The 144,179-nt window shown below is 41.4% G+C and overlaps 2 protein-coding genes across 10 annotated transcripts; both read left to right on the forward strand.

Annotated features, from left to right (window-relative positions):
* Window positions 1–2,394: 2,394 nt before the first annotated feature.
* On the forward strand, window positions 2,395–121,168 carry LOC127582422 (transcription factor 12-like). Of its 9 annotated transcripts, none has more exons than XM_052037651.1 (20): window positions 2,395–2,850; window positions 3,528–3,619; window positions 4,187–4,259; window positions 45,840–45,916; window positions 48,079–48,181; window positions 66,273–66,340; window positions 68,479–68,614; window positions 69,156–69,205; window positions 82,072–82,174; window positions 85,041–85,180; window positions 91,492–91,639; window positions 96,387–96,451; window positions 96,701–96,779; window positions 97,002–97,075; window positions 98,550–98,756; window positions 101,091–101,211; window positions 103,244–103,406; window positions 110,725–110,948; window positions 117,335–117,480; window positions 119,243–121,168. In XM_052037651.1, exons 2-19 carry the CDS (start codon window positions 3,548–3,550, stop codon window positions 117,475–117,477), a joined length of 2,046 nt encoding a protein of 681 aa, XP_051893611.1. In that variant the 5' UTR covers window positions 2,395–2,850; window positions 3,528–3,547; the 3' UTR covers window positions 117,478–117,480; window positions 119,243–121,168. The 9 variants fall into 9 exon arrangements, with proteins under 9 accessions (XP_051893611.1, XP_051893613.1, XP_051893603.1 ...); XM_052037653.1 differs by having other exon boundaries at window positions 98,553–98,756; XM_052037643.1 differs by lacking the exon at window positions 110,725–110,948 and adding an exon at window positions 107,914–108,146 and having other exon boundaries at window positions 2,396–2,850.
* A 6,325-nt stretch (window positions 121,169–127,493) lies between these two features.
* Window positions 127,494–138,476, forward strand: LOC127582538 (cytochrome b-c1 complex subunit 10). The gene is made up of 3 exons (XM_052037877.1): window positions 127,494–127,602; window positions 134,198–134,334; window positions 138,024–138,476. The coding sequence occupies exons 1-2, from the start codon at window positions 127,553–127,555 to the stop codon at window positions 134,313–134,315; spliced, it is 168 nt and encodes a 55-aa protein (XP_051893837.1). The 5' UTR covers window positions 127,494–127,552; the 3' UTR covers window positions 134,316–134,334; window positions 138,024–138,476.
* Window positions 138,477–144,179: the final 5,703 nt, after the last annotated feature.

Consider the following 144,179-nt stretch of genomic DNA (forward strand, 5'->3'; position numbering starts at 1 on the left):
AGGGTCCTAGGCATGCACATTGGCCCCCCCTCCCTTTACTATGACCTTACCCATCCCTCATGCACCCTGTCACTTCAACTTCCTGTGCCTCTCTCCCTCGCGATCCCCCTCCCTTCTGAGATCTGGACACCTGATGGCAGCAATGCCCGGATGCATAAAGGAACATTCTTTACCTGTGTGTGACCTATTTAGTAGATAGGATTTCTTTATTAGTCATATATACATCGAAACACACGGTGAAATACATCTTTTTGCATAGAGTGTTCTGGGGGCAGCCCGCAAGTGTCGCCACTCTTCCGGCGCCAACATGGCATGCCCACAACTTCCTAACCTGTTCGTCTTTGGAATGTGGGACGAAACCTGTGCACCCGGAGGAAACCCACACAGACACGGGGAGAACGTACAAACTCCTTACAGACAGCAGCTGGAATTGAACCCAGGTCGCTGGCACTGTAATAGCGTGCTTGTGCACTACTTAATCTTGTAGAGGTGAGTCCTGGAATAAAATGCCTGATGGCTTGCTGCCTTTCAGCCCCTGAGTAGGGGGGGGAATTACTTTCACTCCTCTGAAAAGTGCCATGGGATTTTAATATTTAAAATCAGCTTCTCTGACAATAGAACACAGGCAGGCATGGTAGTGTAGCGGTTAGCATAACGCTTTACAGCGCTAGCGACCCGGGTTCAATTCCGGCCACTGTCTGTGAGGAGTTTGTACATTGTCCCCGTGTCTGCGTGGGTTTCCTCTGGGTGCTCCGGTTTCCTCCCACATTCCAAAAGACATACGGGTTAGGAATTTTTGGGCATGCTATGTTGGTGCTGGAAGCGTGGCGACACTTGCGGGCTGCCCCCAGAACACTCTACGCAAAAGATGTATTTCACTGTGTGTTTCGATGTACATGTGACTAATAAAGATATCTCATCTCATCTCAATTCAGTGTATTCCTAGAACATTGGGCTACTCATCTTGAGGGAGGGATTTCAATCATTGACCTTTGGATGACTAGAAGCTGCGACTGAGCCAAGTGAACATCTACCTACTGTCAACACCTTAAATGTTGCAACCTTGACCTCCAAACCTTTGCCTCAGCTATCCAATCTCTCTAATTTGCTTATTATAGCATCTTTTGATGCTCTGACTGGATCTTAGCTCATTCTGTTATTCAATTACTTCCTTTATGATAGCTTTCAGTCTAATTTTAGAACTCCCTCTGTAAAAACCCTTTGTCTTTCAACTTTTGTTTAAATGTTCAAAACCATCCCAACAAATAATTCAATCATCTCTTGCGATTCTTTCTCCAAATCTAAAGTATGTATTTTTACATAAAGCCTTGATACATTTTCACTGCTTTAGAAATGCTTTTTTTAAAAATGAAACGTGACCACCAAATTGTGGGCAAAATTGTGTGGTTAGCCTGCTATATACCATTCAATCTAATTTAGACAGGACTTTTGCAGCCTGTACTGGAGAAAACTTTTATTCGAGGAGTTCCAATTAGACTCGAATGCCGATGTTCAGAATGCCACGCTAAGTAGCGTGTTTGCCTGTGATATTTACTCTTGCATATCTAGACCGTGGGTGTTGTGTGCGAAATACGCGGTGCACAAGTGGATCAAAAGACCAACGAAGTTTCGTCCATTAAAAATTACAAGTGTGTACGTGAAAATATAATCCTGCCTCTTGCACCGAGTAATCCTCTCACACTGCGCTGTTTGAGAGAGGAAGATACGTTGCATAATCTGTTCTGCTAACGTCTGGATGTTTTGAGGCTTTAAATGCGCGGAAAAAAAAGCCATTTAATTCACAATTTAGTTTGGGCCGGTCTCCGGACGCTGCAGCGTCTGATTCGTCAGTAGCAGGACATTTGAGAAGACTTGGAGGCCCTCCAGTGAAATGATGACATCACCGCCATTCCAAAGTCCTGCTCCCAATGAGCTCCGTTTCCTTTTCCTGCGAAACATCAATTTTGCTGGCGTTTGGTTTGGGAACACCAATCGCACCAGTTTGCAATCAGACCCTTGCAACTCCTGGCAGTGAACGCCGTGCAAGGACCAATAGCTGTGCAATGAACATTGCACTTGAAACCCAGTGCTTGCTTTTTTTTTGAAAAAAGGGAAATAGGCTATCGTTCCCCGCCTCGCCTCGCCTCCCCACCCTTCCCTGCTCCCTCGCCCCCAGCCCCGGGCACGAACCAGCCTCTCGCCGGCCCAAGCGGCTGCGAGTGCGGCTCCTCCGGGGGGCGGGAGCGCGCTGCGGTGCCAGGAGGGTCCCAGCCAATCAGCGCGCCGGACGCCGGCCGATTGGATACACTTCGTCACCAGAATGTATCCGCCCGGGGCGGGCTGGCGCCTCTGATTGGCCGAGCCCGCTGAGCGAACCCTCCGCCTGTCACTCAAAGGGGGGGGGAACCCACAACACTCGGGCAGCCCGCCGTCCGCTTACGCGGAATATTGTCCCGGGTAAATTGCAACGCCGGCCGCTCCCCGCCGTGCTTTTCCCGCCGCTTTCGCACGCCGGCCGCCGCGGGATTTTTGCTGGAGTCGGGCGAGCGGGGCAGCCGGTTGCAATCGGCGGGTTTACCCCTGGTGGCTGGGCCGGGCCCCCGGATGTTGGCGCAGGGATACCTGCCCGCCTCACAATGTGATAATGTTGAAGAGGGTAAATATGTCGGCCGCTGGGAGTGCATTTGTTACAGTGCAGCAGCGTCTGGGGGCATTTCAATGAGATAGTCCTTAAAGTTTGCAGGGGTATCTCAGTGTCTGCAAAGGGGGCAGGGTGACTGTAGCTTTGGAGGGCGCTGAAATCCCGCTTCCCTTACATTTAATGTTGGCTCTCGGATGCTCACCGAAGAGGTAAACAAACGGCGTGTACTTTTATTGTTACAGGGCAAGAAAGTTGTGTGAGCGCCCTCGGGTGCGAGTGCAAATGGGGGTGGGGTGGGGAGGGGGGGAGTGTAACCCTGGGAGCGGTGGCGCTTGGAGCAGGAGGTGGGGTGGGTGGTGTTGGCTGCAAGGGTTCTGTTGGTCGGTGTCTCTGGGGCCAAAGTGTGTCTCTTTCCCCCCCCCCCCCCCCCCCCCGAGGTCTGTGTGCGGAGAAGTGGATTTGCTGCTTTCTTTAATCTAATGTATGAAGTTGTTGTGGCCACTCTGTGGAGCGAGGGGCGCACATGCACTAAATGTTGCTGGAATGGAATGGCTGGGGGTTGAATTAATGCACCGATTTCCAGTCTGCGAGAGGCTGAGCAGTGCCCTAAACTTTTTCATTTTAATTTAACGCCCAAGTCAGAGTTAGCTGCCGTCTTACTTTGTCCCAATCCATCAGCGATTTGGTTTCTGGTGACTGTAAAAAGTGATCTTGTTCTTGCACTTCTTGTTCATGTTTGCATTTTGTTTCTTTTTTTAAAAAAATGGGAAATTCTCTCCCTTAACTTGGAGACAAGGCGATTTTGAATCTCGTGATTAACATCACGGTGTGCTCAAGGATAGTAAGGTTTGCTTTTCCATTTCTTTTTTTTTAACCTTTTCTTTAGGGGTGTTTTAATTTGTCAAAATGAATCCTCAGCAGCGAATGGCAGCCATAGGGACGGACAAAGAGCTCAGCGACTTGCTGGATTTCAGTGCGGTAAGAATTATGGCGGTGTGCCGTGTATTTATGACCGATATATTTTGTTGCGGGATCGACTCTTTAATGTAATTATGCAATAGTCACTGTAGAGTAACAAGTTTGATTTGCTATTACCAGTATTGCAGTGACTGGTATTTGAATTTTAAGTGAAGCGAGTCGGATGTGAACAGTTTCTGGAATGCCATTATCAGGCGCCGTTGATACTGTCAGACCTTCAGTACTGTACTTGGCAATCTTTTGTTTCCAAATTCTTTTATTTTTAAACAATGCTTAATCCCAGGAATCTGTTGCAAGATCGTAGTGCAGATGAAATGATTATCCGGAGCGCGAGTGGGGCACTTTGAGACGAGTTCATAGACTTGTACTGTGGAACTAGTGTGAAATTGCGTGGCTGGTTGTAGGTTTTTTAATGAATTTGATGAGCGAAAACAAATATTCTGTTGCTTTTTTTAAAAACAAAATTGCGGTGTTGTTGATCAAACTGCTCTTTGGAAAAATGATGAGACGCCCTGTTGCAAAATCCTTTATTCAAGTGACACTTTATATTTTATATTTTTTTTGTAGATGTTTTCCCCGCCTGCCTCTAATGGAAAAAATCGACCAACCACGTTAGGAAGCAACCAGTTTGGGGGAACAGGTATGGTGCGCTCATATTTTGCAGTGGGCAGTGTATTATGTCAGTGACTGTAATGTGGCACAGTTTAATCTCTTCGGATTTAGAATCTGATCTGAATTGGTGGAGAGGTTGGAAGGCCTGGTTCTGCTTTAGGTCTTTTAAAATCAGCAATTTTTATTTTTATATATATATATTTGAAAAAACAATTGCATAGTTTCCCCACAGTTGTGACATCAGTGGGGAATGTGAAATGGAATAAGGTATCTTGGAAAGCAGCCTGAGGGGGTTTTACTGACTAATAAAATAAAGCAGTGGTTTGACAAATAAAAAAAATCATATGTAGCTTTTTTTCCTGAATTTTGCCATCTAATTGGATAAAATCCAACATCGACAGAGATTTTCACTCCAGCTATATTGTCTTGTGTTTCGAACAGCAGTCAAAACATCTGCTCTTCTCGTGGAAACTGCATTTTTTTTTAACTGTGGGCATCTTGTCCAGTGATTCATTGTGTGTGTGTTCCTGCTAGAAAAGCCTCCCAAGTTTGTTTTGAACATAATGCATTGTGTTCTGACATCAGTATTTCAATATCACTGTTATAATGCAGGATGATTGATTTCCATATGAATGGTTGCACATTTTCAGTGGTAGTATCATGCGTGGGTAACATTGAGATCGATGTCTTGTAACTTGTTTCTCATTCAAAGACCAAATGAATCAGATGCTGAAATGCCACATTTTAAAATACCCAGTTTTGTTGCTTAAATGTGAACTAAAAGCCCATCTTAAGATGTAGCTTGAGTATTGACTGGCCTCCCTTGGTTAACTACTCTGCATATTTTTTAAACTCCTAATTTGTGCTTTCCATATGACAGTAATATGATGAATATCGGGACGGAAGGTGAATGTATTTTAAATCAAGCAGTACAATGTGTGAAAGTGCTTCAAGTGCTGAGAAAAATGTACTATAGCTGAAACGTGAAAAGTTGTTTCATTTTAAGCTGGGATGATTACAATTATGTGAATTTTTTTGTTCTGCAAAAATTGAGCTTTGCCATTGATCACTTGCAGGCTTACAAGTATTTAGGAATCGCTGAGGGTTGTTGGGGGAAGAATAACATTTTTACTGCTCTGTCTCTATTTCCAGTTGCACTATTTCATTACAGTACTTGAATTAAAAATTTCCTCCTGAAGCTTTTGTTGTTTGAGGGATGCAGGGCAACAATAATTTCCTGCAAAGGATAAAATGTGCCCTAAATATAAGCATTAATTAATTGGCATACATATTTGTTAAAAGTCAAGTTTATTGTCAAATGCACAGGTGCAATGAAAAACTTGCAGCAGCAGCATCACAGGCACATAGCATCATATAAGCAGCATTCACAAGAAAAACACAAACATAAATTATGCACAATTTTTACAAAAGAAAACAGAACAAAAAAACCAATTGCCCTGGATTGTTAAACTGCTCCTTTTTCTTTCCTTCCCTCCTTACTCTCTGCCCCTTTCCCTCAAGGGTAAAACAAGACACACTTTGCGTACAAAAGTGATGTTGAGGCGGGAGATGTAATTCAATCAGTTTTTGGCCGATATCTTGAACCAAAGCAGAAAAGCTTGAGTTTATGAAAGCCTGTTGAATCCAGAGATTGAATTACGACCTTGAGGTCCCTGCACAGCATCTGTTGTTTTGTATTAATGTGGTTTGTAAATTTTAAGTTGGGTTTCTAACATTATAGCTGTGCTGTGAAGCCCTTTTGCAGGGGGAAGAACCTTCACAGCATTTTCCTCGTTGATCAGATTGTAGAATTGCAGAAAAATTATTATAAAGAAGGGGACCTTTCTGTGCTGCTTGGAAAAACCCTAATCCCACCTTCCAGCACAAGGGACGTAAGAGAGGTCCTCACGCCTCAAGTGTATTATCAGAATACCTTGTAAATGCATTGAAGTTTTCTGTCCTGACCACCTTCCTTGGGCAGAGTTCCAGTAGTCACAGTACTGGCTTAGTAGCCCAGAAGCATGGACTAATGTTTTAAACTGGAGTTCAAGTCTCACTATGGCAGCTGTGGAATTTAAATTCTGTTAGTGATCTGGAGTGTGCTGTTCTTTTTGAAAAGAGTAGCTAGTGTTTTGCCGTGATGACCATCAAACTGCCATAAGCTGTTGTAAAAAAACTGCCATCCTTGTACCTTGCCTGTATGTGACTGACTCCTAGCCCACAAATATGGTTGACTCTTGAATGCCCTCTGAATTAGCTGAGCAAGCCACTCAGTTTAAGGGCTCGTAGAGAAGGGGAGTAAATGCTGGCTTGGCTTGGACACTCAGATTCCTACAGGAAAAGGATATTTTTAAAGAAAATCCTTCCTCTTTATTTTTGACACTTGCTGAGGTGCCTACAATTGCCCCATTCTCTTCTTTCTCCCCCCCCCCCCCACCTGCTCTGCCCCAATGTAAACAATCCTTGGTGCAGCAGGTAGTGCTGCTTTCTTGGTTCCAGCAACCTGGGTTCACTCCTGATCTGGGTTCTTAACCCCCCCCGGCCCCAGTTCTCGTTTCTTCCTGTATCCCAAAGATATGCTGAAGGGTTAATCAGCCACTGAGACTTCCACCTAGTGTTGCGGGGGGGGGGGGGGGGGGGGGGGTGTTTATGGAAATTGAGGGGAAATGGGCATGATCTGGGTGCACAAAGATGATGGGCCTTCTGTGTCCGAAGCAAATGTAATTCATTTTAGCCAGTTTTTTCCCTTGTAGCTTGCAGTATTTGTGGTGAAATTATTGTAAATCTCCTCTGCACTCTGTCCAGTGCCATCATGCTTTTTGTTACATTTCTGACCATTGTCAAGCTGCAGTGTGAAGGTTGAGACTGAACAGTGCAATTTGGTGGTTTCCTGCAGTTCTTCTACTTCAGCTTGTTATGGCAATATTTATATGGCTTGAGTTCGCAAAATCTTAAGACGTGGGCATCAGGCAAATGGTTTTTCTCAGTTGCTCTTTGTAAGATAGCCAACTGTAAGAAGTTGAAAACTTGTGCTTCTGTTCAGAAATGACTGCCATTTGTACTGTATACAATAGCTGCCTCATTGTTTAATTCTGAAAACTAATATGGCACAGTAAAAATGTACAAGTTCTAATTGTACAGGGTTTTAAAACCAAAATGTGTGGCATTGTACTCATTAATTTCTGAACTACCTTGGGTTCTTGATGGGTACTGTATTCTTTCAATTTACTGTGCTACTTGTACCTGTAGATTTTGTTTGCTCTATTGATCTTCCTAACTGGCATCCTCTAAATACCTAAGCTTGTGTAGTAACCCCCTCCAGGACATCCAAGTGGTCCAACTTCGTTACTAACCCGTGATTTCCCCCCTACTGTGGTGGAGAGAGCTCGCACCTGTATCTCTGCCATTTCCCACACCTCTGCTCTCAGCAACCACCCCCCCCCCCCCCCAACCCAACGGGGATAGGTTCCCCCTTGTCCTCTCATTTCATCCCACCAGTCTACGTTACATCAGTTGCATCATTCTCTGCCACTTCCACCATCTCCAATGGGACCCCACTACCAAGCATATCTTCCCTTCCCCTCCCCTTTCTGCCTTACTCTGTTTCTCACGCTCGAGTCTAGTCCCTCCATCACCCCAATGTTTGTTAGTTCCTAGTTAAGCAAAGTCTTTCAAAGTCCTTATCCTTCAAATCCCTCAAAAGAATTGTCTTTCCTCACTTTGTAATCTACTCCACCTCCAAGAACTCTAAGACACCTCTACTCCTCTTGTGCCTTGATTTTTGTTGGTGGCTGGACTATCTGTTGCCCGGTCTCTAAACTCTGGCATTCCCTCCATAAATCTCTCTTCCCTTTCTCTGTCAAGTGTGTCCTTAACACCTTACTCTTTTCCAGCTTTATAGTTGTTGCATTTTGGTTTCCCCTCCATTGTGAATTGCGAAACTTCATCTCATAATGTTCCTGTGTAGCACCTTGGGATACTTCATGGCATTAAAGTACCTGTAGAAGTGCAAGATATTGCTATAAGCACAGAGTTCCCTTTTAGTGTTTCAGATTAATGCAGAGTTTTGAATAGCAATTGACCATGCATCAAAGAGCCTTTCAAATGTTGAGACACAGAATTCATTGAAGTTTAAACTGATTGCTTGGGGCAGTGTTTCTTTTGTGGCCCATTGATATAGTAATGATATTTCCTTAAATGACCAACATTTTTTGTTTGTGTTTATAATGATTTGTGGATGTGGGACATATTATTTCCAGAATGACACATAGGATTACTTGTGTATATATTTTCTTCTGTAATTTCCTGACTTGTATTTTTCACTTAACATGAAAGTAGAAAGTCCAAGAATTCAAGGTTAACAAGTTTAATACAACGATAACTTGCTGATAAGAATGATTACTAGTTGTGATACAAAATCCCTGAGGTCCAGCAGGTTTTGAACCTTTATGGTAATTGTCCAAGAATTCATGCCCTTGTGGTTCTGGACTGACTTTAGCACATCAGTGATCATTGCACATGCAGGAGCAAACTTTTGCAATGATTCAAACCATGTGATGGGAAGAAGGAATTTTAAAATAAGTGCCACAAGTTTTAAAGCACTTTTTTTTCATGGTGGTTGTAAGCTTGTCCTGAACTTGCCATAACCAAGAAATATTCCCCATATAAGATTATTTCTATTTTCACGATTCTAATTTCGACAGCCCCTTTTGGCATTCAAATGCACTTTCTTTCAAAAATCACAATGATTTTAGCTCCCGAAAGTGATCTTAATAGCAAAAGTGCAAACTACTCCAAAATTGAGTAACACTTTTAAATAGTGTTGCAACATGTTTTGACCTAATCACTTGTATTCCTGTATTCTTTCTAATCTCTATCTCAGAATATTGTTTATCAAGATTGGCCAATGTAACAGATTTGGATACGGGTGGGGGTGACTGAGAATGCCTTTTGATGTGATCGATGAATATGTTGATGAGACATAAATGAGATTCTCCTGTAATACTGTAAAGCATCTGTAACAGCTTCTATCCTCCTGTTATAAGACAATTGAGTGGTTTCCTAGTTCAGTAAAATGGATTCTTGACCTTGCAGTCTACCTTGATATGACCTTGCACTTTATCATCTACCTGCATTGCACTTTCTCTGTAACTGTAACACTTTATTCTGCATTGTTGTTTTTCCTTGTACTACCTCAATGCACCATGTAATGAATTGATCTCTATGAACAGTATGCAAGACAAGATTTTTCACTGTACCTCTGTACAAGTGACAATAATATTCCAATCCCATACTATGGGTTGCACATGTGCTCAAACCAAGGGACTGAGCTCTTAAACCATATCAGTGAAAGTGATCTGAGCCCATGAAGTTGAATCATGGGCCAAAATACATTTCCTGTTACAACATAGTTTTGCTGTCTTAGTGGTGACTTTAAAAGCTTAATTTTTTAAAAATCTTGTACATGTTTTTTCAAATCAGAATTGGGCAGTGCCTGATAGTCACCACAAATTGTGCAATCTCATTAGCCACATGATGGCAAGAATTTTTTTTGTGAAATATAAATGATTCACTTTTTTTTGTATTGCCACACAGTTAAAAGATTTGGGGTTGGTTGTTACTAAATTTCCTTTGTTCTGTTGATGTGTGAGCTCTTTGGTGTAATTTTATAGTCATACAGCACAGACAGGCCCTTCAGCCCAACTGGTCCATGCCAACCAAGATTCCCATCTAAGCTGCTCCCACTTGCCTGTGTTTAGCCCATATCCCTCTAAACCTTTCCTATCCACATACCTGTCCAAGTACCTTTTTAAAAAGTTGTTACTGTACCTGTCTCAACCACTTCCTCTGGCAGCTCATTCCATATATTGACCACCCTCTGGGTGAAAAAGTTGCCCCTCGGTATCCTATTAAGTCTCTCACCTCAAACCTGTTCTCTTTTGGTGGGGAGGGGGGTGGTGCAGGGGAACTACATTGACCCTATCTATGCCCCCATGTAATTCTATACACAGATCACCCTTCATTTTCCTACATTCAGGGCTTGGGGAGGGAGGAGTCCCAACCTGCTCAACCTCTCTCCATAACTCCAGTCCCTCAAATCCTGGGAATATCCTCGTAAATCTCCAGTCTCCTCTGTGCTCTTTCTAGCTTATTGGCATCTTTCCTATAGCAGGGTGATGAAAACTGAACATATTCCAAATGTGACCTCACCAACCAATTTTGAGGAGAGTTAAACAAGTGGTGTTGCCTTTCATTGGCTATTTGGCAGGTTCCATGTTGGACTGCATAAAGTTCTGCCACTTGTAATGTTGATTGCTTTGGGCTATTTATGCAATTTAATTCAAACTAACTACAAAAACTTCATCACTGTGGCCTCAATTTTATGGCATTGGGAAGATATCCCTAAAGCTTGAGTTTCAGTGTGAGGACTCATACCCAAAAGGAAAATGTTAATGTGTGGAGTCGATGCTTGCACATCTTAAAATTTCAAAGCGCACATTTCTTGCAGTTAGTTTTAAAGTAGTTGAACCCCACATTCACCTCTTCAACAGCCACACTCTGGAAGATTCATATTTCTGTGCTCCATCCCTTCCCCTCACACCTCCGTACTGGCCATCTCCCTGCTGTTCTTTCAGTTCAAAGTCGAGTTTACTGTCATATGTGCAGGTGCAATGAAGATCTTACTTGCAGCAGCATCACAGGCATATAGCGTCATATAAGCAGCATTCACAAGAAAAAAATAAATTAAACCTAAATTAAACAATTAGAACAAAAAGGGTCTAGACCCAAAATGTCAACTGTCCATTTCCCTTCAGATGCTGCCTGATCCACTGAGTTCTTCCAGCAGTTTTTTTTCTCCAGATTCCAGCATCTGCGGACTCTTGTTTTCCCACATTTCTTTGCCTTGCCCTTTTTCCCTCTTTAAAGTGCATATCTTCCATCAAACTTATTGGTGCCTTTAACCTTTGTTTTGGCTTGACGTCCTGTGTTTTCCTTGTACCTTTCTTTGATGTTCTTGTAAATGTTTCTAAGTTTTAAAAACCACTACACTACAAATGTGGTTGAGGAGTTTCTAAATCTGTTTGATCCATTCTTGTATCGGTGGTATTGAACAGTTTCTTAACTTTTGAATAAAATTAAGTAAACAAACTGTAATTGATGTGTGTGTTTCTGTGAACTGTAGTGATGAAAGAAACCAATATAGAAGTTCCAAGTTGAATATTGTAGTTGAAGACTAGTGGAGTACTGTTCTCTTTATGCAGAAACCACCGATTTTTGTGAATTGCTGTTGAATGATCTGTTTTGTTCTCGTACGTTGATAGTGGTCTCCTGGCAAGAAATTTTCCCCAGGTGAAGTTTCGGGGATAACACACACACTCCCTGGTGATTTTACTGTGCACAAAATGGGTAGACTTGAGACAAAAGAAACTAATAGTTTCACATTTATCTCATCTAATCACTAGTAACACCTCAATTCAAGCTCTTTGTCTGACCCATTTAAGAGATTTTCAAATAAACATTCCTGGTGTGTCGCCTTGCTGACTCTATCACCACGGCAACTGCTGCACTTTCATCCCTTTTGGAAATGTGTGATGTCAGGAAGGAGTGCTGTATGTTTAATTATTTTAGTTTCCTGATGGTTTACAGTGGGTAGTGAGTGCCTATCACCCACTATATGCTGTCTCGATTCACCTTAAGGCAAAGTGTCAACCAACATTATGGCAAAAATAACGTTCGATTTGTCAAAGATCAGAAATCGCAGTTTTCCATCAGATATGGTGTGAAGAGTTTCAGCATGGTGACCTATGATGTTTTTGCTGCGCTAATGCATTGAAAGCCATTGCATTTATATTGTCAACGGCATCAGTAGTTCAAATTTTGCAAGTCCCAGTTTTGCTTTCTAGCTTCCGGGATGCTTAATCACTTTGGTTTTTTTTTCTCTCTTGGCATCTGAAAGGAAAACCTTGCTCTGCTCATCCTGCCAGTGGAGTTGAGATGCCAACTGCAGGTGGTCCTTGTCTTGGAAGTATTATGTAAGAAAACAAGGATTACTGGTCCCCACTAGGTCATGAGCTTGATGCAGGGTTTGAGTTTTTTTGAGTTTTCAAATATTTTTTCCTACTCAGGTAGTTAAAGGCTGTGTCTCACTGGAGGTGGTGAATTTTGTTGTCATGGGTGCCTGCCTTTGAGAGGTGGCTCCTTGGATATAGAAAGTGACCCATGTTTTCTAGTCTCTTTATGGAATTTGTCAGGGGAGGGAGTGGCAGTATTATGTGGCTGTGGTAGATTGGGTGTGGACTTTCATTTTTGATGTGTAGCATGAGGCCCTTGAGTTTGAGTGATCAAGTTCATGACTTGGAGCTCAACCTCAGTGGAGGTACAGGAGCATCATCTGTGTGCTGTTGCTCTGACTGAGGTCTGCCTGATGTTGGTTCTGGATTGAAGATTACCAAATGAATTGGAAACTACTCAGGTTGGAACCACTCGGGTGGAGAGTTTGCTGGAGGGGGTGTGGCTCTGAGGAAGAAGATTAGGTGATGAGTTTTCCTTGCATTACCCATTGGCTCTGTGATTTAACCTGTTGGTTAGAATCGCACCTTGTTTGTCATAGCATGGTCGGCTCAGAATGGAGAGGAATTTCTGAAGGAAACCAACATAAGAATTTTTCACAATCCTACTAGTTTGACAGAGTTGAAGGCTTTGGAAATTGAGAAGGACCACGTATGGCTGTGATAGTGGTGGATGGTTCAGGGATGGTTGGAATCTACACTAAGTGGGGTAGCACTTTTGGCTATTGGGAGGAGAGGTTGAGGTGAATGCTTTTCCCATGGCACAGTACGAAGACAACTCCATCCCACTTGTCAAGATGCAAGAGGCTGCAGATGCTGGAATCTGGAGCAACAAATAAAATGCTGGAGGAACTCAGTGGGTTAGGCAGCATCTGTGGAGGGAAGTAAACAATCAACATTTTGGGTCGAAACCCTTCTAGACTGGGTTTGTCCATCTCATTTGTCTTTCGTGAAGGTGGTCATAAGATGGCATCTAAAATCTAGGCATTGAGGTTGTGAAATAATGCCAGTAGTAAGTTCTCTAACTTCAGAGATAGAGGTGGTGATTGTCAGCTGGCACACAGCTCTTTCAATCTGTTATTGGACCGTGAGACTGACTTGTGTAGCATGACGTGGGCTGGAGTTGAGGGCGGTATCTCCACTGAGTTTTTCAAAGTGCTCCCTGCATCGAGTGCTGCCTGTCTGTCCCTGATAACCAGCCCTCAGTTTCTGGTTCTCAGCAGGGTGGATCCTTTAGGTATTTGGGTTGTTAATGGACTATCATAGTACTGATAATCCACACATTTTGTGGTTATCAGCTCATTGCTCGATCCCTTGTGCTCTTTCCACCCATTTAGTTGTTAGCCTGATGCTGGGTTTGAGCTCTGGATTTTTGTTTTAAAAGCCTATTTTTCCTGGGGCAGTGGAAGGCTGTGCTGGTGAACTGGAGGTCGTGGTAAATTTCAGTGGCTCTGAAATATCACAAGTGGTCCATAGATCTCCTGCATTCATTCCACCCACCACTTGCTCCAACTCGTAGGTTGAACCTTGGCCTTCAGTTGTCTGTAGATCTTTTTCCTTCCAGGAGAGGTGGTGTATCCAAATGAAGAATCCTGTGGGCTGTGGTTAATAAGTTTGTGGATCTCCTGGCGACACCAGAAACTGCAGATGCTGGAACCTGGTGCAATAAATGAGGAATTCATTGGGTCGAGCAGCATCCTGATATGAGAGAGAGAGGGGGGGGGGGGGGTTTATCAACTCTCAACATCAGCAACTTCCCCTCATTTCCACCCACCAGATGCTGCTTGACCTGCTGAGCTCCCTCCAAAAGATTATTTGTTGCTCTTGGATTTTCTTGTTGTTCTTGTAAACCAGGTCCATAATATTGAATCCAGGAATCTCTTCCTGGGGTATCTGGGCACCCTGGATGCCCTGTGGCATCTATAGGTCATCTGAGAGCCCCTTTCGTTTGTACAATCCCTTCAGACTTGAAATTTTTCTTGCTGCAGTGTTGCTGTTTTGGAGGTCAGGGTGATGGGATTGACTAGTGCAGGTAGACCAGTAGTTGGCACAGCATTTGGCACCTGGTGTGGCTAATGCAGACATTCTTGCATTTGTGAGTGGCATTGACCAATGGGTTCCAGATCAAGGCTGTTGCCGTGAGGTTTCGTTCTTAACTCCGCCTTTTTCATCAGGGAGACATGTTCACTTATTTCATCGGGAGGCAAACTCCATTAGAGTTAACTTTCCCTACTTCTTTCTCCCCAGTTACACCATTCTTGGGGTTATTTGACCACCAGCAGTGAAGTAATTGGTAGTGCAGCCCAGCCTCGACCAGAGGAGAGTGTGGTCTTGTCCTCTTGCCATTGTGACCTCATTCTCTATTTTAGAGTTAAAAATTGAAAGGAGCTGTAAGATTACTGATGTGGGAGGATACTGTGCTCTTAATTTGAGTTGAGTGCCTTGTTAATCAAGGAGTAAAATGTTGTTTAATCCCTGTGGTTGTGTTATTGTGTGTGTGTGGGGGGGGGGGGGGAAGAAATCTGATAGGCTGCAGTGTGTTTTACTTTCACAGAAACTTATTCTGCTCCAGCTTGCTCTTCAAGACCACAAGAAGGGAAAATTTGAACTTGTTGGGCCTCCTCTTGGAGGCATTTGGATGTGGATTTAATGCCTGTTTTCTTTTCATTGTACTTCCCATTTTCCTCTTTTCAAACCATGGGTTGAATTTAATATCCTTTTTTTAATTTAACAAATGTTTATGCATGTAGTGATTATGATCGGAAACTTCAAGGCTGATGTGAGTGGTGGAAGTAATCAGTAGGAGCCTTGAGGTGAGATTTAAGCAAAAATAACTTGTAAGGGAAGTTTTTTGTGTCTGAGTATACTGCCCAGAGCAACTGACATGGATACCAAGAACCCAGTGGTCACCTCCTTTGACTTAACAATTCTATGGCAAAGTCCATGTAAGACTTTACATTATAGGAAGGATGTGGAAGTTTTGGAGAGGGTGCAGAGATTTACCAGGATGCTACCTGGATTGGAGAGCATGTCTTACAAGGATAGGATGAGCAAGCTAGGGCTTTTCTCTTCGGAGAGAAGGGGGATGACAGGTGACTTGATAGAGGTGTACAAGATAAGAGGCATGGATTGAGTGGACAGTCAGACTTTTTCCCCAGGGTGACAATGGCTAACATGAAGGGGCATAATTTTAAGGTGCTTGGAGGAAGGTAATAAGGGGGATGTCAGGGGTAAGTTTTTTTTAGTGGTGGGTGCGTGGAATGCACTGCCTGCAGAGGTGTGGAGGCAGATAAATTTTAAGAGACTCTTAGACACATGATAAAGAAATGGAGGGCTATGTGGGAGGAAAGGGTTAGCTAGATCTTAGAGCAGGATAAAATGTTGGCACAACATTGTAGGCTGAAGGGCCTGTCCTGTGCTGTAGTGTTCTAAGACTTGTAAAAGACTGGGATGCGAAGAGAAAGCACAAGCTAATTAACTGTACTTAAGCCCTGCTGAAACATTGACTTCTTCACCAGCACTAGACATTTAAAAACCATTTATGCGTTACCTTATCCCATAATGTGTTTATGTTGCAGTTTTATACTGGGCACCATGTGAGAGTTGTACCTTCTGCTGGTACTGGGTGTCAGCAGCACTGATTTACAGTGGTGTTAGGGGAAGACTGAGCTCCACCAAATGGCACCTGAAAATCAACAACGTCTTAATGTTCCCTCCTGCTTTTTTTTAAAAAAAAGACTAATGATTAAAAATTCAAGAGTATTCAATGGGCCACCTGGAAACTTCAAAAGAATTCAAAAGTTCCAATAAATCAAAAGTTTGGTTTTTCTTGAGTTGCTGATTTAATAAATGTTGACTTTCACTGGAATGAAATCTTGTTTCCCTGCCCCCCCCCCCCCCCCCCCCCCCCCCCAAGTCTGACTTAATTAAACATGGCAAATTTAGTTGGAGGTTGTTGCTACTACTAGTATATCAGGAGCCTGTTTGTACCAGCAAACCTCAATGTGAAAGCAGTTTGCTAAAACTCCGGGTGTATTTTACAAATGATACTGAAGAGTTTGCCTTTTTATTACAGAAGTGTCTTTGGATGCTGAGAGATGGCTGGCTTTAGATGGTTATTTTAGTAACTAACACACATGCCCTGGGAATGCTACAGCCTGACTCTAGAGATAATGGGCATATCTCTCTCTGCTCTAAAACTTAATTGATCACATAATAAGCCTCTAATGTACTTGTCACACTACCTGTTTTATGTTTCACTTCCAGTGGTTTAAACGTGTAACATAGTGGTTGGCAAAAAACAAGCTCATGCCTGTATGGGGTAGGTTGAGAAAGTTCCAATGTGTTTAAGCCAGCACTAGCCCCATTGTCAGAATGTTTTAAAGTGGGCCTCCAAGTTTCCTGTTTTCCTTTTATTTTAAGTAAAGGTACCTCCACAGAATTAACCTTCCTGACTACCCAAACTATCCAAAACACTTGCTGATTTTTTTTGAAGTAAACAAGGCCAGTGAAGTCTGTTTATTGTTTATGAGCTATTTCCTGGCTTTATGTTGGCTGTAAACAGTTTTGCAAGTGTTTGTCTAATGTTTATTGTTGTTATCAAGAATATGAAAATAAACAATTTTATCACTTGACTGTGAGCAAATTTCAGAGATGTGCTTTATCTAGTTTTACTTTGCAGTGCTGTGTTGGTGAAATTAACCTGTTCTCTCCAGCAGTCTTAGTGTTCTGTTACATTCATTCCTTGAGCTTCAGCTGAGTTTTTCTTCAACACAAACATCCCTTTCAATGAAATTATATACACTATTAAGTCATAATGCTTGTTTCACACATATGGAATTGCTGTTGAACAATCTGGCATCTGTGTAGAAACTAATTCTTTTTAGCACCTTCTCCCTGTTAATGCAGACAATGCTGGTGTAATTTTATGTTGCAAATAAACTTTGTGGGGTGATGTTTCAGTACAATCTACTTTGAGAAGCAGTAAGTTTGCAATGAAAGAAATAACTTCTAGAAAACTAGAATGCAGCCTGTGAAAGAGACCATGAAAACTTTAAACCATTCTCATTAATGAGAGGAGATTGAGAAACACGCTGGTTACATTTCTGTACAATGTCATGTGCATTGTTAGTACAGTTGGGTATAGTTTATTAATAAAAGTGAGCTACATTCACATTGACTTTTGCCACTGCAGCTGGCTCCTGGCTTATGGTTTTCATGCACCTGGCTGCTTCCTTGGTTTAAATGAATGTGACAAAAAAAAACTTACTCCAAGCTCTGGCAAACTAGTTTTGTTTCAGTAAAATAAATTTTCTGGTGTCAGATATTTTGGAAGTTCTTGCAGAGTTTGTTGAGGATGTTGCAGGATCCTGTGACTGGGAGCAAAATTACTGTCAATGCTACTGAAGACCACTTAAAATCGATCTTTTGATTTGGTCCTTCAGTACATCATTATAAATGGTTCAGTGATGTCCTTTTCAAGACTGATTAGATTTCTGGGCAATATGGGGATGTTGCTGGAAAATGGCACTGGAGATCGACTATGGATTGTGGAGCAGGATGGCTGCTCTTGTTTCTTGCACTCGTTATGGATGCTTGTTATAACTGGGGCACATTTCAGTGTTACTGAAATGAACAGAAAGATCTAAGTGCCAGCTCTCCAGTGCTGGTGGCCTCTAATAGCTCAGAGGGAGGCTAATCTTGAAAATATTTCTTGAAGCTTAATGTTTGAAAGTGGTGAATGGGAAAGGAATTGCTGTTGGAGTCCACATTTTGCACATTGCATTTCTAGATAACACCAATCTATATCATCCTTGCCTTCATGCAGTGCAATCTTCTGGTGGGGTGGGGGAATGGAACTCTGCCCGATTTGTACTACATAGTCCTTGGGCTTTGCAAGGTTTAGTTTCTCTCAGTCGGGACTGGTTTACCACCTGATTAATTTCTCTGTATAAGCCAGTGGTCTGTTCCACTGTTCTGTGGAAATAATAGTCAGCAATTTAGGTTTTGCATAAATATCACCCTTTCTGTGGTGTAAAGGTTCTGGAAACTTGATTATTGCCCCAAATCTGGATTTTTTCTTTTTTGAAAATGTATTATAATGATTATGAAAATTTGTTTTGGCCAGAACACTTTACAAAAGTAACTACACTTCATTGTAGAGTTTGCAATAAATTCCTAATCAGCAATAATGATAAAGAACTGGTAATTGATTTTATCGGCTTGATTGAGGAGCAAATATTAACCAGGATGCTCTTCAAAATTTTGCGTTCACCGGAGCCAGGATGTGAGTTTAAAATCATTTCCAAAAGATAATGAAACGCTCCCTCTGTAAGGCCTCTTTTTATTCACTCGTGTGTGTGTGTGAGAAATGCCCTGGGGTATTAGATTTCTTAGGGTATTTTTTTGAGTGCAAGTAACTTTGTTGACTTCAGATTTCATTTCTTGCATTATTGTGACTGACTGCTTACTGCACGGTTAGGCCACTTAAAATGGGACCCTTTTAGGTAGTCTATATGAATTGACAATTGCTGGCAGTTCAAATAATCCGTTGCACCTTTTGCACTCAATTCTAAAATTATCAATTCATTCTGTGCTGTGATTGCTGATGGATGTATATATCAGTAAAATTATTTGAGGTGAGAATTTTTCAGTTATTGTTCAGCTGAGGGATTTTTGGATGTATTTGGGTATCTTCAAACTTCAGCCAAATGCATAAACTTTTGGTATACGATAAATAGCAGCTACATTTGTTGGTAACAATAAATAATGGATTTTTTTTGTATGTGTGGGTATTGTCACCACTTCTCTAATCCGAGTATTCCTTCCTCCCACCTCCCAGGTTATCCAGTCACATCACTGATGTCTCTGTATTCTTTGTCCATAAATGGTTTGTGAAGTGTCTAATTTTTTTAAATGCATTCATAAAGCAAAATACATGCATTATTAAATACATCACTATGGCAGTTTTATCAATTTTAAAATTGTTTTTGCATTGGATGTTGTTTTTGGTTTGTATTAGTTTCTAAATAAAAACACAAGCCCCAGAATGCTTATTGACTAGGCAATTGGTCTAAAGCTGCAGCATTTTCCATTATTTTTTGTATAATTACAGGGCTCGGATTTTATTTTTCATATGATCACAGGACTTGGAATAGGTGTGCATAAATATCCTAGCTGGAAACACTTCCTTAAAAACCAGTGCAGAGTTTGGAGTTAATATCGCTGATGGTGATGTGATTCATATAGCTGCTGGGAAAGTGAGGAAGCCCTCCCGTTTTGGGGAAAAGGTTTTCTCTCATTGAGAGGAGAAATTCTCTCTCAACCCATTAAATTGACGTTCAGTTAGAGACAAAAAGGTCAACTGTGCCAGTACTATAGATATCTGCTGAACTTAAATGATCACTCCTTTTGGAACAAAGTGGAAGACCCAAGGATGTGTGTATGCTTTTTTTTTGTCCACAAACTTTATTTGGTTTCTTGTTTTGCAGTGTTAACTAATTTTAAACACAACTTCAGTTTACCAGTTGAGGGCTGATGCTTAAAAAAAACTGAGTTATCCAGTTCCATTATTAAAGTTGACAAATCCTAGTGTAGCATTTGGTAAAATAGCCGGAGTATATTTGCATCACTTCTGATTTTAAAAATGCAGATTTGAGTTTTGCTGAAAATGGCAGGGTTAATTTTCAAGGTTAAAAGGTTGGACTACAAAATTATTAGTGCTCTTTCTTTGTTTCATCTAGGCACGTGAATGAAGCAGTGATGATGTCCGAGTGTTCTCCTTTAGCTTGATTATTGTGGTGTACGTTTCCTGTTGATCCATAATCATTTAGTTTCTGGAAAATCTGTTTGTAGAAGCAGTTCCCTCAGCAGTAAGTGAATGTGTGCCACCCACATTAGAATGGGAGTGAGTGGTGCTTCCACAAAGAATCTTTATCCTACAAAAACTTAACAACATTTGTCTTGTTTAGTTAATGTGGTCCTTTTTACTAAATGGATATCCTTCTTTCATTTTGTGCATTGAATGAAGGAATTTGTTTGGTGTACTTGTATTGACATATACTTAGACCAAATGTTTTGTTTTGGAGAAAACGCACCTGTGTTTAAGTGAGTTTGACCCTTATTGCCACCTTCCAAGTTTAGATTGTATGTTTTGACTATGTTCAATGTAAATGCTGACTGAAAGCAAGCACCATACTGTTGTTGTGTTCGCTTAACTGCACCAGTATACATGTGTAGATAAAGCTCAAGGTGGATTTCTACAAGTGTGCATGGAATGAAGTGGGCACTTCACTAATTTGTTAATACACCGTGCCCTGTATTATGACTGATCTGTCTGTGGCTGAGAGAAAGACAGTGGCTTTGGGGGTTTCGTGGTGGCAACTTGCAGTTGCCGCCCCCTCATGTGGTTTGAACTCTTGTGCTGCTATCAGATAATGAGAACATCTTCGTTCTGCTTGCTTCACTGTAATTGGGTTGGCTTGCAACATTGCAGCAGGGACTATTTGATGTCTTAATGTGGATTTAAGATTTCCATGTTATTTCTGGTATCTACCTGAGGCTCCTGTTAAGAAAAATGAATTGGGTGATGACGGCTTGGTAAGATGTTAGTCTGCAAACGAGCACGTGCATCGAATTTTGTGCTAAGGAATTGGATCGCATTGTATACATGTGCAATTCAATTTCAATAGAAACATGAGACTTTATAGAAAGCTTTGGGGGCTTACTGCCACTTGCATGAAATGTTTGATTTTTCTTGTGACCTCGACATCTAAAGTTCACTCCTTCTCAATCTCTCCCCAGTAACCAACCAACTTTTGTCCTAATTTTTCCCCACTGCCCAAACTCTATTCTAATTCAGCAACAAACAAGATGCTGGAGGAACTCAGTGGGTCAGACAGCATCTGAGGAGGGAAATGGATAGGTTGAGACCCCTCCATCAGGACTAGGACTTTTTAGTCCCCAGGCCAAGACCCTCCTGGTTTTCTTTACAAGTCTTGGGCAAGGCCTGTTTTGGTGGTGTGTAATGCCTTGGGCTTTGTGTGCTACTGACTTTCCCAGTGCTCAACCAAAGCATTTGTTGCTCCATCTGACTGTATAACATAATAGATTACCAGGAATCTACTTTTGGGACACCATTTAGGTAGATAATGGATTTTTACATTGCTTGTCTACTTTTTTATAAGTTTTATAAGTTAGACTTCTAAGTGGAATTTTGAATCTTAACACTGAGCTTTTACCTTTTTGTTATGATGAAATGATGACAACTTTTCTTGACTCCAATTATAAATTAATTTCATTAAGCAGATTTCAGTAGTTCTGTGGTTTTAGGGTGATTTCCTGGAACTCTAATTTGGAACGAGTACTTGATTGCTGTCATCCAGTAATAACTACTTTCCGGTAAAGAAGTAAAGTATGAGTAACACAAACACTTCATGTACTTGGAGCCAGATTTTCTCTTAATGCTGTCTTCTGATTTTCAAGTGCAACAGTGGACTAAATATCACAGAATTGGATATATGGGTAACATTTAGAATTGACCAGAAAGGAGATCTGAGCTGTATTTCAACCTGGTGCTGAATTTTAAATCCAAGCAGTTTTGAAGATTATCAGAATGCGAGGTCGGTTAGCATGCAGTCTGTTACTGGACAGTTGCTGCAGAAGTGGGAGTCTGCATCCTACCAAGGCAGCCCAGATATCGTGTAAAAGGAATGCTTGTCTCCATAATAACCATAAAACTATTGAATTGTGGCTGCTAACCTTGTCTGGTCTGGTCTCCGTGATTTGGCTCTTATTCCCAGCTACCTTTGAACAGAGGGAGGGGTTGGGCAGTGAACGGAGGCAGGGTTTGTCCTGTAAATGCATGGAGCAGCACAGGAACAGGCCCTTCGGCCCACGATGTTGTGCCAAACTAATTAAAATAGTAATTAAAGTCCTAACCAAATTAATCCCTTCTGCCTACACAATGTCTGTATCCCTCCGTTCTCTGCACATTCATGTGCCTGTCTAAGAGCCTCTTAAAGCCTCTATTGTATCTGCTTCCACTCTCATCCCTGGCAGCACATTCCAGGCACCCACCACTTTGTTTTTTTTAAAAAAAAACTTGCTCTGCACACCTCCTTTTGAATTTACCCCCTCTCACCTTAAATGGATGCTGTCTAGTATTAGACATTTCACCCCGGTGGAAAAAGATACTGGGTGTTCGTCTATGCCCCTCTTAATCTTTTAAACTTCTCTCTGGTCTTCCTCAGCCTCAGAAAATAACCCTAGTTTGTCCAACCTCTCCTTGTAGTACATGCCCTCTAATCCAGGCAGCATCTTGGTAAACCTCTTCAGCACCGTCTCCAAAGCCTCCACATCCTTCCTATAATGTAAGGTTCCTGACCTTCTACCTTTGGGAGGTGAGTTGCTTGCTACAGGATGTGCTGCTCTTAATACCACAGTACCCACATATCTGATGCAGTTGAATTTTGATCTGTTGTGACCACAATCGCCACTCCACCCCAGGATGTTGGTGATGGCAATAACATGGAGTATCCAAGGCAAATGGTTAGACTTGTTCTGGAGATACCATTGCTGGCTCGTGTGTGAAGCAAGTGTTTGCTGTGCCATTGTTCCTGAATGTTAGTGTTGCATGGGGATAAACCCACTTCTCCCAGAGTTGGGGAATCAAGAACTAGAGGGTATAGGTCAACACTGGTATGCCTGGTGCTGCTGTTGGCATGCTCTTCCACACTTCATTGGGTTGCAGCCACCCTCCTGCCTTGCTGGTATTGGCAGTGTGAAGGATATGCTGGGCCATGAGGTTGTAGATAGTGGTACAGTACAATTCTGCTATAGAACCAGATGTTTGAGGAGAACTTTGCACAGTTGACTGGATGGATCTGCCTTTATCCTGGCCTTCAATTTATTTAATTATTGTTATACTTTTGGAATAGTGATTTTTTTTTTGAATGGCTTGCTAGGCTGTTACAAACACACCAAGTCACCTGTGTTGGAATCACTCGAAACAAACTGGGAAAGAAACTTGCCTCCATTACTTTGGTCATTAAAGAACCAGCTGTTTTTGCAACATTTAATGGTCGCCACTGCCGATGCTATCTTTGCCATTAATGAATCGAATTTAAATTTTCAATCTGGATTATTCACCTAGATCACTAGTCCAGTATCTTCACCACCATACTACAGTTCTCATAGCCTACAGAAAATAAACTTCAAGGAATTTGAAAGTTTTTTTCCCCAAGTTGAACCAAACTGAGTCCACGGTGGTTCCTACAGTTTATTAGAGCAGAAAACTAAGTTTATGGAAAAGATTTATTAATTTTGGAGTCTTTAGTATCTGCAGTAGTTTGCCTTTTAAGATGAGCATTTTTTTTTACAAGCTTGTTACTTGCTTCAATACCCAGGTGTCCTAACCACACATTCCAGCTGACACCTTGGGCATTACCCAGAGTCCTCAAACTTATTTGGATGGATCTAAAAATTCCTAATTGTATTAGTCAGACAAGAGTAGACCAAGTTCTTGATAGACTTTTATCTCTCAAATATCACTGAAAATAAAGCAGTTTATTCTAGACACTTTGCCATTTCAAACATATAAAATTATGAAAGAAATAGATAAGGTAGAGGCAGGAAAGTTGTTTCCACTGGTAGGTGAGAGTAGAACTAGGGGACATAGCCTCAAGATTTGGGGGAATAGATTTAGGACTGAGATGAGGAGGAACTGCTTTTCCCAGAGAGTAGTGAATCTGGAATTCTCTGCCCAGGGAAGCAGAGGCTACCTCATTAAATATATTTAAGACACAGTTGGATGGTAGGGGAATTAAGAGATATGGGGAAGAGGCAGGTAGTTGGATCTGAGTCCATGGCCAGATCAGCCATGATCTTATTGAATGGCAGAGCAGGCTCAACGGGCCAGATGGCCAACTCCTGCTCCTATTTCTTGCGTTCTTATCCCAAAATGTAAATGCTTCTGCATCCTTGCAGCAATTAAACACTAGAGATGCATTCCATCACTGGAAGCCTTTGTGTTCCAGATCATCACCTCCCTCCAGCAGCTATCTCCACCTTTTGACCTTCCACCTTCTTCTATCCGCCTCTCCTTTTAATCCATGGTGCCTCCATCTATCATCCACCTGCCTGTTTTTTTTTTTCCCCCAACTCCACCCCTCTCCCTACCTGGCTCATCCTTCACCCCTCCCTGGTCCACCCATCACCTCGCACTCCTGTCTCACCACTCCCCCTCTCCTCTCTGTACTGGCCATCTCCCCCCTCCACTCAGTCCTGATTGCAGGGATTCACCCCGAAACAACAACAATTCCTTCCCTACCCCCACAGATGCTGCTTGACCCACTGAGTTCCTCCAGATTTTGTTGCAACAATTAAACAAGACATTTGACAGACAATCTAAAAGATTGGCAAGGAACTTCGAAAATGCCGGTGTGTTCTTTCAAATTCATTTATTTCCTAGCGCACCTGCCCCCCCCCCCCCCCCACCAACCACCACTACTTAATTACTATGTAAATCGATCTTGTGAATTAGACAATCTATATTCCCCACCACTATCTCTTGTGTCTGATAAACTGTAGAAGGTGCTGCCAGTTGGTGAGCACCTGCAGAACCTTCCACACTATGCGATGATACGACACCATATTCTGACATTGGCCTGGGTCTTTTTTCTTGCATGGTAGAAATGTAGGGGTTCTGTCTCCAATGCTTTGGGATTAGAGGTGGTGGTCAGTGAATGTAATTGGGAGTGAAAAAAGTGAGGATAGGTTGAGTGAGCTAGGGCTTTCCTCTTTGGAGAGGAGACTTGCTAGAGGTGTACAAGATAAGAGGCATAGATCGAGTAGACAGACTTTTTCCCAGGGTGACAATGGCTAACACGAGGGGACATAATTTTAAGGTGATTAGAGGAAGGTATAAGGGGGATGTCAGGGGTAAGTTTTTAAACACAGTGGTAGGTGTGTGGAATGCATTGCTTGCAGAGGTTGTGGGGGCAGATATATTAGGGACATTTAAGAGACTCTTAGATAGCCCCCCCCCCCCATTTCTCTATTATTCATGTGTCTGTGTGGGAGGGAAGGGTTAGCCAGATCTCGGAGCAGGATAAAATGTTGGCACAACATTGTGGGCCAAAGGGCCTGTCCTGTGCTGTAGTGTTCTATATTCTATGAAATCCCTGTTGGCTTATAACACTTATGTCCTGTGTGTGTGGAGAGCAATAGAGTAATTGGTCTAATTTAGGTGAATTTAGAGAGGGTTGCCTTCCATGACCTTTAAGCTATGTTGCACAAGCATAGTCTAACCATGAAGTATTGTATTTTAGTTTGAGTTCCTGTATTGGGGATGGATACTTGTGAAGTGTTTTTTCCTTTGCTAGAGGCACTGAGTTAGCACCTTGCTGTGCATCAAAAAATTTGCACACAGCTGGAATCAAAGGTTCATTTGTAAATGTCTGAACATAGTACAATTGTGCTCTAAATCTGAGACCACCTCTTCCATTAGGGCAGGTATCACATTAGTCAGTTTCTCTACTAGACTGCGTCACCAGGATATTTGATATCGAAGTTTTTTTAATTATTGAACTACCTTGGAAAATATCTTTTTTCAGCTTCACTTTCTGTTGAGTAATTGTTAAGTGCACAAATCTGTGCATAAGTGTGGATTTAGATCGTAATACAGACATTATTAAAATGAATAAGAACTGCTTGAAGGCAAAATCACTAATGCAGTTTAAGGCTATATATTAAATTGGAGACAAATTTTTAATGTAAAATTTCAGTCATTTGTGTCTCTCAGCAGGAACATGTGATTCTGGGACAGTAGATATTAATTTCAAAACTGGGTCTGAGTTGGCACAGCAGTGTGGCTGTCTGTCAGCTCCAGTGACCCAGGTTCAGATCTGACCTTGGGTGTCGTCTGTGCGGAGTTTGCACATCCTTCCTGTGACTGTGTGGGTTGCCACAAGGTGTTCTGGTTTCCTCCGATGTCCTGTGGAGTGGTAGAGAGATGCAGCACAGAAACGGGTCCTTTTGCCTCTTAGACTGTGCCAAACATCAAGCTCCCACTTCTACGCTAATCCTACCCTAATTCACTTTTATTCTCTGTACATTCCCATCAATTTTTTTTTTGGGGAGGAGGAGAGAGACGGGGAGGAAACCATTCAGTCAGAGTGAACATGCAAACTCCACACAGCACCAGAGGTCAATGAGCCATCCTTACTGGTTGGTATTGGTTTATTATTGTCACTTGTGCCGAGGTACAGTGAAAAGCTTGTCTTACAAACCGATCGTACAGGTCATTTCATTACACAGTGCAGTTATATTGAGGTAGTACAGGTAAAAACAATAACAGTACAGAGTAAAGTGTCACAGCTACAGAGAGTGCAGTGCAATAAGGTGCAAGGTCACAACAAAGTAGATCGTGAGGTCAGTCCATTCTCATTGTATGAGGGAACCATTCAATAGTCTTATCACAGTGGGGTAGAAGCTGTCCTTAAGTCTGGTGGTATGTGCCCTCAGGCTCCTGTATCTTTTACCTGATGGAAGAGGAGAGAAGAGAGAATGTCCCAGGTGGGTGGGGTCTTTGATTATGCTGGAATCTTTAATTATGCTGGCTGCTACACCAAGACAACGAGGGTAAAGACAGAGTCCAAGTAGGGGAGACTGGTGTCTGTGATGCGCTGGGCTGTGTCCACAACTCTGCAACTGCTTGCAGTCCTGGGCAGAGCAATTGCTGTACCAAGCTGTAATACATCCAGATAGGATGCTTTCTATGGTGCATCGGTAAAAGTTGGTGAGAGTCAAAGGGGACAAACCAAATTTCTTTAGCCTCCTGAGGAAGTAGAGGCGCTGGTGAGCTCTGCTGTAAATTATCCCTAGTGTAGCTGGCTCGCAGGAGAATTGGGATGGAGTCGATGGGTCCTAGGGAAATAAGTGTGGAAATAGAATCATTCCAAGAGCTGGCATAGATTTGATGGGCCAAATTGGCATCCTCCTATGTCATGGGAAAGTATGATTTGGCCATTGCATATTATTGGTTTATTATTGTCATGTACTGTGATGCAGTGAAAGGCTTTGTTTTGCATGCCATCCAGATTATGCCAAACATAATTACATTGAGGTAGTAAGCAAAGTTACTCATGTAAAAGCTGTTTGTTAGAGATCTCCCCTTTTGAGAGGCTTGGAGGTCATTGCATAACACTTGGTGTACTTAGTGATTTGGACTTGAATATACAGGGCATAATTTTATTGATAAATATACTGAGGAGGGTATTGGTGATGTTAAAATGCAACAAGATTTTTGGAAATGGTGTTCAGTGGTGTAATAAATATTTTAGTACGGTGACAGGCAATATAAACCAGTGTCACAATGGTACAGGCAAATCAGTGTATGAGCAGATGACATTGGAGGTAGCAGATCAGATGGAGAAGCCAGTTGTATTGAGGTTGAACCTCAGCAGGAGGCTGGTGTGCAGTTCTTTAGGGAGAGAAGGTGCAAAAGAGACTTCTGGAATTGTCAGGAATACAGGGCTTCAGTTGTGTGGAGGGACTGAAGATATTGTGCATGTTCCCTTTTGGAGGGTTGAGGGGAACTGATGGAGCTGATCAAATCTGTGGAAAAAGCTTTGAAACAGCCTACTGGAAGAAGGAAATCGGTAACCGTGGGGCAGCAATTTAAGGTGATTAGTGAAGAAACAAAACGTGAAGATGTACCTAGTTATGGTCTGACTGCTGTTAGCATGGTGGGAGCACATCTGGCAGTAATAATAAGATTCAGTAATTGAAAGGAATGGTGGGGGGGAGGGGATACAGGGTTATATGGGGGGGGGAATGGGGCAACATTTGTTGGGCTTATTAGAAAATTCTTTTCAATGAGCTAGCACAGAACAATGGGTTGAAGAGCTGCCCCTGCTTTGATTCTTTGGCTGGAGATAATTCCAACCAAAACCTTCAGTCTGTGGAGATTTACTATTAACTGCTATTAACCTCCCATTAAATTTTTGATTCAACTGCCATGTTTTTCTTGATTTCCTCTTAATATTTGTCATTTGATTATCTGTAGGAAATGCTGTGTCATATCAATGACTTTGACTCATTATTGAATTCTCGCCCTTGCGAGTTGATTTCCACATTGATCTGATTTGTTTATTTAAAGCTAGATTACAAATTTGCAGCATACAGTTTCTAAGCAACAAACAATCTACTGGAGGAATTCAGTGGGTCGAGCAGCAACTGTTGGGGGGGGGGGAAGAGTATGAGGAGAAGGAATTGTCAGAGTTTCGGGTTGAACCCCTGCATCTGGACTCCATACAGTTTCTCAGTTCTTTGTGCTATGTAGCAGCAGTCCAGCAAGTTTCTTGGCAGAGAAAATGGCCTTTTCCCCGAGACCTCAGTCACTGGATTCATTGCCGCAATCCAAGTTCAAATTTGCCAAATCTGTGGTTCTTTGATCTAATAAGAAGCTGGTGGCTCATAATGTATTACTGGCTGCCACACAGACTGTAGCTAGGAGATAGTTGACACGTTGGCAATTTTTATTAATTATAATTGAGCTCTTAAGTTTTTAAATTTTTTTTATAGAAGACTATGGTTGGATTGACTTCAGCCAGTGCCTTCTGTTTTGAATCATTGGTCATGTATCTTGCTACAATCACGTTTCTTCAGTACTGTCTTAAGATATTGAATAAAATGCTGAGATCAATTTTTCTTGTCGGGAAAGCAGCTGGTTATAGATTATAGTTGCATAGCTTTTCGGCAAGTCTCTCCAGCAAGGAGCTGAGTCATACAGACTAGAGTCCCAGTTCAATCCCTGGTTTGTGCTGAATTAGCTTGTTCCAATTATGGCACACTTTGGGCAGCTTAATTGGGTTCGACACACTCCCGTGGAGTAGAAAGGAGACAGGACTATTCATCTTTTAAAAATACTAGCAATGTATGTGTAGAAATTCAATGCAATGGATCTAACTACATTGTTAATTACCTCTACTGCTCTGTGTGATTAACTAGCTGACTGACTCTAATCAAGCCTTGTGTAAACAATAGTCATGTGGTAACGTACCCTGGGATTAATAGTGAATGGAACCATAACCACTACAGTGCAGGATGGGTTCTATTTGATTTTTATTTTATTCAGCTGAAAGATCTTTTTAAACAGTACAGGAGGATGAAATGAAAAACCTCCTGGCAAGAACAACTTTTTTTAAAAAGTGTTTTTAAATCCTTGGATTAAAAGAGAACCTCAAATGGGCAATTAGTAAAATTCTACTATGTCTGTATTCTTAAAGTACTTTTCAAGTCTTCACTTCCATATTTAGATTGTATAAAGGGTATTAAAGGATTGAGTTTTATAGATTTTGGGTAGTATCATTTAAGATGGTGGTGTTTGAGGCTTTTAGAGAGACACATGGATATGCAGGGATATGGATCATGTACAGGTAGAATAAATTTAGTTTAATTTGGCATCTTTGGTGTAGACATGTTGGACCAAAGGGCCAGTCCCTGTGCTGCACTGTTCTATGCTGTATGGGAGGAGATGAATCTTTGTTCTGATGGTATCAAAGTCAAAACGTATTTGCATGTGGTTAAAAACTGGACCAGTTCGTACAGGTTGAATGTTAATTATGGCAAAGTAATTCAGAGTCGGGGTTCAGATTTAGAGTTGCTCCACTTGCAGTTCTGTCCAAGTTGTTGCTTGTTCCACTCCTGCCCTCCCACTGCCATTCCTGTCCTGATTGTGGTTTACTATTTTAAGAAATTTGCATCAGTGTATGCAGTCATTGCACACACTTGCAGATATTAGAGCAAACTAGAATGAGGCGGTAGGATTGCTGGGAGTATTGGGGACATCACTGAAAGATGTAGTGTCATTTTATGGAATTGTCTGTGGAGGTGTGTAAACCTGTCAACTCTCCTAGATTCTACCACGCACCTGCATACTAAGCAATTTACAGTGGCTGATCGACCTATTTAACTGCACATCATTGGGATGTGAGAGGAAACGGGAGCACCGCAGGTAAATCCACAGTCACGTGGAGAACGTGCAAACCCCACACAGACAGCACTGGAATTCAATTGAACTAGGATTGCTGGAGCTCCTGAGGAACTACTGTTCCACCTCTATACTCTTGTGATCCAGTGGAGTTTGTTCAGTGATGTGAGCAAATTTGTCAATGACCGGGCTCTGCATGGGATTCCTGCATGAACAGATATAGTTGCAAGTTAAATGCAACTTTCAAAGTTGGTGCGGAGTCGTAGCCTGTCCAATGGGTTAGGTTGTCAGAATGTGTTGCTGGTGGATAATCAAATACCCAGAGCGGTGGACCCTGTTGATGGGCTTTCCCCTTATTTGTAGGTGGTAAAAATTTGTCTTGGAGTCGATGAACTGAAACTACAAGAGGGTGGTTGTTGCCTTGTTGAAAAGTAATAAAAATTGCTAATTGACGACAACTGTGCTTTCAACTCAATTCCTGTAGTTAGCACAACTGTTTGAATCTTTTAGTTAAGTTTTTTAACCATTTAATTTTAATTTAAGGGGTAGGAGGATAAAGGTTAGGCTTTGCTAACAGGTCCACAACAAAGTCGTTGGAAAATGTGACCACTTCCTCTATCTTGGGTGACCTTTAGTTACCCACTGAGGAAAAAATGTTTGCAGAGTTTGAAGTCTTGTTCTTCATGGGCTGCAGTGATCCCTACTTTCGCAGATTCCTCTGGGACATGGACTCTCGAGACCTTGCACCTCAAAGCACTGGACAGATACCAGCAACAGTGTCTCTGTAAAATCCTCCCTCCAAATGCATTGGTTTATCCGGTCGATATCAGTGTCTTCTCCCAGGTCAGCTCTTCTCGCAGTGGGCTGGCTTCAGTGGGCTGGCTTCAGTGGGCTGGCTTCAGTGGGCTGGGAATGTCATTTGCATTCCTGATGCCAGACTTGAAACAGACACTCTGTTCTGAAGCTCCAACTGGCAAGACCTTGTCTCAAAGTGTAAAATTTCCCCCACTGACTCGTGGGAATTCCTGGTCCATAACTGGTCAAAATAGAAAGGGGGCATTCAGTTTGGCATCAAGAACCTTGACTTCATTTGTTAGGGGTATGCAGAAGTGTAGTATAGAGGGAGCAGCCTATCTCCCACACTCACTTGCCAGCTACCTCCTGCCCCACTTGTGGGTGCCACATTGGCCACTTCAGACCCCACAGAACTGGAGTGGAAGCAAGTCATCCTCTACCCTGGAGGGTTGCCTTGTGTGCCACATGGGGCAATGTGAAACCTTAGCTGTTTCTCCATAGATGCTGCCTGACCTGCTGAGTATTGTTCTTATCTTTCGAATTTGGTATGTGTTGTTTGCTGGTGGTTGTATGCACCAGTGTTGGCTTATTGAATGTCTGTCTTTGGAAATGCGATGCAACAATTTGCCTGTTGCAATTGTTGCATTGCATTTTGCTGCCAAATTGTAATAATGGATACAAATGGAGTTTGGTGTATGATTTGCACTGTGCCAACTCCTCAGTTCATTAAAGTAACCAGGTGGGTTGAATCCAAAAGAACAAGATGGTACTCAACAGGTCAGGTTGCATCTATGGAGGGAAATGGACAGTCGATGTTTTATTGCTCCAGATTCCAGCATCTGCAGTCTCTTGTCTCCTGATTTGGGTTGAATTCCTCAAATTAAATATTTAGTCAAAATCTTTAAGAGCAATCTCAATCTGTTGGCACACTGTAGGGCAGTAATGTGGTAGAGAACATTCATACCTTGTATGGAGAGCTTGTCCATCCCTGCTGCAGTCTTGAGTTTGAATACACATTTTGAGACAAGTGGCTGAAGATTTTTAAATCTGAAATCATTGTAGAGCAAGCATCTAATACAAATGGAGATGATTATGATATTTAGAAAACATTTGAGTTAAGTCTTGCCTTTCAGTTTGGAGCACTGAGTTTATAAACTCTTCGTTACCAACATCAGTTTCTCAGCACAATTTTGTTTTAAAAATCCAAAATATCTGTAGCAATGTATCCTACTATATATTAATAACCTGTAACACTTGGGAGGGTTTAAATGTATAACATCGATATATAATATTTCCATGCTACCTTTAGAAATTGCACCTCCTGGCTTTAAAGAGTTGTACCTACAATCCAGATGTCTAAACCTTCAAATCAAATTCAGCCAAAGCGTGTTTATAGTCAGGGATTTAATAGTGTGGAATGCCAGGGTGGGCGAGGAACAATTATTTTGTATGAGCTTTTAAAATATAACCTGAGCAACTCTAAGTTTACTGCTGCTACATTTTTTAATGCGATTTTCAATCCCTTTTATTTCCTCCTCCCTCCCCATGTTCCTCTTCAAAATTCTCTGTGGTTTAGAGAAAACTATAAAATCACTTGATTAGCATTGGAATTCCTTCAGTTGCCTTTGTATTGCAGTCTGCTGAGGTATATGCACAGTGGTGTTAAACATCAGATGAGGGGTGCCAGTTTTAGCTCCAGGTTTGTGTTGGGTAAAACCTGGGACAGTGTAGAGTGGAGACCTGCAATTGTTTCCTGGGCAGGAGGCATGGAAATGGGTCATTTGCTTTTGTTTGACAGATCCCGGCTGGGCCAGGAGAATGGGAAAGGAGAGGATGAATATATGGTTTATTGACTGGATCACTGTCTGCTGTGGTGGTGCAGTAGAAAATTAGCTTGTTTACAATGATGCAATAGAATTGGCTGGTTGGTTCAGGTTCTATAGAGCTGCTTGCAATTGTAGGATCGTATGAGGAACAGACTTGACTCACTCATTGGGAAGTAATTGAGATTGACTACAGTGGACGTTTTGCATCAGATTGCATTCTCCATTGAATTAATGAAGTGTAATAAATGTAAACAAAAAAGCATTTCATCTGACTTGTTGGATTTAGTGTTGCCAGGTTTGCTCTAAGGTTAATTGGGGATAAGGTAAAACTCCAATTTGTGATCTGTTGATTTAAAGCATTGGTGACATCATTTGACAAGTGCATTTAATGATAGTGGTTATAATTATTGAGGTTTGCATTATAAGGCAGTCAGACCTTTCAAGATTTGACTAGCAGTTGGTTTAAATGTGTTATCTTGGAGTTGTCACTAGACTTCTGATGCTCATCTTTTGCATCAATATCTTAACAAATAAATTACCAGGCGAATAAAGTGCGTTGGTTTTAGATGTCTTGAAGGCAACAAAATGTCTGTCTTTGACAAGAACCCTAATCTAAATTTTCTTCAATCCAGGAATCTTGTACAATAGTCAAGTGTGTAGTCAAAATATTTTGTTCTGTAAGCTTAATATGATTACTTATTTTCCTGAGTGTTCTAGTAATCTGTAGAATACTGAGCTAAGGCATTTGTCAGGATACTCCATATTTCAGCATATCCATGGAGAATTTTAAGATTTGTTTAAAAATATTCTGCTGGGGTAATTCCTTTTTGTTTGCATACTTCTCAATGTTGATTTAGAGGCTTGACAGTACTGGTGAGGATTGGATGAAGGAATTCCATTCCCATTTGTGTCTAAACACTAAGTAAAGCATGTTTTTACTCTAATCAGAGAAAATTCAAGTAGATTTGAGTATAGCTGAATTTTTACTCCATATAAAATTTTACAGGTGACTCTCTCACACAGAGCAGGGTTGTGTTCCTAGAAAACTGTATCATGATTTTCTGTAATCTGATACCACGTCATCGACATGTGCATCAAAAAAAACAAGTTGAAGAAAAAATAAACATTGTTTATTTACTACTCAGTATAAATTCTGTAAAGGTGAATTTTATTCTGTGTATCAAACTTTTGGGTAGTGAATTCTGTTACCTGAACAGCTGTAGTGCAGGAGTTGTCCATATTCAAAACTGGATGGAAGGGATACAACTTAGAAATGTCATATTTTGGTTTTTGTTTTTACTTGATGTGATTTCAACAACAGCTCTTAAACCTAACTGACAGCTGGGTTTGCTTTTTATTTTACCGGTTTTATGCAGGGAACGGCAAAGGACAACAATGCAGTTACTATTGATGTTTCCAGTGTTGGAACAGAACTCCTGGGTTGTTTTCTGTCTTTGCTCTAACAAAGTTTAAAGGTGGTCTGACAAACTGCCTGGTCTGTATTTTCAAGTTGACTTCCCACTGACTTCAGCATAAACTGCAATTTGGCACAGTTATATTGGCAGACCAACTTCCAAGGAGTTCCCTAGCAAATGCAAAATGCCAGGCTGCTGTTTATTTAGCTGCAGGTTTATTGAGCTTAAACTAGTTAATGCAATATGACTGGTTGCTGCTTAACTAAACTAGATGCCAGTGCATAAAATTAACTTGACTATATGATGTATTAAAGTGTTAATTAAATATTACAGTAACACAGATGCACTTCAATTTGTATTTAATACCACAAGTGGCAGTTTCAGAGCAGTGAGAGGGGATAGCAGGGGCCATCTCATTTGCTTTGGTCATTAAATACACTGTACATACATGTTGGTTTATTAGTAGGAGGGGGAATGACTGAGGTTCTGCTTACAACTTTGGAGATTGTCTGTTTATAGAGCAGTGTCACAATGAAATAAACAACATTTTCCCAAGTACGTGTGAAAGATTTGCTGTTGCTGCTATTCCCTGCTGACCATTCATGATGCAATGACTGTAGGATGATTATTTCACGTTAATCACCTATCTCCCAAATAAAAGCTTATTTATGGAGTTCCATTGTAAGTAAAGTAACTGGCACTTAACCATCTGCTTTGTACAGAAACTGTGTTTTCTGACTTTTATTTTTGTTTCTCACATTCAGCCATAAGCAGGTTCATGGTTGTTAAACCAATGTGATAGTATTTAATAGTAGAAATTGAATGGCAAGGTAATTGCAACTTAAAGTTCCACTTGAGGGTTATTGTGCACTTTTAATATGGTTTTTGAAAAAAGCTAGCTTTTTTGAAATTTGAATTTTAAGTGTTTTGATTTCTAAAATGGCCAGGTATCAAACATTGTGCTGATGTATATTTATAGAACCCCAGAACTATGAAACGTGTTCCAATTTTTGCGGTTTTTCCCCCCACAATTTTTTTTAAAAATACACTTCTGCATAAAAGCAGTGATTCTGCTAGAAAAATGCAATGGGTAGAGGACAGTTGAACATAAACTGTACATAAGGTGAATTGCTGTCACAATATTGAGTTGTCCAAAAATCCTTACTGTGTCTGGTCTTGGTGTCCTCACTGAATGCATCCTTGGAAACTGTTTGATCTTTAGTTCCAATTCCACAGAATCTTTTGGAGGGGAAGCTGCAATTTTGAAACGTCAGCCAGATTGTGTGCAGGTTGGTGTGTAGCACTAAGCCAAGACTAGTGTCCAGCACTGGAGGAAGGGTGTAGGTACTTCAGGTTGAAGGGGGGGGAGTCTGATCCATCTAGTATGACCATGTGCTGTGCCCTTTATAAGTTTTGCAACTAGTCTTCAGCGAAGTGCTTTGCATTGTTTGAAGTAAATATTGCGTTCGTACTGGGAATCCAGTGAGAGAGATTTGCAGTTTTCAATTTAAATGTCAGTAGTTGCTTCTGGTCTGTTATTAGCAAATTCTAGTGGTGGTCTTGCCCCATCCTTCAGGGAACCTGAAGTTCTAACCATTGTCTTTAGAACTGACTTTTAATAATGCTGGATTTCTTTTCAGATTTCCTTGGGCATAAGGGAATGAAAGCGCCAATTCTGAGCTGCAGGGGGGATGGTGGGGTAGGTGGGCCACGTATTTCCGTGCTCCAACTGGGTATGGCTGTAGCACCGGCACCAACTGTTTCCGGCAGGTTCGTTCAACTGAGCTCTAAAGTCACGGTGCTCCCACTTGACCAGCAACTCCAGCACAGCATCCTTATCTAGTTCGTACTGAGTATTATTTTGTTTCTACAGATAGGCTTAAAACTGAGCTTGTTCAGGATTGTACTCGGAGGACCAAAGTAGCTGTAAAATATACAATTTAATTTGGTCAGTGAAAACAGTCTTGAAGTGTTGTTCATATAAAATTGTGCTGGTTCCAAATCTCAGCCATATGTAGTGAGGCAGCTTTAATGATCTATTGGTTGCTGATTTAAAGCACTGTTGGCTTGTCCACTGTGGTTTGGTGAATGGTGTACATTGAGCTGTGCCTAACAGAATAAGGGTGACCAAGTGTCTTCATTCACAAAATAACTTCTCAGCACGCAATGTCACTGGATGGTTGCTCACTCAGGCTGTTACAATACCACTTACTCAAACAGCTAATCTCTAATCAACACACCAGATGGAGGCACTCGACAGTTCAGGCAGCATCTATGGAGGGAAATACAATCAACATCCATTTCCCTCCATTGATGCTGCCTGACCCACTGAGTTCCTCCGGCATTTTGTGTGTGGTTCCTGTCTCCAGCTGATCTCCACTGCTCAAGACCTTTTCAGCAGGTGTATGAGAAGACCAGCACATGCAGGTTCCCCTTCAAATTGAACGCCATCTTGTCTAGAATATGTCACAGTTCTTGCATTGCTGGGTCTCAATCCTTAAATTCCCTACCTACCAACATTGGGAGTACCTTCCACAGAAGATCTGTGGTTGGTTGAAGTAGTTGGCTCCCCAGCCCCACCTTGTGGGCAGTTGGTGATGGACAATAGATGCTTGCCTTGCTGGCATTACCTTACCAAAACAAAATGCAAATCTTTTCCATTTAAAATCTAAATGATATAAATCATTGAGTCTTCTGATTTGTTCATCTTTCATCCAGCATCAGTTAAAAAGATTTTTTTTCATGTAACTGAACTTGGGCTACTTGCTGCTCATCAGTGGATCAACCTATTGAATGTAGTGAAATATTCTGTTCCGGAATTTGTATGTTTAATGACAATAAATGCAGTTATACAGTAGAAGGCAGGTAATAAAGCTGGGTATATTACTTGCCTGCAACTAACTCACTGGTAAAGCTATGTTCTTGTGTTATATTTCCATACATCTCATCCCAAATTGAAATAATATATTTATGAAAGTGATGCAGAATTGGATTTTAATCTAAAACTGCCAAGATTTTCTGTTCAGTGTCCTGAGTATCATAGAACAGAGTTGTAGGTATTTACAGACCTCTGCCAATCTCTGGTTATAAAATTCCTCAATTCTTCTCCATGGGTCCCTCCACATCCTTCTACCAACTATCTTTTAAACCTTTTCTATGTGTAATTCTATACATTACAACTAAATCTCTCCTCCCACATAACAAGGACTACATAGTAGTGTCCTCCTGTATCCCCCTCCTTTATCCTAGAGTGTTCTCTCATCATTCCCCTAACTGTGGTGATCTGAGCTGTTCTCTGCTCCAGCTATGGCCCGGGTGTTTTGTACTATTTCAGCATGCCTGCCCTCCCTTCAGGCGACACAATACTGAAACACCTTATTTATCTGCCCTGCATCTTTGGAGATCTGTGGATGTGTTCTCCAAAGACCCTCTTGTTTCTTCACACTTTTCCAGTATCTTGCTGCCATCTAGATATTTCCTCATCTTTTTTAACTCTCCAAGTGCATTGGCTCAACTTTGAACTCCCTTTTGATATATTTATGCAGTCAGTAAGTTTTCTTGTCAAATGACAAGTACTTTGCTATGCATAACCTGTATTGTTTTTCAAAAAAAACCTAATACTTTTTCCTATAATTCAGGTTTGTGATATTTCTTATTACTACAGCAGGAGAGCTTTCGATACTCTGCTACTGATGGGATTGCTCAGGCATGGACCAAATGCCATTCTTTTCCCCCCCCCCCCCCCCCCCCTCCCCTTTCCAACTTTTTCCCTTTCCCTGTAACACTGTCTCTCTTTACTTTTGACTTTGCCATTTACGCAAGGAGTAATTTGCAGTAACAAATCCCGCCTGGACCTCCTTTTGGGATGTGGTCATGGGGAAAACATGCAAAACTCCACACAGTTGACCCCCCGAGGACAGGATTGAACAAGAGTCCCTGGAGCCATGAAGGGGCACTACTGACTGTGCCCATGTGCAAAGTTTCTTGACAACAAACGAGATGCTGGGAGAACTCGGCAGGTCAGACAGCATCTGTGGAGGGAAATGGACAGTCGATGTTTTGGGTTGAGACCCTTCATCTGGACTGAAAGATAGAGGGAAGGTAGCGGTATACAGAGGTGAGGGAAGGGATGGAGCGAGAGCTGGCGAGCAGTGGGTGGATCCAACTGAGATGGGGTGATAGGCAGATAGAGGAGGAGAGTGGAAATACACGTCTGCACCATCGGTAGTTATCTCCCTCGTTCAATTAGTGTTACTGATCCAATCCAAAATTTGAAGGACAAACTGTGTAGCAGCAACACTTTTTAAAGCTGCTCAATTGATTATGTTGTAAACATACAACCTATTACCTTTTTCTCAACCAACTTTTGCAATTTTACTATATAGTAGAAAATTCAAAAGTAATGCTTTATAATTCCTAAGGGGGCTACCACTTGTGGTTTCTAACATTATTACCACTGCTGCCTTTGATGCTGTAATATTAATGAGGCTCGTGCACAAATGATTCCTCCTGGGGTGTAGGACAGTCACATCATTGGCCAGTGACTCTAGATTATGTCACACATCCTGACCTTTGTTTCCACAGTAACTTCAATTGCCTAGTTAGTTTGCTGGGGTGAGGTTTTCCCTCTTTCTCGATTTTAAAGTGCCATCTTGTTGTTAATTCTATGAAATGTTTTCTGCCTGAAGAAATTTGATTAAGTCAACAAATACCTATAAAAGGAATTTGTAGTGAAGTTTTACTAATGGCAAGGAAACGCTAAGCCAAGACCTGAGGAAAAGAGTCTTTAAAGCTTTCATGGTGAGTATTTTTTATTATTTAAAGTGTTCATTTTGTTGCTGAAACTGGCTACCGATATTTAATATAACTGCGGTTTGTGGGAGCATTGAGCAGTACTGGTTTAGTAATGGCATATATCAGGGGCAGACTAAAGTACCCTGTATTTGTCGCTGCCACAGCTTGTCTTCAGTTTTGGAGTTCTTTGGTATTTGCATGTTTCTGTACTGGTTTTTGAGTGTTGCTACTTTGGGAAATCTGACTTTTGAATATTTCTGTCACTGATGTAACAAGTTACTATTCTGAAACCAAATTGCAGCATTGCCCAATACCACAGATGAATTTCCCCACAAACTGCTAGCAGCTGGAATCTGATCACTTAAACGCCAGAACTGACTTGCGATTGGTGAGACCAGTTGCCAAGAATTGAACTTGGCAACAGTTTTGTGACCTGTCAACAGACCAGACAGCAAATAGAAAAACTGAGGTGTTTTTCCTAATTCTAAAGGAGAAGCATTTTCTCATTTCCCATTTATTTTTGGGAAGGCTTTTTTTCTTGAAGGCTTTTTCAATTTTATTCTATGTTTGAGGCAATCGGGAAGTACTTGTGGGAGGAGGTATTGAAATGTTAAGGCTTATCAGCATAGTTTTTTTTACTAGTGGAGCAGTGTTGGTCAAAACAGTTCCTCTTGCCTCTAGAATTTAGTTTGGATGGTTAATGAAGTGGCTCCATTTACCTGTTAGGTCTTGTAGGTGATTCAATGTTACTGACTTATTTCTGCTCCTTTTTTTAGTCAGTGTTATTAACCTGGGTAATAACTAAAATGAGCAACTGTTAGTCACTTTTATTGTCCAATATTTAAAACAAAATCTAAGCTAATGAAGATGGAAACCAATAAGAAAACATAGTCCCAAAGTAAATGGTGCTAATGAGAAAAAGCATGGCATTGAGAAACTTTAATGTAGTGAAGATTAAATGTTCTTTAATCAATTTATTATACGAAAGTGGGAATCGCCAACAAGTTACTAGACTGAAGCTATGTAGGGCAGAAGATGTACTCTACACTGGCACAAGTTAATTATTAGTAATATTTAATAACTTGTCTCTTTAGAACAGACTTTGCAGAAGTATGAGACAAAGGGACACAGTTTTGAGGAGTTATTAAAATATTTTAAATAAGCTAATAACCTAGGGTGTTTGGAAAAGCATGATAGGACCACACCTTTTATATTGGCATCACGTGGACTGTTTAGTGGGAGGTGGGTAGGAAGATATTTCAGAAATAGTCATTGGTAAGTGTAACTGCACAGTTCTGAGTGAAACACTCCACAGGTCAGGAATTTGTGGATTTAATTTTAGACCCTTTTGGTTGAAAGTTTTCCAACAAGAATATTTACTTCTGCAGGTATTTTGTAGGAAGAAGAGTGTTACATTAAAGTAGGAGTATTTTAGTTCTGCTAAAGATTTAATTGGGTAGATTTACCAATGAGGCCTGTTTGTTGTCTGGGGTACAATTTGCATCTTCTGAGTAGATTGCCGTGATCCCTTCCTGGTGATCACACAGGACTGGCACCTGATGTTTCCACAGTGGATCCTCCTTGGGCAAAAGACTTGGTGGGAGGGGAAAGTAACTGATACTTTGACAGCCAGTTCATTTTTGGTAGTTTTTGCCAAATTTTCAAAATCACTTTCATTTTGGTTGTATTGGAGTAATTAACAGATGTAATCTCTTTGGGACCCATAAGTACACTTTTTGACCAATAATGGGCTTGTATCTTAAAAATGCCTTTTAATTGTTCACTGGTTGTGAACACTGGCAATGTCATTTATTACCCATTCCTAATAACCCCTGAACTGAGGGAGTTGAGGTTCAATCACATTGGTGGGTCTGGAGTTGTACTCTGGTCCAAGTGGATAAGCATAGCAGATTACATCACCTGAAGGTCATTAGTGAACCAGATGTATTTTGTGACAATTACTAGTTTCATGTGTTACTGATACAGTAAAACTCCATTAATCCAGCTCAAAACTTTGCTGGATTGACTTTTTCTTTCTGGACTATTGGAGTATTTATTGGAAAGATGTCCAACACACTTAATTCACCTTTTAGATATTGTACAATCGCATAACTTTCCACTGAACCAAGCAAGTTTCAGGGGAGCACAGGGAATAGAACCAGGTGGATTAGAAGGGAGACATTAATTCAATGGGTTGCAAGGTAATGTGGAGCAGGGCCCTGGATGTGTTTCGAGGGAGTGCAGGAAATGGCACCCTGTGAGTCAGATGCTGAATCATTGGAATTTCCGAACAATCACACAGCAGTTATTGGAGTTTTGCTGTGCTGAGACAGTAACTGTAGGTGGTGATTACACAGTTCACCATTGTGATGGCAGAAACGGATTAAAGTATAGCCACAATTACATTGTGATGTATTCTGCAACTCAATTTGGATTAGTTGAGCAGTGCATAATTTTTGTTATAATGCACTAGTTGTTTGAAAATCCAGGCTAGGATCTTTCCACAGAGTTAAGCTCTTGAAGACATTTTAAATCTTTTTTTAACCTCCTGTGAAATCCTGCAGTGGAGTTTTTGGGCTTTGGTCGGTGATGGCGTTCTCGTCTCCAAGGTAGATTGCATGACCACATTGCACTGAAGAACCAACTCCACAGCTAGTGCTTTTGCACAATACAGGGAGAATGTTGTACGTCTAAGATGAACTCTTTCCAATGAGACATTAAACTGAGGTCTTCCTTCAGTTTGAAGATCATAATAGCACTATTTTGAAGAGCAGGGAAGATCTGTCAATGATTGAACAACCAAACTAGCCCAGCTAGTCTCTTTACCATTTGAGGATGTGATCAAGTCTAAGTAATGGGAATGTTTGGTGTCTTCAGAGTGCAGCTGGGAAGTAATAGAAGACAAAACACAGACTACACTAGCAAATGGGAGGGAGGGTTAATGTTGTCCTGCGATATGGACAGTGTTCATGTTTGGTGATCTTTGCTGCTTCTCACTAAAGAATGGGATGTGCCTTCCTGGAGCTGAGCAGTGGAGTGATGAAAGGCCATAGACTTAACATCAACTCTTTCCCTCTCCACAGATGCTGCCTTACCTGCTGAGCATTAACAGCATTTTGTTTTTATACTTGGAAGTTCTTCATTGAACTGCATAGAGTTAAAAATCATACAACAGCCAGACTTGGCATGGACTTTTGAGTGCAATGGCATTCCAAAAATCTGTACTGGAAATTGTATTCTTTATTGCTGCAGGCTAGTTGTTTATACTTGTAGAAGGATTTTTGGATTTAGATGTTGCATTATGGAAAGTTTCCTAATGTGATTATGGTAAGCTTTTTTAAAGTCTTCTAATGTTGATACTTCCTGTTAATTGTCAGATCTTTCAGTGAACTGACACCAATCTATTTCAGAAATGTCCTGGAAAATGTATTCTGGCATCTCTTTAACCCCATTCATACTATGGACTCCTATCCATTAGAAGCTGCAAGCCATTGTGTTCTGTTGCTGCCTACACTTGGTGCCCAAGTAAACATTAAAGCCTCTGTATTTGGACTTTCTGCTAGAAAGATCTCTCCCTCTACTGCAGTCTCAGAACCTTCAGTGGATTCGGCCTTGTCCCGTAAATGTGTCACTAGCAGGTGTTTGATCTTTTGATTTAACTAAGCCCCTGTGTAACACTGACAATACCAGTCATTGTGCAGCTTGAGTCTTGAAATGGGTGGACGTCAAGAGTGGGTTGCAAGCAGTCTGATGCATCTGGTTAAACAAATGCTTGGGCAAATTGCTGCCATGTTCCCCTTGTTAAAACGGTGATTACATTTGATCAAAAATATTTCATTAGCTAGAGAACTCTAAGCTGAAGTCTGAAGTTTGTGACTCGTAGCTTTTCCAAGTTCAAGCTGACTGAATTGGTTATTATTGTCACTATTACCAAGATACAGTGAAAAGCTTTTGTTTGCATGCCATCCAGACAGATCATTCCATACTTGAGTACATCTAGGTAGTAAAAAGGAAAACCAAATGCAGAATAGTGTTGCAGTTAGAGAATGTCCACCTTTATTGCACTAAGTGCAAGGGCCACAATGAGGTAGAGTGAGTCGAAGAGCTCACCTTTTAACATATGAGAGGTCTGATTAAGTGGGATAGAAGCTGGTGGTATAAAAGCGTGAGAACATGTATCTTCTGCCCGATGGGAGAGGGGAGAAGAGCGACTGGGGTGGGAGGGGTCCTTGATTATGTTGGCTGCTTTCCCGAGGCAGTGGGAGTGGTCCCAACATGAAGCAACCCATGGAAGATGTAGTGAAGAAAGATGATTAAATTGCAGACACTTGGAGTGTGTGCAATGCTATTTTTATTGTGGTACTTCAAGGTTGCTTAATCTTGTTAAATCTCATTTACGTTTCAAATTAAAGGAGAAAATGGGTAGGGAAATGGAGTTCAAGCATTGGTGTTTCCTTCAGATTGCTGCTTACTGTAAGGTTAAAAGATCATGGTGTGCCATTTACAATTGAGTAAAAGGTTCATGGATTTTACCAGGAGTCTCCAGAAATAACACTGGAGTGTTTTGATACTGTCTATAAACTGATTTCAACTGGAGTTAAAATTAACAGCATGTGTTGTGGTTACCAGTTCCCAGTAAAATGACCCAGTCTGAACCCACCCCCTTGCTGTGTACATTGATAACACTTCCCAGTGACTCATTGTGCATGCACTTGTTTTGATGGACCAGCCACCCACTGACCAAGTCTGATTTTTACTTTGCCTGCCTGCGCCCCCCCCCCCCTCCATTTGCATCTGCCAGCTTCTTGCTCTCTTCACACCCCCACTTCTCTCTCTGTCCCCAGTTACCACAAATGCACGGAGAGTTGGGGGTGGGTTGGGTGAGTTGGTGGTGGCTTGCAGGAAAATCTTACAACTTCTGAGAGTACTTGTGTTACTGTTGTAGAGGGCTGAAAAATGCAGTCAAATATTTGACGGGTATCAGCAGTGCATTGCTTTTTTAATAAAACACAATATTACAATTTTTAATGTGCTATCAAACCTTTTTTGGAATGCTTAGATTTTTGCTTTATTCTTATTCCTTTTATGCTTAAACACTCCTTTTAATATGGTTTTTCACACTGAGTTTACTGCCATAGGATTGTCTTCACTGGTGTTTTTGTAGTCTGAGGCAGAGTAGGTTGACTTTGAGGACCTTTGTCAAAGTATTTGAGAATTTATTTGCTAAATGCCAAAGATTGAATCCACTAACAATTATCCTTCTAACAACAGTATTGATTGGTACTTTGAGTATGTAAACATGGCTTAGAAAATGGAGATTTGCCAGAACACTTGAATCCACATCCAGTTCCTGTGCCCTGCTGTGGAGGTTGTTTTTTCTGTATTCTGATCAGACACTTGAGTAGTTACGCCATGACCAAAATACACTAATATCATAGACTACAAGTAACTCCTGTCCCTTTGCTAAGGAAAGGCAATCAAAAGGCATGTTAACCTGTTTTTTTTTGGGGGGGGGGGGGGTGTGGTGATATTATAAAAATAAGCTTGTCTTTTATTTTTAGGCCTGTCCCTATCCTTGCTCATTGTGGGCATGCAACTTCTCTGACTACAGAGTTCTGGGTTAACTTGCTGATTTGAATCTCTTATTTTTTTTAAGTTGATGTCTACTGTCCCTGTTCCATTTAACCTTTTTGAGTAGTTTGATTAGGACTGGAAAATAGAGTTACTTAGCCACTGTTAATTGGTCCTGGCATGTACATAAGCAGTAGAACCTGAGAGTTGATGGGAATGGATGGGGTGGGGAGAATAAAGTGGTGTCTGGTGCTCCCCACAGGCAGTGGGCCAAAAGGCCTGTATGACTCTGGCTCTAATCCATGGAATGTTATCCTATGGAAACTTGTGGCTGATATATAAAGTTACCAGTTTGTTGCAATGGATTCCACAAAATCCGTTTATTTTCCCTTGCCATGTTTTATAGTGTCCTACCAGTCTTGGCAAATCACATGTATACCATGCAGTATTAGACTCTTAATCTGTACTCAAAATCCCACAACACCCACCCATTCTGATATGCATGAGAAAATGGCACCGACTTCAAAAGGGCACCAGCTTGTGCCAGTTTTTTTTCTCCCTTTTGTTTAGAATGACTAAATGTTGACATATCACTTCTGCTTTAGACTGGAGTGTTTACTTGCACACTTGAGGTTGGGGTCTGACGGGTGGTAGAGAGAGGGAAGATTCTAACTGTACCGTTCAAAATGATGCTAGACAGGTATCTGAGACATCGGTAGTGTGGAACCCAACATAAGGAATTTGGGGGGGGGGGGGTGGGGGTGGAATGAGTGAGGTTGGTGAACCCATGGAATTTGATACCACAGAGGGCTATAGGAAGCAGGTCACTTCTTGTATTAAAGAAGGAAACCTAAATTTCCAGATCCAGAGGGTATCCAAGGGCATGGGGAGAGAGCAGGAAAATGGTATTGATATCAAGGATCACCCATGTTTGCATTCAGCAGGCTCAAAGGGCCAAACTTCTCTATTGTTTCTAATTTGTACGGCTGTGGGATGGGGCTAGCTGGGCTGCTCTTGTGTAGAATTGGTATGGACTCCTCATCAAGCTAAGTGGCCTTCTCTTCCACTTTATTTGGTTTGGTGATTTGAGCAGTATTTGATTTTGTGTAAATATCCTGCTCATTGAATCTTCCTTTAACCCTTTAGGCTTGGATGAGCGAACAGGTGCTGGTCCATGGGCAGGAAGTGGACAAAACAGTAGTCCAACCTACGAACAACCAAGGGTAAGACTGGCTTTTTTTTTCCCCCTTTTATTGTAGAACATGGAACACTACAGCACAGTAAGGCCCTTCAGCCCACAATGTTGTGCTGACATTTTATCCTGCTCTAAGATCTATTTAACCCTTCCCTCCCACGTAGTCCTCCATTTTTCTATCATTCATGTGTTTATCTAAGAGTCTCTTAAATGTCCCTAATGTATCTGCCCCCACAACCTCTGCTGGCAGTGCATTCCACACACCCACCACTGTTTTCTTTTTTTAAAAAAAAACTTGCCTCTGACGTCCCCCTTGTACCTTCCTCCAGTCACCTTAAAATTATGTCCCCTTGTGTTAGCCATTGTCGCACTGGGGGGAAATGTCTCTGACTGTCCACTCGATCTATGCCTCTTGTACACCTCTATCAAGTCACCTCTCATCCTCCTCTCCAAAGAGAAGCCCTAGCTTGCTCAACCTATCTTCCTAAGACATGTTCTCCAATCCAGGCAACATCCTGGTAAATCTCCTCTGCACCCTCTCTAAAGCTTCCACATCCTATGATGAGGCAACCAGAACTGAACACACACCTTCAAGCGTGGTCTGACCAGAGTTCTATAGAGCTGCAACGTCACCTTGCAGCTCTTGAACTCAGTACACTGACTAATGAAGGCCGAGACACCATACGCCTTCTTAACAACCTTATCGACCTGTGTGGCAACCTTGAGGGATCTATGGACCTGGACCCCAAGATCCCTCTGTTCCTCCACATTGACCTGGTGTGATCAGTACCTTTTCTAAATTCTGTTCTCATTGAGTTATCTGCAAAAAAACGTTGATATAAATGTATTGGGCCAAAGGGTCCATTTCTGTGTGACCCTTCCTAATCTGTTGCCCTTGTCCATCACTAATTCTTTCTCTGCTAGGTCCACACAAACACGAGGTGAACTGAATAATCTACCCAATACAGTTTTAAATCAGAAAAGACTTTCTTCCGGATTGCAGCACGGAGATGCTTTAGCATTTTCACTTAATTTTGTGTATGTCCAAAATAAAAACACAAGAAATGCTGGGGATACTCAGTTGATCCAGCAGCATCTGTGAAGTGTGAAACAGGGTTAGTGCTTTGGGTCAAAGATCCATTGTCAGAGCTGATAAGTGTCTGACCTGCTGAGTGTTTCTAGAATGTTCTATTATCCAAAGTGGGTTTAGTTTAGTACTGATGCTGAATTTTATCATGTATTTTGGGGGTTGGGCTCTAATGTATCCTAAATGCTTGAAGTATTAGTTTTTGCTTTTTTTTGTCATGCATGATCTACATGCATTCACCATGCATGGAGAGTTGACCTGGTGTGATTAGTACCTTTCTAAATTCTGCTCTCATTGAGTTATCTGCAATACCAAGGGGATTTCCAGCCTTCAATTTTGGAATGAAATGATGCTCTAGAAGAAGCCATTTAATTGACAATGTTAATTATATACAAATTTTTTTTTAAAAAGCATCATATTACAAAAGTGGAATATTACAGTCCAGAATGACACCTAATGCAGAAGATTAGGTGTGACTCTTTCAATCCAAATGGATATTTGGGTAGTTCACATGTGGCCAGGTGTAAACCAGCCTCAAAGTGTTAAGGTTTTTTCTTGTCTCCCAGTATTTCTGTATGTTTCTTGTAGGAATTCTCACTCGGAACTTTGCCCAAGTTGGTGAAATACACCCTTTCTGCTGTGGCTCGGGATTCTGAATTTGGCAAGGGGTTTTGACTAAAAGTGACCAGTGTCTGTGTATTGGTGTGCTGGAGGAACTTGGTTCAAATAGCATCTGTGGAAGGAAAGGAATTGTCAAAACCCTGCTTCGGGACACTATCGTACCCTCCAGATGCAGGGTTTGGAGCTGAAATGTCAACAATCCCTCCGCCCCCTCCCCAAATAAATGCTGCTCTACCCATTGAGTTCCTCCAGCAGATTGTTGCTCCAGATTCTGGTACCTGCATTCTGTGTCCCCTTGGTGCATTGCTCTGCTGATCCTGAATAGGAAAATGGAAGATCTTGTTATAAATGATTGGCACATAAGTTTGTTCCTGGATGCAAATGTTTTTTTAAAACTTTTATGCTTGTGTTTTAGATATGCATTTCTGAAAGCTGCTGCTATTGTGTGTGGTCCAACTGTTCTCTCTTCCTTTTTAAAACAGAGTTACGGCGAAGGTTCCCACTACAGTGATCATGCATCGAACAGAGAGTTGTCGTCAAATGATGGCATTTCTTCATCATCCTTCATGAACTCTGGCCTTGTTGGTGAGGGGAAAAAGATTGATCTTTTAGTTCGTAAACTTCCTGGAAGAGAAACTTCACATTTCTGGGGTGTAGTAATATTGCTATGGATTTTATTTCTTTTTTATGCACATTTTGGCATTCCAAAACAATAAATATTCCAGTAACTGCTGTTTTCATTGGTAGGTGGCTGGGTGCACAATTCTTTAAAGCTTGTCTGAATTGCCTCCTTCCCTCTAGAAGGCAAATTGTACATCTACAAGCAGTTGCCAAAATTGGGCTTCAAAGTCTACAGAGTACCTGTTTTTCTAAAAGTCTGTTGCCCTCTAAAGCAATGCAGAGGTTCAACAAACCACTTCTGAATAAGGAATTCCTCTGGCTGGGTGACATGGTAGTACTTGTAGGAAACACAATATTCAGTGGTTTAGGACTATTTTCTTGACGTTTTTCAAGCCTTCATGGCCCCAATAGCATTAAAATCTTGTTCAAGATTTGTTTCCTGACTGGATTCTTTTGATTGTCTTTTGATTTGTCAAATTGTTTTTCCATTAGGAAGTTAATCTTGTTCTGTATGAAAGGGGTTAACCTTGTATTGACTTTAGTTGGTTTATTTAAAAATGAATAGATCCTTGGACCTGAGCTTGGAATGAAGAATTTCATAGGAACATGGAAATGAATGATGAGATTTGGAAGAGGGATTTGGCTGTAACAATGGGTCTCTTGTTGGATTCTCTTGGCTGTGGGTAATTGACTCTTGGTGAGGTCAGGGATGATGGGGTTGTGATCTTAAGGTGCACCAAAATAAAATCAACAGCACTCTGGATGGCATGCCATTTATAATGGTAGAACTTAGAACCCAGCAGGTGAAATAGTGGAGAAAAGCAGCTGCAGGATGATCAAAGTCTGGCCACTGCTTTTGGAAAGGGATGGTGGAGGCAGCTTTCCCAAGGTGATAAACTATCTTGACTGAGGAGGAGGAAGTTAAGGTCGGGGTCCACGAACTGCAAAGATTAACATCTTCAGGCTAAGCCTGAGGTGGTAACCTGGAGGCAGGTTGAAAGCCAGAAGCATTTAGTACTTACAAAACCTTAAAGGATTTGTTTCTGCCTTGACATTCTGCCAGCTTATGCCTCATGTTTTGTATAGCCTGAGTTATGCAGCAATAGGTGTAACTTCTGGCTAAAGCAGCTCTTAAACATTCTGTTATTTTTTTTAAAGCATCCAAGTATTGAGACACATCTTTTGGCTTTCTGGGCCTTAACATTTATCCAAGTCATTTGAACTGTGCTGTTAAGTATCCACCTCTGAAGATCTACACACTGCCACTTGTAGTGTAGCCAACCCCATGTATAAAGAACTGGAGAAAATAACAAAGTTTTGAGTTACATTCAGGACACCAATGGGGGAGATTTAGTTTGACAAAAAAGCTTTTTTTCCCCCTACATCCAGACCAAGGAATTGGTGAACTTTTTGGAGGTGGTGAAAAGAGACACACCATTTTCTGGAATACAATCTACAATCATCCTGTCTAAGCTTTCCAAGACTCCAAAAAAAGTTGGCTCTTGCAATTTTGGGCTTGAAGATGTATCTTTAGAAACCTTAAGCAGGAGATAATGGTGCAGAGTTGACCATGTAATTAGAGGTGCGCATAAACATTTTCTGTTGGGCTGCATTTGTTTTTTGGGAGTATCTGGACTAGATGTCCAACAATTCCAGCCTCGGCTGGCATGATGTACTTTGTTCTTGCTGTCAAAGCACTTGCATTACAAAAAGCAAAGATCTGATTTTAACTGTAGGCTTGATGCAATGGGACATGTCAAAGACGCACTGTCATCTTGCAAATTCTAGAATATGAAAATGCCTTCTAATTTGGGAAGGGAGAGCAGTTAGTTTCTCATGGGAAAAGTTCCTCAGAGGTATATATTCTTGCAATTTTCTACTTGAATTCACTTCCATGCCATCATACATGAAACATGACAAATGAAAAATCTCTCTAGACAGCCCTAAGCTGCCTTCTGCCCCCAGAAGCTATTTTGGCTCTGATCTGCACTGACATCCCCAGTGTTTTGCTGTATTTTGATCTTTGCCAGATACACTCTAAATGTCTTGCACTATTATTTTGTACTCATTTTGCCCCCCATCCTCCCCTTTTTACAAGTACCTTATTTGTAAAATTCCCCTGAAGTGGCATCTCCATTCTACATTTGTGCTTCGTGTTATCAGTGGAAACAAATCAGAACCAGCTTCATCTGCTCTGTGATCTAGTTTCTACGGAGAATTTTTTTAGTCTCTAGTCACTCCCGACGTGTCTGCTATCTCTTTTCAGGCCCTGTAGCTTTCCCTAATGAGCTGCTGCTCTGCTTTGCAACTCCTTTTGAAACTTATTACTGCCAACTGGGAATCTGGCACTTTCCCACTGAGTCAAGTGGTTTAGGACCAAATCCTCACGTGCTCCATACGAACACCTTCAGGGACTTGCTGAAAAGGCTATTTTACTACAGTAAATAATTTGGAACAAATACGGTATTTGTTACTGGGGTTTTTTTTAATGTTTGTTAAAACAAAATGGGCTCCAGGGAGTACAATAGTTTGCAATTAAAGCAAACTGCTTGAAGGGCAAGTAGAATGTTTGAAATTACTGCCCTTTTTATTATGATCACAAGTTGATTATTGTGATATACTTGTACTCCAATAGATTTTGTAGCTTGTTTTTGTGATGGCCATGTATATAAATACTCCAGTGTGCTTGATATAACCACAAACTGCATTAAGATAATGACATTGGGTGAGAGGTGGGAGTGTGCCAAGTGGATTTTCATAATCAGGACTTAATTGGGTAAAATAATTCCATTTTGAATTTGGAGAAACACTATACAATTGTTTCTTCTCGTCTTAAGTGACCCAAGTAAAAAGGCAGGCTTGCATTTAGCAGTACTGTTTACAAACTCTATGCCCCAAAATGTTTTGGAGCTGAGAAAGTATTTTAGAAGTGTAGGAAATGTCATGCACAGCAAGCTTCCATGAACAAAAACGTGGTAGTGGTAATGATCTGTTTTGGGATGTTGATGGAAGGAGGAAAATTGGTAGGGCACCTGAGAGAATTTAGTTGCTGTGAAATAGCATCTTGAAACCACAGGCATCTCATCTGAAAGAGCCATATCTCCAGTAGTGTAGCACCTCCTCAGTACTGTGCTAGATTGTCAGCCTGAATGTTTGTGCTCACTTCTAAGGTGGGACATGAACCAACAGCCTTCTGTTTTTGAGGCAAGTCTGCTGTCAACTGTGCCACAAGTAATGGGTGGGAGAATGTAGTGTATAAGTAATCACTGCCAGTACTTCATTTACAAGGACTACTTTCAAACATTGTTCTACATCAGAAACTGACGCCAACTGAGGGGAACTCCAGCCTGAAAACAATAATACTGCTGCCTTTATATACTCCATGGAATTATAACTGAAAGCATGACCTTTCTTGCAAAGTATTCTGGCTATGGTTTTTAAATTATTTCACAGTACCTTTATCAGTGTGTAGTATAAACCATTTTAGTGAGATGGGCTAAGCAGAGGTCTTCAGAAACTGAGTCAAAGGGTATTCAAGTTTAATTGGATGTTTATCTGCAAATAATCAAGTGTTGAGACTTGAGGGAAAATTGGGACCAGTCCAGCAAACTATTTGCCAAATTGACCAATTTATAGTATAAGGGTTTAGTTCTTTTAGGATGTGAATCTTTAGTGAAATATTTAAGTTTGTAATAAAACCTCCTTACTGTTGTGTATTCTGAGGCTTGTAACTAGTTACTGCCACTACACACCGTAACTGTTTCAGTTGCAGCTATGGTTTCAGAATGGTTGGAAAATGTTAGAAAAGTCTTCATTTGAAGATTCTTCTTGGGCAGTTCCTTGATCAGAGATGTTTTCTCTCTGGTTCTGAGGAGTGGGAGATGCTTCTACGTGAATTCTTGGCTGTGGCACACCAGCTACCGGTTTTGAAGACTAGCTCTTGATCCAGTGCCAAAGGGGATCCCAGAATGAGCTTGTACATATGTGCTCCTGCACTCAGACCCGATCCCCTTGCATCCAAATCCTTCTCGTTCCTCCACCCTTTTTTCTCTCTTTCCCCCCCCCCACCCCCATCATTTGCTCATCTTCCTCCCCATCCCCCAATCTAGCTGCTGACTACTCTTCCCACCCTCCCAAACCCAACCAGTCAATTGGATTGGAGGCAGTGTGAGCTGGAGCTTTGGATCTTTGAAGAACCCGTTAGGGTAATTAACAAGAGAGATGTTTCTATGGCATTGCTGTGGAGGTAACAACTTCAAGGGTAAACTTTTTTGTAATGGTGTAAATAGTTCAGGGTATAGGACCCCTACCACATTGGAGTATCTTTTCTCCAGAGTTTAGCTGCGTTATTATAGGCAAAGAACTTGCAGGCAACAATACAAGATGTGTGAATGATGTTTGTCATGTAGGATTTGCAGGGAGTAATTCATGAGCATCCATGTGTGAATTCTCTGTGGATTAGGAAGACTGTATAGTGCCATGTGGCTGCTTTGCACCTGCTCCCCTTGAGTGATTAATTTGTTATGCCAAGGGGAAGATTTTTTTAAATATCACTGTCTTAATTTGTATTGTTCAAGGAAAATATCTTTTGGGCCTTCATGCACTGGATTTTGTTTATTTCAGCGGGTAATCTCAACCTCTAGGCATTCTACCAAGTGAAGGTAGAGGAAGGAATTGGGGAGGATATTTTGCTGGTATATCTCTCCTATGGATTGGCATCTTGATTGAAAAGCAGATGAACAGTTAACAATTCGTGCACAGCAAAAAAAAGTTGTATGATTTTTGTGACAAAGTAAATTGTAGTTTTTCAATTTAGATTTCAATTTAATTAACTTCCACTGATCACCTGGATTGTAATCATTATCAGTTTCTCAACATCAGTCTTGTCCATTCTTTTGTTCTCTAAACTCAATAACTCCTCCCTCCTTCCATCTTCCTCCTCTTGCAAATTGGAACCCATCTAAAACTCTGCCTTTTCCTAACTTGCACTTTGCATCACCTGTTTGCAGTCACTCAAACTTTCCTTCATTAATCATTCAGTGTGTTTGCCCAACCTCTTGTGGCTAATTCAACTTGTAAATCTCTGAACTTTGTCCTCCTAGTTTCTGGCATCTCTGATTTCCTTGTCCCAAAATTATTGCTGTTCTTTCACTTGTTTACCTGAAGTTTGAATTTCCTATCAAACTCTTCAGTTGTCCTAGTGGCTTACTACTTTGCTCTACATCTTTCCTCCCTTTTGAGATGCTGCTTAAAACTACATTTGTGACCAAGATTTGCCCATTCTTTCTAATATTTTTATCATACTTTCCGTGATAACACTACTGCAAAGCAATCTGTACATGTATGTAGTAGCACCCTCAATGTAGGAATGCAGGTAGCTGTTGTTCTAGAAAAACATTGCCAAGTGGGAAAGAAATTTTTAACTATGCACCATAGAGCATCCTATCTGGATACATCACAACTTGGTACAGTGAACTATGCTGCCCAGGACTGCAAGAAACTGCAGAGAGTTGTGGACACAGCTCAGCACATCACAGAAACCAGCCTCCCCTCCATGGATTCTGTCTATTCTTCCCACTGTCTCGATAAAGCAGGCAGCATAATCAGACCCCAACCACCCCAGACTCTCCCCTCTCCCATCGGGCAGAAGACACAAAAATCTAAAAGCATGTATGACCAGGCTCAAAGACTGGTTCCATCCCACTGTTATAAAATTATTGAATGGTTCCCTAGTATGATAAGCGGGACTCTTGACCTCACAATCTACCTTATTATGACCTTGCACTTTATTGCCTGCCTGCACTTTCTCTGTAACTGTAACACATTTTGTATTATTATTGCTTTACCCTGTACTACCTCAATGCACTGTGTAATGAATTAATTTATGAATGGTATGCAAGACAAGTTTTTCACTGTACCTTGGTATGTGACAATAATTGTGCCTGGAACACACTGCTGTGGGTTGTGGTAGAGGCTGATACAATAGGAACATTTTAAGAGTTTAATAGGCACGTAGATGTAAGAAAAATGCAGGGTTATGGGCTGTGTAGGAGGGAGGGGTTACGTTGATCATGGAGGTTTGCATAGGTCAGCACAACATTGTGTACTGTGCTGTACTGTTCTATGTTCTAATGAACCAATTCCAATTCACCTAGAAGATCCATAGTTAATTGTAATAAAGTTGAAAATATAAAAAATGGATTTTTGAGTTTGGAAAAACTGTTTGTTACATAAGTGACAGATTTGACATGTTGACAAATGTTGCTTATTGAAGCTGCTATAATGCTCAAATGATGCATTTCTTACTGAATCTACAGAACATCCATCACAAACTCTATAAAGTCACATTTTTAAAGGTTGAGATTCTGTGAGCTCCTGTCCTCACAGTAACACTTAGTGAAATTATCACCAACCTTGCAGTAGTGGTGGCATTTGCTGAAGAATCCCAACTAGACGAGGTCAAACCTTGCTCTCCCATTCTCCTGTTACAGGCAACCTCACCAGGATGAGGTTGAGGCCCCTCTTAAGGGTGTAACCTCTTTCCCTCATTGCATTCACTTTATTCCTGAAAGCAAGCATGTGCTCTGGTTACAATCCTTGACTATGTAATCAAGAACTTTACAAATCTTGCAGGTGTTCATGTCTTTCAAACAATAGCACAGAAGTGTCCCAGCATTGGAGATTTCTGCATGTGTCAGTTACTGAGAACACTAGCAGTTTTCTATGTTGCTTGTTTCATAATGTACAGTGTGTAATACCAAGTTGAAGTCTGGCAATAAAGTCCATTTCCTAAGTAAATACAAGTTTGGATATCTGAGAGTTTAATTATTTGGTTGGGAATTTTGCAGATGAAGTTGCCTGTCATTGTTCTTGGGTGCTCTAGTTTTCCTACAGAATGGTGATCAACTCTAAATTGGTTTCATTGCTTTTGCTTTCGCTCACCTCATCTGTCACTCTTATTTTTCTCATGTCAGTTTGCCTTTACCCTTGACCCTAACTTCTAAATCCCTTGGCCAGGTTTTCTCATGGAGTTGTATAGCACAGAAACAGGCCATTTGGCCCATCACATCCATACTAACCAATGGGCACCCATCCACATTAATCCGATCTTCTAGCATTTGGTCCACATCCCAGCAGGACACCAGAATAAGGAGGATGGGATAGTTTTCAGGGAACAAAAGCACAAATGGATTGGTTTTTCCAGTGTTTTTGTCCTTTCAAGATGGATCAAAGAATATAGTCAAGGCAGTGTGTGCTACACATGACTGCTGTTATACCGTAAGAAAAATAGGAACTAATTTTTCCTCGAGTTAATGTTAATCAGTTTTGTATTAAAAGTGGGCATCAAAAAGCTTTAAGTTCCAGGTTTTAGGTATTTTTAGATATTTATTAGTCACATGTACATCGAAACATGCAGTGAAATGCATCTTATTGCATTACTGAGAATGTGCTGGGGGCAGCCCGCAAGTGTCGCCACTCTTCCAGCCCTAACGTAGCATGCCCACAGCCCCTAACCTGCACATCTTTGGAATGTGGGAGGAAACCAGAGCATTTGGAGGAAACCCATGCTGACATGGGGAGAACATACAAACTCATTACAGACAGCAACGGAATTGAACCCGGGTCGCTGGCACTGTAATAGCATTATGCTTACAGCTACACTATGGTGCATAACACCACTTGGAAAAGGAATAGATCAATTGTCTTTTTTGTAGTGATTTATATTTGTAATTAAAAATAAACCATAGCTTTCAGCATTTGCATAAAATTGTAGTTATTTGAATATAATCTGTCTCTTTAAACTTGGTCTTGAAGTCCATTTTGCAAATTCCTTGCTTTTCATAATCCAACCTACTTCAGAGTTGGCAAAATTCAAAGCTTTGCACTTCTGCCACTATATAAATCATGCGTTTATAAGTAGCTGAGATCAGGCACCAATTCTCTGCAATACCTGCCTAGTTATCACCTGCTATCCTGATAAAGGTCCATCTTTATGAACTGCTTCCTGATGGACATTATCCCTACTGCTGATTGCTTTAGTAATTTGATGGAGTTTCACAAAAGATCACACAGTAATCTTTTGTGTGGGGCATCATCAAAAGCTTTCTGAAAATCCAAGTACACAACACCTGTTTCCTCCTATTTTACCAGTAACATCCTCAAAGACGCCACTGGGCTTGTCAAACACTTTCCCTTTCATCATTCCATGTTGACTTTGTCTAATCCAACTGGTATTTTCTAACTGCCCTGTTAGTTCATCTGGTATAATACCCCCTAGCATTCTCCTGCTGCACTATTACCTGAGCTTCATTTGTTTTAATGTTTAACTAATGAACAAACCAAAAGTTTAACGGAGCTTCTCTGTCTCTGCTGTGCCATGAAAAGGGATTTGCCATTGCTTCATTTTCATCCTCTTCTGTCTCTTTGATTTATTTTGAGGTATTCTCTTGTGTTACCTACTGTGATAATGAGGGAAAGAAATCTATGCACATACTTGCACAGAATTTGACAAGCTTGCCAGAAACACTTAAGTGCAGCTTTGTGATGAAAATATTACATTTCAGAATAAAACAACTGGAAACTTTTCAGTGGATTTGTAGGAAAATTAACAGGTCTTTTGTAAATCATTTGCTGCCTAGCAGCTTGAGTGCCATATCTTTACACAATGCTCATTAAATGTTGTTGCTTGTACTGGGACCTTGCACTGGAAGCTATTTTTGCTGAGTTGGCTACCTTAAATTTGTCCCAGTTTTAATGTAAAATGTGTGTACTTTAGAATGTTTCATATTTTTACAATGTTTTGCTTATCCGTGCTGAGAAATACAAGATACCACAAAAGTTTCAACTTGAGATAGTTGTGTTGGGTTTAGTAAATATAGTGTGGAGAAGATGCATCTGCCCTGTGGAGAAGATGAGGCCTCAGGTTGCAGTCACATCTAAAAGACAGTACAGCATCCTCAACACTGCCCGGGAGTGGTAGCCTGGGCCAGGTGCTCAGTGTGTGACCCACAAAGTTCTGATTCCAAGGTGAGGATATTTGCTAGAAAAAGGACACAAAATTTGGGAATAAGTTGTGCTTTTTGAGGTCGGCAGATTGTAGCTAGCAGTGTGTCTTGGTGATCGGTCATGTGCCTTCAGCTGACCCCAGTTAGTGCTTTGGCTGAAAGGGCATGACGTGTTGTATAGAAGAATGCTGAGGCAAAGAAAAGTGGAAAAGGTGAAGAGACAGCAACTGACAAGGGACATGGTAGAAAGTTGCAAGGGCTGTATAATGTGGGGGAAAATGAAGGTTCTACCCTTCAGTCGACAAGGTAGAAAACTAGTTTTAAAACAGTGTGGCGATTCCTGCATTGTCCTACCTCAAAAACACTAATGAAACGTGTAGTTGACTGTGTAAAAGCTCTGTTTACAAGCTACACTGCAATTCGATCTTTGTCATTTTGAATGCAGTCAAAAGCATACCAAAATAGATGTGCGTTGACATGAGCTGTTGAGTAAGTGAAACTAATCGTAGTAAAATGGTGCTTTGTACAGACTATACCAGGTTACAAATGGTTCCGTTAATAGACATAAGTTGATCTTTGTCCACTAGTCAAATGTATAAAATCACTTCATTTGTTTTAATGTTTAACTAGTGATGAGTGTATGCTGTAGTGTTTTCAGAATAATTCAATTGCTCTTGCATTAAGAAAACACAATCACTCGATACGGTAACCATACCACTGCAGTATTGTAATGAATGGTGTTGATGAGAGCCAATCAACATGAATAATATACTTTTATTTTTACCCCCGCCTCATTACAAATGGTACAGAATCAGGATACCCCACGTCCAATGGCTAGTTTCAGTGGGCTTAACATATCAGTAGGTGTTGCATTAAGAGAGTATCATGCACAAGCATCAATAGAAGAGATGGCTTGTCAATTTCCGAAGCAACTCTCAAGTGGTCTCCTGTGGTGAAACCTGGCAGCCTGTGTTCTTAAGAGACAATGGCATCTGATTATTGCAGTGTAGAAATGGGTTTTTCTTACAAGACTGATCGTTTGAATTTATGGGAGCTCATTCGTATCTGCAGGGTGTTCATAAGTCGAGTGTTTGTAACCTGGGGAGGGCCTGTATATGTAATGGAAAAGTTTTGGAATCCTTTAAATTAGACCATCGTTTTTCTCATGACTTTATCTAGCATATAATGGTGAATGCACCTGAGATGTTTGTTGACCTTGTTTTCAGTTGGTGAAAGAATCATAATGGTTTATGAATAGTTTACTCAGTAGTGAAGCTGTTCTGTTGCAGATACCACTTGATGTGTACCTGCTTACCCATGGAGATGATGTGACTGGTGTAATAGATGGGTCACGCAGTGAAAATTGGATTTTCAGAAGCCTTTAAGTTTTTGTATCAGTGAATTAATAGCAGAGGTTAGATGTCACATACAGGAGATAAAAATGTGCCACTGTTTATAATTGCTTTTAAAATGAGCTTGGAATTAGGAAATGAAGCAGGACCAGAATGGAAACTATGAAGAAAATTCCATAGCCTGGTGACAGCAGGTTGTAGTGTAACCAACTAGCAATAGCATTCTGTATGGCAAGACCTTGTTCGTATCAACATCTATCCATGTCCCTGCCACATTGGGGAGGTTCCTGGAACAAAGGCGATGCTGATGCATTGGTTTAAGTTCTCAGGCTACTAACCCAGGTGTCCAGACAAATCAATGGTCCAGAGAAGAGTGTTTGAGTCCTATCACAGCAGCTGTGGGGTTTAAATTCTGTTACTAATCTGATGCTTTTTTTTAAAAGAACTAGTCTCTATAATGGCAAAGCTATTGAAGTATTGTAAAAATTCTTCTGGTTCACTGATTTCCTTCAGGGGATGAAAACTGCTGTCCATTCCTGCTCTGGGCTGTACATGACTCCATACTCATGGCCTAGTGGCTGACTTTTAATTGACTTCTAGATGTGCTGGGCCACTTCAGCTTCTTCATAATTGCTGTGTTAGAACACGAGATAAAGCTGATGAACTCCCAGCTTGATTCTTGCATGGCACCATCCCTCCTATCCAGTCAACCTTGCTCATCCCTCCTTTAAGCTATCTGGGGACTGATCTCCAGATTGTGGGAGAGGTCCCACAGACTAGTCGAGCAATGCCAGCCTTCCTAGTGGTGTCCATGTCCTGAAAAATGAATTTAAAACACAACTAAATACCAACTTGGAAGCAGTGTGAGTGATGAGCCCTTCCACTCCAGTTGCGTTACGCCTGTGTAAGCAGAACAATAAGGTGGAGCTGAGCTGTTCCCTGCTTCTGCGAACTGTTTGGTAGGGGGGTGCTAATGATGCCCAAAGGATGACAGACAATCGGGCTCTGGACAGTCTGTCCCATGGCAAGCAAGCTTGCCTGATGGTTACAGTTAGTCTCCCTTATGAATGACAGGATCTTGCAATAACCAAGCAAAATATTTTGAGGATGGTATAGAGTTCAGAAGTAAAACAAATATCAGAGCAATATAAGCAGCATTCAAATAATTTTGATATTCAGACCAATACATCACAGGTCATTGCATTAGGTACTGTACAAATTACAGTAAAACTCCAATCTGCTATGCAGTTATTTGAAAATCTGGATCGCTGGATAATGTTTGCTGTACTTAGCCAGAGATCCTGTTTTCCCCACTCTTCCCACTGTGTCTGGTTCACTGCAACATCTATTATAATACCATAACCTTTGGGTGGTGGGAGCTGAATTAAAAGTAAGGTATTAATAGATCTTCCAGACTATTGGATGTTTTTTCTGTTAGTCCAGTGCCACCAAGGCCCTGGGCCTACTAGATTATAGAGTTTTACTGTAATTGATATGGGAACTTCTTACCAAAAAGTTGTATGACACAGATATGTATAACATCCTGTATGGTTAAAATGCTTTTATTTAACTTTGAATTTTGAATTAATCCAAAAGTCTGTCTGTATTTTTGAATACACCTTTAAAACTCTGGCAGTACTTCAACGTCAACGATGTGTTTTACCTTCGGAATGTGGTTCTCAGTGAGAGTATTCTGCATGAAGTGTTGACCAATCGCATTTTGTTTGTGGCTGTGAAATAGAATGCACTAGTCAGCGGTGATGCTGGGTAACTTTGGGGAAACAGGGTGATTTGTAAAAGTTAACATGACAATAGACAGCTTTGAATTTATAGACTTCTTTTGCCATTACTAATTTTAGTAACCATCTAATATGGAAATAGGTGTTTTTGCCCAAAAGTGCTTCTAACAACCAAAAATATCTAATTTTTGTCCATAATGATAATTGAGGGGTGGAAAACAAACAGCCTTCACTGATCCAAAGAGAGCCCCAGCATACATGCAAATATTATAAATTTAAAACTGATTCTATTTACCTATTCTTTAAAAGATTTGTGACCTTTTGTGTTGAGCTAATGCATGATGAACAGAAGGGTGCAGATTTATAGCTTCCAAAAAATGGTGGATAGGGTAATGAAGGTGTTTGGCTTACTTGCCTTGGGCAGGAGTTGAGTACAAGTTGGAACTTATTACATAACTTGCAGGCTGGAGTTGCAGCTGTGCAGGACATTGGTTAGGCCACACTTGGAATTTGTATGCAATTCTGGTCACCACACTACAGGAAGGATGTGGTAGCCCTCGAAAGAGTGCAGAAGAGGTGTTCTGAACCAGGATGTTGCCTGAAATGGAGGGCTTTGGTTATAAGGAGACAGTGGATAAACTGGGATTGTTCTCCGGAACTTGGGAGACTGAGGGGTGCCCTTAAAGAGGTTTTTGAACTTATGAAGGGCATAGATAGGGATGGTCTTTCTGCAAGGGTAGGGGAGTCTAAAACTAGAGGATATAGATTTAAGGTGGAGGGGGGGGGGTGTGGGGAGATCTTACTTGCAGGTTTTTCCACACAGGGTGATGGGTTTATGGAATAAACTGCCAGAAGTGGGTACAGTCGTAGCATTTAAAAGACATTTGTACAGGATGGAAATGGAATAGAGGGATATGGGCCAAACACAGGAAAATGGGATTAGCATGGATGGGCATCTCAGTGGGCTGCAGGCCTTGTTTCTGTGCTGTACCACTCCATTCTGACACCAGTGTCCATTTTTGAGGTCATTAAAATGGAAGGGGCTAAGTACGGTTGAAACATCACTAACATGAGAAATGAAAGATTTGGCATCACAGATGATCAAACCTTACCTTCAACCATTGTTCATGCTGGCTTTAACCAGAAAGAAAATTGCCAGGAGTTGGGGACCTTCCTGGATCCAATTCCTGAATTTGGCTGTAGGTCCTTGGATGCCAAGCTGGTGCGCTTTGGTGTAGTCCTGAAATCTTCCTGATCAGTGAGACCAAGCACCAAACCCAGCAGCGGATTTGCCTGGGGAATTGTTACTGGACTCTAACATAAACATTTTGTAGTTGCCTGCTTATATTTGCTTTCAAGTGTTGGCAGGCAGTTTAGCACAAGCTCTAAAAGTTCTGCTGAGTCATTGATATTATGCCAAGAATGGAGAAATTAATCATACCTCTTATTTTTCCACACCAGCTGCACCTCTCTTTGTGTGTCAGCGATTGATGCCTTCAACATTTTCTTACCTAGGAGTACGCTCACCTTTCTGTTTACATTTTATTCATGAATCTGGAAGAATTTTTATTGTATAAGTTTGTTCATAAAAAAAAACTTAGATTTTTTGATCAAAATGGGCTGAAGATTTTTTTTCTTTAGATTGTTCAGTAAATAGTTGAAAAGATTACTCTGATAATGGTTACATGGGTCACCAAGGAATAGAGTTCAGGTTTAAAGGAGAGAAATAATCTTCAGATCACAAAATAAGATGGCAGCTAATGGATGTAGTATTTTAGATCTAATTAGTAGAACAAATCCAAGGTGAACAATCTAGGTTGAGTGTTTCTCTTCCCTTGATGCCTCAACCTCATCCATGCCTTGTCGTCTGGACTCCGCCGTTCTAATTATCTCATCTCCTGTCCACTGTTGGCTTTGTTTCATCCATATTTCCTGTATTTTATTCTTTCCTGTACTGGACTCTCCAGCTCCCCAGTCGTCAGAACTGACTATGGTGGATTTGCATCAGACTTGTGTTGTGCCATGTCTCGCAGTATGTTGCCCAGGATTATCTAACCACACTTCAGTGATAGCAGTTCTGTCATTGGAGGAAAATGTTTGCAGAAAAATGGACTAAAGAGGCAAGTAGGCTTAGAAATTATAGTGTGGGCATATAGTTGTTCCAAGTGGTCGTTGCATGTCATGTACACGACTGTCTCGTCATGGATGTGCCATTTTGGCAGTTGGGATCAGCTTGGAGGTTTTATGGTACTGCTCGAGATCAGGGCTGAAGAAATGCATCTGAAGATCAAGGAATCAGAGTGGGGGGCTTGGAGGCTGGGGCTAGGGTTGGCAAAGGTTGTGATAAGTCATGTTCTGTACTTTGGAAAGAACTAATTTTAAAAATCAAAAAATGCATGCATGCTTCATGCATGACCTTTCTGGAATATTTAGTGAGTAATTTTTTTTGCTTGAAAATGTTGAAATCCAAGCAAGCCACCAGAATACCCATTTTAAGTGTTGGTATTGGTTTATTATTGTCACATTGTATTGAGGTTCAGTGAAAAGCTTTTGTCTTGCATGCCATCCAGATTTATTGCCATAATAAGTCAAGACAATAAAAAGAAAACAATGCAAAATGTGTTACAGTTCGAGAAAATGCAGTGCAGGTAGAAAAAGTGCAAGGGCCACAACAAGGCAGATTGGCATCAACTATCCAGCATCATCCCATCTTTCACTTCTCCACGGATGCTGCCTGGCCTGCTGAGTTCTTCCAGCATCATCGTATTTTTAATCCAGATTCCAGCATCTGCAGACCTTTGTTTCTTGAGACAGACAGGTTAGAAGATCAAGAGTTCATCCTTTAATGTGTGAGAGGATGATAATGGCAGGATCGAAGCTGACCTTGAGTTTGGTGGTTTGTGCTCTTAGGTTTTTGATATATGTCATTATACAATAATCTTGATTTGTTAAGCAGTATTCAATTTCTGTGATTCCTTGTACTAATTCATGTCCAATCATTAGGTACCATAGCTGCAGTTAATCTTTATTGTCAGTGGCACTAGGAGAGAATGGAGAGAAATAGATAAAATAAATATATCAAGAAGGAAATTGCTGTAGCAAGCTGAAGTTGTTCATGATGCCAAGTTACCTCCTTTATTCCAGTCCTGAAGTGCATTTATCTTTGTTATGCTTACTGATCTGGTATTTCATTGGGATTAAACCATTCAATTTCATAGTTTAAATTTCAACCAAGAATAGAAAGGAGTTTTCTGAATCTATTCAATGCATCTAAGAAAACTATTGTCCCTTTCATTTTCTCAAATTAAAAAAATCTGTTACCATTCTTGATATCCAAAATTAATTAAAATGAAGAACATTTTCATTTGTCTTGGCGTTAACGACTTGTTAGCTGTCAGGTCTGTTGGACTGAAATATGCTTAATTTTAGTTTATACCGACTGTTTGAAACCTTTGACAGGAAGAGGCAGCTGGGTCTAGGACTGTCCATCTGGAGATTGATAGATTGAGGACATGTCTTTGAGCTGCATGTTTGTTTTGGGGGGGGGGGGGGGGGGTGCATGGAAATCAGTAAGGAACCACTTGATTTTCAAAATATTGAAAATGTGTCCTGAGGCTTGGACATTGCACTGCTAATATCTAATAGTAATCCAGAGGAAAAAATTACAATCCCAGCATGTCAGTTTGAGAATTTTGATTTTTTTTTACTGGTAAAAGTGACCATGAACCTGTTACTCTCCCCTCCACGTATCTCAAGAAGTTTGAGTCTTAAACAATCTCTTCTTCATTTTAAGGAAGATTTGAATCTGTTTCATGATTGATTTTGAACCAGAGCCCAGCATAACCATATGATAAAGGTACTTGCTGTCTTGGGTCAAGTTTCCAGGGACCTCCGTACAAGATTTGAATGCTGCACAAAGAGGCACCACTTCTTGGACAAAACAGTAAAGCAGCATCCCATTGGTTTTGGATATATTTTGAAGGTCCCATGGCTCTTGCATGAAGAAAGATATTTTCCTTGTGGCTTCCTCAATATTTATCACTCCATCTTTAGCATAACTTTATCTGGTTATGATTACTTACTGTGTACAGGACCTTGTTAGTCTCAGATTAGCTGCAAGTTTTTCTGCTTTACTTCAGTGATTCTGGTTTAAAAGAACTTGATGGAATGCAATGTGCATTTGTGTGTTGGCAGGTTGTCAGAGCATGTTATTAATGCTTTTTTTACACGAGGAAACTAGCCCCATGTGCAGCAGAAATTAATCAGTGAATCTGTTTGATGCTGGTTATGAAAGTAAAGATTGGTAGGAGTGTCAGGAAAACTTTCCTTAGAATAATGCAATGGGATTTTTAGGAATCTTAGTTCATCTCATCGAAGTTGTGGCACTTTTTTGCCAATTTGTTTCTCTCAAAACTGCACTGATTTGCATTGATTATTTGTTCAGACCTTGAATGGGGCTGGAACCAGCACCTTCTGACCCAGAGGTGTGAGCTGTACCAAATAAACTGAAAGTGGGCTTGCAATGGAAATAGTTGGAGGTAATAAAATACACGTTACAATGTTTTTAGTGCCTGGCTGAATCTGATTTCTGATTAACCAGATTATGGGAGTTATTGACCTACAACTGAGCAGTTAACATCCAGGCTCCCTCAGTCATTAGTTTTCAGGTTTTACTTAAACGTATAAAATGTATTTGTTGAAAATGTTCTCAAACAAGTGTTAAAGTCGAGTGGTGCAACTTGCTTATACAGTGGCAAGTATGATTTGAAATTTTGATCTATTTAATTTTTTGCTTCCTGAAGAATGAACTATTGTTGAAAATATCAACATCTCGCGATATTTATCATTTTAGGTTACTTGGTGACTAAAGGGTCAATTGTATTGTTTTATAATGCAACTTGAAGACTTTTTTTTAAACCCCTCTTAATGTAGCTGGGGCAGCAAGTAGCTCTTTTCTACAGAGTGAAGGAGATGAAACACTATGGTGAGGATCTTTAGTCAACATTAAAGAAACTTTTTAAGGAAATACATGCAATGTGGAAATCTTTAAACTGTTGATGCATTGCAGAACAAATTTGAGATTACTAACTGTGGTTTGAGGTGTTGCATGTTGTCCTGTAGCTTTACCCAGTGTGAATTGTACCCTTACTGCTCCGTGCTTGCACATGTAAGGGTTCCACTTCGAAGGTCAACTTTTTTTAGTGAAAGCTTTGAAGTGCAGGGAGGGGTAGCCATTTTCCCGAAAGATTAAAGCCTCTGCTTGGGTAATGAAATACCCAGGTGGATTAGATGGCTACCAGAGAACTTTTAGAGCAGGCCCTGCTGGTCTGTGATTGGATTCCACAGTCGCGAGGTGGAGTCCCTAAGTGACTCTCAAAACAGTCCATCTCCAGAATTGTTCGTTCTTTTTTCCCCCATTAAAATTGGTGGATTGGTTTATTATTGTCACATGTCCTGAGGTACAGTGGAAAACTTTGCATGCCATCCATACAGATCATTTTATCACATCAGTGCATTGAGGTAGTACAAGGGAAAACAATATCAGAATGAAGAATAGTGTTACAGTTACAGAGAGTGCAGTGCAGGCAGAAATGTGGAACCATCCTTTTTAAAATCCTAAAAATGTTCCTTGGAATTAATTGTATAAACTTGCTTTGATTTATTCCTTGAAAACCCAAGCTGAGTTGAAGATTCTAAATATAGATTGAACGAAGTTGCTAATTGTAAAACACTGGACTTCAGGATCGCAGCCTTAAATGAAATGTTCCATTCTGTGCATAAGGAGAGGTTTTCTGCTTGTGTTCTTACTGTGTGAGCAGTTTACCCACTATCAGCCCTAATTATGGGATTGGATGCACAGATGCTATTGGTGTATGAGTGCAGAAATGAAAAGAATGCAGTTGTAGTCATTTAACCTATTTTGTGACCTGAATATTGCTCTTTTTTTTTAAATTAATAGTGAAAAATGCTGAGAGAGTTACATTTCCACCATTTGGAAGAGAATCAACCATGCCAGCATTAAATCAGGTAGGTGGATGTGTATTCTTTTAAATTGGTTTATTATTGCCACATGTACCATCCATAAAGATCAATTCATTACTACAGTGCATTGAGTTAGTACAAGGGAAAACAATAAGAGTGCAGAATAAAGTGCTACAGTTAGAGTGCAGGCAGACAAAGTGCAAATCCATGACAAGCTAGACTGTGAAGTCGGGAGTCCACCTTATCATACAAGGGGACCTTTCAATAGTTTCAACAGTGGAATAGACCCTGTCCTTGAGCCTGGTGGTACATACTTCCAGCCTTATCAACCCAAAGTTTTTCTTGAAATAGCAGACAGAATAGCTTACTCTCCTCAAACTGTCACGTTTGAAATTTGAATAATATTATTTAAAGTAGAATTGATGTAGAAATGGTTATTAGCTTAAGTGTTCAATTAAATATTTTCCATTAAATTGAATGGAAACATTGTCGTATCAAAACAAGAACACACTTCACTGTAACATAATTAAAAAGAATTGTTGGTGTTGCACATTGGAGTTGCTACTGAAATGTCACCAGCAGAAACTTAATTTGTATTTGTTCCCCTGCAGTAAATCTTAAGAATAATTTAGGAGCAGGAATAGACCATTTGGCTGCATGAAACTTCTCTACCACTTAAGTAGGATCCTGGTTGATCTGGATGTAACCTTGACATCATGTTACCCATCTCCCCATAACAGCCTTGCCACCCACCTCCCTCCTTGTATATCAAGAATCTCTCTACTTCTGCCTCTTTTAAAAGAAAATTCAAGGACTCTGCTTCCACCATCCTTTTGAATAGTTCTAGATTCTCCCACGAGGAAGCATCCCCTCCACATCTGCTGTGTCAAGACCCCTCCAGATCTTGTATGTCTCAGTCAGGCCCCTTCTCCCACTTCTAAACTCCAATGAATACAAGCCTAGCCTGTCCATCCTCTCCTCATTAAACAGCTGCCCATTCCAGGTACTGAGTTGTAAACCTTCTCTGAACTGCAAACACACGTACATCCTTGAGTAACGAGACCACTACTGTAATGGTACCCCAGAAGTGGTCACACCAATGCCTTGTGTAACTGAAGCATAACCTCCCTTTTGTATTTGATTCTCCTAGAATAACATTCCATTAACTTCCCTAATCACTTTGTGCCTATTTCTATAGGCAGTACAATGGGAAAGTTGAAGGTGGGCTAATCCTTTTTAACCTTTAAGATTTAATTCTTTCATTATGCCTCTTGAAGGTATATGCTGTGTGGCTCCCAAATGCAGCTTAAATTTAATTTTATTTTCCAAACATTGCTGTCTACAGTCAGAAACCAGATTTGGTTTGAGAATTCCTAAGTATATTGAGTGGTTAAATGTCAGTTCATTGCTCGGAGCTCCTTAATGGTTAAATTCTCAGCTGTTAACTTGATAGTTGATGCATACTTTCATCAATAACATAAACTACCAAATATAACAGATTTTGATCATTTGTAATTTTATTTTGAATATTATGCACAAAGATGTGGGTGAAATTAAACTTCTCTTGCCCACTTGAATGCTAATTGTAGTCTTTGTGCAGTATCCATCAGGAGGCCAGCATTAACTTTATTTCATCCTGATATAAGTGAACATGAGCAAGAAAACAGACTGCTGGAGGAACTCAGCAGGTTGGGCTGTATCCCTGGAGAGAAATTGGGGGTCAGTGTTTTGGGTTTAGACCCTGAAAGATAAGAGGGGAGATTGCCAGTATTTTAAAAGAAAAAGGGTGCAGCAAGAGCTGGCAAGGATGCCTCCTCCTACCACCTCCCAGCTTCTTGCTATTCCCACTCTCCCCTCCTCCATCTGCCTATCACCCTTCCTCACCTGGAGCCAACTATCACCTGCCAATTTTGGCTCCACCCGTTCCCCTCAACCACACAGATGCTGTGTTGGGTGATCACAGTTGCTGAAATTCCTATCCAGCACCAATGTCTGGGTGTTCTAGAATTTCCCAGACCTGGGTTTTGAAGTTAAATTTTGGAGCCTCAACTTTAGAATGGTGTGGTGAGAAACAGAAATTGTTAGGTGTTTAAAAATAGTTGCAACAATTTTAATCTTTCTAAATGTGTTATATAGACTTAGATGGTTGGGCTCATTGTGCATTTGTTTACTTTACAATGCAGGGAACTTTTCTGAATTCTGAAATGGGAATGGCCAATTCGGGAACAATGTCGCCAACTGGAGTCAAACCTGGCTCCCAGTATTACCCCTTTGCCAGCAATCCTCGCAGAAGACCAGTGCAAGAACCAAGTAATCTGGGTAACATCCCCAAAGTGTCTCCTGTGCTGTATATCATGTTCTTGGTGTCCCTACATAACCACCTGATTAATTCCGTTTAGAATTTTAAATATGGCTCCATTGTCTCTCCAGTTTTGTTTAGTTAAGTAAATAATTACAAGGGAAAAGGGCCATGTTTTTTGGATTGTGATGTTATAGCTGTTTGAAGTGAGTTGTGATTTATCATGAACTCCTAGATCAGATTGCCAAACCTGTAATCACTCCTGGAGATCTGTTCTCTCTGGAGTACATTTCCTTAACTTCATATAGTTTTAAATCTTGCTGATTGAAATGATAAATTTAATTTCTTTTTGGTTGCACTTATTATTTCTGTCCTCTCTTGAGTCTGCTGACACGTGCATCATGACAGTCAGTAATCCTGTGTCTGATTCTCTTGCCCTCAAACCTCTTGTTCAACTTGATGGATTGTTTTCTGAACTCTTCATTTTTCATTTGATCTAAAAATTTCAATTCTCCTTTGCTGCTTAATTTCGGATCTTGATTCACATTTTTCCCTCTTTAGAATCCCAGCCCAAGAAAGTACGAAAGGTGCCTCCTGGCCTCCCTTCTTCGGTAAGCCTTTTGTTGATTATTTTAGTAAAGAATTATAAAATTTTGAAAATATCTCAATTGCTTGCAAGAAAAGTTGCTAAATGTCTTTGACACATACATGATCAATTGCAATACTGAGTTCTGCTGGTATGTTTTTAATAAAATTGTGTGATCTTCAACATATTCTTGTGTGGCTCATTAGCAGACTGCATGAATGGTAATTTTTTCACTTAGTTTGTTTCTGTTTCTTGCAGTTGTAGTACCAAAACTTGACAGTCTCATAAAAGCACGTGGAAAATATTGGATCCCTTTACTGTGTTTTTAAGATTGGTTAAGATGTATTGAGCTAGAGAAATGTTCTGCAAAGTGCCTGGTTTGTGGTGCTTGGTTGAAGTAAAGAGAATGGGGAAACCTTAACATTGAGGAAGGTAGCTGCCTTTAAGAAGTGAGTGTGTATTTATTTAGATAAACTTCTAAGTCACTGCTACCTTAAAACCTGGATATGCAAGTACACTCGGGTGAGTTTAGATGCTACTGAAAGCTGCATTAGTAGCTTCTATCCAGAGATGGAGACTGAACAATGGATTGTGACTTGAACATGTTCCCAGGAGGCAAGCAAAGTTTTTCTTTTAATATTCTGTTGTTTAGGCATGTTATATTGGGAATCTAATACCCTGACCTCTTGACAATTGTGGTTTCTAGACCATGTCAAATTTTGTTTTTTGTGAGAATTTTAAATAAAACTGTTTAAACTAGCTCACTATGCTTGAAAAGCAAAGCTGTACACTTTTATGAGCTGCTGAATCCCTCAAAAGAATGATTTTTTTTGTTTGCTGCAATGGAGGAAAGAGCCATATTAGATTATGTATATTGATGGGCAAGAGCTTCTCTCAATCTCATTGTTGCAGACATTTTAAAGAACCTTTTATTGATGGTAGTCCAATGGTTTGTTACTACTGGATCGTATATTGGTGGTTTATTTTGAGATGACTAGTAAGTGAACCAGAGGAGAGGTGGATTTATTTTGCATGACTATGTTTAGAATGCATTTTCCTGGGGGGAAAAAAATGGTGGAAGCAGATTCAGTAATTTGAGGGATTTTGATAAATAGTTGGGAATATAGCATTTTATGGGGTTTGGGGAAAGAGTGGGAAATGGAACTAATTAGATAGCTGCTTCACATGGCTAATATTGCCACAACAGCCACTACCTTTGCTGTAATGTTCAGTAATTTTACTGAAAATTATTTTCTGGGGAAAGGGGGGGTAATTACAAGAGAATCTTGACTATCAAAACTTCGCAAAATTTCTGATGGAGACTTTGTTTAAAATGAAAAATCCTAATGAAGAAACGAGAACTGTATTTTGTGACACTCGGTTTAGGTTATTGACAGATGACAACGCTAAAATCAGTAGGGTTACAGAAGGAAGCAGAACTGAGGGAACTAGGGAGTTAACTCGATGGCTTTTAATGAGGTGAAGGGGACCAAATTCCTTGTTTTCGAATTCCTCCATGACAGTGTCCCGTCTCCCATCCTCCATCTCTATCATTCAGCACGGACACAACAGGTGAAGTAGTCTCTTGGTCACAAGTTTATAATTCTGGGATTTCTGGTCTCTTGACCTTTCCTAATTTAATCGCTCCACCCTTGCCTTTACTCTCTAGACCTCTCCACTGCTCTTCATTGCTCTATTTTCCAAAACAAAATACTCAATAGTTACTACTTTCACTTTTGTTCATCTGCCTTAATATTTCGCTGTGGGGCTCATTCAGTTTCCGTTTGGCACTGAGACATTTTGATACCTTTAGATATCCTCTATTATTGAATGTAGTCCTTGCCATTGTAAAGGTTTAAAGACCAATCCCAAATATTTTATTGTGCAACCTTGTAAGTGCATTTGAATTTGAAAATTGGCATTTCTAACTTGATAATGGAGATGACAAATGTACTCATTTCTGTGAAGGGGGAGGGCAAAAGGCGTTTAAAATGGATCTTGACTCTAATACCTAGGTGTGTAAAATGGGAAAATTAAATCTACGTAGTTGAAAGTAATCCCTATTTTCCGACTGTTTTTCATCCAATTTCTGATGCACTTTCCCCCTCATAATTTCTATCGACTGCACTTGGGTTTTGTTTTAAGAAAAGCTTCTCTGACATTTCCTGGTCTCTGGTATCAACACACTGAAACGTAAATGAAATACCTGCATTAAAACAGTGCTGTATTGTAGCCGATCATGGAGAAAATAGAGGGAAAACTAACCATTTTTCTGAAGCAGTTGGTTCCTTTCGGAAGGAGCAGTGGAAAGAATTTGTGCTAAAGCCTAGATAATGGAGCATGTTGTATATTCAGTGGAAGTTGTTCACAGCCTGGCATTCTTCTTTGCCTTGTGCTGCTTGACATTTTTCTTCACACTCATTACTTTCTTTCCCAAGGTGACTGACCTCTTAAAAATGAAGCAGTCAATACCATTTTAGAGAATATTTGCAAGTTCATGGTTTATCCTGTTAAGCTCCGTTTTTCTCTGGCATTGGTTATATCTAGAGAAATTAAACCTTGCAGACTTTAATTGAAAGGTCACTTTGTGGTATTCCTTTGTACCACTGTGATAAAACCTTTTCATCAACAGCTGTAGCTTGAGTTAGAAAGAGGAAAACCATCACAAGTTTCTGCTTAAAGAACAATATAACTGGTCTAATTGAACCAAACGAGGTCCCTTTCCTTCTGCACAAGCTCCAGAAAAGATGCAAAGCATTGCAAGTGACAGGCGTGTTTATCCATTTCTTATTTACACACTTGTTCACAATTCTGCAGCTAGATAATATTCCTAAATGCTTTCATGTTCTGAAAGACAATGCAGTCGGGTATGTATTAATCCTAAAACATTGTTAAACCCCAATAAAATAGTATGTTTTGGCATAGTGTCTTTGCAACACTTAGGTCAATGCAACACTTTCTTCGAAAAGAAACTGCATTGCTGGAAATATGAAATAAAAACTGCTGGAACTACTCAGCAGGTTAGGCAGCATCTATGGAGAGAGCAGGTTGATGAAAGATTGTCGACTAGAAATTGTTTTTTCTCTCTCAAATGTCTGGCCTGCTAAGTATCTCCAGCATTTACTGATTTTTTTGATTATTTTGCATCCCCATATGGCTTGAGAGTCATTATTGTTTCTGTCTTGTCTTATTTGCGTATCATTTTTATGTACAAATCAGCAATTTTCGTTCCATTCTACCTGCTTTATCTTTGGGCTCCATTCTCCTCAGTTGAGTGGGTAACATGGACCAGAAACATAGAGCAATACAGCACAGATACAGGCCCTTCAGCCCAACCTGTCCATGCCGACCACAGTGCCCACCCAGCTAGTTCTAATTTCCTGCATTTGTCCCATAACCCTCCCAGCCCTGCTCCTCCATGGATCTATCCAAGTGCTTAAGTGATACTAGTGTACCTGCTTCAACCACTTCCTCTGGCAGCTCGTTCCATTTACTTACCACCCTCTGCATGAAGAAGTTGCCCCTCGGGCTCCTTTTAATCTGTCCTCTCTTGCCCCAAATCTATGCCCCCTAATCTTGGACTCCAGTGTTACAGCATGTCGGGTTAGAGGAACAGGCATCCCTTCATCCTGGTCTGCACTGCCAGGAAGCATGAAACTTTTATAAATTCATTCAATTGTAAGTGGGCATCATTTGTGTAATGATTTAGATTTCTGAACATTTAAAGTTCGTTCTTGTTCTAAATAACTCCCAATGACTATACTAGCATGACTCGCTAAGAATTTTAGAGCATTCATAAAGTGCCACTTTCGTGTTGTGTTTAGTATTCACAAATAAAAATTAGATCAGATGTGTCTTGTTAATGATGTGATCAAAGTCACGTTTATTGTCAGATGCACAAGCACAGGTGCAATGAGAAACTTGCAGCAGGATCACCGGCACATGGCAAAATATAAGTAGCATTCACAAGCAAAAAGCAAATTAAACATAAATTGTACACAATTTTTACAAGAACACAATTAGAGCAAAATAAACAAGCCCATTTTAGTGTAAAGTGATCATGATGTTAGTGAACTGTAGTGATTAGGGTTTTGCTAGTTGGTTCAAGAACCGAATGGTTGAAGGGAAGTCTGTTCCTGAACCCGCTGGTGTGGGACTTCAGGCTTCTGTACCTCCTGCCCAATGGGAGCTGCAAGAAGATGGCACGGCCTGGATGGTGGGAATCTTTTGATGGATGTTGCCGCCTTGAGGCCTCCTGTAGATACTGCCGATGGTGGGGAGGGATGTGCCCGTGATGTATTGGACAGAGTCCACTATTCTGCTGGCTGCTTGCGCATTCAAATTGCTGTACCAGACCATGATGTGATTTTTAAGCACAAACTGTTTAATGCAGGTCAATAGCAGCTGGTTTGTTTAACCTGGAAAATGGACACCAAATTAAATTCACACAATCTTTCCATTTGTAAGACTTTGAGACTTTTATTTGCAGCCCTACATTCAAGTGAGTCTCAAAAAACAATCAGTAAATTGTATGTTTCTTTAAGTGTATAAAATGCTTGGCACGAGAAGTTTCACTTAACTGTTCCAGCATTAATGATTGTTTTGTTTATGCCATGTGGCACTCCTGTGCCCCAGGGACCCTGTTTCTATATGCTCCTACCACCACCAAAACCTCTTGTATGCATGCAACTGCATGTTTACTTTATAACTGGGTGAAGTGACAATTAAAGTGGACTGACGTGCAGTTACAGTTCAGGTATTGTTTTATGCTGTTCTCTGGTGACACGGTTGAGTAGGATAGAAGCGAGATTATCTTTCATTATCGGTCCCTGGTGAGTACATTAACATGATATTCCAAGCTGAAGCACAATGGTGCTTCGTGTATGTCGAGCATTTATCAACTCTGGCTTTTTTGTGTTAAAAGTAGCATCATATTTCTGATCTTGTATTTCTGATCTCATCATATTTCTGATATTTGGTGTGAAATATCATCTTGGAGTATGGTTGAATACACTTGGAAATTGGTGGAAAGTGCTGAAACTTTGGTATGAAGAAGTTTATCTTGTTTTAGTAGAAACCTACAGCCTTCCAGATATTACTTATCCAAGTGTCATTTTCAAACTTTTCTGCTTGAGTTCCCCTTGCAAATATTGACTTTTCACCAACCTTTGAAATTCAGTGCTGTTCATGTAGAAAAAAAAACATTATTAGTACCTGCTGGAGTATTGAACAAGGCAAGTCAAAGCCAGCTGAAGTAACATTGTAGAAATCCGCAGGAGGCGGCCCTTCAGCCCATCTTGCTCATGTTGGAGAGGGATTCATAAAATACAAGATTGTGTACACATCGGGGACTAAAGCAGGGTAGTAAAATGAAATTAGAGCTGCAATAATTGGACCAACATAGACACTCTTTTAAAAGGAACTGCATTCTTGTGTTTAGATTTTGTTTTTACTTTCATATTTTAGGCTGAATGGCAAAATGCAGTTTTGGAAACCGGTGGGTAACTGGTTAGAATATTGGTATTTTGTGGTACAAACCAAAGAGCAAAACTATAGCATTTGAACACTGCCACCATTTTAATTGTAGTGTGACAAATATTCATGGGCACACTTCTACTGGAAATGTGTACAAAGGAATTCATATCCAATGGAAAATGCTGATTTTTGACAAACACTGGAATGTAAGCTATGTAGACAAGAGGTAAATGCAAGGTGAGATTCTTGATACAGGAGAAGTGTTACACTGACAGATACAGAAATGATGCAGAATTTGAAGGATACTTGCATGGAAATATTTGACCTTTTGGAGCCAAAAACTACAATTTTGCCTCAGGTGGAACTTTATAGATTCCAATTTGGTGCAAGAACAAGAAAGGGATAGATGGGTAAGTAACTTTCCATTCTGCAAAGTTAAGCTAGCCAAGCCACAATGTATCATGCAGTATTTGTACATATTTCCAGTCCATTTAAGCTTTTCCTCTGGTAAACGGAGAAACACTTCGTAACATGCATTTTAAATTTGTGATGGGGTTTAGTGAGCATTTTTGGTTTAATAACATAACTAGCTCTCATTCTAGAAAATCATTAATGGCTAAGTGATGGTGAGTGTGACTCTTTTGAAGCGCAAATTCATTTTTTCATGACAGTATTTCCATAACTCTGGAAATTTGGCATCTTTTTTTAAACTTGTGCTTTGAAGTCCCTTTTCTATTCTGTTGAATGCAACATTGAAACTATATCAGTACTAATATCCCATAGCATCTGTGCTGCTTACTAACGGTCCACCTTGAGTTGGACATGTTAATTGGGTTGCCAGAGACCCTTGAATCTCCTTTTGAACTTGTTTGGCATTTTCACCATTGGTCATGAAGTACATGCTCTGCACAGTTTTGTTACCTGCTCAGAAGGGATAGTGCAATTAAATTATTACTTTTGCCTTTTTAAGCCTGTGTACCTTTTGCAACAGGTATTAGGACTATTTCAGACAATTATCCAAAGTTCTGAAACAATGTATCTAATTAGAGATCCTGGTGCTGAAGAGATGAGGTTTTAGATGTTTTCTGCCATAATTTCAGCAAGATCTTTTATATTCTTAAAACTACTTTGTTTTGTTTTTAACCAGAATCTTCATTATATAATTCATCTGCTGTTTAAGTGGGAAGTATGGAATTTAGAAGGTAATTTTTAGAGAGGGGACTAGTGAGGTAGTCCTCTTAAAATTGCCTTCCAAATGAACATGGAGCGGGCAAACAACAAGCCCAGGGAAGAGAGCAAATGGTACAATATAAACGAGAACAGGGACCTTGGGTGTCCACGGAACTGGAAAGGTAGCAGGATTGATGGATGAATAAGGGGGTATGAGGCACTTGCCTTTATCAGACAAGATCTATAATATAGAACAGAGGTCATGCTAGGAGAAAAGTCTAGTTGGAGCACAACTGGAATATTGTGTATGTTTCTGTGTACCACATTGCAGCAGGGATGTGATAATATAAAATTGAGGGGCGATTCAGTTGAAACATGTAAAATGTCTAGACAGGAAGAGCAGGGAGGGGCATATTTCCCTTGGTGGACAGGACAAGGGAATTTAAGGAAATTGATTGCAAGATTAGAGGAACCTTTGGACTATCTAGTCCATGCCAGCCTATCTTTCTGCCTAGTCCCATCTACCTGCACCCGGACCACGTCCCTCCAAACCCCTTCCATCGATGTAGCGATCCAAACTTCTCTGAAATGTTTACAATTAAACCTGCATCCACCACTTCTGCTGGCAGCTCATTCCACACTCGCACCTCCCTCTGAGTGAAGTAGTTCTCCCCCCCCCCCCCCCCCCCTCAGATTCTCCTGAAATATTTCGCCTTTCACCCTAAACCTATGACCTCTAGTTCTAGTCTCACCCGACCTGAGGGGGAAAAGCCTGCATGCATTCACCCCATCTATAGCCCTCCTAATTTTGCATACATTTTAATGGAACGAAGCAGACATTGTGATGTTTTCACCACAGGAGATGTGTGGCTCTGAGAATGGTGGAGGCAGAAACTCTCCATTAAAGTATCTGGATGACCACAAGAAGAGCTGTAACACACTAAGAACTGGGAAGTGAGATTACCTGCACTGACCTTTCATTTGATTGAGATGGACACAGGTTAAATAGCCTCCAACGTGCTTTTAATTTCATTTTTATGAATTTGATAGGAATAGTAAGAATCAGCGGAACATGGTGGAAGTCTATTAATGCACTTCTCGTGCCTTTCTCAGAAACCTAAACAACTGTTATGATCCCCTCATAACCAAGTCTCTGCTTGATGCCTCTGGAAAACAAAAGCCAAACTTGTAGCTCAGGATTATTTTTCCCTACTTTAGTTGAAGCCTTTCACAAATTTTGCTGCTGGAAGTTGAGACTTACTAGACTCATCAAGTTTATTTAGAATCTGATGCATGCATACCTCCTGCACAGCTGTGGTTCAAGCTGGGCAGGTGCCAGGAATGGACAGATGGCAGAGTTATTAGATGTGCATCATTCAATTCCCATCATGATGCTTGCTATTTAATCAGATTATAAAAAAAAAGTCAGTTTTGCTAGATTAATATTCAGCTTGGTAACCTGTACCATTTAATCCCAGTGCTAATGGGGGGGTGGTGGGATAGGTTTTGGAAAAATGCATTGTGGTGCAAAAATATTTTACTTCTAATTATGCTTATCGACAGCAACATTCAAGCATTTTACGAACGGGAACAGTTTTTTTTAACTGATCCAGAAGATTAAAAGATGTGCGGGATCCACAGTGACTTGGATGGGGTTGTAGTGGAGGGTTGTTCCAGCTGGAGGTCTGTGGTGTATTTGCAGGGATCAGTGCTGTGACCTCCTTACTTGTGATACTGTGTGTGTCTGTATACATGTGTGGATATGAACAGAAATACAGGTAGGCTGTTCAGTAAGATGACAAACATTGTCAGTTTTGGATGGTGAGGAAGGTTGTCAAAGGATTCAGCAGGATGGAGAGCAGCTGAAAATGTGAGTGGAGAAATATCACTGGAAGAGTTATTGCACTGAGGTCAAATGCAAGAGGAAAGTACACGGTAAATGGCAGGCCCCTTGAGCATTAATGTACAGAGGGATCTCTTGGTCCGAGTCTAGCTCCCTGAAAGTGGCAACACAAGTGTGTAGAGTGGGAAAGAAGCACACAGCATGCCTGCCTTCATTGGTTGAGTATAGAAGTTGGCAAGTCATGTTGCAACAGTATAAAACTTTGGTTAGGCTGCATTCTGGTCACCCATTCCAGGAAAGATGTTTACCAGGATGTTGACAGATGAGACTGCAGATGCTGAAATCTGGAGCAATAGAAAGAAGCTGGAGGAGCTCAGTGGGTCAGGCAGCATCTGTGGAGGGAAATGGACAGTCCAGATGAAGTGTCTCGTCCTGAAACATCAACTGTCCATTTCCCTCCATAGATGCTGCCTGACCCATTGAGTTCCTCTAGCTTTTTGTGTTCTTTTTAACCAGGATATTGCCTGGATTGAACAGGTTAGACAAACTGGGATTGTTTTCTCTGAAGCAGAGGAGTGACCTGATGGAAGCGTATAAAATTGAGAGCTTTATATTGGGTAGATGGTCTTTTTCCCAGGGTGGAATCATCAAATACTAGAGTGCAAAGGTTCAATCTAAGAGGGGAAAAGTTTAAAGGAGATTTACAAAGCACGTTTCTTTTTCCACAGTGGTGAGTGCCTGGAACGTACTGCCAGGGGTGTGGTGGAGGGAAATGTGGCTGCAACGTTTAAGAGGTATTTAGACAATCACATGAGCAGGCAGGGGGATGGAAGAATTTAAACCATGTGCAGGCAGATGGGGTTGGTCTGGATTGGCATTATGGTTGGCATGGACATGATGGGCTGAAAGGCCTGTTCCTGTTCTGTATTCCATGTTCTGTTTGTATCTTTGGGGTGAAGAACTTCACTGGCAAACTGAATAGTTTCTTCTGAATATTCTAGTTTGAGCACTTAATCTATTGTTAACTTGTGGGGAGGAGGTAAACTAACTCCAGTGCTTTCTATAACTTGATGGCACACTGGTCTTGCTGTAACATTATTTGGACCATGTCCCATAGCATTCCATGCACATTCTGTCTGGACATGAGAAACTGTATCCAAAAATCAAAGCATACTGCAAATGGTGGCAATTTGAAATAAAAGCAGAAAATGCTCAAAATACTCAACAGGTCAGGCAGCATCTGTGTGGAGAGAAATGAAAGATCCATTAGATACTTTGTCTGTGTGTCCTGCTGACTTCATAGCAGAATCGTGTTTATTATCACTGACATATGTCATGAAGTTTGTTGTTTTGCAACAGCAGTATAGTGCAAGACATATTATTAAGTTACAAAAATAAATAGTGCAAAAGAGAAATAATGAGGTAGTGTTCATGGACTGTTCAGAAATCTGGTGGTAGAGGGGAAGAAGCTGTTCCTGAATCATTGGTCTTCAGGCTCCTGTACCTCCTACATCCTACCTCCCTGATGGTAGTAACAGGAAGAGGGCATGTCCTGGGTGGTTTGGGTCCTCAATGATGGACGTCACCTTGAGGCACTGCCTCTTGATGTCCTCTGGTGGGGAGGATTGTGCCCTTGGAGCTGACTGAGTCTACAACCCTCTGCAGCCTCTTTCGATCCTACACATTGGAGCCTCCATACCAGGTGGTGATGCAATCAGTCAGAATGCTCTCTACCGTACATCTGTAGAAATTTGCAAGTGTCTTTTGACATACCAAATCTTCTCAAACTCATAATAAAGTAGAGCTGTTGGCATGCTGCCACCTTCATGATTGCATCAATGTGTTGGGCTCAAGATGGATCCTCTGAGATGCTGATGCCCAGGAACCTGAAGCATTTCAAGAGAGAGGACGTGGATGTGCATATGTAAAGATAATATGCTGTCACCAGGCACTATGGGGAAAGTTGGTAAGCCCATTCAATGCTCTAGTCTTAATAATCTAATCAGTGAATTTTGATTTGGTTACAAATTAACTGCATTACATTTGCAGTTAAAGACAATGGGGTCTTACTTGGCACCAGTGTGAACTGATAGTGTTTAACATGGTGACCTACAGGAGATTCAGTAGTAGAGAGGAAAATGTGATTGAATGGTGTAAAGGTTCTGAAAGAATGGAGGAAGCAGAGTTATCAGCAGCCATCAGAACCGAATTGGAAATATAATCTTAAAGGATTAGGGTTCTTTTACTAGAAAGAGTAAGGAGATTACTAAATAACTCTTCTATCCAAGTATGGTCTCATGGGTCAAATGACCATCGCTACTGTATGGTATGAGCTAGCTGGAAACATATTTATAGCCAGTATATAGATGTTTTAATCTTGTTTCCACTGTTCATCTAATCGCCCTTGGAAATATAACCCTTTATACTTGTGAGCAATTTGGTGCTTGTGCGTGGTATCTGTTTGAGATTGCATCAGTCCTGGCTTGGCTCTGCTCTTTTTTTTACACCTTCTATAAAGCCATTAGTTTCCCATTCAAGTATGAGGACCCTATTATCTTGTACCTCAGCATAGTATTTTCTTTGGAGTACACAGTGTGAAGCACTATTTAAACGCAAGTTGTTGCCGATCAGAAAAATTGTACTCTATATATAAACCACATTTTAATCTGGCTTCAGCAGCTCTTGTTGCTCACTGAGAATTGTTATCATTTTAGTTGCAAAAGTTGAAGAGTGAGGAACTTCTGTGCCATCATGGGTCCTGGGGGGGAAAAATAGGATGAAGTCTTCTGAGTATTGTTAGTAGTTCTGAATAGATCCTCCAGTATCTAACATTCTTAAAATGAATTTGGAAGGTTGAATTCGTTCACTTCTTGCCTCTTGTGCAATCCCGATTCTAATCAATCCACCATTGGTAGCAGTCCTATTTTGTCTGAACCTGTCTGTGGGGTCTATGGGAGGGTTTATTTTGTTAAGGCTGCTGTGTACATGTCAACTGTTCTTATTTTAGGAAGAATATACTCTTTAAAAGGGGAAAACAACTGTTTTTAGAGCTTTGTGGTTTGAATATTCTTAGCTGGAACTTCAACCCATGGAACAAGCCATGTGTTTAAAAATGAATCCATTTGTATTTTCTCCAGCATACAGTTAAATATTGGAAAGATTTTGATTTTTGTCTGCTGTAATATTGACGCTCCCTTTTGATTTTTGGTAACGAAAATCTCCACAGACTACAGTTGGGGAAATTCATCCAAACTACAGTTGGAAATGAGGCAGATGTTTGAGTTGGGGAAGAAAAAGAACTTGTTAAAAGCTGCATCTAAATACATAATCTGCTTCATCCCAAATGTTTCACAGCAAATGTATTTCTTCTGGTTGGTCACAAGTGGATAAATGTAGAGTTTGTTTGGTGCAACCAGCATGACTAGTTCATGACAGTCATTGATTTGAACTTCTGTAAGGTGGAAATCTGAATTTATAATTCCAAAATGTTATAATGACACACAACACTTTTTCATAAAGCAAAATATGACATTTCAGTCACCAAGAATCATTGTTCATAATCATGAAATTGGTAAATTTTAAGTTGGTTTATTATTGTCACGTGTACAGGGGTACAGTGGAAAAACTTCATTTTGTAAACCATCCATACAGATCATTTCATCACATCAGTGCACTGGGGTGGTACAAGGGAAAACAATAACAGAATGCAGAATAAAGTGTCACAGTTACAGAGCGCAGTGCAGGTAGACAATAAGGTGCAAGGCCATGACTCGGTCAAGAGTCCATCTTATTGTAGAAGACAAGATTCAATAGTCTTGCAACAGTGGAATGGAAGCTGTCCTTGAGCCTGGGGTTACAAGCTTTAATGGATATAGTGAAGGGCTGTAATAGCCAAAAAAAAATGCACAAGTTATTAAGAAAAAACTGAAATGCAGTGGAAAACTGAATTTGGTTTTTCCTTTCATGGCATTGGATGTAAGAAAAATTTGAAAATTGAGGAAAAGTATTTTGGCACAGCAAATTCTAAGACGGCCCTTTCCTTGATGTTGCACATCTGTGGGCGTGCAGGCCCTGCACAATTGTTTGTGTGATGGAGATTGGCAATTAAGTTGAGGGATATGAAATCCCCATTTTGTATTAAAGGAGTCTTAATACTGATATAACTTTATAAGGGTATGTGTACTTTGAGCACTTGGACATACTTCGGATCATCTCGGTTGTGAAAGGTACAATCTTAAGTGCAAGTCTTTTTGCTCATTGTCAATTTTTTTGTAAAGTTCATAAGAAATAATTAGAAAATGAATCATTCTCAAAATGGTGACAAATACTACTTACTGATTTAAAGGCATTGAACTATTTTTAACACCAGTATTATACTAACTTTATTTTGTTCTCCTGTATAGGTCTACGCATCAACATCAAGTGAAGAATACAGTAGAGACTCAGCTGGGTATTCTTCATCCAAACCTTCAGGTTCTGTATTTCCAGGCTCTTTCTATATTCAAGGTAAAGGTTAATTACGTGTACCAGAAGTAGGACTGAAGTAGAGAATGATTTGTTTTCTCAAACTCGGCAAATGACTCCTGATTTGCAACTGAAAATGCACCTTATGTAGCAACTTTGCGAGTACATAACGATGTTTTTTGAGGAATCTGCAGTGTTTTTGCTTTTACTTTGTATAGTTTTAATTCTATTCATTTATTGCTTCAAAACACTGTCAGGAATGTTGCCCAAATAGCATTGAAAATATGATAGTAATAGAAATTGAATATATTTTGAGGTGTACTAGAATATTGGATTTGACGCAATTACAATTTTTTAAAACAGCTGTAAAATAGTGTTTTGATTCATGAAGATGTAGCATCTTGAGAGACTAAATTAGAAATTGTACTAATTCTGCTCTCTGGAGAATCCCTACGGCATTGTGCTAGAGTGCTGAATGTAGACTTTGTTTTTACATTGATGAGACCTGGGAACTTTGTGGTTTGAGTTGAATTTGTTCATCTATAAGATATTTATTTATTTTGTCACATGTACATCAAAACACAGTGAAATGCTTCTCTTTGCGTTATTGAGAATGTGTTGAGGGAAGCCTGCAAGTGTCGCCACTCCTCCGGTGTCAACAGAGCATGCCCACAGCTCCTAATCTGTACGTGTTTTTTGGAATGTGGGAAGAAACCAGAGCACCCGGAGGAAATCTACACAGACGTGGGGAGAACGTACAAACTCCTTACAGACAGTGGCGGAATTGAACCTGGGTCACTGGTGCTGTAATAGCATTACGCTAAATGCTACACTGCTGTCGCAGTTTGCTACTGTGCAGTTTGAGCTGAGTTTTAGTTACAGGGCTGCGGTCAAGGTGACTTGGTTACATTGCAGCGGTCTTGGACGTATTAGGGCAGTTGCCTGGTTGGAAAACCACCAGAGTACACTGAAGGAACCTGCAGCATAATATACTTCAACTGCTTGTGGATCTTGGGCAGTTCCAAATAGCCACTTAACGTGCAACAAGATTAGAGTTCCCAGGGGCCAGTTTCTTCTGCAAATTTTCTTTGAGTCCATACATAATTCAAATGGAACACAATTCCCTCGAGATTGGTAGGTCCTTAAGTTTTTTATTTTGGGTTGCTTGCGATTCTCACTAAATGCCATGATCACTGCTTCCCTCAACTGTTATAGGAGGTGAATAAGCCAGATGTTACCATTGAATTGTCCATCACGTTCTTTGTCTCAGTGCAATGGCTTCTAAATGAACACAGCCCATCTGTTACAACAAACAAAAATGCTAGGGGAACTCAGTGGGTTGAGCATCAGCTGTGGAGGGAAATGGAAAGTCAATGTTCTTCCCCCACCACCCCCCCACCCCCAGATGCTGCCTGACCCGCTGAGTTCCTCCAGCACTTCGTGTTGCTCCAGATCTTGTCTCCAGTGAGCCCATCTATTAGTTGCTAGTCAATTGACATACAGTAGAACTCAAAATATTTTGATGTTTATCCAGAGTATTTGTTAGGCATAAACCCAACTGTCGACATTCTGTATGGTGTCGGCCATTGAAAGGATGTATTTTGGTTTGAGGTCAGGGAAGGTGGTTCTACAATATGCAGCATCTCCCATTTCCTGTTGTAAAACATGGTTAAGAAGCAGTCTCCAAAGTTTACCTAGACCTCATACACCTGTTTAGGAAGGGCATGTCCTTTTGGCTTTGTTAAATGCTCAATAGCTTCTGCTATAGTACTTGTGTTTTACGGTTGCACAAGGATGGAATATAATAGTTTAATAACTTGTACTGAAAATGTTGGATCAATTTTTAGTGGAAACTTTGTTCTACTCTCTGAAACTAATTTGTTGTAACTGTTCTGAAACAGACTTTAAATAACCTAGAAAAGGTGTACAGGCAGCCCCCACATTACAGCCATTCGAGTTGTGGAAATTTGCCCTCCTTACAAAATTCACGGGGGGGGGGGGGTGGGTGGAGTAAATAAATCAACGCCATCTTTTTGTTTTCAACTTGACTTTCTCGACATGTACACAAGTGACACAGCTTCACGTTACGGAAAATTGTGATTCTGCCCATTTTGAAGGAACACAACTCCGCGCCCCCCCCCCCCCCAAATAACATGGTGTTCACCTGTACTGCATAGTGTTTATTTAATTCTTCACCTGCCATTGTTCCTTTTAAAAACAAATTGGTCTGTCGTGTGGTAATGGGTGTGACTTAGAATGGGGATAGAAGATTTGGCTTTTTTTTTAAAAAGAAGTGATTTTTACTAAATATTGTCCTCTCCAAAAGACAATTGGAACTCTTTCCTTTATGGCCATTTAGTGCTAACAGCAAGTATTGAGATGAAAGAGGGATTATCAGATACAGATTTTAAAAAAAACCTAGTCCTCTCCAACAACATATTGTTAACCTAATCCCTGAAGAGCTCCCCACACAGCACTGGTTGTATTTTTCCAAGACATCCTGCCATTTATCCAACTGAGATTGTCCAATTATTGCTGAATTAGGGACACGTGGCTGCGGGCTCATGCTCACCCTGAGCTGAACTAACACGCATTCCTCTGACTCTTAGCAGAGGAAGCTTTTATCTTGTAAGTCTGGACTAAGTTCAACCAGCACTTCCCTGGTGAAGTGTGCGTCTAATCCACTGCACCAAGTCGTCTTCTTGCACCAGTTTAAAGCGGGGAGATTTACCCATAGAGTGTAAAGAATCTGCTCAAAATTGCTTCACGCCAAAGTAACTGATCTATTTTCATTTTGTTTTAATCTGGGTTTTAAAGTCATCTATTTGTATACTGATAACAGTATGAATAAGTACATACTTTCATTCTAGAGGACTGCAGAAATTTAAACGGGCTCTTTAAATTTTAGATGGTATTCACAACGGTCCCGATGTCTGGAACTCGTCCAGTGGAATGGGTCAGCCAAGTTATGGAGGTTTGATGGGAAATACTACAACCCATTTGTCTCAAGCGGGTGGCTACAGCAACCTTCATCCACAGGAGCGCCTGGTAAATGCTCTTTCTCTCCAGAGTGCTAGTTCAAAGCCAGCAGTCCTGGGGGTGGGCAAGTGGGGTGGTTCCAATTAATTTTCGAGAGAAATTGGTTGTGCAGAATGTTAGCATGTGGAGAAACTCCTGCATTGTGGAAAAAGCGATAAAACTGATTTTATTTCTGCAAGTTAATTGGATTGTAATTGCACTATCACTTAAATCGTTTGACCATTGCTGAGTGCGTGCTTACTGTAACACAAGTTATAGTGGATATGGTGTTTAAATTTGGTGTCGATCACCTTCTGGAAATAGTTTTAAATGAATAAGCTCCTACAAATTTATTCAGAGTTCTTTCAGATAAGCTCTGAGTGAGCCAAAGCAATTTTAGAACTGCTGTTAACGAACTGCTTAAAATTATGGCTTTTTTTTAAAAAGGCAACTTAACAGCATTTCTGGCTGAGCAGTCTAGCTTGGAATGTTTCACTTTACATTTTGCATGTGTAATCTGGTGTCACGCTTAAATGAATTTTGGGTCACCTCTGAGACAAGATGCAAAGTATTTGTAAAGTAGCATAGCAGGGGAGGGGTTGTATGATGGGGATCGTAGAAGCTTTCTGTAGGGTCTAATTGCAAAAGCATGTTTTTTTTTTGAATTCTAATTCCCTCATCAATAATGCTGGGTAAAGAACTTGTATCATCATCTGTTAATTAGTAAAATACTTTTACCTATATAGTGTCATCTGTCTGTGTTAGCACTGACTTGTAGGGGAGACTGGGTCCCTCGTGACAGGCCCTGTGTGACTAAAGGCCTTTCGTTGTAATGGGGTCCAGTCTTGGGTGAAGTGGTCAGAACAAGCCGTGAACACACGTTTAAAATTTTTGCCATGAGCATTGGCTTAGCCAGAATTGGCAAAGTTGCTAGCCACTTAAGGCAGTTATTTCTTTTACAGTGTAACTAATCCTTGGTCGCAGAGAACAGTACAGCACAGGCCCTTTGGCCCACAATGTTGTGCCAAACTAATTAAGCTAGTACTTCAATGCCTAACTAAACTAATCCCTTCTGCCTACACAATGTCCATATCCCTCCATTCCCTGCATATTCATGTGCCTATCTAAGGGCCTCTTAGACACCTCTATCATATCTGCCTCCACCACCACCCCTGGCAGTGCATTCCAAGCACCCACCACTTCATTTTTAAAAAAAGAAATTACCCTGTACATCTCCTTTGAACTTGCCCCCTTTCAACTTAGATGTATGCCCTCTGCTATTAGACCTTTTGACCCTTGAGGGGAGGGGAGAGGGGCAGAGATACCGGCTGTCTATCTATGCCTCTTCTAATCTTATAGACTTCTGTCAGATCTCCCCTCAGCCTCCACTGCTCCAAAGAAAACAACACAAGTTTATCTAACCTCTCCTCACAGTACGCTCCCTCTAATCCAGCAGCATCCTGGTGAACCTCCTCTGCACCTTCTCCAAAGCCTCCACATCCTTCCTGTAATGGGGCGACCAGAATTGAATACCTCTTACAGCTGCTCCCTTCCACTGGAGTTGATGGTGCAGAGTCCCTACAGATAAGCCCAACCTGATGAGGCCACGCAGAATCCTGACAATAAATTGTGGGAATCACTAACTAGGAAGGATTTTCAGCACAATCGGAGAAATTACACTTCAAAATCAGGGACTTCAAAATCCCTGTCACTAGCAGTTTTTTTTTCCACACTGTCAGTGGTCACATGGGGGAAAACGTTAGCATCTCCCTGCAAAATGCTTGTCACAGTAGCTTCTGAAGGGACGTAGTATGGAGATAACAGGGAGACAAGAATTCTCCTCCTTCCTGTAAACTGCTCCCCCTCTGTCCCTTTTTTCTCTCTCTCCTCCTGATCTCCAAGTTCTTCCTGCATCCACCCCAGCACCGTCTTCCCCCCCCACCCATTCCATCTGTCTATCACCCACACACCCCTCCCCCTGGGTCCCCTTCGCCCCCCCCCCACCCCATTCCCATCTGCCCTCCCCAGCTCCCTACCTCCCTCACTTGGTTCCCCCCCCCCCCCCCCGTCACTAAATCCACTCTCCCCGGGTCCACCTATTGCTTGCCAGCTCCTGCCCCACCTTTCTGTTGGTTATCTTCCTCCCCCCCCCCCCCCCCCCCCGTCACTAAATCCACTCTCCCCGGGTCCACCTATTGCTTGCCAGCTCCTGCCCCACCTTTCTGTTGGTTATCTTCCTCCCCCCCCCCCCCCCCCCGTCTTTCAGTTCAGATGAAGGATCTCAACTCATAACATTGACTGTCCACTTCCCTCCACAGATGCTGCCTGGCCTGCTGAATTCCTCCAGCATCTTGTTTTTTGATGCAGAAACAATGCTGGTTCTCTAAGCCAAAACAGCTGCTTTAGTTGGACTCTTTCCCTTAACGCCATCTTTTCTGTTCCACACCCAGAAATGATCTTCCCCATTTAGAAATATGCACTCAGAACTAATGCAGTTTCTTTGTTTTTAAATTGTGTTTTGAATATCATTTGAAGAAAATCCCAGAGTTGGGAAACTGGAGAGTTGGAACAAGCTGTATGCCATCCAGTAGCCAAGTCAATAGCCATGTTCCTTCACTGCATTTTGGCTATACCACAAAGTTATTATACGCTATCAACTCTGGTCTTTGCGATCAAGCTTTGATTCTGTAACAAATTACAACTTTATTTGTTTAAAACAAAATTTAAATCTTTCTGGTTCTGACTATAAATTCTCTCATGACTTTGCATGTAGTGCAAGCCAACATTCTCAAGCGTTACAAAGATGATCGTGTGATTAGGCTGGTTTTGTTGTGGTTGGTACTAATAAGACAGAAATACTTGGAATTTTCCTGTTTGTTTCTGGTAAATTAGAGCAACTAATAGTCCTAAATAAAAAGAATTTTGCATATGGTGGTGGATTTGGAATTGATTCATTTTGTGAATGGATTAAGAATTTCTTGTTAGAAAAACCTTTAGTATATTTTTGTTCTGCCTCTTTTGTGGCCCCAAACACTCATTATAGCAGACTGCGTCCCTGATAAGGAACAGCTTGGGAAATAGAAGCAAAGTAGTCTCGGAATAGTGGAATACTGGAATAGTCTGTGACTGATGGGAATGCAGATCTGATTCTTATTCCATTGTCAGAACTTGAGCCAGGTTTTCAGGCAGTTTTGGTGAATAAATTTGGAATCTTTAAATCTCTTGGTTAAGGTAGATTTAATTTTAGTCCCTCATCTGAAAGGCAGTAAGGCACATTTTGTGCCCAAGGTGACGTGTTGGACAGTGTAATACTTGGGTAAGGCAGCCAATGTTTTCTCCCAAGAAATAAATCCAAAAATCGCTGGGAACACTCAGCGGGTCAGGCAGTATCTGCGAAAAGGGAAGCAGAGTTAATGTTTCAGGTCAAAGACCCTTTGTCAGAACTAGAAGAGAGATAAAAAGGTCATTTTAAGTTGTGGGAGGAGTGGATGGGGATTGTGTTGGGGCAAGTTCAGACCAAATGGGTTATTGGGGCAGTTAGAGGGTGATTATGCTTTTGTTTATTAAATGTTCCTCGTAGCAGTTGAATGTATCCAGCAAGCCAGTGGAGAGAGGAAAAAACTGTCAAAATCAGATTTGTTTTTTCTTTATTTCTCAGGAGACTTGCTGTGGGCGGCTTTTTTTTCAAACCCTGGAGTACCTTTTCTGTTCCTGTAGAGCCGATCTTGTGAGGGCTGTCATTGGTCATCTCCCCAGCTACCAGAACTTGCAGCCTTTTCCACCTGGACAACATTTGAATGGTTGTGTGCATGTTCTCCCATTTTCCCAGGGCCAGATTCCTCACAGTGAGGGTCTCAAGAAGGTTCTCTGGGCAAATTGCAGGTTGCCCATACACAGAATGCTGGAGAAGCTCACTGGATCAGGTGGTGTCCATGGAGGAGAATGGATAGTTGACAGTTCAGGGTGAGATCCTTCACCTGGACTGACAAAGGGTCCAGGGGAACTGTCTCGACCCGAAATGTCGACTGTCCATTTCCCTCCATGGATACTGCCTGACCCACTGAGTTCCTCCAGCTTTTTGTGTGTCGCTCCCAGATTCACAGCGTCTGCAGTCTCTTGTCTGCCCATACTTAAAACTTGGTTGCTTCATATGGTTTTGGTACAGGCACAGATTTTCTGCCAGTACCTTGACTCCCAGTGCTTGTTACCAGTGTTTCAGGCAGTGCCGACATGAGCCAGTAGAGATCTTGAGCATCTTTCCCCAGCCTTCTCCTTGGGACCTTGTATGGTGGGAGCCCCTGGAGTTCAACTACCAGGCCATGATCATTAGACATTGGGGGCACTGGTTTACAGTCAAGGGAGCACTGTAGGTTGATAATGACAGCAATAATAGTAATTTTTAAAAAAACAGACTTCCTCCTGGTTGTCTTCCGCTTTGCATTGGGCTCCTAAATTTGCCACAAACTGTGGTTACATCACCAGTTGCTTACCTTTAGCGTCTGGTCTGGCTGGGATTTTCCAGGCCCCCCTCAGCTTCTGCCAGTTACATGGGAGAATTCGTGCATGTGCCAAAATCCTACGGAGCAACCAACTTTTACATTTGGAAGTCCTGTACGGTACAGGACTGTTGGAAACCTGGGATGGCCGTGCCAAGTGTTCCGAAGCAGGATGGAATCTGGCCAGATCCAGTATAGTAGTCTCTGAACTCTACCCAATGATGCACAGTTGCTCCAGTTTCCAGGGCTATTCCTGCTGTGCTGTCTGCATCTTCTATAACTGCAGAAGAACCATCCTATCGTACATCTGAATGGCTGTGCTGATTGGGTCTGAATTTTGCTGCTACTCATGTGATGGGCTCGTATCCATCAGCAACAAAGTAGAGATAATTTGGATTTATTTCAAATAGTCTCCCTGGTGCATTGGGAAGGAGTCATCTTATTTAGTCTGTCTTTTGAGAGTTTCATGTCCTGAAGTTATTGTGAAATAGGAACATAGATTATAGGAATGGGAGTAGGCCACTTGGTCCTTTTTGAGCCTCTTCATCAGAATGTAGATGATCTTGAATTCAGCTTGGTTCCATATACTTAGTACCAATATATAACTATAACCGTATGTCCTGATGAAGGCTCTCGACCCAAAATAGCGACTGTCTATTTCCATCTATAGATGCTGCCTGACCCACTGAGTTCCTCCAGTTTTTTGTGTTGCTGTAACTGCTGGTCTCTGTTTTGAACTTATCAGTTGATCAAACCTTTATAGTTTTGTAGGAAATATAGAGAGAAAAAAGGAGTTGTCAGGTTTTTTAATGTGAAGAAGTTTTTCATGACAGCACCCCCAAACAGGTCAGCTCTAATGTTAGTTATGTCACTTTGAGAAAGTTTTGTTAGAAATCTTCACCACCACCCATTAATATGAATCTTATCAGAGCAGGTTATAAATTGAGGCTAAAATGCTTAAATTTTTTTCTCTATATTGACTTCAACCTCTCTTAAATTGTGGCCTAATCTGTAACATTTTGCTGTGGAAACTGGGGGCCATGGTCAGATTGCATTTGCTTACATTGTGGAGGTGGGCCACCTCAGCCCATCGAGTCCCTGCCAGCTCGGAGGAATCCCATTTCCCACTGGTTTTCCCTGTAACTGACACTCCGCAGATTCTACCACTCTGGCACATTGGGGCAACGTCCAATTAACCCTCTCCACTGGTTTATGAACGATTCCGCTGTTTTTCTTTTGATCACAAAGAGTCCTGTGGCCACATTATGGTTTGAATAAGTGGGAATGGTTCAGTTAATAATTATAAATACAAGGGATAATTTTCAACCAGCTTTCCCTTTTGAGCTTTTCCAGTACCTGTTGTGTTTGAGATTAAGATAGGGGGAATAAGATTAGAGAGTGTGCGTTATTCAAAGACGTGTCCAATTGTGCTCCATCTCTGATTTTATTTTATTATTTGCTTCATAAAGATCCAGGTGTAGTACTTCCTCTGCATTTAGCCTAACATCAAATTTTAGAAAGTTGGTAATTTCTGATTGGTTTATTGCCATATACACCAGGGTGCAATGAAAGCCCTTGCTCGCGTGAAGCTCAGAGTAAACAGTGTACATGGTAATAATAAATACAATACATACAGCGAGTACAAAACAAGTGGTACAAAGTACAGAAGTGCACACTGAGGTAGTGCAAAAAGAAATAGTGACAGTAACAGAAGAGGTAGAATTAGAGGTAGAATTAAGGGTTTGAGAATGTGGCAGTGCCACCGGGAAGGGGATGGGAAAGAGGTGACAAGGTGTCAGACAGCAGTGGGGAAGAACTTAGTGCAACTATTTTTCTCTTTTGCAGGGCTATCCAATACACACTGTGCCATCAACAGAAGTTAACGGGAGTCTTCCTTCTTTGTCGGGTTTCCACTGTTCCAATAATGCAGGTTCAACTGCGTACGGCGTCTCATCTCACACACCGCCAATCAGTGGGACAGAAACCATCATGAGTACGTATGGCTTTTAGTGCAGGATGTCTTTTGGTCTGTTGGGGGTTTTGAAGTCCTTTTGCCTCCATTCAGTTGGGTATCCAAGTAGTGTCCAACTTGAGCATACTTCATGAATGAAGCAGACTTGTTAGTTACTTTCTGTGGTCAATGAAGTTATTTGAAGATTTGAAACTCGGTGTCATTGAAAGTCCAGCAGTGGCATTCTCTATTCCGGCAGCTTTCGCAATGCAGGTTGTTGAACTTTTATTTCTTTTGTTACTTCTGTAATCATAAAGTTTCTCTCAACTTTTCACTATTTCTGTTTTTCTTTGAGTGGAGTTGTTTTACAGAATACAATACCTATTTTCTTGGTGCTGGCCGAAAAGTTATGATAAAGTTTATGGAGTTCAGTTAAAAATCAGTGGGCTAACTCATTTGGAAATGAAAGGAAACGTGGGGGGAAAACTCCCACAAAAGTACTTCGTACTGTGTTTGTGAGTCATGTTTTCTTTAAACTAAGTTTTGCATTTTGAAGGAGTTGTGTGTGTATTTTTTTTAAATTTAACCCCAGTTGAAACAGGCTATTAGATCCAGCTTTCTCTGGGATAAATCGAGCCTGGTTTATTTGTGTTCATGCAGAGAGAATCTCTTGTTTTGGCATAATGGACATCTTTTGACTGAGATAAAGGCGTATGTAATGCTAGATCTGGTTAACTTCAAAGACCACCTGAGTTTAATGCAAAATATAAATCCCTGGTTGTTTTTTCACCAGAAGATGTCTGAATTTCAACAGGAATGAGAGCTTGCAAATTCATCTGTCTGTTACAGAAATATGTCCACAAGTGCAATATTTGAAATTTTAGTTGTATATCTCTTGTAGAAATTGCAAGGAAGCCTGTTGTCTTCAGTCAGTTAAGTATGAATGTAGAATCCAAAGAGAAATTTTCAAATGCAAGTACTACTTTCCATATTAGTGAGATAGATTTGTTGACGTTTCTGTGGCCAGTGAGTTCATCGTTGGAGGAGGTTGATTTGATTTTTGATTTTTTTTTATTATTTACAGCGTGGTAACAGGCCCTTCCGGCCCAACGAGTCCACGCCACGCCACCCATTTTTTTTTAAACCCAAATTAACCTACCCATACGTCTTTGGAATGTGGGAGGAAACCGGAGCACCCGGAGGAAACCCACGCAGACACAGGAGAACGTACAAACTCCTTAGAGACAGTGACGGGAATCGAACCCTGATCGCTAGTGCTGTAATAGCATCGCACTAACCGCTACCCTACTGTGCCACCCAATGATTTGATCATGAACAGCCAGCAGTGGGGGGTGGAAGATTCCTCTTGGATTTATGGGGCGTCGCACAGGTTGTACATTATATAGAATGACGTGGTTCCCTTAGAGATAGTTACATGGGGTTGTATTGAACTATTTCCATTAAAAATTGTGGCATTGATATGATTCCTCCAATTGCCAAAGTGCTGAGTGGCCATACTTGCAAACACCCATCCAGTGTTAATCTAACCATTCTGCTTGCCAATTATTAATGTTACATAGAACAGCACAGAACAGGCCCTTCGGCCCAAAATGTTGTGCCGACATAGCTAATCCCTCCTACCTACAGAATGCCCACATCCCTCCATTTTCCTCTCATTCATGTGCCCATCCAAGCCCCTCTTAAAAGCCCCCCCAATGGGTTTGCCTCCACCACCCTATCAGGCAACGTATTCCAGGCATCCTCTACTCTGAGTAAAAAAAAATACCCCTCATGTCTGTTCTGAACCTACCACCTCTCACCTTAACTGCATGCCCTCTGCTGTTGGATCTCAATAATGGGAAAAATTTTTTTATAAACTTTGTGTAAAGACAATTGTTCACAGGGCATGAAGCATTATCCCCCAAACACACTTGTGTTCTCTTTGTCAGATCAGCACTTGACCTTCGGTGTGAAGATTTGTTTCATAGTTGAGTACTTTCACTACAAGTACATTTTCCAGTGTCTATAACTTGTAGGAGGATTCATTATGTGTAGGTGTTTGCGTTGCTACTTTATTAAATGTTCGTGCATTGGAAACAGTTCAGAGGTAGTTTACTGGACAAACACCTGGATTAAGTGGAGCAACACACAAAATGCTGGAGGAACTCAGCAGTTCAGGCAGTTTCTATGGAGGGAAATAAACAGTCGGCGTATCGAAACATCGACTGTTTGTTGCTCCAGATTCCAGCGTCAGCAGAATCCTTTGCATGTCCTGGATTAAGTGGGTTGTTTTAAGAGGAGATGTTGGGCAGGCTTGCCTTGTATCAGTTGGAGTGTAGGGGTGGGGCAGGGGGGACTTGATTGAAACATAAGGTACTGCAAGATCATGGCAAGGTGGCAATGGAGAGGATGTTTCCTCTCCTGAGAGAACCTAGAATTAGGGGTCACTTTTAAAATAAAATAAAGGGGTTGCCCATTTAAGGCAGCTGAGATGAAACTTTTTCTGAGGATTGAGAGTCCTCAGAGGGTGGTGAGTGAAAGCAGAATCTTTAAATTTTCATGGCAAAGATAATACTTGATAAACAAGGGGGTGTAAGGTTTCTGGGGTTGGTGGGGTTGAGGTTATAATCTGTTCAACCACGATCTCAGTAAACAGGAGAATAAACAAGGAAACACGTGACTGTCTCCTGCTTCTGTTTGTACATCCCATTTACCTCCAATTTGTGCATTATTTTCAATTAAACTTGCAAAAGCCATCTAAGGTTAAAAGTAATGAGGAATTAATGTTGAGCAGTTAAACAGGAATGTGAATCGAGTGGTGAGGATGGATCAAAGCAATCTAAACAAACTCTTCAGACTTGGTGCTTTGTAAAATTTGGTTAACCGAATTGACTGCTTTGTTTTTGAATGCCCTATTTGGATAAGTAAACATGGTTTGAATTTATTAATGGGATAAACTTTTTTTAAAAATGGATGTTGAGACATCGTTTAAATAAATGAATGCTTCTGTGTGACTAAGAACATGTGAATTAGACGCAGAAGTCAACCATCTGGGTCCTTGTGTGTGAGATCAGCTGATCTTCTATGCCCTTGGTGGTTTCTAAGCTCCACCCAAACTGATCTGATTGTGATCTGCCAAGATCACTCATCACTGTATTGATCTTGCTCCTTTATAAATGCGACCCCACCTCTTCCATTTTTGCCCGTCCTTCCTACATGTTGAATGCCTTTGAACATCAAGCTCCAAGCCTCACTCACCCTAAGCCTCGTTTCAGTAATAACAATTAGATCATACCCATTTGCTTCCTTTTGTATTGGTAATTCATCTACCTACTGCGAAGGCTGGATGCAAAAACAAAATTTTAATTTGTTCCTTTTAACGTTGTTCTTTACCCCATTTGCTGCTCATCTTTCTCGCCTGAGTACTTCCATCTTGCACTTCCTGCTTCGTTTCTCCGCTTCCTGTGTTCCCTGCAAGATTCCCATTGCCCTGCCAAGCTGATTCCGTACGCCACTTTCCTGCTTCAGATTCGGTCATCTGTAGCTTTCACCTATCACCCCTCACCTGGGTCCACCTGCCACCTGCCAGCTCAGGCTCCATCCCTTCCCTGTCTTCCTTCTATCTTTCAGTCCACATGAAGGGTCTTGACCCAAAATGTCGACTGTCCATCTCCCCCCACAGATCCTGCCTGACCCACTGAGTTCCTCCAGCAGATTGTTTGCTGCTCCAGATTCCAGGGTCAGCAGTCTCTTGTGATTTTAAACCCTTTGCAGTCTCTCAGGCTGGGACATTGGCGCCACCCTTGCTGAAGTATTACCCTTGCTCTGCTTTCTACAAGTGTGCCACAGGGACATCCCCAAAGCATCAAATCTAAAGCCCTCCCACCTGCACCATCTCCACACACTTGCTGTATCCTGATCTTTTATACTAGTTAAACTTAATCCCAGGAGCACTCCCAGTTCTATCTTTTGAGGTCCTGCTTTTTAGCCTTGTTCCAAGCTCCGTAAAATCTACTGAGATATTTCGACATCTCAAAGTCAAGTTTATTGTCACGTGCCCTAGTACATGTGTGCACAGGTGCAATGAAAAACTTACTTGCAGCAACATCACAGGCACATAGCGTTAGAGATGCAACATTCACAATAAAAACATAAATTGTACAAAATTATACAAGAAAGAACATGGTTAGAACAAAAAAAAGTCCATTGTGGTGCAAAGTGGTCATAATGTTGCTACACTGCGGTAGTGATTAGGGTTGTGCAGGTTGGGTCAAGAACTGAATGGTTGAAGGGAAGAAGCTGTTCTTGAACCTGGTGGTGTGGGACTTCAGGCTTCTGTACCTCCTGCCCGATGGTAGCTGCGAGAAGATGGCATGCCCCAGGTTGTGGGGGTCTTTGATGATAGATGTTGCCTTCTTGAGGCAGTGCCTCCTTGTAGATACTACCGATGGTGGGGAGCGACGTGTCAGTGATGTATTGGGCAGAGTCCACTACTATGCAGCTGCTTGCGTTCCTGCACATTTGAATTGCTGTACCAGACCATGATGCAACATGTTAGGATAGTAGACCATAGACCACATCTTCTGGTTGTTCACCCTCCCCCTGGGATGCTCTGCAGCAGTTCAGTGACACCCTTGCTTCTGCTTTTAAAGATTTGGGTGGGTGGGGACAAGGGAGGGAAACTACTGTTTTGTTTTTCCTGAATGTCATTTACAATTTTTACCATGACACGAAGTATTAACTATATTCACTGCCAGGTTTCCTGTTAACGTATCTCTTCTGGTTTCAGCTAATAGAGGAAGCTCAGCTGGCAGCCCACAAACCTGTGATGCGCTGGGAAAGGCTCTAGCTTCGGTAAGCTTATGTAATAAGTCATATTAAAGTAAGGGTTTAATTAACACCCTTTAATTGACATGAATACGGCTTATTGCATGGATTAGAATTTTTTATGCAGCTTAAAATTAGAATATTTGAAATACTTACCATCCACATTTCTAGAATCAGTATGCAGTGTCAATTTAACATTTGAAGGTACAGTTATGTATATAGTGCTCTTATGTTACAATCAAATAACTTTAGTATTGGGACTTGCCTATTTTCCAGATCTATTCACCAGATCATACCAGCAATAACTTCCATTCAAATCCATCAACACCAGTTGGCTCCCCACAGGCAATTGCAGGTATTTGTTATTTTTCCCAGTGGTCTAAGACGTAGTCGTACAGAAATGCTGTTTTTTTTCCAAATTGTTAATTGCTGTGTGTATAAATAGTACAGCTGCTTTATTCTTGAGGTAGATGGTGCTATTGCACCACCCAGTGTTCAAGATTAAAACTGCGTGCCCACTGCAGTTTTATTTTGGCTTTTTACTTGAATAAGACTGGTTGTCTCTGTCATTTTACAGGTACCGGTCAGTGGTCTAGAACTGGGGGCCAAGGTGCGTTGTCACCAAGTTATGAAGGGACGCTACATAACCTGGTAGGATTTTTGTCGTTTTTATTTAATATAACTTCAAGGCGACAATAACAGCTTCAAAGAGAATGTATGACCTGTACTATCCATTAAGTGTTTAGTTTCATAAAAAATTATTGATCTCTGCTAAAATGATACCTAAGGAGTAAAACAAAGCCAGACGATTTCATGGAATTTTTGTACTAAAGAACATAAATACCACAAAACGTACACAAATTTGTTTTCTATTCAATTACTTTTTTCTATGTACATTTATTCCCTAAATTTCGTATTGAAGGTTTTTAATTGTCCACAGCTTTCAAGTTAAACATCTCCTGTTACAGAGTGACTGTGACCTCACTTCACTACTAAGTAGCCCAGCTCTTGTTTGGATTCTCCCAGCTGGAGAAGTAGTTGCCCTTTTATTAACCCTGTTAAGTCCCATGACTGTTCAAAACTTTCCCAATCAAAACTTTCATTTTCAGCCTCCCCAACCTTCAAGTGAAGAAAAGCCAAGTTTATACAACTTGGGCTCATAATTTAAGTCCAAGTTCTGATGTCATTTCTTGTGATCCTGCACTGTCCCCTGTGAGACCAGTATATCTTTCCTGACTTCAGCACTCAAGAGTACTCCACAAATCTTGCTCTGTACAGCTGAAGGACATTAAAACATCTTCAGTTTTATTTTGCTAAAACTGAAGTTGACCATTTGCGTTTCTGCCAGTGACTCTGGTAGTCTTGCTACCACCTCAAACCTGGCTCAGAAGTGCCTAATAGACTAACTTGGCCCTGAGTTGGGCTTCTTCCTCGCCATTCAGTTCTGTACAATATCCCCTTTGCCACCCATGACACCATCTTCCTCACGACCCATGTACACACCTACTGTTCTTGAGACACAAGCTCATGCCTTCAGCAGAGTCTGATAACTTAATGACCTTCCTTGTTGGACTTCCACCACCGACCCCCCCCCCCCAAACAAACATCACCATTGGTAATAACATTGCCACATCCCCAGCATCACCACCTGAACTCTGATGGATCACTTCTTGTTCATGTCCAAGATCCACCCTATCTCTGAAATGTTCACCAACCACACAGTGGAAAACAAATAATGTCCTGGCTCTAAATCTTGGCATGTGTTTGCTGCTAGTTCTCCTGCATTCAGTGCCTGTTAGGCTACAGTGTTCTCTTCCCTCTTGATTTTGCCCCTTTTTGTTAATCTGGTTTCAAAACGTTCTTGCTTTGTGCTTTCTCTAGTGACCTTTGAACACCCCAAAACGTTTTTTACAAACTTGAGGTCCTGTTGAGGTGCAATCACTCCCAATTTTAGTTTAATAAATCTTTATGGAATTCTGTTTAAAAAAAAATTCCTTTTAAATCCCGCACTTCCAGTGAATAAAATATTTGATCTTTTAATTCCAGTTAGTTAGCTGCAGTGATGCAAGCCATTAGAGCTGTACTTGTTTACAGACATGTTTGAGCATTTCATTTCCTTTCCAAGCAGCAGAATAAGATGGAAGATCGGCTAGACAGACTGGACGATGCCATTCACGTGCTGCGAAGTCACGCTGTTGGATCGGCAACAGCCATGCCTGGTAACCATGGTGACTTGCATGTATTAATAGGACCGTCGCACAATGGCCCAGTTGGAGGTATAAGCACCGGATTTACACCCCCAGTCCTGCTGCCAGCCAACCGACATTCTATGGTGAGCGTTGCTCTTTCTCAGTAATGACGACAATCTAAGTTGGTCTGTTGCACGAATGTTTATTTTACTGCGGTGCTTGCTTCTAAGTGAAATCGCCACTTTTTTGTATGCGAGTCTTTCAGTTTTTAATCTAGATCTTGTTATCTACAAGATCTGGGGTGTTGGGACACTTGCAACAAACATGAAGTCTCTAAGAACTGATTCGTCCAAGGTGCATTATATATTGATTAAAAGTAGCTGCAGAAAACTGATGACTACAGATCTGGCTGCTTAATTCTGTCCTAGTGGAACCATTGTAATTTATGAACAAAAGTTGTAATTTGTTGTTAAGACTCTTCCTTTGGTTTTCAGCATTGGTCCCATTCCACAAAGTTTGAAGCAGAGTAATGTCCTATTTAAGACCCTTTTACCTTCAATACATCTGAGTTGCCCTCCTGGCTGAGAGTTCCTCCCACAGCTTGGTCAATACATTGGAATTTATAGCACCTGTGTCCACTCCAGCTGAAAACAAAACTACTGCTTCCATTTGTTCCACATCATGTCCCTCAACCTTTAGCCTTGTACATTAAAGATCTTCAACCAGTCTCCAGTCCTTTCATCACTTTCGGAAACCCAGTCTCAGACATTGCTCTTTGGGAGGGGAAAATAATTCAACGCAAGTGTTCTAAGGTTCACTGTTCAGTTCATTTCACTTTTAATTCTTTAGCGGCGTAATCAATATTTTGGTTTTAAAAATCTGTCCTTCGTTATTCGACCTTTTTTCTGTCCTTTTTGCTTAAGATACAGTTAGTATAGTGGTCAACCCCAACTTCTGTCACCCTTAGCCAATCACAGTGTATCTTGCTTAGTCTCTAACAAAAGTTAGATATAAATTTATACATCCAGAAAATAAGCAGGACAAATTCATGTAACTTCCTGCAATGTATAAACTATTCCAAACTAGGCTTGCTGTAAATTCTTGACCTGAGAGAGTCTACTGAGCTACTGTAAACAGCTATCAACAGCATCCACAAAGCATCAATCTCACTTGTATGGATTTGTTTTGAATTGAAATTATTTTAGAGCTGAAACCTAGTTTTGTGAATTAACTGTGACAGGCCAGTAGTAGTGATTCAGTTTGCTAGTTGGCTCACTCCCTGGCATCGGTGTAGAATGGATTAATCGTTAAAATGGGCATTCTTCACTCAAATGGACAATGTGCAACTGTAGGTAGGAGCCATAGCCTTGTAGCTGTGTGGACAGGGCAGAGAGACCTGCTAGTTGGCATTCTGTTAGAGGTGGCTAGCCTTGGCATCTTGTTCAGTCAGGGTTGTGTTCCAGTGTAACTAAACTACTGAATTAAAAGAGAAGGAAAAAAATGTGGATTTTACAGCATCCTTCATGACCTTGGAGTATTTAACAGCATGCCTTAGCCGGATAAGTAACTGTTGGAAAGTACAATCAATGTTGTAATGTAGCTAAATGAGCTGGGGGGGTGGGGTAGAGAGCAAGAGAGATTAGCAAAAACAGACACCTTTTATACCTGAGATCCTTTTTCCAATCAGGAAACCTATTAGATACCTGTGACAAAGCCAACCAATGAAAAAACACATTCGCCTGATGGATGAACCAGTAAGCTAAGAAGTGGCCATTTCTTGTGCAGCCACTTGGTGTATTAAACACTACACGTTTTTATATTTTAAAAAAACTACTAAAAACAGTAGAATCCAACAAAGTGCTACTTTGTTTTGCTAAGAGAAAGCCGAGTTTGGATAAATGGGTCACATCCAGTTGGCGATCTGTAACTGGGTTGCTACGGACTTCAACTATTTACAATTTATAGTTATGAGTTAGAGACTGGGTATTTTGTAGCCATATTAACCAACAGTTCAAAGGTGGGTGAAAAGCAAGGTAGGAGAGTTTGCAAAGGAACATTGGTTAAGCAAGTGGCAGGTTGGGCTTTGCTGCTCAAAGTTTAGAAGAACGAGCGGTGATCTCATCAAAATGCAAGATTCTGAGGGATTTGACTGGCAGATGCTGAACAGATGCTTCTCTCCTGGAAAAGTCTAGAACTAGGAGGCATAGTTCCAGAATAAAGGAAGAACCTTCTTAAAATAAATGAATTTCTGCTCAGGGGGTGTGAACCTTAGGAACTGAGGTGGTGGCGTCTTTGAATATATCCAAAGAGGAGACAGAGGGACAGAACTTTGTCCTTTAGCAGAGTCGAAAGTGGAGCTGAGGCCATGGTCAGATGATCCACGAGGTGCCATATAGACAGACTCTTCTGTTTCTTCAGTTGTAAGCTTTTGGAAAGTGCTAGACACTTGTATCTCATGCTGTTGTCTTTTGATCCAGGTTGGACCTCATGAAGAAGGCTCTGGAATCTCTAACAACCCTAGTGTTCTGCCCAACTGTGTACTGCCATCACAGTCCACTGCACTGTCAGACCTTAACCGGCCTCAAGAAACTTACAGTGGTTAGTGTGCACCTGTGTTATTATAAAGCATGTCGCTACATTTGCATTATGCATTTTTCTTTAAATTGGATGCAAATTTGTGAAACGATTTTGTAAAAGGGTGGAATGCTTTGGATCCTCAATCATCTGATGCATCGTAGCACATAATGTCCCATCCGGATGTGCAGTTGGGAGATGAAACAGATATAAAGTCATTTGCAGTGTGGGGTCTGTGAAAATAGGATCCCTGTAGAAAGCACTCAAGACCAGATGTGTTAGTTGAAATCTGGAGCATGGGGCTTGTCTGCTCACTTGGTGGAGAGTTTTGTGATCAGAAGAGAATCTATATTTGAAGTACACTTCCTGAATAATCAATGAATTTACAGGGAGGTTCAATGAATTCCAGGGGTAGGGCAGCGAAGAACATTCGCCCATTGCACCCTTCAGTTTGCAAGCTGAGTGGAAAATGTCCTGGATGAAGTCGTATCAGCCGAAGATGTTGCACTGTAATATCATCTCTCAAATCATTCTGATACTTGGGAGAGTGGCTTGCCTTCAGTTTAGGTCAAGAAACCTGATTAGTTAATCTCCAGCTTGGTAGACATTTAAGATCAGATATCTTTTATTAGTCACATGTACATCGCAACGCTGAAATGCATCTTTTGCCTAGTGTTCTGGGGGCAGCCTGCAAGTGTCACCACGCTTCTGGTGCCAACATAGCACGCCCACAACTCTCTAACCTTTACGTCTTTTGGAATGTGGGAGGAAACCGGAGCACCCGGTGGAAACCCACGCAGACACGGGGAGAACGTACAAACTCCTTGCAGACAGCGGCAGGAATTGAACCCAGGTCGCTGGTGCTGTAAAGCGTTACGCTAACCGCTACACTACCGTGCCTGCCCTAAGAGAAACTTGCATGTAGGTAGTGCCCGTCACTACCTGTAGATGTTCCAAAATGCATTATGCCCCATGAAGCACTTTTGAAGTAAAGTCACTTGTGGAAGAAGTGGCTGCAAACTTGTTCACTGTAAGCTCCCACAAATGACAACATGAAAAAGGCCAGACCAAGTGTTCCAGCGATTGAGGGATTAGTATTGGCCAAGATGCCAGGGATGAACTAGCCAGCTTCTTGAAATGGTATCTTGGGATTGTTTATTTGAGAAGGAAAGTAGTGGCTATATTTACCATTTCATTAATAAGACAGCATCTTCTACAGTACTTCAGTGCAAGCCTAAATTTATGTCTCTGGAGTGGGAATTATCTAATTTTAGAGATGAGCATACTACCTGTAACACCATCGCCAGTTCCAGTAATTTAACACAAGCAAAAGTGCTCTAAATGTCGTCTTTCGCCCCTTCCCTCCCTGCTTGATGCTCTCCTCCTGGAGTTCAGGGGTAGTCTGATGAGTCAAGTAACAAAATGAAGAAAGATAATGTAACTTCCTTATTTCAGAGTTTGTGACCAACGCTCCCTTTGTCTTTGCTTAGACTGAAAGCACGTACCACCAGGCTCAAGGACAGCTTCTCTCCTGTGGCTATGAGACTACTGAACGGTTCCCTAGTATGATAAGATGAACTCTTGACCTCAATCTACCTCGTTATGGCCTTGCACCTTATTGTCTGCCTGCACTGCAATTTCTCTGTAACACTTGATTCTGCATTCTGTTATTGTTTTCCCTTGGACTACTACAATGTGCTGTTGTAATGAAATGATCTGTATGGATGGCATGCAAAACAAGGTTTTTCACTGTACCTCAATACATGTGACAATAATAAACCAATTTAGCCAAGCAAGACTTGAGCTTTTGGAGCGTTCCTTCCCGTTTATACCCTATCAGTTGCATAACCACTCCCTTTATAATAAACCACACATTTATAGCCAGGGGTGAATTATTGTCAACTATTCCTTTGCCACCCCAGATGCTGCCTGATCTGAGTTTTTCCAGCAGTGTTTCTGTTCCAGGTTACGGAATCTGCAGTCTCTTGTGTCTCCTTCCTGTGACTTTCCTTGTCCTGGTTGATTGATCAGTGGTTATATTCTAATTCTTGTGCAGGAATGACCAGTGGTCTGCAGAGATCAAATGCTAGTCAGTCTACTGCGGATATAAAACGAGAAGAGAAAGAGGATGATGAGAACCACAATTCCTCGGGTTCAGAAGAGAAATCAGATGATGAGAGGAAAGATTCCAAAATGTCATCAAGGGCATCAAGAACAAGGTATTATTTTCTTTGTCCTAGAAACCATTTCCAATTTGCTAGTCTAGACTAAGTACAAGTGCTGTGCTCATTGACTATTCCTTTACAAACTTATACTTGATTCATTTAGAATAGAGATTATCTTGTAGAAATGTGGATGAAGTAAATAGGAAGAGTTATTTTCCCCTTAACCCCATGTAATTCTTGGAGTGCCTCATCTCCTTTGTAAATTTAAAAATTTGTGGAAAGTTTGGGTAAAGTCAGCAAGGCATTGAGATCTGTCTGATTTCACCATCCATCTTAGCCACATGTTGAACTCTCTAATGTTGCTTACAACATCTTAATTATTTACAATAGAATTTTAATTGGAGCTTGGTACAAAACGGAAGGTGGCACTTGTGGACATGCTTGCTTTATCAGTGCAGAACAAGGGCGTGGGAATAAGTGCATAACATAATACTGCTATCAATAAAGACATTTAAAAAAAATTGGTTGGAAATTCATAAATCTTCATTTTTGTGCTGTAACTAGTGAATACTTTCACCCTCATTCTTTCCATGCTCCCTGATAATTTGCTAGGGAAATATGCATGTTGCATGCAGTTCAGAATCTCTCAGTTCAGGCTTGGTGAATGGTTAATGTTGGCAGCCAACACTCCTTGGCATACAAGTTCTAAGATCCTAACTGAGAGTTGCAGATGCAATGACGATTCCATCTGCCTATTCCATTTTTTTAATCCCTTTGAAGTTTATATTAGGATGCTTCAGTATATGTGATACAGTGACATAGATGTGGATTATCAGAATGATTTGCCTGTGATATTTATTTAATTCGGGGTTTCTAAATTTAGTCAATGGTATTCATTGCTACTTAATTGAATTGTAAAACTCCAGCCGAGTGTGGTAAATGAAAAGAGCTCAACTGCAAAACAAAAAATACTGTTCGGAGATTTAAAGACTTCAAAACCAGCTTATTTTCTAACTGGAAATTTGGCAAATCAAGTTGCTCCTTTCTGTGGCACTCAGCAGGGTCTTTGCAGTTAATGAGCATTGTGCTTGTGGATTGAATGCAGGGACTTAAAGTGGATCCAAACCACCTTTTCATCATTGAGTGCAGATCCTCTCCTCTGCCTTCACCCTTTCCCCACCATTACTGAAACAGATTAAAAATCCATGGGGCCCTTGGACAAACTGAATCTCCAAATGCCTTGCATATAACACCAGTGGGAGCTGCTGATGGTGCTCTTACCCACCAGTGCTTCATAACCTTTGGATGGCAGAAGAGGCAAAACATTGGAAAGTCTCACTGAACATTAGATTTAACCATTCTGTTGTACTCTTTATTCATACTAAATATGGAAAAAAAGGTACACATAGGAGAAGCCCTTAATGTTTCGAAAGTAGACATATTAGTTGGAAATTGCATTCCAATATGAAATTAAACTACCAATGTGAAATTAAACTAAATGGCATTGAAATATTTCCACTTTCCTTGTATCTGCCAATTGTAGGATTGGGGATAAAAGTTTTTTTTTAAGGCTTTAACTATCTTGCAGCAAGCAAATCTGTCTTTCTGTTAAGGCAGTAAGCTGAGGCAAAATTAATTGGCACTTGTTGAAGTCAGAGCTGAAAAGTGAAAACAAACATGAAATTCATTGCCAAAGTCATGGTGTGGGCACTGAAACAGGCCTTTGGCCCATTTAAATCCATGCCCACCATCAAGTACCCATTCTTACACCAATCCTGCCAGACCCATTTCATTCTCCCCACATTCCCGTCAATCCCCCCCACTCACCCACACACTAGGAGCAAGTTACAGCAGCCAATTAGCCTACCAACCTGCACATCTCTTTGGAATGGGGGCAGGAAACAGAACACCCGAAAAACTCGCTGTCGCAGGGAGAATGTGCAAACTCCACACAGACAGCACCAGAGGTCAGAATTGAACCCAAGTCGCTGGAGCTGTGAAACAGCAGCTCCTCTAGTTAGGCCACTTTGCCACCCATTGTGTGTTTGAGTAACTCGATCAAGTTCTGTACTGAGGGTATTGATGTGAAAACTATGGTTAATGTGTGTTAAGTGGCATAATTTCAATCCAGAAGGAACTTGTCTAGAAGGAGTTTCAGGTCAGCAGAATGAGCACATGTTGGTATAGTGGCCTTAACATCCACACTGGCATCTGTAAACATCTTGTTCCATGCAGAGCTTCTACATTTGTTGCCTTCTACATGGCCGCATGTCTAATGTCCCACATATTGTTTTAATCAGCAGACATTTGGCCTTGAATTGCATGATTTACGTTCAAGCCTGGAGGCCAAATTATCAGTAATGTTTTCAGGGGAAGAGACACAACTAGTGCCGGTATTTAAAACCGGGCAGTAGTGTTGGTGCAGTAGACTCTAGTTACAGGCCCCTCAGCCCAACTTGTCCACACTGACCAAGATGCCTATCTCCACTAATCCCGTTTGCCTGTGTTTGGTCCATACCCCTCTAAACCTTTTCCTGTCAATGTACCTGTCCAAATGTATGTTAAATGTTGTAATTGCATCTGCCTCTACCACTTCCATAAACCCACCACCCTCGGAAAAACTTGCTGGCAGTAATTCAGATGATTCCTGGGCAGGGTATGACCCAGTCCCCTGTCCTGTATTGTGCCATAGTGACCACCTTAAACTTCAAACACTGTGGCTAGCATTGATGTTTGAAGAACACACTTGTCATTAATTGGAGTCTGGGTGGATAACGTTGTTGAAAAAGATTCCTTTGCGGTTCCTACAGGTAAACAACACAAAGATGTTACTTTGGCTTCACTGGAACATCGTTCCCTCAACATAGAACATTACAGCACAGTACAGGCCCTTCGGCCCACAATGTTGTGCCGACATTTTATCCTGCTCTAAGATCTATATAACCCTTCCCTCCCACATAGCCTCCTATTTTTCTGTCATTCAGGGCCTCCCAGCAATTAGTTCAAGCAGGAGCACGAGCTGCCTCCTTGCATTTGCTTAAACCCATTTCAGAAACCGTTAAGTATTTCCAGCACCTTTTGTTTTCCCGTCAGAATTTGCTGCCCTGATCGTACAATTTAAGTGGTTTATAGGGCTTAGTGCACCTCTAAGCCTTGAAGTGGTGTTCGGGGAGAGAATGCAACATAATATCTCAACTCCTGTGACAACTTGCGTTTGCTAAGCACCTTTTAAGGTAGTGTTGTTTGTGATTCATTGGTGGCACTCTCCCTTGAGTAGGAAGGTTGTGGGTTCTAGACCCTCTCCAGAGAACAGGGCACAGAAAGCCAGGCAGGTGCTCTGGAAGCACAGCACTGTCAGAGGGGCTGCTTTTTGGATGTGACTGCACAGAGATCACATCTGTTCTCTTGGGTAGATGAGAGAACTCCCATGGTTGGAGAATTGAGCGATACAAGGGACTGGTGGACAGGCCCGAGACCGATCATATTGAATGGTGGAGCAGGTTTGAGGGATTGGTTGCCTGACTCCACCTATTTTCTTGTGTTCTTGGATAACACTTGGGTTCAAAGATTTGTGATATCAATGCTGTGGTATTCCTTTAATTGCTCTTGGGTTCATGAAACCTAGTTGTTAATATTCCACTTGATGCTTTCCATCAAAGTGTTGTCAAATAATGTTATCCCAGACTCCTGAAATATAATCCATAAAATCAAATTTTCTGCACATTGAGTGGGGTTTCAAACTCTAATCTTGCACAACATTGCTTCAAGCCCATAATCATCTGTGGATTCTAATCTGATCAACAGAGCCATTTCATTTTAGCATCTAGGGTTTGTCCGCTCTGTTCCTGTTGCAGATGTAGCCTTGCCCTTTGGTTAGGCCAGTCATGGAGTAATACAACACAAGGAAGTTATTCAGCCTACCTTGTCCTGGAAGAATCCAATCAGTGCCAGCTGTAAAATAAAATGTAGGCATCTTAATGGTAATGGAGTTGTAGTTCTTTTGTCACTACAGCTGGCAGTCTGTATATTCAGTAGCTTCCCCCGAAAGTAAAAAGTTTAGCATTTGAGCAAAAGCTTTTGGAATGAGCTTGTATATGTCCACAAAGTTTTGATTAAGTACATTTTTTCTCAAAGCCTAATTATGCAGTTACAAAATAAGATGTGGCTAAATGTCTTGCAGATGCACCCAAACTGTTCACAAATTTGAAGTGTGCCTGTGCTTGTAGGCAAGACAAGTGCAGACTTTACAAGTTTATCAAGAAGGCAGTAAGATTTAATGGTATGATCCATAATGTGTGAAACTAAATTTCTTTTGTAAAAGGTGGCAAGTTTACAGTGCTTCAGAAGTTTTTTACTTTAAGTGAGCTAAGCTTTTTAAAATGCTTTTATCAAACTGCAGTCTTCAAAAACTATGCATGAACGTTTAATCCTAGTAATGTTGCTAAGTTAATTAGTAGTGATGCTATTGTTTCAGATATTTGAAGTGTAGCATGCAGTTTGCCTCAATGACTTTCACTTGATATTTTGTACTTGAGGGATGTTTTTATTATATTTTGGTCAGTAGTCAAGATGATGACGAACACCTTCTCCCAGAGCAAAAAGCAGAAAGAGAGCGGGAGAGGAGAGTAGCTAATAATGCTCGTGAACGCCTTCGTGTGCGTGACATCAATGAGGCCTTCAAGGAACTTGGACGCATGTGTCAACTCCACCTTAACAATGACAAGCCACAGACAAAACTGCTTATTCTCCACCAGGCTGTGTCAGTCATTCTCAACTTGGAACAACAAGTCAGAGGTCAGTTGGCCATAGTGATATCGACTGGCATAGGGCTTTCTGTACTTATGGAATACAACATGCCTAAGGCTTGTCTTCCCCATTCATCAAGATGCTGCTCCTGTTTTACAAATCTAGCATTTGCAGAAACTTAGATACAAAATGAACATTCAGTTTCCTGTTTTATGCTTTTCTTAATCACTTCTGTGGTGATGATGACATGGGCTTCAGGCTTGATGTATAGTTTGTGAAGCAATGAATGCAGGCATATCTAGTCCTGAAATATTACCTAGCATTTTTTTTTGGTGGGGGAGGGGGGGTGTGGAATTGGATGATTAAATTATTTATCTGAAATTCTGCAGGTCAGGTATGTTGAGCAACCTTTTAGTGTAGTGTTGTACCGTACAGGTGACAAGGCTGAAGGTTTCAACCTCCGTTAGCTTAGCCAGGGCTGGAGTAAAAGCGCTCCATGTCCTTGGGGAAATGTGATATTTTAAACCATTTCCTGTACCTATTGCTGTTCCCCAGGCCCTGACTTGTGCACCTCTAGAGGTTGTGATTGACCTTGGCTGCAATGCAGCATTGGTCACGGAAGGTGCCTCCTGATACAAGCCGAGGTAGCCAGGTGGAAGTAAAGGAAGCAGCATTGGGAGAAGGGGATATGACGTTGGCACCACTCACATTGTCTGAACTCGTGCCCCAGTGTTGGGCTGGACGTGAACATTGTACACTGCCATAACTTGTGAACAAACAGAATACCAGTCTGCCCCTGCTCCACCCCTCTTTAAAAAGAAATGTAACTGCATTTACCTTCTAAACCATTACATTTATCTACGGATGCACAAGCTAAATATAATTTTTTAAAGGAGCAAATGTTGAATACTCCTAGAGCTAAATTTACTTGTCCCATCTCTCAAAACCCCTGAACTATCGAGAGTAACACGAGGAAAGAAATGACGGGATGGTCATCTGTTAGTTCGTATTATGGATTGTATTCAGCTTCAAGGTTCCCCATAGGTTAACCTGCATCCTTGGCCCTCCTCAGCATCTTTGCTTCTTCATTGTGTGTTCTGTCGCACCTTTTTAAGAGGTGTCTTGGGTTTTAAGGCCTGTAGACTTTTTCTCGTCCATCTTGCTTCTCCCTTCCCCATGCATGGAAATCTTGGCACGCTCATGCAGATTTAACAGTTCCTTTTGCAGTTCATTACAAACTTGGATTTGGGACTGTTCACATGCGGCCAGCTTTTGCTCTCGGTCGTGATCTCCATAACAAATGTGTTCTGCTGTCCTGTTCCTAACTTGGATGGTCCCAAACCATGGTCATTCACTGGCTCCATTCTGACCTCATACTTGGTGCTTGGCAGTGTTCAAGGCTGGAAATTGATACAAAACTACTGAATGATTCAATCTGACATGTCTGGCAACTCTTAATATGACAGTTCCAAGTTCTGATTTACTTGGGTCTCCAAAATGTAGATTCCAACAGCTGACAAATTAACTGGAGTTTTGGCTTAAACAGACCCCGTGTAAGCTACAAAAGCATGCCTCAATCCACCCTGAGCATTAAAGGTGAGAGGAAAATTCCTAGTTGGCCTCACTTTGCACACCATGGCAAATCGACGGCTATTACAGCATTTAGATCGTAGGCAACAGAAAATGGCAGTGTGTGTCGGCAGGGTAATCACAGGCAACCAAAGAGAATGAAGTGAGAAAGGGAATGTGAGCACAAAAAACCCCAACAAAGTCAAATAGTAAAGCCCAAAAAACCACAGTGTTAAAACACTAGTAAATTTGAGTGGACTAGCTTCCCCTATGAATGTTGATACAGATATTAAGGAAATTCTTGTTCGTTTTATAAATTTGGGTTTAGCTATTGTAAAATTTGGATATGCTGGGTTGTTTTGTACTGATTTTAACAACTTAAAAAGCCATTAGTGACTACCAAAAATCCAGATCTGATAGTTGGCCACATCAGGACTGGGAAATAATTGTAAAGTGCTCAGTGGCAGCTGTTTAGACTGCTGTTTGCAGCAGTCATTTGCCTTTTAAAGCGAATTTAAAATTGATACGTGCTACACATTTTTTTTTAAAAAAAAAAGTTGTCCTTTGATTTGCGAAAACTACATTCATTCTGGATTGATTCCAGAGGTTTGCGATGGGGCTGAACCATCCCTGAAACTAATTGAGAATTTATCCCATACAGTTTTTTAACATTTATAAAGCCATGTAGATACATGTGTGTAACCAGAGTACATAATATCAACTCCTTAATCAGGGTTGTGTAATCTCCTGTACCTATCTCTTTTAGCAGTTTGCTCTGGGTGTGATAGTTTGCTACAAGCCAGTACGTCTGCTTTTTGACATTCTTTGTTGTATTTATCTATCACGCGTGTGGTAGTCTGGCTCACTCTACCAAAGTTAACAAATTCAGAAATGCAAACTGATTTATTAGACACCTGACGATATTTTAAATTTTAAGCTTTGTGAAGGTACACTATATATTCAGGTATAATAGAATCTTTATGCACTACAAAAGGAATATGGCTTTTTTTAAGTTGCCATCCCTGACTAACACCTGTTGGCACTGTGAACCCTGCAGTACTGACGAAGGCTTTACAGGCGAAGAGAAAGAGATGAAGGACCGTGAAAGGCGAATGGCAAATAATTTCAGGGAGCGAATTCGCATCAGAAACCTTAATGAGGCTTTCAAAGAGTTGGGCCGCATGTGTCAGATGCACTTAAAAACTGATAAAGCTCAAACCAAACTGATCATCCTGCAGCAGGCCGTCCAAGTCATTCTCAGCCTTGAACAACAAGTACGAGGTAGTGTACAGTAACTAACATTGTACCGAGGGCAAACACTGCCTGTTCCTGCCATGTTAAACCATTTTCTGGTCTCCGCAATTGGAACAATCAAACCAGGGAACCTAAATTTTGAAAGTGAATTTGTGAAGTAACAAACCAAATTTGAACTTTGTACTGATTTTATTAGAAAATGCTGAATTAAGGTTTATTTTTTAAATTTCATTAATACCGGTAAGTGAGGATGTGAAGAAATTTGTGCGGGTACATTAGCATTTGTAAATTAAATGGCATATTGGCTTGGAATTTGCACTTAGTGACCACAATGCTGTTAGCGTTCACCATTGTTACACTCGTGAAAATGAAAGCACCTGACATCACTTGTGTAGTTCAAAACAAATCCACCAGTCTTTGTTGGTGATCTGTAATTTGTACGGGATTTGCTGTAACAGTAGTCAAAGATACAGTCAGCACTGAGTTGACACGGACATTTATGCATTATTCTTGCTGGAAAAGCTATTGGAAAATATTTTTTGAGGGGAATAAAACACTGCGGATGCTGGAAATCTAAAATAAGAACAGAAAGTGCCGGAATTACTCAGTGGGCCAGGCCACGCCTGCGGGAGGAAAAACGTAATGTTTCAGGTCAAAGATTCAGCCTGATCTGAGTATTTCCAGCATTTTCTGCTTATGAACTAAAATGAATCTCCTTCAGTGCAGTACAAAAGTAAACAAAGCCTGAATCATTGCTGATCAAACTTTCTATTCTTGGGGGAAAAAAAAGTGTGGAATCTAATTCCCCTTGATTAATTATCCTACATTCCATGTTTTGTTTCAAGTGTGCAAGTTTGTTATTTTGGCCTCTACTGTCAGCCATTCCAATCTTCATTTTGCTTTCTGAAAAATGCTTAAATTATACAAAAATAGGAGCCTTTTTCTTCCTGGTTTCATGCTCTTTCTGGCTTCCTAGTTTCTATCTAATTAGCTGCTTAGGAGGTCAATGTTATTGATGCTGGACACCACACATCCCCTACAGAAGGTCTGAGGCGGCAGCTGGTCAGAATTGGAGAAATCAGTGCCGTACAACCCGCTAGAGGTCCTTGCAAGTCTTAACAGTGTGGTAGAAGCTGTCCTTGAGCCTGGTGGTGCATGTTTTCAAGCTTTTGTATCTTCTCCCAAAGGGATGGGGGAGAAGAGAGAGTGATGGTGGTGTGAGGGGTCTTTGATTATCTTGCCCTCTTTCCCAAGGCAGCGGGAAGTGTAAACAGTCACTGGAGGGGAGGCTGGATTTTGTGACTTTGTGGAGTGATTCCAGGTGTGTTTTTTTTAAAGCCCTTGGTTTAACTTTTTTTCATGATCACTTATTTGTCATGCAGTAAATTTGTCTTCAAATTTGAGAAACTTGCTGAAGAATAAAGGTATAGAAATCAATTTTTTTAAAAAGTAAACAAGGAAATTTCAGGAAATGGCAATTGGAGAAGGGCAAGTTTGAATTTATTAAAACTTGAAGATAAAGGAAGGTAAAACATTACTCAAAGAAAAAGAACCAGTCTCTCGGAGTTTGTCAGATGCACAAGTACATGTATGCACAGGTGCAATGGAAAAACTTGCAGCAGCCTCACAGGCATGTAGCATCTGATAGACAACATTCAGAAGAAAAACATAAATTTAACATAAATTCTACACAATTTTTACAAAGAACACAATTAGAACAAAAGTCCTTTGTGGTGTAAAGAAGTCAGTGTTGCTATCCTGAGGCGGGGAGTCTCAATTTGAACATGGAGGTTGCTGGTTAAAGAATGTGCAGGTGTACACCCAATATTTTCTTAATCTATTGTGCATAAATCAAAATTCTTCTCATTTCCATGTTTCCTTGCCCAAGACACATGACATGACTGTGTTGTACCAATTCTAGACTTAAAATTTTGGGTGCGGAAATGAGGTTGCTACAGGAATGCCAACGGTGTTCAAAGGGGCCATTGTCTTTAACTGAGTGAACTTCAGATTTGCCTTCAGATGTTGCATGTATTTCCAGCCTCCATCCCATAGCATATTTCAATATTGAGTCAACATTCGTGTTCAACAAAACTGCATGGAAAACCAAGTGGATTATATAAATCAAGTTACAGTTGAACAAAATGGGTATTTTTAAGGTTCATGCAGTAAGTATTTGGTTCTGGTAACATCAGGTGAAGTAGGAGTGATATTTTGGAAATCAGATTTTATGGTGGTAGTATTCTTAAATCAAGAAATAATAACAAACTTAGTGAACTGACATTCAAAATATTGTTGAAAGCAAGTGTGGAATTAATTTTATCCACTGGACCTGATAGTCATCTGTGTTTTGCTCTCCATTTCAACCTTAATTAGGTTGAATGATGGAAATTTGGGTCTTGGTGAAGCTTGTGGGCTTTGCGTTGTACTGATTGTCCTGAGGCATAATTACTTCACACTCTCAATGTACACCCAGGCCTTCCCACAGTTGGGTGTGGCCAAACACAGCTGCAGGGGTGACTATGCAAGATTAACCCACTCCTTTGTGACCCACCACAAGCAGTGCTACCCTCTGCTCACTGGTTTACTGCCACAGTGAGGGCCTCCACTGCATGAATGGTAACACCAGTTAAAGGCAGTCAGTGCATCTGGGGAGTATGTTGCAGCAGCAGTAGGAGATGATGGAAGTCATTGTGAGGATTATTGACCTGCCAAAACATTAATGAGACAACGCAGGCAGAAACTGGCTTCAGGGTTACCTGGTGCTGAACTGTAGGTCACTGTGCAGGAGGAAAGATCTTTTCTTTCCCCACAGAACCATGAGGCCTTCAGTCATAAAGCAGTGGGATGAGATGCAAGTGACAGTCAGGGCTGCAAGTCCGGCGCAAAGACTGAGATACTCTGTTATAAGATTAAATGGCCTCGCATGGGTGATAAACTTCAATGAATTCATCCCTTTATCTCACCAACTTGCACACTTCTAAATGTGGCATTCCCTCATCACCTGTGTTCCATTGTTAATGATCAGGAATTATGAGGAGAAACTAAGGGAGCTAGGGCTTACTCTTTGGAGAGAAGGAGGATGAGAGGAGACATAGAGGTGTACAAGATATTAAGGGGAATAGATACAGTAGACAGCCAATGCCTCTTTCCCAGGGCACCAGTGCTCAATACAAGAGGGCATGGCTTTAAAGTAATGGGGGGGGGGAGGTTCAGGGAAGAAATCAGAGGAAGGTTTTTTTACCCAGAGTGGTTGGGGCATGGAATGCACAGTCTGGGCTGGTGGTGGAGGCAGGTACATTGGTCAAATTCAAGAGATTGCTAGATAAGCATATGGAGGAATTTAAAATAGAGGGATATGTGGGAGGTAGAGGTTAGATGGTCTTAGGCGAGGTTTAAAGGTCGGCACAACATTGTGGGCCTAAGGGCCTGTATTGTGCTGTACTGCTCTGATTCTATGATTATCTAAATCCTAATATATCAATAGGTTCTCCAGTGCACTCTCACCTACTCACAGCTCATCTCGAACACACACCTTGCAATTTGCACACTTCCAGCTGGTCAACCTTGTCAACCAAGATTTAACTTGACACTCATTGACACACTTCCAGGACAGAATCATCCCGCCAACAGCAGCAGTGAGCCAGTAGTGCAAGGACATGGATCGGCACTGATGAATCACCTTGCCTTGCATGCAAAAGGCCACAATTGTAACAGCCTTTAATGTCGGTGATCAGCTGTTAATGACCATGGTGTCCTCACATTTGTTAATCCCCGTAATCTCTTCTGATTTGAGCTGTGGCGTAAACATGCACGCCTTCCTTTCTCCCTCTCCTCAGAACTTAGTCCTTCACTGTCCACTTCCCCGACCCTGGCTGTGGGATAAATGCCCTGTCACACAACATGCTTTTCCCACAACTAAGTGGATCTCTAAAGGTACCCACAATGTCAATATCTGTGCATTGCAGCCAAGTTGGTCACCGTAGCCTGTACAACACAGTAAAATGGGGGAATTAGTGTTGTATTTATTGGTAGTGCAGTTGAATGGGTTAGTCAGCCCAATCAGAGAGATGCCTTCTCCAAGAGTTGTTGTTGTTGTTGTTTTTCCCCTCCCTCTGTCCTCAACAACACCCCCCACCCCCCCTTCATGTTCTACAACTGCTCACTGTGTGGATGCTGCAGGGACTGACCCTTCTGGGTGCATACCTTCAATAACCTCAGCAGACTCCCTTGAATCAAGAGTATACCAGGGCTTGCTTGGAGCACCCTAAGGGAGCAAAATTGTTGTTTGAGCTTGGCAGGAGTATGTTCAATCACATTCTGTGTGACAGCAGACCATTCATTCTCTTGCATGCTGCCCAGGTGTGCGTGAATCTCAAGAACCAAGTGAGCAGTGGAGAACCCTCGACCCTGAGGTCATCCCTCAGTTGCATTTGGCAGCTGAGATGTGGATGGAGCAGAATGGGCGCGCTGACTGCTGCCAGGGTGCTGGGTGTTGATCTCCCTGCCAGCTAGGCACAGGCTGTGGAATTGCTTCTGATTGCAATTCTGTGTAGAAATGCTGCCCTTGTAGTGTTTTGTCTGTGGAGTCACTAGGAGTCTGAACAATGAGGAATTCTTGCAAAGCACTGGCACGAGCTGCTCAACTCAGAACAGAAGCTGTCTATGACGTTGCTAATGCATGAATGCCATACACTGCAAAAATAAATACTGCTGGGACTTCAGCAGCTTCACACCAAATGGTCTTGACCTCTGGGGTTGGAACACATCACATATTTCATTGAGAATGTTCTTGGAAGTGCAGACACCCCATGTTGTTCTTGCTGAAGATCTTGTTGGAAGAACTTGCAAAAGAATGGAACAGGTTCTTGAGCAAGACAATGAGGTAGTTTTGGTACAAGATCGTGGTTAAGTACGTAAACTGTACTTAACAGGCAATAGTTGCACAGCAGCTCACTCCCCTTTTGTCTCTGACCCCTCTTGGACAAGTGATGACTTCCATGTAGTCCTTATGCCTGTGTGAATTTTTCTTCCACATTCTTGGGCCTTATCACTCGACCCTTGGACTAGGGCCACTCAGTCAACATCCAAACATGAAGTTGGACAGAGTGCCACTTAATTTCATTGGTTCTCATGGTCAAACATGCTGCTGCCACCTTAGAGCCTTTGTGCTGCTGGAGCTCCACTCGGGAGAACATCTCACACGGTGAGGTTTGACCGCTTTTTTTCAAAGCAAATGTCCCATGCACAGATACTTGAACACCTTTTAATAATAAATGAAACAACTGATTACAGTGAAAGGTCTACCAACATGTTGATTATGTTGAAAGGTTACTGCATGGAAGAGTTACCATCCTCATATCTCCCTGCGTAATTACAAACCCAGAGATCCTTTTCACAACTAGCAGAAACAGCAGCTCGTACAAATTATTATGGTAATTACACACTTATTTAATTCTCAACGTTTTACTCTGTTCATCTTTTCATTGTGCCTCTGGCTACAGTTTTACAGTTATTCACAAATTAAAAGCCAGGAGGAGCTTGGTCAACACCACCTCGATTGTGTCCTTTCCTCTTCCAACTGCTTATCTCACTCTGTGTGTCCTTTATCATTCTCCCGGTTGTGTTCCATTCCATTGGGAATGCCTCTCAATGCACCCATATCTGGGAGCATTCAAATTGTACAGAAATTAAGGGGGGATCCTGACCTTTAAGATCTGCCAAATCATTCAATGTAGTTTTTAAGGACTCCAGAAACAGTGCATAATTGGAAGGAAACCAGTTCTCTCTGCACTAGAAGCATTTGTCACATTTGGAATGAATTGATTAGATGTAAGGGCGTTGTAGCAAAAAGCAATGTTCAATCTGAGATGTGGGAACACAGCAGATTTTTCTTCAACATTGAAATATTTTGTCTGTGATAAGTGGAGAAGAGTTCTCAGATATTGTCAATGAATTGCATTAAATCTTGTGTATTACTTTTAATGTGAGCTGAACTGAGCGAAAGAATTAAATACCCTGTAATGAAGAGAAGTTATCTGCTGTAGGAGGGCCGTCACTGCTCATTTTAGCCACACATCCTGATCTTTGATCACAATGCAATGTATTTAAATATTCATGTTGTCAATCTTTGATCTGGCATAGTATTTTTATTCAGGCATAGTTTTTAGCTTCTCTATTAAGCCACTGCAAATTCTGTGTGGCACAATTGTTTGATTACTTTGAAGGAATCTGTAACTTTTATCTGAAGGAAATCTGTCATTAGTGTACAATTCCAAATTTTTAATTCAAATGTCTGTCTTATTAATTTTGTAAAAGCAAACTGTGTTGAAGGATATATCCAAGGATTTCTCTAGATATTTCTATCTTAATGATTTGTGTTTTAATATTTCTCTGTATTACTTCGTCTATAGAACGTAATTTGAATCCTAAAGCTGCCTGCCTTAAACGAAGGGAAGAGGAGAAGGTATCTGCAGTAGTAGGAGAACAGCCACTGCCTCTTTCAGCTGCACATCCTGGTCTGGGAGATAATCACAATACAGTGAGCCACATGTAGGAGGTAAATATCAACCAGTAACATCTAAGTAATAGAAACAACTTGTATACCATAAGTAACAAAAACTGCCGCAACAGTTTGGGTGCTCACTTGTACACCTAATACAAACTCGGAATTGGTTTATTATTGTCACGTACCGAAGTACAGTGAAAAACTTATCTTGCATACTGTTCATACAGATCATTTCATTACACAGTGCGTTGAGCTAAAACAATAACAGAATGCAGAATAAAGGGCAACAGCTGTAGAGAGAGTGCAGGCAGACAATAAGGTGCAAGGTCATAACGAGGTAGATTGTGAGGTCATGAGTCCATCTTATTGTGTTAGAGGACTGTTAGGGAATAATTGTATATTAATGAGTGAATCAGATTTTAAAGTTTGCCTTGAGTATTGGTAGGAAAGGGATTGGCCCAGGTCTGATCCTGAGGGCTAATTTACTGGTCCCTACTACAAAACTCATTGACATAAAATTTGGCTGATTTTCTATGCTGCCTTTGGCTGGTGAATCTTGCTAATGCTGGTTGGATCAGTTTGCACATGAAAAATAACCCTTGGTCTAATTCCTCTAGATTTATCGAATATGATATGCTACCAAAACACACTAATTTTATCTGCTACTTCAGATGACATGGAGGAAGCCATCCAACCAGTAGAGAGTCCATATCAGATCCCAGAGATCAGTCCCGTTTCTGTCCCCAAGGTCAGGATCAACCGCTAGGTGGCAGCACCAACTCCTGTGCCACTCCTGCCATCCAGTCATGCTCCTTCGAATGTAAAATTGTTCAGTGCTCATTTAACCCTGAAGTTTAAGGGATGAATCAGTAACACAGGCACTTGTATATCAGCTACAATGTGGAAAAAGATTGCATAATTTGAGTTCGTGTTAACAAAATTATCGATAAATAGAAACATTCATTTGAGAATAGAAACGTTATTATGAACAGGAAACTTCATTGGCACCATTAGATTCATGCCACTTGCGTAGTCTGAATGTTCCTCTCCCTGCTCGATTATTTTTCCCAGTAACTCATTCCATAGCTCCATTAAGTTTGTGTGGGAAATGTATCACTTTCCATTTTAACTTTTTTTCATTGAGAAGTTTGAATCCTTAACCATATTGAACAATATTATATGTTGAATATTCCGTTACCTGTACCCTAAATAATACAAAGTCATCACCCACTTTCCTTTCTGCTCGCTGACCCAAGTTTGTTCCCCATTTAAGCATTGAGTCAAAACTTTCATCCTTATTTTCAAATTTCTCAAGCTTCACTTCCCTACTTCTAAAGCTCTGAGATAACTAGTCCTAAAACACTTGCCTCCCTTAATGTGCACATCCCCTTAAACATTTCTGCTATTTCTAGCTGTGTTTTCAGTTACTTAAGACTGCAGCTCTGGAGTTCCCTCCTGAAATTTCTTGTCCTAATTTAAACCACAAAAAGAGCGTGGTCAGATGGTCTTTGCTGGATTAAAGATGTCATTTAAATAGAAACTGTTATTGTTTGGTTGAGTCATCTAAAAGTCTCCTTCAAAAGCCAAAACCACAACTTTGTTTAGCTATAATTCTTTCAAAGTGTAGCATATGTAATAGAACTTTTTTTAACTGCTTGCTCGTGAGTTTTTCCGACATAAACTATTTTAGGGAGTTGGTTTTATTGGTCATGTAATGCCTTTACAGAATTTAATGAAGTATTGCTATTGGTTAGGAATGAGTTGTAACTCTCAGGAATGTTAAGATCGCCTAACTATTTCCATTTCTCTCCAGCTCCGTCTGCCTGGTTTAACTGAAGGTGGTGAGCAAGAACGACACATCATCTGTCATCTTTCTCCTTGAGGAAGAAACCTTGTTCTGCCAAAAAAAAATGATAAACTGACAAATCCTTTTTCTGGATCAGAATTGCAAATGCGAACATGTGCATTTGCCATATCTGTCTAAAAAGGGGGGACGGTCAATGCATATCATTTGAAGTACTGGATCTCTGTGCTGCAAAAGGTTTTTTTCTACAGCCCAAAGGGGGGGAAAAACCTTCCCCACAGTGGAAGAAAGGAGTTAGTGCCTGAGCTTATGTTAAATCCCAGTATGTTTTAATGAAACTTACAAGGATGCGAGGTTGTTTTGGAACAAAATTTCAGAAGTCCTTTTTTTTGCTTGTTTTGTAAGCAATTGGTCTTATTGTTTAAAAAAAAAAAGAAAACTTTTGATGTCCTTGGTTTGCAGCATTCCCAGAAAATAATATTTGTCTTACTTATTTGACACATGACCACTCCATGTCTCCCTAGTAGTTGGCTGGGGGGTGGGAGGGGATTGTTAGCCAACGGACAAAATATTCTACAGACCTTCTCTGCCCTGCCTTTACGATCAGGTAAATCTGGAGGGCCAACATGAGTGCATTACAAAAGCTAGTTCATTCATTTGTAGGGAGTTATTTTATGTAAAATGAGCAAAACTATATTTTTGCATTATTAGACTTTACATTGTAGTTTTTTAAGGTAGCTGGACATAGTGTGTACTCAGAACTTGAAAGGTCTTTGAAGACTTTCAAATTGCAGTAAATAATGCTGCAGATTCTAGGTATTGTATGACCATAGGTTTGTCATGGACTTGTTCAAGAGTGGGGAAAGTTCCCACCTTTTTGTAGATTCCTGCACAATGTAATGTTCAAATGTTTAAAATTCATATGAATTGGTTGTGGAATCTAATACGGATGTGAGCAACTTGTGTAACAGTGGCTTGCCTTATGCCAAGCTGAATTCATTTCTACAGCAGCCTGCGTACTGTGGAAACGAACCCATTGCAAATAAAACACGGAATCAGTCTTCCACTGAGAACATATTCACAGACTTTCACCAGCCAAGCAGAAGACACAGTACCTTTGACATAACTTTTTTTATTTTTAAAAAAAACAAAAGATGTGAACAAGTGGAAAACGGACAAAACCGTGGGACTGAATGAACAAAATTTTTGACATTTGAGGGTAAAATGCCTGACAAAATGCCTGACATTTCTAGAACTGCATTAAATACTGTGCAGTGACATTTCTCAGCTCATTTTGAGTATTGCAGATGTATGTAATAGTTAAAAAAAAATTACATGTGGCCTTTTCATTCTTGTACTTGTGATGCAATGTGGACAGAATGAAAAATGACCAGTGCCTAACATTTCATTAAAAGCCTCTTTTTTTGTCTAGTGCTTTTTTTGCTAAGAAAAGACTTGCAGTATACCCTTACAAAGTGAAATTTAAGGAAAAAAAGTTGGCTTATTTTCACAACAGCGATCCTTTTATACCATAAATCTTGAAAATGTCTTGGATTCCGAATGTTACTTTTTGTAGATTTTTACTCAATGTCTGATTCCAGAAGTTTATTTTACTACATGTAGGTAAAGCTTCTTCTAGCACCCATACAGTACTTAAATGTTGCACAATTAGATTTCTGATTGTGTTGCTGAGTGCCTCGAGTTCCTTGTGTTTTTTTTTGTATTTATACAAGCATCAAAACAGCTGGCTGGAGTATTCAGAAAAGTAGTTTAAACCATTTCCTTTTGTCTTAGTAGTTAATGAGAACTGTCATGTATATAACAGTAATGTAGCAATAAATGTGCCATTTTTATAACAGGAATGCCCCTCCTTTTTAATGTCCGTTTAATCTTGTATACCCAATGTCATTGTAATAAAGGGTTTACCTTAAATTTAAAGAAGTGTTTCCTTAACTTTTTCACTGTAAACTAGCAAAAATGTTTTGTGGAAATGGTCAACTATAATTTGCATTTGTAGTCTTTATTTTTGTAAGAACAGCAAAAAGTTCCCAATTCAAAAATGTACGTCTTACTGAAGTACAAACATTGGTCTCATTATGCTTCGTGTTATCTGGCAGTATACTTGTATTTGCATTCTTTTCTGGCTTTTGTTCATATACATTGTAGCATTTATGACTTGTTATTTTAAGGAAAACTTTAATCAATTATTTGTAAAGTACTTGAGATTTGAGGCTGTGCTGTAAGTCTATGGCTAGGTTTTTTCCTCCTCAGATCAGTCAAACAAAAATTGCTACCAGTTACGTATACAGCTAGTGAAATGTCTACATATAACACATTTTGGCTCTAAATGTGTGTTGAGCCTTTTAGTAGCAATTCTGCTCTGAGCCAGAAGTGTGGATTGAAGTTCTCCCTCAAAGACCTCATCGTGGATTGTTGGTTTACGTCTGTGTCCTCTCTCAGAACGAGCTGTTAAGGTGAGGTTCCGCTTTGCCTTGTGAATGGAAATGAGATCCCATGCCATTTCTTGAAGTAAAGCAGGAACATTTCACCTGGTCCCCTGGTTTGATATTTACTCCACAACCTCTATCATTAAGTTACCGTGTTATTAGCTACAAAAGGAGAAACGTCTGTGGGATATCACGAGGTTGGGAAATGCACTCACTTTTGCCTCCACCCCCTTGTTCACCTCTCTCCTCCCTTTCCTGTTTTTTTTTCCTCTGCTCCTGTTTCTCTGGGGATCCCTCTTCATTGCACTAACTTAGTGCAACATTGTGCTGCCTCATTCAAGAATAAAGGATGGTGAGTAAACCAGTGTGTGACAGGTAAATTAGGCGTTGTCAGGGGTGCATTCAAGAGTTTAAAGTTGCCATTTTGGGGGAACAGTTTGCACGTTCATTGTCAGAGGGTGATCACATGAGGGACGTGATTATGCAGGGTGGAGGATGTGTTGTATGGAGATGCTGGTTGTCCCCCTCGTCCCCATCTTCCCTCCCCCTGGATTAATGGTATCTGAGGCAAATCTTCAAATTTTGGATTCCAAATTCTATCCTGTGTCTATTGAACCCGTGCTTCCAAGGTGGTGGATGGATTCAAGGTATGGTAACATTCTTTGTCATTGGAAACTCTTCTTAATTCAACACATTCAGTGCTTTTAAGGTTGGGGGGATGGCGTGCAAAGGCAACTTGAGGAGCAAGTTTTATTTTGCACAGTGGGAGGTGCCCGGAATGGGTTACCAGGGGTAGTAGTGGAAGTGGTCAATTTGGGGGAGTTTGAAGCTTTCAGACAGACACATGAATGGAGGGATATGGATGATACACAGGAAGAGGACATTTAGCATAAATTGGCATCAAGATCAGCACAACATTGTGGGCCGAATGGCTTGTCCAGTGCTGCACTGTTCTACGTTCAATGGAGAGGGAATAAATGAACAAAAGCATTCATATTCCCCCCCCCCCCCACACAGCTTTGACCAAAAATATCTCTTTACATCCCTTCAATTTTTCCAAAGATTTGGATTTGAGTTTCAGAAAGGATGTTGGTTTCTGTAGTAATTGTCCATTGTTGACTTGAAATTAGCATGGTTCTGGGGAGAGTGCGACTGAGAACTTCAAGAGCTTTATTACTGAGTAATTTTATTTCAAGTAGCATTTTAGCACCTTTTTTGACACTGTCTGGAAAGCATTTTAGAATGATTTTGCTGTTTTAGGGACTACTTAATGGAAGTTCTAAGTACTTAAAATTATATAAATTCTGGTTCATACTCTTCTGACACTTTCAGATCTCTTTCCCCCTGAAATAATCCCTTGGCATTACTTCTGTTGTATTAACTTAACCTCAAAAAAAACTACTTGGGAATGGTTTTTTATTGTTTTGCAGGATATGATAGCCTGTATCAATTTAGAGGAAAAAGTTGAGTTGGGCTTGGGTGTTTTGAGTTGAAGGAAAGAAATGGAGAATAAAAATGTTTGGAAAGAAAATGAGTCTTCTGAATCTGCTCTCACAGAATTGTGTATTCAAAGGGGAAAAAGCCACCAGGCTGAGCTCTGAATTTGGTGCTGTGACCATTTTGTTCATCACTTTGTGAACGTGTATGATGTATCTTCTCAATACTGGTGCAGATGGTGCTCTTCAGAAGAAACACATTGGCTGAGATGTGCTCAATCACATGAGGACATGAATGTTATAAAATCGTTAGAATTGATGAGTAAAATGTTGGGCACTAAGATTTTTACACATTTTCTTGTAAATTCATGTTGGGCAAGATTCAAATTTCTATTGGCTGTGTATTGTGTGTGCATCTAGGGGATTAAGTTGACTGTTAACTGTCCCCATTCAAGAGGGAGCATGAATTGCAATGGAGTAAGAAATGATGGGGAGGGGACTTATGCACAGTTAATTTAAGCAGCATTGTTTCAATATTTTTTTCTGGGGTAAATACAACAAAAGTTTCATACCCAAACTGTTTGTTTCCACAGATGCTGCCTAACCTGGTGAGTGTTTCCACCACTTTTTATTGCAGATTTTCAGCATCTGCAGTTTTTTCCACCACATGGTTGTCTTTTGATGCCTATTTTAAATCATTTTTTTCTGATTTGCCTTCATTCCAAAACAACAGTCATTACCCCTTTTGTAATGTTACAAAAATTTAGTTTTATGCAATTAGTTAGTCTGCGCCTCAAACCGAACATGGGTTTGGTGCCCTAACGGGGACACACTTAGTGCACAGCCCTGGGCCAGGTGCATTTTCAACATTGTAATGTAAACAAGTTGGTCTTGAGCCAGTTAGCTTGTTGGGTCAAGTTGCAGTATTGTGGTTTAGTCAATAGAAGCCATGGAGGAGAATTGCTACTGTCACAGGTAATAAGTCTTCAAAACATTAACACTTATAAACACTTATACCATGTCTTTTAATGTAGAATGCCCCATGGTATTTAACAGAAATACTATTGTAAATTTACAATGTAATTGGACAAAAGTTGCTAAAGGGTTAGAGGTTAAGAGGAAATTTTGCAGCTTGCAGCCAGTCAGTAATAGAATGGGAGAAGCACAAGAAGCCAGAATTAGAGGAACAGGGTTGGTGGAGGTAAGAGATGGGAGGGCAGAGATATTAAAGTATTTAAACAGATTAGAATTTTAATTGAGCTTTTGATGTGGTAGGAACCAGGTGCAGTTGAAAGTGTTTCTCTTGGAATGGGTTCTGACCTGGAGAGTGAAATAATCCAAGTCAGGAAGCAACAAGAGATTGAGGGTTGCAGCAGCAGATGGGTGATCCCAGGGTTGGAGACTAGCAATAGAAACATTTTTTAAAAACCCACAACACAATTCAGGCCCTTCGGCCCACAAAGCTGTGCCAAACATGTCCCTACCCTAGAAATTACTAGGCTTACCCATAGCCCTCTATTCAGCTCCATGTACCTATCTAATAACCTCTTGCAAGACCCTATCGTATCCACCTCCACCACCGTTTCAGGAAGCCCATTCCATGCACTCACCACTCTCTGAGTAAAAAAAACTTACCCGACATCTCCTCTATACCTACTCCCCAGCACCTTAAACCTGTGTCCTCTTGTGGCCACCATTTCAGCCCTGGGGAAAAGCTTCTGACTATCTACCTGATCAATACCTCTCATTTTATACACCTCTATGAGGTTCCCCCGCATCCTCTGTCTCTCCAAGAGAAAAGGCCGAGTTCCCTCAGCCTGCTTTCATAAGCCATGCTCTGCATTCCAGGCAGCATCCTTGTAAATCTCCTCTATGGCTTCCACATCTTTCCTGTAGTGAGGCGACCAGAATTGAGCACAGTACTCCAAGTGGGGTCAGACCCCACAATGTGTGGTATTAGTGGAGAAATGGCCCAAAAATTGAGCTGTAGCTCAAGTTTATTTCACTGTTATGTGATATTAAAAATATTCTTTTCCTGGAATGAATTACAGAAGCATCCAGTTCTGGGGGTCCTTGTGTCTGGGGAAAATTCAGCTGGACACTTCTGGCTACCTGATGATATCCCTGCACCCTCATTGTCGTCCAGTGGGTGAACTAACTCCCCACCTAGTCACAATTCTGGAACACGATTGTGCATCCAACTACCTATTCTTCTCTGACAAATGTCTGTCTTCCTGCCCTGGGAGCTGGCTTTGGTCCCAGCTGGCACACTGCTCCCTTTCCTTTGCAAAGGTAGGGTTGGAAACTCTGAGACACAAACTGGAAAACTGCCGTATGGTATTGAATGCAATAACATTTGTAAATTTTATTTTCTTCAAGGGTTGATACCTGTGCTTGCTCAGAGTGCTAATAACTGCTGCTGAAGACCTTGAACTGCATCGAGCATGATAATTGTGGCAGATGGTTGCTCAAGTACAGGGATGCATACTGTTACATGGGCAATTTCAGGATCTTTTTATCTCTCAAATTCATTGTTGCTGGATTTGCTGCTTTAGTTGGACATGGTCATTTGGCAATAATAGTTATGATTCATCCTACCAGCAGCAGTGAGTGGCAGATTGGTCATCTGTCCCAGAGCATATTTGACCCTCACGTAGCAAATGCAGGTATTACTAACTTACAGACTTAACAGCCTCCTCTCATCAACATTACACCTCCCCTATTCCTTATTTATCAGCATTGAGATAATGAAATGCCTTTTTGTTATCAAAGTGGATAACTTTTAATTTGAGGGAGTTGGTAAATGCAGACAATCTGGAGCCTTGCTGTATCCTGCTCTCAATCCCATCCAGTTTTGTGCTGTCAGCAAGCTTGCATTTGATTTCCACATCTAAATCATAAGATTGCAAATAGCTGGGGTCCCTGAACCCTACACTGCCTGTTGTTTGTAAAAGGACTGATATATTCATATTTTGTTTCCTCCCTGCCCATTGGTCAGTAAATTGACCCCCAATCCCATGTGCTTCAATTTTGCACAAAACAGCCTGCTGAGATTCCAAATCCATCGTATGACTTCGGGAAGCACAGCTGGGAAAGTTGCTGCCTCATGGCTCGAGTGATCAGGATTCAATCCTGACCTCCAGTGCTGTCAATTCTCTCTGTGACTGCTGGTTTCCTCCAGGTGGTCCAGTATCTCTTCCCTCCTCCTCTTTTCCACCCCCCCCCCCCCCCAAATCCTTACACATGCTAGTTGGTAGGTTAATTGGCCACTAAATTGCCCCGAGTATTTAGGTGAGTGGTAGAATCTGGGGCGAGGGGGAAGTTTTTCTCTTATTTATTCAAACATCAAAACAGCTGGCTGGAATATTTCAGAAAAGTAGTTTAAACCATTTCCTCTCAGTTAATGAGAACTCGTGCATATAAACAGTACTAAAGCAATAAATATGCCGTTTTTATAACAGGAATACCCCTCCTTTTTAATGTCTGTTTAATCTTGTTTACCCAATGTCATTGTAATAAAGGGTTTACCTTGAATTTAGAGAAGTTTTTTATTTAAATTTGAAAATAAAAGAGGGGGAAGAAGAATTTGGTGGGGGGAGGGGGAGAGAGATTGGTGTAAATGGGTGTCTGTGCAGACTCTGGAAGATCCATGGTTGCATTACTACTGTTGGGGAGGAGGTACAGGAGCCTGAAGACCAACACTCAGTGATTTTTAGGAACAGCTTCTTCTTGTCTGCCATCAGATTTCTGAATGGTCCATGGATATCACAATGTGCTGGAGGGCCTCTGGGTCATGCTGCATCTGTGGGATGGAAGGAATTGTCAACATTTCGGGTTGAAACCCTGCATTGGGACCTAATTCCTTTCCTCCCACAGATGCTGCTCGACCCACTGAGTTCCTCCAGCAGATTGTTTGTTGCTCAGGTTGCGTGGAGTTTGCCACATCAACCTGTGGGATTTTTAAAATACTGTATGTAATTGGTTTATTACTGTCACATGGACTGAGATAGTCCTGATGTGGGGTTTAAGGGTGGAGCTGGGAGGTGAATAATAGGAGACAGACAAAGAGGGAGGTGAATAATAGGAGACAGGCAGAGAGGAAAAAGCAGCAGATGTAGAAGCAGCTGCAGCCACATCTGTCCCCAGTGCAACCTGAGTTGGGAGCCGACACATCCACCACCGGCCACAGGGGGCAGCACCGGCCGCACCATTGGAAGTGCGAAACGGCGCATTATGCCTTTACATGTAAGCTATTTAATTCCAAAACAAAACAAAACCCGGCCCAGTGCTGGTATTCCGCTGAATCGGGGTGAGGGGACGCTGCCTTGTTTGGTCAGGCGCTGCCCGGGCCCCTGCGGGGCCGGGGTCCTGCGGCCATTTTGTGGGCGGGCGGGAGACGGGCGCCGGGCGGAGGACACGGGCGGCGGGCGGGCGCGATGCTGCAGCAGATCCTCGGGCCCAGATACGGGCAGCTGCTGAGAAACTGGTGAGGGAGCGCCGACCGCTCGGCTCACGGCCGCGGGGACTGGTGTGGGAGCGGTGGCTGTGGTGACCTCGGGCCCCCGGGGATCGGGTCGGCCCCAGCCCGGGGCTCCGGCCTCCCTCCGCCGGCCGCGCCCCCTCCCGCTCTCCCCCTTCCTCCTCTCCCCCCTTCTCCCGCTCTCCCCCCTTCCCCCCTCTCCCCCTTCCCCCCTCCCATCTCCCCCTTCCCCCCCTCCCCCTTCCCCCCCTCCCATCTCCCCCTTCCCCCCCTCCCATCTCCCCCTTCCCCCCCTCCCATCTCCCCCTCCCCTCCCCTCCTCCCCTCCCCTCCCCTCCCTCCTCCTCCCTCCTCCCCTCCCTCCTCCTCCCCTCCCTCCTCCTCCCCTCCCTCCTCCTCCCTCCCTCCTCCTCCCCTCCCCCTCCTCCTCCTCCCCCCTCCCCCTCCTCCTCCTCCCCCTCCCCCCTCCTCCTCCTCCTCCCCTCCCTCCCTCCTCCCCTCCCTCCCTCCTCCCCCTCCCCTCCCTCCTCCTCCCCCTCCCCTCCCTCCTCCTCCCGCGGGGAGCCGCGGGCGTTCACTGGCGGTAACGCTGTTGAGTGTCAAGGTCAGATGGTCGGGCTCCGTCCTGTTGGAGGTCAGTGCCCGGCAACGGGAGGGCGGTGTCCCCTCCCCCAGGGTGTCCTTTCCCCCGCAGTGTGTTCCCTCCTCCCTCCCTCCCCCTCCCCCTCCTCCCTCCCTCCCCCTCCCCCTCCTCCCTCCCTCCCCCTCCCCCTCCTCCCTCCCTCCCCCTCCCCCTCCTCCCTCCCTCCCCCTCCTCCCTCCTCCCTCCTCTCCCTCCCCCCTCCCTCTCCCTCCCCCCCTCCCTCTCCCCCTCCTCCCCCCCTCCCTCTCCCCCCCTCCTCCCCCCCTCCCTCTCCCCCCCTCCTCCCCCTCTCCCCCTCCTCCCCCCGCAGTGCGTTCCCTCCCCCCCCGCAGTGCGTTCCCTCCCCCCCGCAGTGCGTTCCCTCCCCCCCCGCAGTGCGTTCCCTCCCCCCCCGCAGTGCGTTCCCTCCCCCCCCGCAGTGCGTTCCCTCCCCCCCCCGCAGTGCGTTCCCTCCCCCCCCCGCAGTGCGTTCCCTCCCCCCCCCGCAGTGCGTTCCCTCCCCCCCCCGCAGTGCGTTCCCTCCCCCCCCCCGCAGTGCGTTCCCTCCCCCCCTGCAGTGCGTTCCCTCCCCCCCCGCAGTGCGTTCCCTCCCCCCTCCTCCCCCCCCGCAGTGCGTTCCCTCCCCCCTCCTCCCCCCCCGCAGTGCGTTCCCTCCCCCCTCCTCCCCCCCCGCAGTGCGTTCCCTCCTCCCCCCCCGCAGTGCGTTCCCTCCTCCCCCCCCCGCAGTGCGTTCCCTCCCCCCTCCTCCCCCCCCGCAGTGCGTTCCCTCCCCCCCCGCAGTGCGTTCCCTCCCCCCTCCTCCCCCTCCTCCCCCCCGCAGTGCGTTCCCTCCCCCTCCTCCCCCCCTGCAGTGCGTTCCCTCCCCCACAGTGTGTTCCCTCCTTACCCCCTCCCCCCAGCCCAGCAGGGTGTCCTCTCTGCCCCAACCCCACCAGTGAGCAGCTCCCTGTCTACCCTGGGCTCTCCATTCCCCTGGGAGGGGAATGAAGGTGAAGTGAATTGCCTGAAGTCTGGGGGGGTGATTTCAGACGGGATCCAGGATGGTTTATCCGCTGGGCACTTCTGACTGAAAATGGTGCACGTTCCTCTGCCGAGGCTTTGGCTGAGATTCTGCTTTTGTTGTGGAATTGGGTAACCTCCTGTTGGCTGATTGATTATCTACCACCACTGGGATCAACGTAGGATTATTGTAAATGGGTGACTGATAGTTGGCATGGAATCATTGGGCCAAAGGCCTGTTTCCCTGCTGTATCTCTCTATGAATAGATGTGGCAGTATCGTAGAGCTTTAAGGTTTTTTTTGGGGGGAGGGGTGCTTATTTCTGTCTAATGTATGCTAAATGGCAAAAATACACACAAGTAATCCTCTGCAGTTTTGCCATTTCTAGGCCACTATTGCCCTTCTGCACTTTTCATTGAATAAGGGTTGAATCCCTGGCATGATGCTAATGGGAAGGTGAGGGATGTGCAGGCTATGGAGTTACAGATCGTGGTGGAGTGTAATTCTGCAGTTGCTGATAGCCCAAAGAGCCTCGTATATGCCGAGCTTTGAGGTGCCAGATTTGTTCTGTACTCCACATGGCACATTGAAAACCCTCTTCCATGCCTTTGTTATTTCCAGACTTTTGATGTTCCAACACCTTCCTCTCCAGTATCTCTCATTCATCTGCTAGTTTATTGTCATAGGCATACGCACCCAGGGTATAAATGCATGAAGTTTAGGTTTTTGCAGCAGCAGCACAGTACGTTACAAATATAAGAACATAAACTTAAATTGACATAAATTATACATGCATGACAATAAACAAAGTAAACATCAGTGCAAGCTGAGAGAAAAAAGAAATAAAGTCCAAGGTGGTGTTTGAGTTCAAGAACCTGATAACTGTGGGGAAGAAGCTATTGTTGAACCTTGAAGGTGTGGGTCTTCAGGTAATGCATAGGAAAGGTTTAGGGGATGTAGGTCAAACGTAGGTAACTGGGACTTGCTCAAATGGTCACAATGGATGAGTGGGCCAAAGGGCCTGTTTTCATACTCTGAAACTCAGTAAATTTAACTTGTGCAAGACTCTGTGTCTTAACTCACACCTTTAACCCTTGGTTTGTTGGCCGATATTGTTTTCCAGATAAGCAAAACCTCCATTTGAAAACAAGGTAGAAAACTTTAAAATTCCTCCTAATCTCTGTAATCTCCTCAAGCCATGTGACTCTGAGATATCTGCGCACGTTTAATTCTGGCATGCACATGCCATGAGCTATGGAATTCCCAGTCTACCTCCCTTTCCTACTTTCAGAAGCTCTGGCCTTGGTCACCTTGTGTGGCTCAGCATTAGTATTTTAATAATATTCCCCCAGAGTCTCTTCAGGCATTTAAATACACTATATAAATGGAAGTTGCAGTAGTTTTAATTTATAGGTTAGCAAGTAAAATTCCATTTCCTTATTGAAAATCATCAGATTCGTATTTTAAGCACCAGTTGGCAGCTTATTCCACAAGTTAAAAGTTAATTTGCACCATTTGTTTAAGCTGCAAATACGATGTGTATTCATCCTTTGTTCCCTAGGCCTCCACTATATAAAACTTTTTTTCTTTGGTTTTACAATCCATTTTTTCTTTGGTTTTACAACAGGACCTACACATGGACTAACATCTACCAAAGATTTGTGCCAGATAATAGCCACAGACCCAGAATTTTTCTAGTGACCATCATCTTCCCATTCACTGTCATCAAAGATCATCAATGACTGGAAGTTTTACCTGGGCTATACGTAACAACAGAGCTGTAGGAGGAGCGGTGTTGAAGTTGTCTACTTTGTGATGACTGAACCGCCATTGAAATTCTAATAAAGCTAAAATTAGGAGTCATGGACTTTTCACCACTGGCTAACATGCTTGCATTGATAGTATTTTGCATAGTTGCTGCTCCTGCTGAACTCTATCCACGCTTCCCACATCAGCAATGCACTGCCTTTTGTAGATGTGTTGTAAAAGCACTGCAACAACTCACCTGTCACTGCAACACTGTGTTAATATACTTTTACCGGAGTAAGTTATCGTTGGATGCTTCAGTACATTACAAAATAAAGTTACAGACAATTCATAGGAGGAGACATAAGGAAATGTGACCAAGACCTTGGTCAAAGAGGTAGATTTTAAGGAGGTTCTTAAAGGAAGAGAGAGAGAGAGATTTGCAGAAGTACTTTGAAAACTTGGGACCTAAGTTGTTAATGACATGACAATAGTAGGGCAGAGCAACTGGGTGACACATAAGAGGTCAGAATTGAGGAATACAGAACTTTCAGAGGTTATGGGCTGCAGGATGTCACTGATATCTGTAGAGAGAAGGCCATGGAGGGAATCAAACAAGTTATTGGTGAACAGGAACTAATAGATGTTAGTAAGCTTGAATGATTGGTGGGGGGTGGGGGAGATGTGTTGAGAGTTAAGCTATAGGCAATGGAATTTTGAACCAACATGTTTATACCGGTTGTGAAGCATTGGACAAATTGAATCTGTAGGTAGTATCTAGCTAGTGAGGGTTCCACCAGCAGATGGATTGCAGCATTTGGTACTAAATGTTGATGGCTTTAGTGATGGAGAGGAGCTCACTCAATGCCAATAGAATGTAGAAATTTCAAGTAAACTGTTTGAGCTTGAGACCATGGTCAAGGAATGGATGGTATCTGTGGTGAAGGGATAAAAGTTGCTGTGGGCTAAAGAAAAATGACGTTAATATTCCTAACGGTGAATTGGAGGAAATATCAGCTCACTCAGAACTGACAGAAATGGAAGGAGATTTGATGCAGGTGACTGAGTCATAAGTAAACATGCGACACCTGATGTTTTTGGATGATATTGCTAGGGAACAGCAGGTAGAAATAAAGTAAGAGAGTAGAGCCTTGGGTTGGGGGAACAAGTGGCTTCCTGAGCTTAATATGGGGATGGAATCCTTGTAATTGTGTTCTATAAAAGTCAAGTAAAAGCTAAAGCTTCCATTTGAATCACTTCCCCACAATTTTTAACAGATTGTGATTTCCCTGATCTCATTAAAATACCATCCAATCTCCTGCTCGTGCTTCACTGGGTGCTAACGTGACCTTTAGGTTTGATGATTGGTTAAAGTTTCCAGTTAGAAAATCTCAGTCAATGTAATCAATCAAGATTACTAATGTGTCACTTTCTAATCACATAGCTAGATTTTGCAAATGTATGATAAATCTGATTTCCTTGGGTGTATTTGTCACAGTTCTAGATGTGCTCATAAAGGTGGGCTAGGTAGGGTTTATTTTTAATTGGATTTGTAATTCCTACTTGCTGATTTTGAGTCATGAGTGAAAAACCTCAGTTACATGCAAAATACTGCTGGCTTGCTTATTATGAAACAGAAGAAGGCCATTTGGTCCATTGGTTCCAAACTGATTCCCAAAAGAGCAATCCATCAGTCCCCTCTTTCCCTATAGCTGTGCAACTTGTTCTCTCTCATATCCCCATTGACTCCTGTTTGATTCTTTTGCCACTTGCCCATACTGGGTTGGAGGTGGAGGGGGGGTTGTAATTTACTGTAGTGAGTTAACCTACTAGCGTGTCTTTGGGATGTGGGAGAAAACCAGAGCTCCCAGCAGAAATGCCCGGGTCTTGGGGTGAATGTGCGAACTCAACACGGACAGCACTCAAAGTCCGTGTCAAACCCGGGTTCCTAGAGTTGAGACAGCAGTGTTACCTGCTGCAACAACCTGCCATCCTTATTGATCTTGAACATTCAAATTATCATCAGAAGGAAAGTGTAACGTCATGAAGAAATCCAGCCACCTTTTCTATGAGCATGAAAACATAAAAATTTGTTTTGAAAACTCATAATATAAATTAGGTGAATGGAAAAAGAGACACCAACGTTTTATTCCATTTAACTGTACTATATTAAAAATCCTGTGTGTGCACACTTTCTTTCAGTACCACATGTCATTGGAAGTTTTGAGCCTACATGTATAATTGTAATGACTCGTGAAGAATGTGTCAATGCACAATCTAGCCTCTGGATCCCCCATACTTCCCTCAAAGCTCAAAGTGCAGCTCTGGGAAGCATCATCAGTTTATTTGCTCCAAATCAAATGTTCAAAACCTTTGTTAACTAAAATAGAAGCTAGACATTTCACAATAACATCAGATGTAAGCATTGAATTGTCTTTTAATATTTCTACTTGAAGTCCACATCCTCTCTCAAAATTCATCTCGTGAAAATGATAATTTTTCATCAGTGATGCAAAATGTAGATTGAAACATCTAGTTTCCCAGGATCTACTCTGCAGATTCTGTTGAAGTTAATAAAGTAATTTGTACTCTACCTTGGTGTCAAGTTTTGAAAGGTTCACAGAGTTGAAATTAAAATAGGAGGTGTATTTCTTTTTGTAGCTCATCAGTCCTGATGCAGGGTTTCGACCCGAAACATCGACAGTTCCTTCCCCTCCCCCAGATGCTGCTCGACAGGCTGAGTTCCTCCAGCAGGTGGTTTGATTCCAGCATCTGCAGTCAGTTGTAGCTTTCTGTTTTCTATACATTTTAGAAAGATTGGAATCAAATCAATAGAGAAGTAAAAGGTGGGTCAGGGTTAAAGAGAAAATGGGGTTGGTGTTATGTTTGCTAATGTAAAAAAATGGGAGCCCTGTATATTTGCATTGCAGTTCATCTTAGAGCAAGTAATTCACTGTATGATTAATTAGGGTTACAAAGGAAATGAAACTAACTTTCAAAAAAAACTTTGGAAGGAGGGAAACCATTTATCTTGAGCTACCTAAAAGATGTATCAAATAAAGGGAATAAGCTTTGAAAAAATGATGAATATTGATCTTTACAGTGAAACTACACAGAATAATAGCTGAACATATGGCATGATCATTCATCATTGAGCCATTATTAAGGCACTGTATCACAATAAACAAGATTTTATATAATTTGGTTTTCTAGGATTCCAACAATGACGACATGGGGAGCTGTGGGTACTGTCGTGCTGATCTATGCTACTGACTGGAAAGCTGTAGTTGGTCGTATCCCATACATAAAAGGAAAATTCAAGAATGAATGAAGATCTCAGTAGTTTAATGGTAAGTCACTGTTTCATTTTATTAGAAACTTGCAGTTAGTGTGAAAAGTCATATTGTATAGATTAAGTGAAAATCTATCTCAACGTATTAGTTTTAACTAAAATAAGAATGTTGGTTCATCCAGTGAGGGATAATGAAGTTCAACTAACATTAATGATTAATCTCTGTTATGACAGTCTTTGGTAGTTCCAAATGTCTTGGAAACTTTGGAGTAGTCTCCAAGCCATATAATCTGCAGTGTCTGCACTTTGTGTCTAAAACACAACAGTTTGGAATTGCTTACTACTTTGAATCTACACGTCATTATTAACTGCTGTGGTAGTGTACCAGAATAAAACATCTTTTGGATTTGTAGATTAGTTTTGTACATAATAACTAATTATTGAATGACTTTTCACCCTTCCTGGATAATTTTGTGTAATTTCTGAACGATTGCTCCCTCCCTTCATTCTAAATGTGATAAAAGTAGCACATCTTCTGAACCTCTGATTACTTCTCCCACTAAATCTCCCACTGTGTTTGAGGCTTAGGAGCCTCTAAATTAATTGCCCCATAAGAACAAAAGTATGTAAGAAATAAAAGCAGGGGCAGGATATCGGGTGTACAGTATGTTACAGACTAGATTACTATTGGTGAATGTCCCTTTAAGATAGAGCACAGTGGTGTGTGGTGTGATGACGACAACAGAAGATAAGGACGTAATGGCGTTTTTGAAGCAGACAGTTGGAGTCAGTCAGAGAGAGAGAGAGAGAGACCAGCCTGCTAGTCTCTATCGATGGATGAAAAACAATAACTGTGCCTGTCACTACAATCGACGTATGGATTTTTGGAATAATCCGGTGGAGTCCACTTTGTCGTTAACCTGTAGTGGGAAACAGGTATTTGTGTGGACGGCCACATCTCGGATGCCTTTCGGGGTGGCAGATACTTCGGAACAAAGCAGTGGAGTCCACTTTGTCATTAACCTGTAGAAGGAAACAGGTATTTGTGTGGACAGCCATGATTCGAGTGCCTTTCGGGGTGGCAAATGCTTCAGAACAAAGCGGTGGAGTAGTCACTGCTGAGCAGACACGGAGGTGTCATCGTGGAACATTTGGATTTCATAATTACTCTCTATTTTCTCTCTACGTTTTGCCTTCAGTCAGTGGTGGTTGTTGAAGAACCTTTGCTCACGTTTCACCTTACGGCTTGCTGAACTGAACTTTGAGAACTATTCCTTGCCTTGGAGTTTGGGAACTTGCCACACACACACTTCGAGTTTAGTTTTTGGGGTTAATGTTTAAGATCTAACATTTTTACTTCTAACATTCTAACATTTTTACTTTTATTTTTCTTATTGTCATAAGTAGTTATTAATAAAATAGTTTTTAACACTTATACATGACTCTGTGTTTCTTTTGTTGCTGGTACGTGACAAGTAGTAGGCAGCTGCTCCCCCATTCAATAAGATTGTGGCTGAATTTTTACAAAATCATTTTCCTGTACCAACCCTGTCTGATTCCCTTAATATCCAAATATCTATTAACGTCAGCTACAAATACCTCTGGCCAACCCCTGCGTGAAGTGGGGTGGGGGTGGAAGTTTATATCACTTTCCATTATGCAAAGCTGTGTCATCTGTGTATGCATCAAGCAACGTGTTTGAAAAATAAAATTGTGTTAATTTTACTTTATTTTCACATAAATTCCATGAAAGTGAATTTTACTCCTTATCTCAAATATTTGGGTAGAGATTTGTGAATTTTGTAATTCTGTCAGGGTGAATTTCCATAACCCAAATGGCTGTAACACAGATTGCCTGTGTACACAATGGCCTTGGGGAAAATTTCCAAATTCACAACTTGGTGAAAAAATTTCATCTCAGTCAAGCAAGACTTTCCTCTTATTTTGAGGCTCTAATTCCTGGTTCTAGTCATCCCAGTCAGAAGAATCATTGTCTCTGCATCCACCACATCAACCGCCTTGAAAATGTTTTGTGTTTTGATGAGATCCAATTCTTTTAAACTAAAAAAATACGGGCCCACTCTGCATAATCTCCACCCCTAAGATAATCCTCCCATCACCCCTTCCCTGGAATCAATCTTGGGGAGCTTTGCTGCAATCTCCACAATCACAAGGTTCCCCTTCCTTGGGAAGGGAGACCCAAACCTGTATTTAACATTCCAAGTGCAATCTACGTAATGGATTGTGAATCAAACCAACGGGATGCACTTGCATCAGTAAGACTACACAATGTGTACTCCTGTGTCATCTTTCCGTTCTTTCTCAGGAGCTGAATACTTGATTCTTAAGTCGTTTACAATTTTGCTACTAAAAGCCAACTTAGCATCATGAATAAATGTATTTGTATTTTCCTGGTTTTCTCTGTTTAATTTCACACTTTGCCCTAGGTCCTTCTCATGTCTTTTTTTCTAATAATTACTTTAGCCTTAACCATGCACCAGAAGACTAGCTCCCTGAGTAATGTGCTGGAAGGTTTTCTTTAACAGAGAGGGGTGATAAATGCCAGACTTTACATTACATATTGAGCAGACAAAATAGAGACAAAACAGGTAGTAACTGTTGGAAAGAATAATGAAAGATTTAGTTATAAAGGTCATCACGAAAGATGATATTAAAGGAGTGATGGTAGGATTTGTAAATAGAACTCAAGAGAGCGGCATTGGGTGTTTGAAGGAACGGCTGCCAAAAATGGGTGAGGCAAATAGTGAAGATGAAGTCACAGCAATGGACAGTTTGGGAGTTGGTTGCAGGTGGCTACAGAGATGGGGAAGAATAATAGAGACTGTGGATGCTGGAATCTGGAGCAACACTCAAGATGCTGGAGGAACTCAGTGGGTCAGGCAGCATCCGTGGAGGGAAATGGACAGTCAATGTTTTGGGTTGGCTGAAACGTTGACTGTTCATTTCCCTCCATAGTTGCTGCCTGACCTCCCAAGTTCCTCCAGCACCTTGTGTGTTGCATGGGGAGGAATAAGCCCACTCAGGGCTAAAGATGAGGAACATAATTTTAAAAATTGAATAGTTCCAGCACTCCATAAATCAGCATTTCAGTGAGGTCATGGGCATACCTTGAGACATAAAATATGACTTAATTTTTACAAAGTATTGATTTAAAGTTGAAATGTACTGCTGTATTAATTACCTATCACTTCATAATTGATCTCGGTTGGGATGCTTACTTGGTTGGAATGTACAGAACGTTGATTTTGGAATGTTTTAAAGAACTGAATGGTCAATCCACACAGTCTTGTTTGAATTGGCCATGCAATTGATCCTGTCTTGTTAGATCTCAGTAAAAGTTGTATAAACAGCAAATAGTCAGTCTACTCTATTTGTCCTTCTTGTCCTGCAGCCTCTAATCTGATCACTCACATTTTTTATATTTTATTTTATTTATATTCCAGGTGCATCTCTCTTACTTTGCTTTATTATAGTCCACCCTGTCCAATTTTTTTTTTAACTTGCATATTGTTGAGAATGAAGCCAATGGGATGTCACTCGGATCGGTAAGACTACAATATGTAGCAGGCTGCTCAGTAACAATGGTTTCTGTGTGAAAGGTATTCCTGTAGCCAGAAAGTCAAGGAAAATATTTGCCAACTAAAAAATTTCGAGCTGTCCTGGACTAGAGATATTACTTGTGTATTTAATACATTCCTTGGCTTATTTTGTTTTCTTCTTTTTTAGGATTTAAAGGAATAATCTGACCAAGTGATCAATGACAAACATCGAGATAGTGAAGAATTTTGTGAACCGAACATTTCTGTTGTGAACTTTTAAAACTGATTCCTGCCCAGCTTTAACAGCTTTTGAGGGTGATTGTGTTAATGTGAAACCAGTTGTATCCACTGGAATAATAGCTGCTCTGACTCCTCAGATTTTTTTGGATCTTGGGGTCTTGCCTTCAGCTTCTAAAATAAAATCTGAAAACCTGCAATAAATTGATAACTGTTGATTATTTATAAATTGTTTCTCAAGTGAAACCTGAATATAGTAAGTACATTGGATTAATGGGGGCTGCAATACAGTAATGCTGTTGCATTCTGCTACATTCATTAGCATTCTTTTGGCACAGAAAATAAGTATGTTCATGGAGCTTCTCCAAAGATTAACCTTATTAAAAGAAGAAAAAAATCTCTATTTTATCACTTTTATTTTTTCAACAACTTATGATACTTTGCAAGAAAGAGCAGAAAAACAAGTTGTCTTTGTTGCACAATTTCCAGGAAGACACAAGTGGAAGCTTCAAACACAGGTCTTTTGAGTTAATGTTTTATGCAATCTTGTAACAAATGCAAACATGCATGGTGCTGCTGATTAGTCATCAGATATTTGGAATAATCTGCATTCCTTCAAACTGACCTTGTGCCCATTGAAAAAAAACGTAACTGTCGTATTTGATAGACATTTGCACAATGAATGGTGGGCCTGTCGTGAGTATTGAGGAACAGAGGGACTTAAGTGTACAAGTCCAAGGATCCCTTGAAGGTGGGAGAACAAGTAGATAAGTTGGTGAAGAAGGCAAATAGGATACTGGACTTCATTCACTGGGGCCTGGAATATAAGAACAGGGAGCTTATGGTACAACTTTATAAAATGTTGGTTAGTCCACAGTTACTGTGTGCAGTTCTGTTTACCACACGATAGGAATGAGGTGATTGTATTGCAGAGGAGGTTCACCAGGATTTTGCCTGGGTAGAGGATGATTGTTATGAGAATGAATAGGCTGGATTTGTTCTCCTGGCAGCAAAGGAGGCTAAGGCATGGCCTGATAGAAGTATATGACTGCAAGGTAGATAGGCAAAATCACTTATCCTCAACAAGAGGACATGGGTTTAAGGTGAAAAGGGATCTGAGGGGTAATTTTTATTTTTTTATATATATATATATATATATATATATATATATATATATATATATATATCCAGAGAGTTGTTGATATATGGAATACACTGCCAGAGTTGGTGGTGGAATCAGGTACAATTACTATGAGAGGCATTTAGATAGACACTTAAATAGAGGAGTGTTTCAATCATGGGGAGAGACTGAATAGACTGTTTTCCTTTGAGCAGAAGAGGCTGAGAGGGAACCTAGTAGAGGTATGCAAAATAATGAGGGGTATAGATAGGGTAGGTAGTAGGAAACTTCCCCATTGCAGAGGTATCTAAAACTAGAGGTTCAGAGGGGATCTGAAGATGAATTTCTTTCACCTAGAAAGTAGTTGAAATTTGGAACACACTGCATGAGAGGTTGGTGGAGGCAGGTACTTGCACCAATTTAATAAGCATCTAGCCTAGCAATTTCTTCAGAAGGTCAGAGGCCAAGGGATCCAGGGAAGCTTGGCTGTGTGGATTAGGAATTGGCTTGCCTGTAGAAAGCAGAGGGTTGTGGTGGAAGGAGTGCCCTCGGATTGGAGGGCAGTGACTAGTGGTGTCCCGCAGGGATCGGTTCTGGGACCTCTACTTTTTGTGATATTTATAGATGACTTAGATGAGGGGGTGGAAGGCTGGGTTAGTAAGTTTGCGGACGACACTAAGATCGGCAGTGTTGTGGTTAGTGTGGAGGGCTGTCGGAGCTTACAGAGGGATATTGATAGGATGCAGAGCTGGGCTGACAAGTGGCAGATGGAGTTCAATCCGGAGAAGTGTGAGGTGGTACATTTTGGAAGGACAAACTCCAGGGCAGAGTACAAGGTAAATGGCAGGTACTTGGCAGTGTAGAGGAGCAGAGGGATCTGGGGGTTCATATTCACAGTTCACTGAAAGTTGCCTCACAGGTGGATAGAGCAGTTAAGAAGGCCTATGGGATGTTGGCTTTCATAAATCATGGGATTGAGTTTAAGAGCCACGAAGTGATGATGCAGCTTTACAAAACTCTAGTTAGACCACACTTAAGAGTACTGTGTTCAGTTCTGGTCGCCACATTATAGGAAGGATGTGGAGGCATTGGAGAGGGTGCAGAGGAGATTTACCAGGATGCTGCCTGGAATATGAGGAGAGGCTTAAGGTGCTAGGGCTTTATTCACTGGAAAGGAGGAGGATGAGAGGAGACATGATAGAGGTGTATAAAATATTGAGAGGAATAGATAGACAGCCAGCGCCTCCTTCCCAGGGCACCAATGCTCAAGACGAGGTGGCATGGCTTTAAGGTTATGGGTGGGATGTTCAGGGGAGATGTCAGGGGGAGGTTTTTCACCCAGAGAGTGGTTGGTGCATGGAATGCACTGCCTGGGGTGGTGGTGGAGGCAGATACATTGGACAGGTTCAAGAGTTTGTTGGATAGACACATGGAGGAATGTGAGATAGAGGGATATGCGGGAGGAAAGGGTTAAATAGTGTGAGGGTGGTTTGATGGACAGCACAACATGGTGGGCTGAAGGGCCTGTTTTGTGCTGCATGGTTCTATGGTTAATTAAATCACCAAGACACAGAAGACTACAGACCAAGTACTGGTAAATGAGATCAGTATAGATGGGTAATTGGTGGTTGGCATGGAAGTGCTCCATTGGTCCTGTTGCTGTGCTGTATGACTCTGACTCGTTTCAACATCTTGGCGTGATGTGGACACCCATCCAAAGCACACCCAATGTGTGACACCAACTAACACTTCACAACTCTGGCAGAACTGACCATTTGAACCATGCTAGTTTTCCATCGCAGTTGATCAAAAAGCCTCCCACAAGATTTTAGAGTACTTATTTATAGATGTAAACCCATTACAATTTAACCAGTACAATAGCCTACCTCACAGCATTGGCAGGGTGAGACGGTACATGCCAGTTCGTCAGGAATTCCAAGTTGCTGTTGTGATGGTCCATTGGCTGGATCTACTTGCTGTAAAGGTGGATAGTTGGCTGCAAAGCATACGTCACCCTGACAGTTTCCTGGAATTGTACACGTTTGTGGCACGGAAGGAAGTCATTCAATCCAACACGTCTAAACTGCCAAAAATGGATCAACTTAGTTTTCCCACTTCTCAGCTCTCAAGGTCCTGTTGGTTACATCTCCTCAAGTGCTTGTCCAGGTACTCTTTAAATGTGAGGACCATGTCTGCCTCCACCAGTCCTGACCATTCAGCTTCAAGCTCACACTCATATATTTCGGAGAAAAGATTTTACCTCGGCCTCTTTCTAGTCTTTCAGCTTATTTACTTAACTGGGAAAATCGATTTATTAAACTCACTGTGGTGAAATAGGTCCTTCCTATTCACAGAAAATGCTGGAAAAACAGATAGGGTCACAGACCCAAAACATTAGCTGTTTCCCTTTCTACAGATGCTGTCTGACCTGCTCAGTTTTTCCAGCATGTTCCATTTCTATTTCAAATTTCTGGCATTTGTGTGTTTTCCCTATTCACCCTGACCAGTTCCCTCATAATTTTGAACATTACATATGTCCTTTTAGTTTTTATTCCATCAAAAACATCTCCAGCCTCCAAGTTGACACTCTCTTGGAATCTACTGGGCTTGTACTTTTCCGATCAATCTGCCATGTGCATTGTCGAATTGTACGTATTTCTAAATAGAATCATAGAGTTGTACAGCACAGAAGTAGGCCCTTTGGCCCATCACATTCATGCTGACCTTTTTGTCCATTTTCATTGATCACATTTGCCTGCATTAGGCCCGTATCCTTCTACGCCTTGCCTAATTCTTGTGCTTTTCTAAATGCCTCTGAAACTGGTGACTGTATCTGACTCCACAACTTCCTCTGGCAATATGTTCCAGATATAAATCACTGTGTAAATAAAATAAAAACAACTTACCCCTCATGTCCCTTTCAAACTTCACCTTAATCCTATACCTTTTTTTTGAAATTCCTATCATAGGAAAAAGATTCTGACTACCTACCCCATCTTTTCCTCATAATTGGCAGATGGAATTTAATCTTGACAAGTGCAAGGTGATGCATTTTGGGAAGTCAAATAAGGTGGGATATGTACAGCAAATGGTAAGGCTCTTAAGAATGTAGCTCACCCCTCAGCCTCCTTCACTCTCAGGAAAACAAGCCCAGCCTTTTGAATATCTCCCCATAATGAAAGTTCTCCAAATCAGGCAACATCCTGGTGAATCTCCTCTGCAAGATCTCCAGTGCAGCCACATCTTATAGCATGGTGACCAGAACTGCATATAATACTCCAACTGCTGTCTAACCCGTGTTTTATATTCCATGTCCCAACTTATGAAGGCAAGCATGCCACATGCCTGTTTCACCACCTTATCTACCTGCGTTGCCATTTTCAGGGAACTGCAGACTTGAACCCCAAGCTCCCTCTGTTCGTCAACATTCTTAAGAGCCTTACCATTTGCTGTACATATCCCACCTTATTTGACTTCCCAAAATGCATCACCTTGCACTTGTCAAGATTAAATTCCATCTGCCAATTTTCCATTTGATCAATATCCTCTTGTAGCCTTAGACAACCTTCCTCGCTATCCACAACGCCACCAATTTTCGTGTCGTCCGCAAACTTACTAATCGTACCTGAAAATCAAAAAAGCAGCAGATGTTGGAAATCTGAAATAAAAACACAAAATACTGGAAACATTCAGCAGGTGAGGTCACATCTGTGGAATGAGAAGCAGAATTAATATTTCAGGCTAAAGACCTGACAAAGGGTCTATACTTTAAATGTCAATTCTGTTTCACATTCTGTAGATGCTGTCTGATCTGCTGAGTGTGTCCAGCATTTTCTGTTTTGTTTTACACATTAACATCAAGATTTTTAGCCTTACAGCATCTTATCAGTCCTGCAAATGTTGCATTGAAAAGTAGTCATGTTAACAACATGGCATCCCCTTATAAAAAGATTAAAGAATAGTAAGTATAGAACTTTATTCTGCATTCTATAAAATATCTTTTTTATTAGTCACATGTACATTGAAACACACAGTAAAATGAATCTTTTGTGTAGAGTGTTCTGGGGGCAGCCCTCAAGTGTCGCCACACTTCAGGCACCAACATAGCATGCCCACAACTTCCTAACCCGTACGCCTTTGGAATGTGGGAGGTAACTGGAGCACCCGGAGGAAACCCGCGCAGACACGGGGAGAACGTACAAACTCCTTACAGACAGCGGCGGGAATTGAACCTGGGTCGCTGGCGCTGTATTAGCGTTACGCTAACCGCTACACTACCGTGCCTGCCCCTACACTACCATGCCTATTATTGCCTTTCCCTTGTACTACCTTGATGTGCTGATGTGATGAAATGATCTGTCTGGACGGCATGCAAAACGAAGTTTTTCACTGTACCTCAGTACATGTGGCAATAATAAACCAACTTAGCAACCAAAGCAGCATAAAAATATACCATTTTTTAAACAAGACGGAGACACCGGAAATTGCAGATGCTTGATCCTGGAGCAAAAGACAAACCGCTGGAGGAAGTCAGCGGGTCAAGCAGCATCTGTGGAGGGAAATAGCCAACATTGCAATGGACAGTCCAGGCGAAGGGTCACAACCTGAAATATCAACTGTCCATTTCCCTCCACAGATGATGCCTGACCTGCTGAGTTCCCCCAGCAGTTTGCGTTTTGCTCCATTCTTTAAACAGTGGTGTAACTGAAACGAAAAAATCTATAGATGTTGGGAATCCGAAACAAAAATTCAGGTGCTGCCTGATTTGCTGAGTACTTGCAGCATTTTTATTTATGTTCTTTAAACAATGACACTTAATTTCTAGCAATACAGCACATGTAATATCAAAATATGTTTGTCCCCTGCAGTGGGGCTTGAATCCATGATCTTGTGAGTTGCAAATGAAGCAACTTGCTTCTAAACATTAAAAAAGCCTTTTTGTTTTACAAAGATCAAGTCAATGAAAGCAGCAGAACATGTTTGTGA

Source organism: Pristis pectinata, chromosome 24 (genome assembly GCF_009764475.1).
Source record: "Pristis pectinata isolate sPriPec2 chromosome 24, sPriPec2.1.pri, whole genome shotgun sequence".
In the NCBI taxonomy this organism is placed as follows: domain Eukaryota; kingdom Metazoa; phylum Chordata; class Chondrichthyes; order Rhinopristiformes; family Pristidae; genus Pristis; species Pristis pectinata.

Coding starts and splice junctions, on each gene's coding strand:
- LOC127582422 (XM_052037643.1), top strand. CDS start 3,548: ATGAATCCTCAGCAGCGAATGGCAGCCATAGGGACGGACAAAGAGCTC. Junction 66,341..68,478: donor CCATGCCAGCATTAAATCAG/GTAGGTGGATGT, acceptor TTTACAATGCAG/GGAACTTTTCTGAATTCTGA. Junction 82,175..85,040: donor AGGCTCTTTCTATATTCAAG/GTAAAGGTTAAT, acceptor TTTAAATTTTAG/ATGGTATTCACAACGGTCCC.
- LOC127582538 (XM_052037877.1), top strand. CDS start 127,553: ATGCTGCAGCAGATCCTCGGGCCCAGATACGGGCAGCTGCTGAGAAAC. Junction 127,603..134,197: donor GGGCAGCTGCTGAGAAACTG/GTGAGGGAGCGC, acceptor TTGGTTTTCTAG/GATTCCAACAATGACGACAT.